General features: G+C 48.0%; 1 long non-coding RNA gene across 1 annotated transcript; it reads right to left on the bottom strand.

Annotated features, from left to right (window-relative positions):
• Window positions 1–24,714: 24,714 nt before the first annotated feature.
• On the bottom strand, window positions 24,715–28,276 carry LOC120973155 (uncharacterized). Its single transcript, XR_005767256.3, has 2 exons — window positions 27,608–28,276; window positions 24,715–26,288 (listed from the first exon to the last, which is right to left on the bottom strand). It is a non-coding gene; the product is annotated as an uncharacterized lncRNA (long non-coding RNA).
• Window positions 28,277–144,179: the final 115,903 nt, after the last annotated feature.

Below are 144,179 nucleotides of genomic sequence, written 5' to 3' on the forward strand. Positions count from 1 at the left end.
ATCTTGCCCATAAGGCACGGTTCGCAAGTACCAAGTGATTCAAAATCAAGTGATTCCAAAATTCCATCAGTATGGAGTTTCTTCATGCGCTTTACACCGATATGACCCAAACGGCAGTGCCACAAATAAGTTGCACTGTCATTATTAACTCTGCATCTTTTGGCTTCAACATTATGAATATGTGTATCACTACTATCGAGATTCATTAAAAATAGACCACTCTTCAAAGGTGCATAACCATAAAAGATATTATTCATATAAATAGAACAACCATTATTCTCTGATTTAAATGAATAACCGTCTCGCATTAAACAAGATCCAGATATAATGTTCATGCTCAACGCTGGCACCAAATAACAATTATTTAGGTCTAAAACTAATCCCGAAGGTAGATGTAGAGGTAGCGTGCCGACGGCGATCACATCGACTTTGGAACCATTTCCCACGCGCATCGTCACCTCGTCCTTAGCCAAACTTCGCTTAATCCGTAGCCCCTGTTTCGAGATGCAAATATTAGCAACAGAACCAGTATCAAATACCCAGGTGCTACTGCGAGTATTAGTAAGGTACACATCAATAACATGTATATCACATATACCTTTGTTAACCTTGCCATCCTTCTTATCCGCCAAATACTTGGGGCAGTTCCGCTTCCAGTGGCCAGTCTGCTTACAGTAGAAGCACTCAGTTTCAGGCTTAGGTCCAGACTTGGATTTCTTCTCTTGAACAACAACTTGCTTGTTGTTCTTCTTGAAGTTCCCTTTCTTCTTCCCTTTGCCCTTTTTCTTGAAACTAGTGGTTTTACTGACCATCAACACTTGATGCTCCTTTTTGATTTCTACCTCCGCTGCCTTTAGCATTGCGAAGAGCTCGGGAATCGTCTTATCCATCCCTTGCATGTTATAGTTCATCACGAAGCTCTTGTAGCTTGGTGGCAGTGATTGAAGAATTCTGTCAATGACGCAATCATCCAGAAGTTGAACTCCCAGTTGAATCAAGTGATTATTATACCCAGACATTCTGAGTATATGCTCACTGACAGAACTATTCTCTTCCATCTTGCAGCTATAGAACTTATTGGAGACTTCATATCTCTCAATCCGGGCATTTGCTTGAAATATTAACTTCAACTCCTGGAACATCTCATATGCTCCATGACGTTCAAAACGTCGTTGAAGTCCCGGTTCTAAGCCGTAAAGCATGGCACACTGAACTATTGAGTAGTCATCAGCTTTGCTTTGCCAGACGTTCATAACTTCTGGCGTAGCTCTTGCAGGAGGCCTGGCACCTAGCGGTGCTTCCAGGACGTAATTCTTCTGTGCAGCAATGAGGATAATCCTCAAGTTACGGACCCAGTCCGTGTAATTGCTACCATCATCTTTCAACTTAGCTTTCTCAAGGAACGCATTAAAATTCAACGGAACAACAGCACGGGCCATATATCTACAATTAACATAGACAAGCAAGATACTATCAGGTACTAAGTTCATGATAAATTTAAGTTCAATTAATCATATTACTTAAGAACTCCCACTTAGATAGACATCTCTCTAATCATCTAAGTGATTACGTGATCCAAAGCAACTAAACCATGTCCGATTAACACGTGAGATGGAGTAGTTTCAATGGTGAACATCACTATGTTGATCATATCTACTATATGATTCACACTTGACCTTTCGGTCTCTGTGTTCCGAGGCCATATCTGTACATATGCTAGGCTCGTCAAGTTTAACCTGAGTATTTCGCGTGTGCAACTGTTTTGCACCCGTTGTATTTGAACGTAGAGCCTATCACACCCGATTAACACGTGGTGTCTCAGCACGAAGAACTTTTGCAACGGTGCATACTCAGGGAGAACACTTTTATCTTGAAATTTTAGTGAGAGATCATCTTATAATGCTACCGTCAATCAAAGCAAGATAAGATGCATAAAGGATTAACATCACATGCAATCAATATAAGTGATATGATATGGCCATCATCATCTTGTGCTTGTGATCTCCATCTCCGAAGCACCGTGCTTGTGATCTCCATCTCCGAAGCACCGTCATGATCACCATCGTCACCGGCGCGACACCTTGATCTCCATCGTAGTATCGTTGTCGTCTCGCCAACTAATTGCTTTTACGACTATCGCTACCGCTTAGTGATAAAGTAAAACTATTACATGGTGATTGCATCTCATACAATAAAGCGACAACCATATGGCTCCTGCCAGCTGCCGATAACTCGGTTACAAAACATGATCATCTCATACAACACATTATATCACATCATGTCTTGACCATATCACATCACAACATGCCCTGCAAAAACAAGTTAGACGTCCTCTACTTTGTTGTTGCATATTTTACGTGGCTGCTACGGGCTTAGCAAGAACCGTTCTTACCTACGCATCAAAACCACAACGATAGTTTGTCAAGTTGGTGCTGTTTTAACCTTCGCAAGGACCGGGCGTAGCCACACTCGGTTCAACTAAAGTGAGAGAGACAGACACCCGCCAGTCACCTTTAAGCAACGAGTGCTCCGAACGGTCAAACCAGTCTCGCGTAAGCGTAAGCGTACGCGTAATGTCGGTCCGGGCCGCTTCATCTCACAATACCGCTGAACCAAAGTATGACATGCTGGTAAGCAGTATGACTTATATCGCCCACAACTCACTTGTGTTCTACTCGTGCATAGCATCAACGCATAAAACCAGGCTCGGATGCCAATTTTGGGGAACGTAGTAATTTCAAAAAAAAAATCCTACGCACACGCAAGATCATGGTGATGCATAGCAAACGAGAGGGGAGAGTGTTGTCCACGTACCCTCGTAGACCGACAGCGGAAGCGTTATCACAACGCGGTTGATGTAGTCGTACGTCTTCACGATCTGACCGATCAAGTACCGAACGTACGGCACCTCCAAGTTCTACACACGTTCAGCTCGATGACGTCCCTCGAACTCCGATCCAGCCGAGTGTTGAGGGAGAGTTTCGTTAGCACGACGGCGTGGTGACGATGATGATGTTCCACCGACGCAGGGCTTCGCCTAAGCTCCGCGACGGTATTATCGAGGTGTAATCTGGTGGAGGGGGGCACCGCACACGGCTAAAATATCGTATATTAAGTGTGTATAGAGGTGCCCCCCTGCCCCCGTATATAAAGGAGCAAGGGAGAGGCCGGCTGCCTATGGGCGCGCCAAGGAGAGGGGGGAGTCATCCTCCTAGTAGGAGTAGGACTCCCCTTTCCTAGTCCTACTAGGAAAAGAAGGGGGGAAGGAAAGAGAGGGAGAGGGAGAGGGAAAGGGGGCTGCGCCCCCCTCTCCTAGTCCAACTAGGACTCCTCCTGGGAGGGGGTGCACCACCTCCTGGCTGCTGCCCTCTCTCTCCCCTCAAGGCCCACTAAGGCCCAATACTTCCCCGGGGGGTTCCGGTAACCCTCCGGCACTCCGGTTTAATCCGAAACTTCTCCCGAACACTTCCGGTGTCCGAATATAGTCGTCCAATATATCAATCTTTATGTCTCGACCATTTCGAGACTCCTCGTCATGTCTGTGATCACATCCGGGACTCCGAACAACCTTCGGTACATCAAAACATATAAACTCATAACAAAACTGTCATCGTAACTTTAAGCGTGCGGACCCTTTGGGTTCGAGAACTATGTAGACATGACCGAGACACCTCTTCGGTCAATAACCAATAGCGGGACCTGGATGCCCATATTGGCTCCCACATATTCTACGAAGATCTTTATCGGTCAGACCGCATAACAACATATGTTGTTCCCTTTGTCATCGATATGTTACTTGCCCGAGATTCGATCGTCGGTATCTCGATACCTAGTTCAATCTCGTTGCCGGCAAGTCTCTTTACTCGTTCTGTAATACATCATCCCGCAACTAACTCATTAGTCACAATGCTTGCAAGGCTTATAGTGATGTGCATTACCGAGTGGGCCCAGAGATACCTCTCCGACAATCGGAGTGACAAATCCTAATCTTGAAATACGCCAACCCAACAAGTACCTTTGGAGACACCTATAGAGCACCTTTATAATCACCCAGTTACGTTGTGACGTTTGGTAGCACACAAAGTGTTCCTCCGGTAAACGGGAGTTGCATAATCTCATAGTCATAGGAACATGTATAAGTCATGAAGAAAGCAATAGCAACATACTAAACGATCGGGTGCTAAGCTAACGTAATGGGTCATGTCAATCACGTCATTCTCCTAATGAGGTGATCCCGTTAATCAAATGACAACTCATGTCTATGGCTAGGAAACATAACCATCTTTGATTAACGAGCTAGTCAAGCAGAGGCATACTAGTGACACTCTGTTTGTCTATGTATTCACACATGTATTATGTTTCCGGTTAATACAATTCTAGCATGAATAATAAACATTTATCATGATATAAGGAAATATATAATACTTTATTATTGCCTCTAGGGCATATTTCCTTCAATACCCTACTTCCTGCTTGATTGATCTTGATGATATGAGTATTACAAGAGTTGATCTACCACGAGATCATAGAGGCTAAACCCTAGAAGCTAGCCTATGATTATGATTGTTCTCGTCCTACGGACTAAATCCTCTGGTTTATATAGACACCGGAGGGGGATAGGGTTACACAGAGTCGGTTACAGAGAAGGAGATCTACATATCCGAATTGCCAAGCTTGCCATCCACGCAAAGGAGAGTCCCACCCGGACACGGGACGAAGTCTTCAATCTTGTATCTTCATAGTCCAATAGTCCGGCCAAAGTATATAGTCCGGCTGTCCGAGGACCCCCTAATCCAGGACTCCATCAGTAGCCCCTGAACCAGGCTTCAATGACGATGAGTCCGGCGCGCAGATTGTCTTCGGCATTGCAAGGCGGGTTCCTTCTCCGAATACTCCATAGAAGATCTTGAATACAAGGATCGTGTCCGGCTCTGCAAAACAAATTCCACATACCACCGTAGAGAGTACAATATCCCACAAATCTTATCTGCTAACAAATTTCATAGCGTGACATCACGCCACGGCCCGGTCATTATTCGAACCGTTTTTCTCAACCAGCTACTGCACATATTGCGAGGCAGTTCTCTTGGCACGTCTTGTCGAAGCAGAGATCGTGTCCCCTTATCACGGGATCCTCATCAATACGGGTGTGGGTAACCCAACCGCGCCATCAATCGCGGTGCTTGGGGAATAAGCGATTTTATGGGGCAAGTAGGGAGGCGCATAGTTTCTACTGCCCTTATAAAGGGACAAGGACTCCTCTTTTTCACCCACGCCTTCTTCTTCCCTGCCCATCCATTCTCGCGCACTCAAGCTCCAGCGCCCAAGTTCTCATTTTCTCCGTAAAACCATTCCAAACATGTCCAGGCCGGGAGGCAAGTGGATGGTCTCCTCCGTTACGGAGGAGAACATTACGAAGCTCCGGGAAGCTGGATACCTGGCCGCAGACATCGCGCACCGGCTCCCAGACGCGGGGCAGATCGTCCCTACTCTAGAACCCCACGAGAGGGTTGTATTCCTTACCCACTTTGTCTGCGGGCTGGGATTTCCCCTCCACCCATTCGTCCGCGGGCTCATGTTCTACTACGGGCTGGACTTCCATGATCTGGCCCCCAATTTCATCCTCAACATCTTGGCGTTTATCGTCGTGTGTGAGGCCTTCCTCCGCATCAAGCCCAACTTCGGCCTGTGGCTGAAGACCTTCAATGTGAAATCGAAGGTGGTGGTCGGCCAGCAAGCGGAGTGCGGAGGCGCCATGGTGGGCAAAATGCCCAACGTCACCTGGCTCGAAGGCTCCTATGTGGACACCGTGAAGGGGTGGCAATAGCGGTGGTTCTACATCACCGAGCCGCGCGACACCAACTGGGTGGCGGCCCCCGAATTTCGATCCGACATCCCCATGTGGCTCACCTCCTGGAAAGAGACGGGCCTATCCTGGGGTTCGTCGGTGGAGCTGACCGGACTCCAGAACTGTGTTAAAAACATGATAAGCAAGAAAATCAAGCTTGTCAACGTGGTCCAGGTCATGCTCTTCCGCCGGATCCTTCCGTGTCAAAGACGGGCATTCAATATGTGGGAGTTCGACCCGGCCAAGCACCAGACGCTGCGAGAGCTTTTCGACACGACGCACCAAGACGTCTAGAAGGTGCTGTTCAAGGCCGCCGAGGTACCTCCTCCCCTTACCGAGGATCGCGGACTCAGCGCAAAGCGCCCTGCCAATCCGGCAAGCTCTTTATATCTCATAAGATGTTCTTTTCCCCAGTATAATCATGTGAGGGATCTGAGCCTCCACGCCATTTTAATAGGACTGGGTAGCAACAGCGGAGCGGATCGATTGTCCGGCCCCACTGCCCGAAGATCCAGCAAGGGCTCTCTTAACGGAGATGCTGGTTCCGCCACCCTATGAGGCGCTGGAGAAGAAGGCCAAGAAGAAGGCCGCGGGGACCAGGAAAGGTCTCCGGCGCAAGGTTGTATCGGACTCATCGTCCGATAACACCGAGGCGCCCTCCTCCCATGAAAACGAGGAGGAGGAAGAGGAAAGTTCTCCCCCCCCCCAGCCGGGGGAGACAAGAAAAGGAAGGCCGCCCCATCTGGGGAGGCCGAAGGGTCCAAGAAGGGAAGGACCCTCCTTCCGGACTACTCCACAACAGCCGCTTACAGCGACAAGGAGTGGTTGCCCAGGGACAAGCCCCTAGCGAAGTCGTAAGTATCCGGATACCATAATAGTTCTGGTATGTTTTGTTTTATTGCTTCTCATCATGCCAAATATGATCACGCAGTCCATCCAAAGCCCATATCGACGTATCCTCTTCGGATGAGTCTTTGGGCCAGTCAATGATGAACAGCGATTCACTCCCGACCGCCACCTCCCCCCGCCCTACGGACGACGTTGAGGTGTTGTCTCAGAGGGCACTGAAACAAGGGGAGATAGTTCTGGAGGCGCCCCAAGGCAATGTCCCAGACGCTGGGCGCATGGGGGGCAAGACTCCCATGGGCTCTAATGACGGGGGCGGCAAGTTTGGCCCCCAGTCGAATACTACGCCGGAACCCGCAGTGGTTCCGGATTCTGTCAGGCGACCCCTCGCTAAGGGGGGCGAGCCGTCTGTGCCGATGGCCTTTGTCCATCCGGAGGCATCGGACAATTTGCTGGAAGCGCTTCGCGGCACTTCCATTGACAAAGAGCACCGCACTATCATGAGTGCTGTGGACGAGAAGGTTCGGTCCGCCAAAAGCGGACTGACTGAAGCCTGTGCCAGCCTCTGCTACCTCTTGAGCACTGCGTTGGTTTTCCCTTGAAGAGGAAAGGGTGATGCAGTAAAGCAGCGTAAGTATTTCCCTCAGTTTTTGAGAACCAAGGCATCAATCCAGTAGGAGGCCACGCACGAGTCCCTCGCACCTACACAAACAAATAAATCCTCGCAACCAACGCGATAAGGGGTTGCCAATCCCTACACGTCACTTACGAGACTGAGATCTGATAGATATGATAAGATAATATTTTTGGTATTTTTATGATAAAGATGCAAAGTAAAATAGAAGGCAATAAAAATAACTTAGTGTTGGAAGATTAATATGATGGAAAATAGACCCGGGGGCCATAGGTTTCACTAGTGGCTTCTCTCAAGAGCATAAGTATTACGGTGGGTGAACAAATTACTGTTGAGCAATTGATAGAATTGAGCATAGTTATGAGAATATCTAGGTATGATCATGTATATAGGCATCACGTCCGAGACAAGTAGACCGACTCCTGCCTGCATCTACTACTATATTCCACACATCGACCGCTATTCAGCATGCATCTAGAGTATTAAGTTCATAAGAACAGAGTAACGCTTTAAGCAAGATGACATGATGTAGAGGGATAAACTCATGCAATATGATATAAACCCCATCTTGTTATCCTCGATGGCAACAATACAATACGTGCCTTGCTGCCCCTACTGTCACTGGCAAAGGACACCGCAAGATTGAAGCCAAAGCTAAGCACTTCTCCCATTGCAACAAAGATCAATCTAGTAGGCCAAACCAAACTGATAATTCGAAGAGACTTGCAAAGATAACCAATCATACATAAAAGAATTCAGAGGAGATTCAAATATTGTTCATAGATAAACTTGATCATAAACCCACAATTCATCGGTCTCAACAAACACACCGCAAAATAAGATTACATCGAATAGATCTCCACGAGAGAGGGGGAGAACATTGTATTGAGATTCAAAAAGAGAGAAGAAGCCATCTAGCTAATAACTATGGACCCGAAGGTCTGAGGTAAACTACTCACACATCATCGGAGAGGCTATGGTGTTGATGTAGAAGCCCTCCGTGATCGATGCCCCCTCCGGCAGAGCTCCGGAAAAGGCCCCAAGATGGGATCTCATGGGTACAGAAGGTTGCGGCGGTGGAATTAGGTTTTTGGCTCCGTATCGGGTAGTTTGGGGGTACGTAGGTATATATAGGAGGAAGAAGTACGTCGGTGGAGCAACATGGGGCCCATGAGGGTGGAGGGCGCGCCTGGGGGGAGGGGGTAGGCACGCCACCTACCTCGTGCCCTCCTGGTTGATGTCTTGACGTAGGGTCCAAGTCCTCTGAATCATGTTCGTTCCGAAAATCACGTTCCCGAAGGTTTCATTCCGTTTGGACTCCGTTTGATATTCTTTTTCCGCGAAACTCTGAAATAGGCAAAAAAATATAAATTCTGGGCTGGGCCTCCGGTTAATAGGTTAGTCCCAAAAATAATATAAAAGTGTATAATAAAGCCCAATAATGTCCAAAACGGAATATAATATAGCATGGAACAATCAAAAATTATAGATACGTTGGAGACGTATCAGCCTCCTAACAGGCTTTGAGGTAAGTGATCAAATTATGAGAAAATGTTATAGCATAGACAGTAGCCCCTGATGCTCTGTTTGGTGTTCGCAAAGAAAGGCCGAACAGAGGATCAAATAATAATCACAGGAGTCTAATCAGAATATGTCTATGTGAATAAGCAGGCTTCGCTGCTGGCCGCTGTCACTCGTACGGCGGAGGTCTCCGCACTGAAGCGGGACCTTGAGCGGTCCGAGGAAGAGCTTGGCCTTACCAAGAGGCAGCTCAAAGAGAATAAAGGTAAGTGATACCCCGTCTGTATATTGATAAAGAAAAAGGAAGGTGGTTGTTAGATCATAGGATCGTCATGAATTTTGCTAGGGGCCACGACCGAAATGGCGGCCCTGAAGAAGGCGCTATCCGAGGCCGAAGACAAAGCGGCCAAGGAGCGCACCAAGCGCGAGAAGCAAGAGGCCCGAGTCGGCGAGGCTCAGCAAGAGCTCCAGGATTTTGTCAAGAAATACGAGTCCTTGGAGCGCGACTCTAAGACGCAAGGGTCCGAGCTTGCGAAGGCCCTCGAGAACGCACAAAATGCCAAGGCCGAAGCCCAAAAGGCCCTCCAGGAGATTCAGGCGGTCAAGAAGATAGCGGCGGGTAAGGCATTCATTATGCAAAGCAAGCATGTGAAGGAAACTTTCCTTTTACTTACACGAATTCGAAGCTCTCCAGGAGCATTCGCAGATCTACCCAGCAGCGTATCGGATGCCGCGGAGTTCTATCGGGCCAAGGAAGGGAGCTTGACGGAGAAGTTGTTCTGGTCTCAGTATACTCGGACCGAACATCCGATGCCCTTGAGCGACCAGTTGAAGCAACTGGTCGAGCTTCACAAGGCGGCCGAACTGGCCATGAAGGGCCTCATAGTCCGGATGTGGCCTGGCGAGCCCCTGCCTGGCAGCTACTTCGGCCTGGTAAAGCGGCTTGTGAATGCCTGCCCACGGTTTGAAGTCATAAAGCGGTCTGTCTGCATTGAAGGTGCACGCAGGGCCTTTGCCCATGCGGAAGTGCACTGGGCGAAGATGGACGCCGAGAAGCTGGTGAAGGAGGGGCCGCCGGAGGGCAAGGAGCATCGCCACCCCGAAAAGTATTATGACAGTGTCCTGAAGGGTGCTCGCCTTGTGGCGGAGGAATGTGCTAAGGATGTAATATTTGAATGAATGTACTCATGTGATCCTGTAATATGAAAACGAGTTCATGTGCGCTATATAACGCTTGTTGATTTAAAATATTACATTCTGTGCGGCCGTTTATAAAATCTGAGAGTTGGCTAGTTGTCGGCTTCTGCCCCCATGTAACTAGTACTAAGGTGTTTGGGATATATCTTAAACACTCTTTATCCAAAAAAATTGGTCCTTTAAGGAGGTGTTTAGCGCAGCGAACAAGGCAATCGAACTATAAAGCTTTATCACCCTCACTTAGCCATAGAAGTCTACAATTTTAAATTTTGGCGAAGCCCCTAGTATTCGGAAGGCCTCTTGGGGCGCTATGTACGCCTAAATCGGACAAGGCCGACTCCTCGCCCGAAGCGGAAAAACCTTTAAGGATTTGAGACCTCTCGAACAGCGACCAGCTCTCGCCGCATCATGACAGTCAGTTTTCGGCTTTCTCTACGAAGGTGCTCGTCCGGAAGAACCGGGACACAATCGCAGTAGTTCTCCCGGTGCTACCTTAGCCGATATAGCGGAATGTAAGGTACCAAAACATGGGAGCCGGGCAAACCCAACTATTGACCCAAGACATGATTCGGAGCTGATGCATATAATGCTATAAGTTCGGGGTGCCGCACTGTCGAAAGTTTTCGGACTTTTCTTGCCGTGTTATGGGGTACACTGAAGCCCCTGGCGCACTGGACGTATCAGAATGTACGGGTGCAATTTGTCGTAAATAAGCAGACAAGGAAAAAAGATGAAGAAATGCAATAATGAGCTAATGCAGTACATTGTTATTTAAATGATACGTCAAAACGTATGTATACAAGTAGTGAAATAAGTAAAAATAGGACTATTTGACATGTCCTATCCAAGAGCAAGCTGCATGTGGGTATGTAAAACAAGTATAGCGATCGTTATCAGAGACCACCTGGGGATCCCTTGTACGTCAAAGCTTCTTGCTTCCTTGGTGTGTCCTTCCCGTGACGGGTCCGATAATCAGGCGATCGGAGAGGGCCTTCAGAGAATAGGGGCCTGAAAGGAAGAAAATGTTAAAGATATACGGGTCCTGAGGCGGTTGAGCCGCATTGTGGGCCGTGCCATAGTCGTGCCTCCACCTATGCCCATGGTATCTTGAGTGCGTAATTATGTATGCGCGGCATAAATTTCGCCGCTTGACTGGGACTAGGACGGAGGCCGAATTGCTAGGCGAGCTCTGAACGTGCCGGGCGATCCTGTTGCAGGGTACTCCGGACTCGCTTGAATGTGTCCATGGGCTTTTTTGCCGAATTGGCAGTTTGTCTCAAAAGGTTGCTTTGCACTTCTGCTGCGAGGGCCGCAGTGTGCTCCTCCATCCGGAGCGAGAGTTCTGTGTTTCCATTAACTGTTATAACCCCGCGAGGTCCTGGCATTTTGAGCTTGAGGTATGCATAATGCGGTACCGCATTGAATCTGGCGAATGCGGTTCGTCCGAGCAGTGCGTGATAGCCACTCCGGAAGGGGACGATATCGAAGATTAACTCCTCGCTTCGGAAGTTGTCCGGAGATCCGAAGACCACTTCCAATGTGATTGAGCCCATGCAACAGGCCTCTACACCTGGTATGACACCTTTAAAGGTGGTTTTTGTGGGTTTGATCCTCGAGGGGTCTATACCCATTTTGCGCACTGTATCCTGATAGAGCAGGTTCAGGCTGCTGCCACCGTCCATAAGGACTCGAGTGAGGTGAAATCCGTCAATGATGGGGTCAAGGACCAATGCAGCAGAACCGCGATGACGGATACTGGTGGGGTGGTCCCTGCGATCGAAAGTGATCAGACAAGAAGACCATGGGTTGAACTTTGGGGCGACTGGCTCCATCGCATAGACGTCCCTTAGTGCACGCTTCCGTTCCAGCTTGGGAATATGGGTTGCGTATACCATGTTCACCGTTTTCACTTGGGGAGGAAATTTCTTCGGTCCTCCTGTGTTCGGCGGCCAGGGCTCCTCCTCCTCCTCGTCGCTATGCAGCCCCTTTTCCTTGTTTTCGGCATTCAACTTGCTAGCCTCTTTGAACACCCAGCATTCTCTGTTGGTATGGTTGGATGGTTTATCGGGGGTGCAGTGAATTTGACACGAGCGATCGAGTATGCGGTCCAAGCTGGACGGGCCCGGATTGCTTCTTTTGAACGGCTTTTTCCGCTGACCGGATTTAGAGCCACTGAATCTAGCATTGACTGTCGTGTCTTCGGCGTTGTCGCCGTTGTTGCGGCGTTTGTGTCTGTTGCGACGTGGCTTGCCGTTGCTATCTCTGGCATCTAAATTGCCAGGATTTCTTGATGTGTTGTTGTTGCGAGCCAGCCAGCTGTCCTCGCCCGCACAAAAGCGGGTCATGAGTGTCGTGAGGGCTGCCATGGACTTTGGCTTCTCTTGGCCGAGGTGTCGGGCAAGCCACTCGTCATGGATGTTATGCTTAAATGCCGCTAAGGCCTCGGCATCCGGACAGTCGACAATTTGGTTCTTTTTAGTTAGGAACCGAGTCCAGAATTTCCTGGCTGACTCCCCGGGCTGTTGGGTTATGTGACTCAAGTCATCAGCATCCAGTGGTCGCACATAAGTGCCCTGAAAGTTGTCAAGGAATGCGTCTTCCAAGTTCTCCCAACTGCCAATGGAGTTTGCCGGCAGGCTATTCAGCCAATGCCGAGCCGGTCCTTTGAGTTTTAGTGGGAGGTACTTGATGGCATGTAGATCGTCACCGTGGGCCATGTGGATGTGGAGGAGGAAATCTTCAATCCATACCGCGGGGTCTGTTGTACCATCATATGATTCAATGTTTACGGGTTTAAACCCTTCTGGGAATTCATGATCCATTACTTCGTCACTAAAGCATCGGGGGTGTGCGGCGCCTCTGTGCCGGGCTATGTCACGACGCAGTTCATACGAGTCTTGTCTGTTGTATTCGGCCCGGCCGGATTTGCTTTTAGTATATCCGGCGTGACGGTCGTCGTCACGCGTTGGGGCGCGCCCCCGTGATCCGTAGATCGATCTTGTACGTCCTGCTTTGTTTTCCAATACGTCTCGCAGGTCCTGCGTGTTGCCCCGGGCCTTGGTGTTGTGGTTTGACTGGCGACGGGGTGCGGGCTAGACTGCGGGCTGATATGCCCCTTTGTCTCGGCCACGAGGTGGCCGGTCAGCCGCATCATACGCTGGTAGTGTAGGCTTTAATGCTTCCTCCTCGAGTTGGGGTAGCAACCTGTGCTTTGGGTAACTTTTGGTTGGGCGCTCGAGTTCGTATTCCTCGGCTGCCAGGACCTCAGTCCATCTATCCGCTAGCAGATCTTGGTCAGCTTGAAGCTGTTGTTGCTTTTTCTTCAGGCTTTTTGTTGTGGCTATAAGCCGGCGCTTGAAGCGCTCCTGCTCGACGGGATCCTCAGGCACGATAAATTCTTCGTCACCGAGGCTCACCTCGTCTTCGGAGAGGGGCATGTAATTGTCATCCTCTGATTCTCCGTCTGCTACCTGTTCCCTGGGGCTAGCTTGCTCCATCCTCCCACTCGAAGCCTGGCTGGAGGGGATTGTCTTCGTCTTCGGCACTATCCGCAGCGTTATTGTCTCTTGTGCTGGTATCGCTGCTTTTGCTATGGCGGGGCTTAGAGCGGCGCCGATGACGCCGGTGCTTAGATTGCTTCTCGAGGGGATTATCCTCTGTTGCCTTATTGCCATCGCTTTCTTTGGGGGTGTCCACCATGTATGTATCATATGATGAGGTGGCAGTCCAGCGCCCTGTCGGCGGTGGTTCCTGTTCTTCTCCTGCATCGTCGTCCATACCGTCGATGTCTTCGGAGTCGAAATCGAGCATGTTAGTCAAGTCGTCGACAGTGGCTATTAAGTGGGTGGTGGGTGGGGAATGAACTTCTTCATCGTCCGCTTCCCACTCAAGCCGGACATAGTTCGGCCAAGGGTCTCCTGACAAGGAGAGAGACCTCAATGAATTTAGCATGTCGCCCAAGGGCAAGTGCTGAAAGATATCCGCGGAGGAAAACTCCATGATCGGTGCCCAATCAGATTCGATAGGCACGAACGCAGGCGGTTTGGAGCCCGTGGCCGGGGCCGAATCCAAGGGTCCGGCAACACGGGTCTCATAGGAGGTGAAGTCAGTATTCGGCTCTATCGCCGCTGAGTGTGCGGCCTCCTTGACGGGGTCTAACCACCCGTCCTCAGACGGCACGATCTGATCCGGATTGAGGGCCGGAGTAGCCACAGGTGTGATCTCCCGAACACCGTCCGACGGCAGAGCTAGGTCATGCTCGCCGTGACTGTGCGGCGCACCTGACATGGGCTCGAATCCGTCGAAGATCAAGTCTCCGCGGATGTCGGCAGTATAGTTCAAGCTTCCAAACCTGACTTGATGGCTAGGGGCGTAGCTCTCGATCTGCTCCAGATGGCCAAGCGAGTTGGCCCGCAGTACGAAGCCGCCGAATACGAAGATCTGTCCGGGGGGAAAAACCTCACCCTGGATCGCATCGTTGCCGATGATCGAAGGAGCCATCAAGCCTTTATCGTGACGGCACAGTGGAACTCTCAATGAAAGCACCAATGTCGGTGTCAAAACCGGCGGATCTCGGGTAGGGGGTCCTGAACTGTGCGTCTAAGGCGGATGGTAACAGGAGGCGGGGGACACAATGTTTACCCAGGTTCGGGCCCTCTCGATGGAGGTAATACCCTACTTCCTGCTTGATTGATCTTGATGATATAAGTATTACAAGAGTTGATCTACCACGAGATCGTAGAGGCTAAACCCTAGAAGCTAGCCTATGATTATGATTGTTCTCGTCCTACGGACTAAATCCTCCGGTTTATATAGACACCGGAGGGGGATAGGGTTACACAGAGTCGGTTACAGAGAAGGAGATCTACATATCCGAATTGCCAAGCTTGCCTTCCACGCAAAGGAGAGTCCCACCCAGACACGGGACGACGTCTTCAATCTTGTATCTTCATAGTCCAATAGTCCAGCCAAAGTATATAGTCCGGCTATCCGAGCACCCCCTAATCCAGGACTCCCTCAACGAGCCCGTTTTTTATTTTTTTATTTTTTAAGGATCAACACGAGCCAAGGTCTGGCTGGTACGCCGTTGGGTCCTACCATTCGATAATATGAAAGGAACCTTTTAAATTGCCGAATGAATCTATGTGTATTACAATTCCCGTATTTTCCTTGCAAATACTAATCTCAACGTGGTAATTGATTTATGACGAGTTGTTGAATTAGAGTGAGTTTGTGATATAGTGATCTCAACGTGGATTTCACATTTCATGGTATCCGTGGTAAGTTTTTCAATGCAAATTCAAATTGAAAAGATGAACAATATGGAGGTGAGAAAACTTTGTATGTATCAAGCATATGACCACACACACACACACACAGAGAGACAGAGAGACACCCACACACGAACACAACAACAATCCAATAAGTATAGTGCATCTATTTTTCCAAACCATGCATGTATGAAACGAATTCAAAAATACTCCTTATGTTCCTAAATATTAGTCTTTTAGAGATTTCAACAAGCGACTACATACGGAGCAAAATGAGTGAATCTACACTCTAAAATATGTCTATATACATCCGTATGTGCCAGTCCACTTGAAATCTCTAAAAAGACTAATATTTAGGAACGAAGGGAGTAAAATGTAAGGCATGCATGGTCCTCAATTCAATATTTAAAACGAACATGAAACTGAAACATGAATATTAAGTCTAGTACTACAGTACATGCAAATGTTGTGTTTAATTAGGCGGAGCTATGATTGTCGGGGGTCACCCCCTCGGCCTTAGATAAAATTGTGAAGCTCTGTTTAGGGTTGTTTAGATTATATTTGTCCCCACCCACCCAACCACCGATTGGTTGTGCACCCCCACCCCTCCTCCCCGGGAGAATATCATGTGGCCCGATACGAGTTGCTTGGAGCTTGTAGATCTGAGATATAGCAGCTCACATGATGTCTTAATATTTTTACAGGAAACCTTGATGAGTTTGAGAATTGCACACAATTTGTACAGAAACTACTCAGATGCCCTTGGATCCCATATCCAACAACCTCGAAGCTCGTTTCACCGTTGCATCTAAGATGAAGGAGGACATCATATTCTCCTGTATGTAAGAATATCATGTGCTACCACACCTTAGATGCTTTGGTGATACAAGCTCTTCGGAGCCGTTGGATTTGTGAGCCAACACCTCCTCGGTGGTTCAAATGGTTTTTTTGCAGAAAAGCCCCCAAAGAGTTCGGCCACTGCTAACAAGCACAAAGACTGGTCAGATGCCATTGGATCTCAGATTAAACGACCTCGAAGCTCATATCACCGTAGCATCCAAGCTGCGAGAGCACCTTATCTTTTCTCGCACGGGAGAATATGAGGTGCTCCCGCATCGTAGATTCTATGGTGATATGAGTTCACGGAGATCTAACGGCCCACAGTAGGAGGTTCGAATGTTTTTGCAATATACGGCTGAGAGAGTTTGGGAATTGCGCAGAAAGTACAAGTACTATGCATGTGCCATCTGATCACTGATCATACGACCTAGATGCTCATATCACCGTAGCGGGTAATTAAGCTACGGGAAGCACCTAATATGAGCAACGAGGAGCCGTTGGATCCAAGATGCAGCGGCACACACGAGGCCTGAATGTTTTATTTGCAAAAAAACCTTTGGAGAGTTTGGAAATTGAGCATAATTACGAAGACTACTCCCAAGCCATTGGATTTCACTTCCAACGGTGTAAAAACTCGTATCACCATAGCATCTAAGCTGCGGGGTGGAGGTGATATTCTATGCCACTGCCATTTTTGTTCGTAAACTTGCAAAATACGTGTAACTTGTGCCGTTACTTGTCTAACCGCGCAAAGTGTTTGTTCAAAACAAAACCATCCTACACTGAAATATCGGAACAACACACAGGGGTCCCACTTGTCATTAATCAAATTTGGACCTAAAACTAACAAATCTGAAAGACGAGATTCGAACTGGCAACCTGGACTACAAAGCGTAAGTCGATAGCCTGAAACAACAACGGTTGTTGGCTTTGCCCCATAACTTGATTTTATACAGTATTACGTTGAGTAGAGTAGAGGGAGTGCCTCGTCAACACGTGCATGACCGTTGACTCACTTACTGGTGGGTCCCAGGTCTGCGATCTCTCTCTTCTCTCCATCGTCTAACCTTTGCACAGGCACACACGAAGAGCGGCGCTAGCTTGCCGTGGTGTTATTACAACTAAAAAAAAGCTTGGAAAATAGAAGAATCGCTTAGAACAAGAGACGTTGTGGCTGGTCGAGACGGAGCTAACCACACCTATCCTCCATGCCATGTTAGCATGATGAAGATGTGTGGCTAGTGGGGTGTTTTCGACCGACTGGCTGGGTCCCGAGGTCGAACCATAGGTACTACGTCTGATACAGTAAATTTTTACACGCACATTTTTCCTCTGTGCCGAGACATGGCACACCCTACCGCGTGGTTTCGGGGTCCTCCCGGGTGGTGCATGCATATATTCTTCCTGACATGGGACGCCCTACCGCGCATTTTCGCCGAAGCAAGTAAATGAGTCGTCAAATCACGAAAGACCACTTTTCCCACCGAGTACATCAGTGAAGCACGGTGGCTAGCTAGTTGGGCTAGTTCGACCGATTAGCTAGGCCGCCGCCACATTTGTTTTTTCACCTTTTTTATCTACTTGCCGGTAGGTAAATTTAAATATCCACCGCGGCATTGCTCTGGTGTTTGAGTGCGGCAGGATTTTTAAATTTTTTTTATTGACGGGAGCAGGCGCGGCAGGATTTTTAATTTTTTGATTGGCGGGAGCAGGCGCGGCAGCAATTAGTCATGATGACTTCGCCTGTAAAACCCACTGCTCCCTGATGTGAGAAGTCATCGACTGGTGTTTTACCATGGTGAAAACCAAAAGATTCCCCGTTCCTCGGCTGGCTCCCTCCGCCTTCCCATAGATTGCATTGCCTTTCAGCTGTTTCGCCCCCTGCATCACCAACGTCGTGCGCCTCGAGAAGCAGAGGGACTTCGGTGGTGTTTAGGCGCCCTCTACATGGGCATGTCCATGTCTCGGCGCAACATGACCGTTGGATCAAACTCAGACGGTGCAGATCAGTAACTGTAGCACAAAGCGTGTGGGTGTGTTTGGTTGCATTCTCATCTCAATATAGTAGTTGTTTCCTCTTCGTGTATTTGTGTTAACCTACTAGTGTGGACTCATGCACCCTTCATGTACTCTGCCAAACACCCAAAAGTGGGTCGAGAAGGGAACTTTTGCTCCCATCCCGTGCACCCTTCATACACCCTGCCTAACACTATTCGTGCTTCATATGGTTCATGTTTTGTGGAGTACTGTAGCACCGTACTCTCGGTGCGCTGTAGACCTAGTTCTGTTAACATTGATCTCACCGTTCATTCTCGACCGGACAGTCGAGAAAGCGGTACTATGTTACTACATTACTGTTCATATAGTTGACATGCGCACAACATCATTTGTTGTCGGCATATCTTACTACACTAGCAACAAGATTATATAGTACTGACGTATGAACCACTGCACATGCCTAGTAGTAGGAGCACTGTGTATGTTCAAGTGGCTGCCGTGTTTCGCACTCCTCCATCGTAAGAGTGGAAACGCTTGCTGCAATCATATTTTTCTTCAGAAAAATAGTGGACACGCTTTACCGTGCAGATCCTCCTCCAGCCATGCACTAAATTACTCACTTTTGCCGACGTGTGGGACAGCCAGCATCGGGGTCCACCAGCCATGCACTAAATTACTCCGTAGTAGAGTGACGGTAGACTACCCCGATCGAAGCGCCGCAGTAATGCCCAATGAGCCGTCAAATCACAAAACCCCCTCCTTTCCAGTAGTAAGTTGGACGGACGAAGCAACCATCATTTCACTCTTCTCTCTCAGCTTCCTCTCTACCCAACTCGCTTCTCCCTCATCTTGTTCCTCATTTCTTCAAGAAAACCCCGACCTGCTTCTGCCATTGTTCTTCTCTCCCAAAGAAGGAAAGGTGAGCGCATCAATGGTGTTGATTCTGGCCAAGGCCCGGTCTTGCAACCCCGAGACTGATCCTATAACTCCCTCTCTTTTCTTCTTTTGGGTTTGTGATTATGGTTTCTTTTCTTTTATTTCTATTTGACAGTTTCTTAATGGACGCTGGAGCACCGGCCAAAGTGATGTCTATGGCTCTGGCCAAAACCGTCGAGGCTCATGGTACGAAGAAGCGCAAGCACCTCGCCGAGACTACCGCAGACAAGCTCAAAGCCATCGCCATGTCCAAGCCCCCTCTCCGGGATCCCTCATTAAGCAAGTCCAGGTAATATCTCTTCTTGACGATCTTTTTCTCGATCTTGATCGTGTTTTTTCATCTAACACGCAGTACTAGTACTAGTAGTACAACTTTCTAGGTGATCTTGCATGTGATTTTTGTGTGCCAAATGACGGTTCTAAATTCCTCTTTTGACCAAAACATGCGAGAGGTTGACACTGATTTCTTATAGATTACTTTCAACTACTCCCTCTATACCAAATTTCCTGTCTTAGATTTGTCTAGATACGGATGTATCTAATACTAAAATGTGACTTGATACATCCGTATCTAGACAAATCTAAGACAAGAATTTTGGGACGGAGGGAGTACTTTATGAACATCAATGCTACCTTTGAAGAGGGTATATTTGCCTCAGTAACTTGTGTTATGGATATTGCAAGTAATCCATCTGCTCTCATGCCTTTGAAGACATGTTCTAGTGTCTTTGTTCACTCATTTATGTGCGTATATGTAGTCATATATGGAGTATAATATCGAAAAATCATCTTATATTTCTGAACGGAGGTAGTAATAAAATATGGTTTCTATTTGAATTAGAACCAGGTCCGCGGTGGAGATGAAGTTCTCAAAGTCATGTCGTGTGAACTGGAAGACCTGAGGATGAGTTCTACTGCTAAACTATCCAGCTGATGTGTCCTTGTCGCCACGTGTCCTGAACTAGTGTTTTCCTGTAGCATTGTTGTCAGGCGTGTTCTCGAGGCTGTACTTGACCACAACAATTTCCTGGCTGTGCCTTCGATTACAAAGGGTGTGGTTCTTGTAAAGCTTCCCAACAAACCTGATGCGGCCTATCTTCATGATCATGTTTATGAGTGGAAAGACCACTCTGTTAGGTTCTCCAAGGTTGACGAGATGGTGATGGTGCATGTAGACATCTCTCACGAAGTCCATGGCCTAGTCAGTTATGCGGGGTTCATCCCGTAGGTCGGTGGCAAGAAATAGTCTACAGAGTTTAATTAGTGCAACTTTGCTTGTCTGTAGTAAGTACTATTGTTCAGTACTTGATTTGTGTTGTGAACCCTATATTGTTTATTAGTACTGCCGCTTTTGGTGTGTGGTCAGTCCTGAGAACGGTCTATGTTAATGTCTGTCCACTCAATTCAGTCTGTATATTTTGAAGTATCCAGATCATCTTTTTTGTGAGGACGGTTTATCAATTATGGTTACACTCCAATATCTGTATACATTGCAGGATTTATTGCACCCACCAGGATTTCCAGTCCCATGGATATTCGCTCCATACAATTTGTCACGGCCTTTGGATTGTCCTGCTTGTGGGAGTAGGCGAGGCCCTTGCATGCCACCCGTAGTTGGACGATCAATCTTGTGTTTAGTACTTCAACATAGTGATTTCCTGGTAAGGATTCACTCGTGTCACATCAAGTAAATCTTATTGATTATGTCATGTTTTCTTTCTTTTCCTGCAATTTTACGATGCAGGTTTTGCCATGTGACATTCATCACAGAATAAACCATTTGGTTTGCTCTACGATGGCTATTTTTGCAGGTTTCACTTCTTATGTCGTGTCAGTAACGAAGGCACTGTCCCTCACTTATATTACTGGAAAAAATTGGATCAGTCTGTTGTCAGAGTACAAGCTGAATCCGTATGATGAACTGTAGTTTGGTTTAACAAAAACGCCACAATTAGTCCTTCTCGCGTTTAAAAGAAATGAAGAAAAAAACTGGATCACGGTCACGAAGCCTAGTCAAGTTAGAAAGCTGATCATAGCAGACCACACACGATCGCCACTGTCTCGCACATCGGTACCAACTTCCGCAACGGATCGAGCACCGGCAGTTGCTCTAGCACTGACAGCGGCAGCAGCTCAGTCTGATCCAGCTGAGGATTGGGCACCGACTGCGTCAGCGGATCAGGCTGATCTACCGGAGGATCGGGCATCGACACCGGCACCTGCTCCGACACTGGCACCAGCTCTACAAGGAGCACCATCTCCGGCAGCAGCGGCGGCTTCGGCACCTGCACCAACACTTGCACTTGCATCTGCTCCGGCCCGTGCAGCGGCAACCGAACGAGTAGTTGCACCGGCAACAGACTGGGCTGCATTGCGCACTTCATATACCAAAGTCCTTACAAAAACCGACATGTCCACCTTGGTAAGCATTGGCCGCCCAAGTGTTTCGTTCTTTTTTCTTTCCATGTTGTTTCGCATGATTCCCTGTGTTGATATAACTGTTTGGGTATGTCTTCTTGTTTGCAAATAGAGAATTCCTAGAGCAACGAGGGAGTCGTTCAACAATCCGGGCGACAGCGGCCAAGTTTCTCTTACCATGCGCAGCCTTGGTGTGAATGAACCGGCTCAATATACCGTAAGTACAAAGGATGGTCGCATGATGATTGATGCTAAAGGATGGTCATGGTTCAAATCTAAATCATATCTTGCGATAGGGGATGATCTCAAAATTGAACTTTCTCGGCAAGGAGAGCTGGTCCAAATCAACTTTGAAATTCTTCAGTAGCAGCACGCAACTGCCGAACTGATCTATCCTACGAGAGATTTTGATGTAATAATCTGGCATGATGAAACAAGTGTCCTGTGTGTATAAGTAATACGACAGTATTATTTATCACATGGTATATCGTTGATAGAATTGCAACTCTCATTGCTGGTTAGGAACTGTCGTTCGATTTCATTCCAACAGCTGCCGTGCTTTATTCAATTTTGTGTATTCGCCTTGCGACAGCATCTAAAACCAGCGCTGTACTGATCGCTTGCAATATGAAAAGCGCTGAGGTAGAACACATGGGGCCCCAAACATGCAGGGTGGGCCTGCGGCCCAAAGTCCAGAACCGTGAGCCTGTCTGAGTATTATATTCTCAGCTGAACCCCCATAATGCCCGTGCGTTGCACGTAACATCAAGGTGCATTTGTATGAGTATTTTATCTTGTGAGAGAAAAGGATGAACGGAGGAAGGCCTTATTTGCAAATGTGGAGAGATGTGTGGGTACCTTTTTGCAAAATTGCCATAGTTTCCTTCCTATCCGTCAGATATAAATCGGACGGCCTATATTGCAGGATGGCAGGCACACCATCATCACCAACTCGTCTATACTGTGTTAAAAACAACTCTATTTTTTATAATTATATATGTTATATATATTCCCCTTGATTTTTCTTATGTATAAAGTTGTGATATAAAAGATTTGTATATTTCTTTACAGAGGGAGTATCTCTCTGTCAAAAATATATTTTTGTGTAACTAGTTACTCCTGTCTTTCTACTTCCTTTCGCTAATATGTGGGGCATCCGGCAATGGGATCCACGTGTCATATGCACAAATTAGAGTGCACAACTGCACAGTAGACACACCCCGGTCGTAGCGCTGCAGTAATGCCCAATGAGCCGTCAAATCACAACCGCCCCTTCCATCTTTAGCAGTAAGCTGGACGGACGAAGTGGCAATATTTCACTAGGCCTGAATCCCCTTCTCCCTCGTCTGCTTGTTCAGTGAAAACCCCCTCTCGACGATTGCATAGGGTTTTCTCATAGAGAACTAGGTACGAATTCTTCATCCATCCCCGATAAATCCAAGTCCCTTGGTCGCGGGTAATCCTAGGATGGCAGCCGCCGCCGTTGATGCATTTTTCTTCCTACTGAATCTAGTGTGTTTCATTTGCAGTGCCCAAAGTGCGAGGACCCTACAGGTTTCTGCACCCTCGGCGAGACGCCACACTTGTTCCTTCTCATCCCGACACAGGATTTTAAAACGCGCACAGTATGTTCCTAGAATTCTCTTTTCTATCCAGGAGGGTGGGGTTTTTTTTGAACATGCTGTCAACTAATTTGGAAATTTGGATTGCTATATTTGGATAAAAGGTACTACCAGTACAATGGTCAACACTGATGTGAAGGAGGAAGTTATTTCTAGATTTGGATAGGGAATACATTGTGTTCTCATATTATTTTTCCTGCAGTGCATTATTTGCTCTGCCAGAACACATGTACTCAAGATGCTCGGCCTTGCCATAACTGAATACACCAGTTTAATGGTCACAGTGAAGACAAGCCATGGATATAAGTTCAGAGTTGGGTTCATGAACCAAGAAGATCGCTGCTTTTTTTATGGCCAAACTTGGATAAACTTTCTCAAGTGTTACGGACTGAAAGTTGGCGCACGAATGTTGATGGAAATAGCAGAACCTGGTCTCATCTTCACTGCGATCTTTCACCCCGACGTCATACCAATTGTTCATCCATGTTAGTTTTGTATCTGGTTCTTGCTTGTTACCTCGGTTACTTCTTAATCCACCTATTCTGTCTAACCAATCACAATTTAACTTTAGAAGTAGCAACGAATCTCTCACGAAGATGCTACTTCTAACTAATATTTTCTTATAATTGGTGGCACGTGCAGGTTTTTTCAGAGTTAAGCAGGCTGCTCGTTTGTCATTCTATAACAACTCGGCTGTTACTGATGGTACTGAAGTTGACTGGGACGACATCCACAAGTTCCTACACTTTATTGATCGTCTTGAGGTCCTTGTGGGGCGTTTCAATGGTGGAAGGCCACGTGGGATATGTGTGCCACTGCTGCACTCGTTGAACAGGTCCAACTGTGTCGAGAAACTTATGGTACGAGCTATTTTCTGTTATATAGGTTGTTCATAAACTATTGCTTATACACAGTTTTACAGCTGTGATCTTCTTGAAACAGAAACTGCCCAGTTCTATTGTTCCTATAAAGCTGCCTGACCATGGTCAGGTCAGACTTGCGCTTGGTCACAACATGATGTTTATGTCGACCTACTCCATTCCCCTTGGAGGTGAAAAGATACTTATTCATGGGTGGTCTCAAATAATGAAGTTGACGGGAGTCAATGGTTGTTGCTTGTAAGACTATACAGATATAGTACCATGCTGAAAGAGTAAACTATTGGCAACAAATGTTCAAGGCTCTCATGCTCGTAGCCTTTCTTACAGTTTTGGTGTAATGGTATTAAGTATCCACACATCACTCTATCAGTTGTTGGGATCGAAAATTACTAAATTAGTAATCATATAACCAAAATTTGATCGATAAAACTATAGCACTGCAGCATGGTACGTGGTATTTATCTGTTCTGCTAGGCCTTCAGAAAACCTGAATCTCTGAACATCGTTTCTATCGATAAATGTAATCTAGAACAAAATACATTCGACAATAAAAAATAAAATTATGTGAGGTGTAAGTGATATTTCACCAGTTGCTCTCAAATTCCTATTGCTTCCATATACCATGACTATACTAAAAGTTGTCAAGGCGTGAAGTTTTAATTATGCATTGATGCAATTGTAACAGCAAGAAGATAGCACAGTATAGAGGAAACATCAAATCCAAGATATAGCGTGATTGGTTCAACAAACATTTGTATGGGAAATACACGTATGATGCTGTGTATGGTAAGAACTATACTTATGTGTATAGATAGAGCGGCCAACTAATATGGTAGTTATTTATTCAAAGGCAAAGAATATATTAACAATTTCTTCTCTATATTCAACTATAATAATGCTACATATTAGAGGCCAAATGTAGTTCTCACGTAGCATAATAAGTTCTCTTATCCATACGGCATCTGTTCAAGAACATTTTACCTTTAGTGTTAGATGGATATTGCCCTCCAAAAATCAAACACCTTCAATCTCAACTTGCAAACCTGAAGGCTTCTACTAAAACTCAGGCACTCATGCCAAGAGAAAGAGAGAGAACATTATGTCATGACCCAAAATAATAGTATTATGTCTGAAAAAAGCATAACTGATCGTATACAATGATTTACTAATACTATGATTAGTTGTTCGCACCCCTGCACCATCTCCTAAAAAAGTGCTATTTTATTAATTCAGTACATATAGAAGGAAAAAGCACTCCAGATAGAACTACCAGTACTAAGAAAATGAGATTGTCCATTGGACTTCCATCATAGTATTTTATAGGATCCACACTAATAAAAATCTAGAGTAAATGTTTTCATTGTCTTTGATTGATCACAAACAGATTTCTGCTAGCTCCACAAAGACAAAGAAGCTCATGCCTGTAATCCAATGGAAACTATTAAAGAAGCATGTGAACAGAGCAGGAAAACATCAAAGCACAACAATATTGATTAGTTGTTCTTTACAGTACACATTTACCAATGACGTGTTGTGAATTAATAGTAACAAATAGTAAATATGATAGTAATAACACTGAAATTTTGAGGCTGAACACATGCATTATGTAGCAGACGGACATTTCTAAACCTGAAGCGAAAAGAAGATGGCATATAAAATTATAAAATTAATCTTAAAGAAAAACATCATGACACACATTCTTTAGTTTCATTCTTGAGACTGCAATTCTGCATTACAGGCATTTTCTCAATTAGAATAGTACAAAATCCACCTCCTATGTTGTTATTAGAACAAAAAAGTCACCAGCAGTTAAAAGGTTAGCTTGCAAACCAAAATAACAAATAGAAAATGGCAAGATTATTTAGACACCAATATTAAGTAGTCAGGCAATAACGAATTCATATAAGACATTCGCTTCAAGGGTTTCACTTACATATTTGATGTATCAGAATAGAAGCGACCAGACCAATACCTCTATGTGTACTGAAACAATGATATAAAATAGGATGAAGATGTGCCCATCCATATTTTGCAGGGAAATGCAAAGCAACAATTTTCGTGTTTGTATAAAACGCTAATCTAGCATCTAGTCTTCTTTCGTCAGGCTTGTTTGCAACTATATGGATACAAAACTAAAAGATTCATTTAGAAACACAGGAGGATATTAATCCACTATTCAATAAGAAATCAGCAAAAAAATACAAAACCGATGAAGGGATCTATCTAGTCGCCCAGGCTAGCAACGTCCTCCCTTGTCAATGACGCCTTCGGATAGATCTGCAATGCAAGATGATGATGCAATTCCTTTGGACAGATGTGAAATGTAAGATCAATATTGTAACAGCATCATCAGTACGTTGTATTGTATGTATGAAGTAGCTTTCGGGGAGTGATGCCGGCTGGGAACAACGACATCACGATAAGAGGGACACTTTTTAGGGGATGGAAATTAAGACTGCAATGGCAGGCAGATGATTATGCTCTGTAGGCTCAGTTCATCGAGGGCTGAAAGTAGCTAATTTATAAGTAGCCCGCACTCAAATTTCCTTTTCCTGTTTTTTGTTGTCGAGACATACACACACACACACACACACACACACACACACACACACACAGAGAGAGAGAGAGAGAGAGAGAGAGATGACGATCCATTTTTTCCCAATAGAGCAAAATAGGAGAAACCAAGGGGACAATGCCTCTAGGAAAACAGGAGAGACCAAGGAGAGGACGACTCGTCACACGTGGCATATGAGCGCATCTCATGCTTCATCCGACTGCTACAGGTAAATTATATATTCACTTCCTAAGTAAAATCGTGTAGGTTGGGTCATTTTTCCACTTCAAGAGTTATCTAATTCGTTTGGTTAACATATTTCAATTACATAGATTAATTTGATAGTTTGAACAACGTTGATAAATGAGGAAGCACTAATTAAAGAAGTCTCTAATTAGAATAGTAAAAATTACAAAGCATTTCGATGGGCAGGATAGAATGTTAAAATATTCAGTAGACGATTAGTGATTTTCAAAAAGTCAACACACTGTCATCTTGAAATTTCCCTCTCTAACGACACCCTTGGAAGAACTATCCTATATAACATTGCATCCTAGCATGCACATTCGTGAATGAAAAAGAAGTTACCCCTGTCGTAACAGCAACTAAGCACTAAAAGGGCACTAAACTTAACATCCTAAGAATGATGAAGGTACTTACACGTAGTTTCTCTCAAGCTGCAAAAATATTATACAAAATAGTATGCATTGACCATACTTGCAAAAATATTACACATAACAGTGACCATGGTTAGCAGCAAAAAATCTTAAGTGGAGTGCAGTACTTGCATAGTTGCATATAGTGTACAGTTAGGGCAATAACAAATGATATAAACCATATGTGTGATATAAAAAGAAATGGAGTTTAACTTTAAGGGATAAAGGTTTGCAAAAAAATATTATGCATGTGCAGCTCGTGCTTGAAGCTAACTGTGTATGGCCAATAGTTTTAAAATCTGACTACCAGCTGATATAACAACAACAAAAGTGCACAATTTAGTAGTTTAACACATGAAAGAATATTTAAACTCCAAGCATCATACCTCTGTGATGAATTGAACGGATGGAGAATAGAGTAGGGATCCTGGCGCTAGCAGTCCGCTGCAGCCCCTTCAGTTGGCAACATCACTGACTATGACGGCCGCCTTATCCGCCGTTGCATCAACCATTATGAGATTGATTCAGTAAATTGGTCTAAAAAGATTTATGTTGGCATGCTGCATAGTCACAACCGAAAATATGTTGTTATTGAAGACCAAAAAAGAAAGGGATTGGGGAGATTCTGGATTGAATCGTGAGTCTGTGACCCTTTTTCAGATCAGTTGATACAAATCTGAACTTCAAGATGACACTGAAGTAAGACGGAGAAGGATTAGCAACAGGCGATTGGATTGTGTGGGCCTTTTTTCAGAGCGACTATAGCATGAGGTACACTTGGGGCCTCACGAACATGGCCTCCAGCGTAAGGCGCTCGTCCAGTGCAGGCACCGCAGCACGACGACGGACGGCAGGGGCGGCGGGAACATGCAACGGATGGCGGCAGCAGCGGATGGCGGCGGCGGCAGCGGCAGATGGCGGCGGCGGCAGCGGCGGATGGCGGCGGCGGCGGCGGATGGCGGCAGTGGCGGCTGCAGCGGCGGATGGCGGCCGCAGCGGCGGATGGCGGCGGCAGCATATAGGTCGAGGAAGCCAAGGAGAACCAGTCTCGGTGCGAGGCTTTTGGTGCAGACGTTCAGGCTGTAATGGGCTGATGGGTCATTGACCGTGCAACATCATCGGGTAATCCGGTGCGGTTGTAAAGTGGTTTCTGAGTCTGTAACAATGAGAAATTATGGACTAAATTATTTTGACAATAGGCCTGTAACGTGGTCTGCATTTATATAGTTTGTTCAAACAATAATTAGATATAGATAGATTTTCTAGTACCCTAAAAAAGATTGATTTTCTATGGGTTGATCTACACCGTAATAACTCGGTCCCACCAGATTAACGGCTCTAATTTTCTAATTAACATGGTAATTTCTCGGGAGTCTGTAATTAGTATAGGTATATATATAGATGTATAGATATAGATAGATAGATCTCCTTTTTGCCTGAAAGTCAAAGAAAATAGGAGTAGGGAGAGTAATATGGACACCGCGACGTCTGTCAAACATTAGTCGGTACTGCAGGGGCTGTTCATTCCTCTCAATAAACTGATGACGAATCATAGCATTAAAATCTAGATAAGCAGGAGGCAACTCCATATCATTTTCATGTATGGGTACCTCAAGAAAATTAGCTAAACGGGTTGCATAAGTTCCACCAAACAAATCTCCGCTAATACTGTTATGATGCAACCTTCGTGCAACAATAGCGCCCAAGTTATATTGTTTATCTCCTAATACAGCACTCCTGAGAACATTAAGATCGGGAACGCACATGTGACATGCCTCGTCCTTATCGTTAATGCATCTACCTATAAAGAGAGCGAAATAATGCATCGCAGGAAAATGATGGCTCCCTAGCTATGGTAGCTTGCGTGATTTCTCTGGATTCCCCCACAGTTATACTAGCAAGAAAGTCTTTAAATTCAGATTTGCGAGGTTCACTTGCATTTCCCCACTGCGGAAGTTCACAAGCAGTGCTAAAATCTTCTAAGTCCATGGTATAGGATTTATTATAAAGATCAAATAGGACAGTGTGAGAATTGCGTGATGATGTAAATTTAAACCTTCTCACAAAGGAATCAGTTAGGTAGTGATATTGAGGGCACTTATCTGACACGAAGCCCTCAAGTTCAGCATTACGCACATACGCGTTAAATTCATCCTTAATTCCTCCTTGGACCATGAAATTTTCTGACGGCCATTCACAAGGCCGCACTTGATCTTCTCTTGGTAGTTCATAGTCCGGCTCACGTATTGCGGGCCTGGGTCCTTGCTTCCTTGAAGAACCACCTTGGTACATTTTCTTAAACATATTTCTTCCTCTGAAAAATTTCTAAAATTTTTAGTAACTCAAAATAAAAGTGAACCAAACTCAACAAAATTGATAGCAACTACTCCCACAAGTGCCTAGAGACTATATTATGCATTAGAACTACTTGGGACCAAATAAATTTGACATGCAAGCTCAAGAACAGGGTCACCTAAGCAGCAAAAATTGCAATGAATAAAGCACTAGAACAAAAACTAATTGGACCATTGGAGGAGTCACATACCGAAGAACAATCCCCCAAAGCAGTTTTGTGAGTGGAGCTTTGAGCAAGGAGATCGCAAATCGCAGCAAAACAAGCTAGAACACGAGTTTGAACTGTGTGGTGATTTTTCTGGAGGAAGACGAAGTGTGTGGGTGCAGGAATAAGTGGAGGGGGCCACGTGGGGCCCACGAGGCAGGGGAGCGCGCCCAGGGGGTGGGCGCGCCCTGGACCCTCGTGGCCAGGCGGTGGCTCCCCCTGATGTGTTCTCAGTGCGAGATATTCTTAAATATTCTACAAAAAATCATATTTCAATTTCAGGGCATTTGGAGAACTTTTATTTTTGGGTTTTTTTTGCATAGATAATTCAGCAAACAGACAGAAAATACTATTTTTGCTTTATTTAATCTAAATAACAGAAAGTAAAAGGAGGGTACAGAGAGTTGTGCTTTCTAAGTTCATCCATCTCATGCTCATCAAAAGGAATCCACTAACAAGGTTGATCAAGTCTTGTTAACAAACTCATTCTGAATCGCATGAAACCGGAGAATTTTTGAATAGCACTAGGTTACCTCAACGGCGATATGCACGTCCCCAACAATAAGAATATCATATTTCTGTTTGACAGTAGGAAGAGGAAATTCAAAACCTCCAATAGTAATCGTTGGAATTTTTCCAATAGAATTGATACTGTGGACTTGAGGTTGTTTCCTTGGAAAGTGTACCGTGTACTCAATACCATTAACATGAAAACTGAAATTGCCTTTGTTGCAATCAATAACAGCTCCTGCAGTGTTCAAAAAGGGTCTACCAAGGATAATCGACATACTATCGTCCTCGGGAATATCAAGAATAACAAAGTCTGTTAAGATAGTAACATTTGCAACCACAACAGGCACATCCTCACAAATACCAACAAGTATAGCGGTTGATTTATCGGCCATTTGCAAAGATATTTCAGTAGGTGCCAACTTATTCAAATCAAGTCTACGATATAAAGAGAGAGGCATAACACTAACACTGGCTCCAAGATCACATAAAGCAGTTTTAACATAGTTTCTTTTAATGGAGCATGGTATAGTTGGTACTCCTGGATCTCCAAGTTTCTTAGGCATTCCACCTTTAAAAGTATAATTCGCAAGCATGGTGGAAATTTCAGCTTCTGGTATCTTTCTTTTATTAGTATCAATATCTTTCATATACTTAGCATAAGGATTCATTTTAAGCATATCAGTCAAACGCATACGCAAAAAGATAGGTCTAATCATTTCAGCAAAGCGCTCAAAATCCTCATCATCCTTTTTCTTGGATGGTTTAGGAGGAAATGGCATGGGTTTCTGAACCCATGGTTCTCTTTCTTTACCGTGCTTCCTAGCAATGAAGTCTCTCTTATCATAGCGTTGATCCTTTGATTGTGGGTTATCAAGATCAACAGCAGGTTCAATTTCTACATCATTGTTATTGCTAGGTTGAGCATCAACATGAACATCATCATTAACATTATCACTAGGTTCATGTTCATTACCAGATTGTGTTTCAGCATCAGAAATAGAAATATCATTGGGATTTTTAGGTGTGTCAACAACAGGTTCACTAGAAGCATGCAAAGTCCTATCATTTTTCTTTTTCTTCCTCTTAGAAGGACTAGGTGCATCAACATTAGTTCTCTGAGAATCTTGCTCAATTCTCCTAGGGTGGCCCTCAAGATACAAAGGTTCTTGAGTCATTTTACCACCTCTGGTCATAACTCTAACAGCATTATCATTTTTCTTGTTATTTAATTCATTGAGCAAATCATTTTGTGCTTTAAGCACTTTCTCTACTTGAGTGGTAACCATAGAAGCATGTTTACTAATAAGTTTAAGTTCACCTTTAAATCTAGACATATAATCACTCAAGTGTTCAATTATATAAGCATTACGTTTCAATTGTCTACCAACATAAGCATTGAAGTTTTCTTGTTTAACAATAAAATTATCAAACTCATCTAAGCATTGGCTAGCAGACTTATAACGAGGAATATCACCTTCATCAAATCTATAGAGAGAATTTACCTTTACTACCTGTGTCGGGTTATCAAGACCATGTATTTCTTCAATAGGTGGTAAATTCTTAACATCTTCAGCTTTAATACCCTTTTCTTCCATAGATTTCCTTGCCTCTTGCATATCTTCGGGACTGAGAAATAGAATACCCCTTTTCTTCGGAGTTGGTTCAGGAAGTGTCCAATTATTTTCATTAGTCAACATATTATTCAATAGCAATTCAGCTTGATCAACTGTTCTTTCCCTGAAAACACAACCAGCACAACTATCCAGGTGGTCTCTGGAAGCATCGGTTAGTCCATTATAAAAGATATCAAGTATTTAATTTTTCTTGAGAGGATGATCAGGCAAAGCATTAAGTAATTGGAGAAGCCTCCCCCAAGCTTGTGGGAGACTCTCTTCTTCAATTTGCACAAAATTATATATTTCCCTTAAAGCAGCTTGTTTCTTATGAGTGAGGAAATATTTAGCAGAGAAGTGATAAATCATATCCTGGGGACTACGCACACAACCAGGATCAAGAGAATTAGACCATGTTTTAGCATCACCCTTTAATGAGAACGAAAATAATTTAAGGATATAGTAATAATGGATTTTTTCCTCATGAGTGAATAGGGTAGCTATATCATTTAATTTAATAAGATGTGCCACAACAGTTTCAGATTCATAACCATGAAAAGGATCAGATTCAACCAAAGTAATTATCTCAGGATCTAAAGAGAAATCATAATCCTTATCGGAAATACAGATAGGTGAAGTAGCAAAAGTAGGGTCATATTTCATTCTAGCATTCAAAGATTTTTCTTTCAGCTTAGCTAATAATTTCTTAAGATCATATCTATCATTGCAAGCAAGAAAATCTCTAGTAGTTTCTTCATCCATAACATAACCCTCAGGCACAACAGGCAATTCATATCTAGGGGGAGAATCTTCATCATCACTTTCATCAATATTAACAGTTTCAATAATTTCATTCTCTCTAGCCCTAGCAAGTTGTTCATGAAGAAATTCACCTAGTGGCATAGTATTATCAAGCATAGAAGTAGTTTCACCATAAGTATCATACATAGCAGAAGTGGAATCATCAATAACATGCGACATATCAGAATTAATAGCAGAAGCAGGTTTAGATGTCGCATGTTTACTCAAAACAGAAGGAGAATCAAGTGCAGAGCTAGATGGCAGTTCCTTACCTCCCCTCGTAGTTGAGGGATAAATTTTGGTTTTCTCGTCTTTCAAGTTCCTCATAGTGATCAGCTGATATAAATCCCAAGTGACTCAAAGAATAGAGCTATGCTCCCCGGCAACGGCGCCAGAAAATAGTCTTGATAACCCACAAGTATAGGGGATCGCAACAGTTTTCGGGGGTAGAGTATTCAACCCAAATTTATTGATTTGACACAAGGGGAGCCAAAGAATATTCTCAAGTATTAGCAGTTGAGTTGTCAATTCAACCACACCTGGATAACTTAATATCTGCAGCAAAGTATTTAGTAGCAAAGTAGTATGGAAGTAACGGTAACGGTGGCAAAAGTAACAGTAGCAGTTTTGTAGTAATTGTAACAGTGGCAACGGAAAAGTAACTAAGCAAAGATAAATATGTGAAAAGCTCGTAGGCATTGGATCAGTGATGGATAATTATGTCGGATGCGACTCCTCATGCAACAGTTATAACATAGGGTGACACAGAACTAGCTCCGGTTCATCAATGTAACGTAGGCATGTATTCCGAATATAGTCATACGTGCTTATGGAAAAGAACTTGCATGACAACTTTTGTCCTACCCTCCCGTGGCAGCGGGGTCCTATTGAAAACTAAGGGATATTAAGGCCTCCTATTAATAGAGTACCGGACCAAAGCATTAACACTTAGTGAATACACGAACTCCTCAAACTACGGTCATCACCGGGAGTGGTCCTGATTATTGTCACTTCGGGGTTACCAGATCATAACACGTAGTAGGTGACTAATGACTTGCAAGATAGGATCAAGAACTCACATATATTCATGAAAACATAATAGGTTCAGATCTGAATTCATGGCACTTGGTCCCTAGTGACAAGCATTAAGCATAGCAAAGTCATAGCAACATCAATCTCAGAACATAGTGGATACCAGGGATCAAACCCTAATAAAACTAACTCGATTACATGATAAATCTCATCCAATCCATCACCGTCCAGCAAGCCTACGATGGAATTACTCACGCACAGCGGTGAGCATCATGAAATTGGTGATGGAGGAAGGTTTATGATGACGACGACGGATTCCCCTCTCTGGAGCCCCGAATGGACTCCAGACCAGACCTCCCGAGAGAGTTTAGGGCTTGGCGGCGGCTCCATATCGTAAAACGCGATGAATCCTTCTCCCTGATTTTTTTCTCCCCGAACGTGAATATATGGAGTTGGAGTTGAGGTCGGTGGAGCACCAGAGCTCCCACGAGACAGGGGGCGCGCCTAGGGGGGTAGGCGCGCCACCACCATCGTGGACAGGGTGTGGGCCCCCTGGTCTTGATTCTTTCGCCAGTATTTTTATATATTCCAAAAATATTCTCCGTGAAGTTTCAGGTCATTTCGAGGACTTCTATTTCTGCACAAAAATAACACCATTGCAATTCTGCTGAAACAGCGTCAGTCCGGGTTAGTTCCATTCAAGTCATGCAGGTTAGAGTCCAAAACAAGGGCAAAAGTGTTTGGAAAAGTAGATACGATGGAGACGTATCACATATCCGAACGCCAAGCTTGCCATCCACGCCAAGGAGAGTCCTATCCGGACACAGGAGAGAGTCTTCTGTCTTGTATCTTCACGGCCCATCAGTCCGGCCCAAGTCACATAGGCCGGATGCCCGAGGACCCCTTAATCCAGGACTCCCTCAGTAGCCCCTGGACCAGGCTTCAATGACGATGTGTCCGGCGCGCAGATTGTCTTCGGCATTGCAAGGCGGGTTCCTCCTCCGAATACTCCAAAGCATCCTTCAAACACAGAAAACGTGTCCAGCTCTGCAAAACAAGTACCACACACAACCGCAGAGAGTATAATATTTCACGAGTCCAATCTGCTGACAACTTTTGTAGCGTGACATCACGTCCCTGCCCGGTCATTATTTCGAACCGTTTTTTAGCCTCCCGCTCCATATTTCGAGATGCGGTTTTATTAGCATGTCTTGTCAAAGCAGAGATCGTGTCCCCTTATTGAGGGATTCTCATCAATACGGGCGTGGGTAATCCAACAGTGTCGTCTACACGGCCCTTGGGGAATAGGCGAGTTTTAAGGCGAGCGGGGAGGCGCTTGATATTCGCTGCCTTTATAAGGAGATAAGGATTCACCCTTTTTCACCCACGCCTTCTCTCTCCCTGCCCACCCATTCTCGAGCTCTAGCGCCCAAGTTCTCATCCTTTCCGCCTCAAGAAAGCACTCCAGTCATGTCCGGATCTGGAGCGCAGGGCAAGTGGATGGTTTCCTCCGTCAAGGAGAAGGACATCACCAAGCTCCAGGAGGCCGGGTACTTAGCCCAAGAAATCGCCCACCCCGGGGCAGATCATCCCCACCCCGGAGCCCCATGAGAGGGTGGTATTCATCCCTCACTTCATCCGCGGATTGGGATTCCCTCTTCACCTATTTGTCCGCGGACTCATGTTCTACTACGGGGTGGATTTCCACGATCTAGCCCCCAACTCCTTCCTCAACATCTCGGCGTTCATTGTCGTGTGCGAGGCCTTCCTCCGCATCCCACCCCACTTCGGATTGTGGCTAAAGATCTTCAACGTGAAGCCGAAGGTGGTGGGTGGCCAACACGCAGAGTGCGGAGGCGCCATGGTGAGCAAGATGCCCAATGTCACATGGCCCAAAGGTACCTTCGTGGAGACCGTCAAAGGGTGGCAACAGCAGTGGTTCGACATCACAGAGCCTCGCCACGCCACCTAGGCCGCGGCTCCCGAATTCCAGCCCGGAGCCCTGATGCGGCTCACCTCCTGGCTAGAGAAGGGCCTGGACTGGTCTTCGTCGGATGAGCTCACAGCGCTTTAGACGCGCATTAGGAGCATGGTCGACAAGAACATCAAGCTCTTCAATGTGATCCAGGTGATGCTAGTTCGCCGGATCCTTCCATGCCAAAGTCGGACTTGCCATTTGTGGGAGTTTGATCCGGCCGAGCACCAGACCTTGCAACAGTTCTTCGGAACTACGCACGGAGACATCTAGAAGGTGCTCTTTAAGGCCAACGAGACGTGGCCAAAGACGACCGAGGACCGTGGGCACGACTTGGCCCATCCCGCCTGTCCGGTAAGACTTTCGTGTTTCAAGGTGTATCCTTTACTTGCTTACTCAAGGAAGATGTCTAAGCTTCCTGATGTCTACTACACAACCTTCTTCTTGTAGACGTTGTTGGGCCTCCAAGTGCAGAGGTTTGTAGGACAGTAGCAAATTTCCCTCAAGTGGATGACCTAAGGTTTATCAATCCGTGGGAGGCGTAGGATGAAGATGGTCTCTCTCAAACAACCCTGCAACCAAATAACAAAGAGTATCTTGTGTCCCCAACACACCCAATACAATGGTAAATTGTATAGGTGCACTAGTTCGGCGAAGAGATGGTGATACAAGTGCAATATGGATAGTAGATAAAGGTTTTTGTAATATGAAAATATAAAAACAGCAAGGAAGCAAGTGATAAAAGTGAGCACAAACAGTATTGCAATGCGTTGAAACAAGGCCTAGGGTTCATACTTTCACTAGTGCAAGTTCTCTCAACAATAATAACATAATTGGATCATATAACTATCCCTCAACATGCAACAAAGAGTCACTCCAAAGTCACTAATAGCGGAGAACAAACGAAGAGATTATGGTAGGGTACGAAACCACCTCAAAGTTATCCTTCCTGATCGATCTATTCAAGAGTCCGTAGTAAAATAACATGAAGCTATTCTTTCCGTTCGATCTATCATAGAGTTCGTACTAGAATAACACCTTAAGACACAAATCAACCAAAACCCTAATGTCACCTAGATACTCCAATGTCACCTCAAGTATCCGCGGGTATGATTATACGATATGCATCACACAATCTCAGATTCATCTATTCAACCAACACAAAGAACTTCAAAGAGTGCCCCAAAGTTTCTACCGGAGAGTCAAGACGAAAACATGTTCCAACCCCTATGCATAAGTTCACGAGGTTACGAAACTCACAAGTTGATGACCGAAACATACATCAAGTAGATCACGTGATATCCCATTGTCACCATAGATAAGCACATGCAAGACATACATCAAGTGTTCTCAAATCCTTAAAGACTCAATCCGATAAGATAACTTCAAAGGGAAAACTCAATCCATTACAAGAGAGTAGAGGGGGAGAAGCATCATAAGATCCAACTATAATAGCAAAGCTCGTGATACATCAAGACCGTGCCACCTCAAGAACACGAGAGAGAGAGAGAGAGATCAAACACATAGCTACTGGTACATACCCTCAGCCCCGAGGGTGAACTATTCCCTCTTCATGATGGAGAGCGCCGGGATGATGAAGATGGCCACCGGTGAGGGATCCCCCCCTCCGGCAGGGTGAAGGAACGGGTCTAGATTGGTTTTCGGTGGCTACAGAGGCTTGCGGCGGCGGAACTCCCGATCTAGGTTATGTTCTGGAAGTTTGGGTATATATAAGAGGTTTTGGCGTCGGGAACAAGTCAGGGGGTCCCCGAGATGTCCACGAGGTAGGGGGGCGCGCCTCCCACCCTCGTGGGCAGCCCGGGACTCTTCTGGCCCAACTCTTTTACTCCACGGCCTTCTTCTGGTCCAAAAATAAGCTCTGTCAAGTTTCAGGTCCATTGGACTCCGTTTGTTTTCCTTTCTGCGATACTCAAAAACAAGGAGAAAACAGAAACTGGCACTGGGCTCTAGGTTAATAGGTTAGTCCAAAAAATCATATAAAATAGCATATAAAAGCATATAAAACATCCTAGAAGGATAATATAATAGCATGAATACTTCATAAATTATAGATATGTTGGAGACGTATCAGCATCCCCAAGCTTAATTCTTGCTCGTCCTCGAGTAGGTAAATGATAAAAGAAATAATTTATGAAGTGTGAATGCTATCAGATGCACCAGTTTGATCAATGATAATTTCAATAACCTTTTCTGGCATCATTATATGTCATAACAGTAGCTCATATCATAATAACAAGCTATTCACATGTTAAAGTATAGATCATAAACTTTCTTGAAAACTAACAAACAGTTCTCAGTCATCAAACAATTGCAATTCATCTTATTTTCAGGAAGGGTCTATGTAAGAGATTTGATTTAGCAAATCCCACATACTCAACTATCATATAGTCTTCCATGATTGCTACCACTCAAAGCATATTTTTAGAACAAATAGCATCCATCAGACACAGAGAAAGATAGGGGCTTAATGTTTCGCCTCCCAACTTATTTATCATATAGATAATTGTCAACAATAATAATTCATGATCAAATATATTTGAATGGCCATATATGCTTAGATCTTTCTCCACCACATGATGCTTGCCGACTAAAAAGTAGGTTGGAATGAGAAGGAATACTACTGACTCTTGCATAAAAGTAAAAGATAGGCCCTTCGTAGAGGGAAGCATGGATTTGCAGAGGTGCCAGAGCTCGAACCTAAAATAGAGATGAAAATTATTTTGAGAGGTATGCTTTCATTGTCAACATAACGACCAAGAGTTCCCAATATCTTCCATACTAGATACATTATAGGCAGTTCCCAAACAAAAAGGTAAAGATTTTACTCCCCCTCCACCAACAATCACACTCCATGGCTTGTCTGAAACAACGGGTGCCGTCCAACTATCAACAATCCTGGGGGAGTTTTGTTTAAATTATTTGCGAATTTGTTTTGATCTTTTGATCATAGGACTGGGCATCCCAGTTACCAGCCATTTTCTCGTGAATGATGAGCGGAGTCCACTCATCGTGATAATAGCCCACCTAGCATGGAAGATACTGACAGCCCCTAGTCACTGCATGAGCGATTCGAGCATACAAAACAGATTATTATTTGAAGGTTTAGAGTTTGGCACATGCAAATTTACTTGGAACGGCAGGTAAATACCGCATATAGGTAGATATGGTGGACACTCATGGAATAAACTTGGTTCAAGGAATTTGGATGCACAAGCAGTATTCCCGCTTAGTACAGATATTTTTGGCTAGCAAAGGATTCTAAATAGCAAGCACCACATGTTAGAAGATCCATAACAATATAACTTCTATACAAATATACCCAAGCATAACTCATTATGTTGTCTTCCTTGTCCAACTTCAACTAATTTGCTCAGGTTTGAAAATAATTAATGGGGCTCACATTCATAGAAGATGTCCAAGATAGTATATTTATATGTGAAATCTCTCTTCCTTCAATATTCTTTCATGAATTGTTCAAGTGACCAATACAATGTTTGCTAACCTTCAAAAAAATTACCACCTCTACTTCTTATATGTGAAAGCATTACTCCCCATGGGAAAGGCATATGAAACATATATAGTTTCAGATTTATGACATTCAAATCATTCAACCATTTACTCATAGGATATAAGTGAAGCACACGAGTAAATGACAAACTACTCCAAAAAGGTATAAGTGAAGATCAATGAGTAGTTAAATAATTATGAAGATATGTGAAGACTCTCTCTCATTTAAGAATTTCAGATCTTGGTATTTTATTCATACAACAAGCAAAACAAAAGAAAATAAAATGACGCTCCAAGCAAAACACATATCATGTGGTGAATAAAAATATAGCTCCAAGTAAAGTTACCGATGGACGAAGACAAAAGAGGAGATGCCTTCCGGGGCATTCCCAAGCTTAGGCTTTTTGGTTGTCCTTGGATTTTACCTTGGGGTGCCTTGGGCATCCCCAATCTTAGGCTATTTCCACTCCTTGTTCCATAATCCATCAAATCTTTACCCAAAACTTGAAAACTTCACAACACAAAACTTAACAGAAAATCTCGTGAGCTCCGTTAGCGAAAGAAAACAAAACACCACTTTAAGGTACTGTAATGAACTCATTATTTATTTATATTGGTGTTAAACATACTGTATTCCAACTTCTCTATGGTTCATAAACTCCATTACTAGCCATAGATTCATCAAAATAAGCAAACAACACACGAAAAAAAGAATCTGTCAAAAACCGAACAGTCTGTAGTAATCTGTATCTAACGCAAACTTCTGGAACTCCAAAACTTCTAACATAAATTTCTGGACGTGAGGAATTTATCTATTAATCATATTCAAAAAGAATCAACTAAATATCACTCTCTGGAAAAAAGTTGTAGCTAATCTCGTGAGCGCTAAAGTTTCTGTTTTTTACAGCAAGATTAAAAAGACTTCACCCAAGTATTCCCAAAGGTTCTACTTGGCACAAACACTAATTAAAACATAAAACCACATCTAAAAAGAGTCTAGATTAATTATTTATTACTAAACAGGAGAAAAAAGCAAGGAACAAAAATAAAATTAGGTTGCCTCCCAACAAGCGCTATCGTTTAACGCCCCTAGCTAGGCATGATGGTTTCAATGATGCTCACATAAAAGATAAGAATTCAAACATAAAGAGAGCATCATGAAGAATATGACTAGCACATTTAAGTCTAACCCACTTCATATGCATAGGGATTTTGTGAGCAAACAACTTATGGAACAATAATCAACTAGCATAGGAAGGCAAAACAAGCATAACTTCAAGATTTTCAACACATAGAGAGGGAACTTGATATTATCGCAATTCCTACAAGCATATGTTCCTCCCTCATAATAATTTTCAGTAGCATCATGAATGAATTCAACAATATAACCATCACATAAAGCATTCTTTTCATGATCTACAAGCATAGAAAATTTAATACTCTCCGCATAAGCAAAATTCTTCTCATTCGGAATAGTGGGAGTATCATGAGAAACTCGAATACTATAAATTGTTTCCATATTAAAAGAGTAATGTTCAGAAAAAATGGTAATCATAATCATGACAAGTTTTATAAATATAATCATCTCTAATTTTTATAGCATAAGTGTCATCACAATAATCATCATAAGTAGCAACCTTGTTCTCATCATAATCAATTGAAACCTCTTCCAAGATAGTGGAATCATTACTAAATAAAGTCATGACCTCTCCAAATCCACTTTCATAATTGTCACAATAAGATTCAACATCCTCAAAAATAGTGGGATCATTACTTCCTAAAGTTGACACTCTTCCAAACCCACTTCCATCAATATAATCATCATAAATAGGAGGCATGCTATCATCATAATAAATTTGCTCATCAAAACTTGGGAGGCTAAAAATATCATCTTCATTAAACATAGCATCCCAATCTTGGGACAAACATTAATTGCAGCAAATATATTCTCAAACATGTCATTCTCATCAAACATAGCATCCCCAAGCTTGGGCCTTTTCATATCATAAGCATAATCACTCTCATCATTAATAGTATGGATAGCACCAATAGTATAGCAATTATCATCATCACAATGAGTAATAGGATCAATATCATTTAGGATGGATACCTTTTTACCTTTGCTTCTCCGTCTTTTCTTTTTCTTCTGCACATCATGTGTGGGTTTAATCCTCTTTTGGAGCTCCTTATTAATGAGATTGGTTGAATAGAAAGCTCCTCCTCGTCACCTGATTCATCATAAGAAAGAATAGGAGGATATTGGGAAATCTCTTCCCTTTCATTAGTATTCTCTTCATCTTCTATTTGTTTTCTTTTCTTTATGTAATTGGCAATATAAGGATTTTCAATGCAATTCACCGCACAATACATAAAAATTTCTTCTAGATCAAAATCAAGAAACTTTATCAAGGACAAATTCTGGCATATCCTTAGTTATACGTTTCATTTCTTCATAACCCAAAAGCAAACTAAGTTCATTATGATGTGCAAGGGAAATCAAGTCATCACAATTTTTGGACACGATACGATCATGAAACAATTTGCATCGGGGATTTAAATGATCATGTTCATTGCAAAGTTCACAAGGACGGCAAAGAAATTTTTAATTTTCAGCACAAGCATCTAGCCTTTCTTGCAACCATTTAGTTTCTAAGTACTTATGCCTCTTGCAAAATCTATCTTCCCTATTTGGTGTGTACTTGCAAACTCTATGCACTCCACAAAAATTGACATGCTTATAAGAGACATTTTCATCATGACTAGTGCAATCATCATTAGTACTATGGATATTCAAAGAGTTCATACTAGTAACATTGCAATCATGCTCATCATTCAAAGATTTAGTGCCAAACATTCTAATGCATTCTTCTTCTAACACTTTGGCACAATTTTCCTTCCCATCATTTTCACGAAAGACATTAAAAAAGATGAAGCATATGAGGTACCCTTAATTCCATTTTTTTGTAGTTTTCTTTTATAGACTAAACTAGTGATAAAACAAGAAACAAAAAGATTCGATTGCAAGATCTAAAGATATACCTTCAAGAACTAACCTCCCCGGCAACGGCGCCAGAAACTGCTTGATGTCTACTACACAACCTTCTTCTTGTAGACGTTGTTGGGCCTCCAAGTGCAGAGGTGTGTAGGACAATAGCAAATTTCCCTCAAGTGGATGACCTAAGGTTTATCAATCCGTGGGAGGCGTAGGATGAAGATGGTCTCTCTCAAACAACCCTACAACCAAATAACAAAGAGTCTCTTGTGTCCCCAACACACCCAATACAATGGTAAATTGTATAGGTGCACTAGTTCGGCGAAGAGATGGTGGTAAAAGTGCAATATGGATAGTAGATAAAGGTTTCTGTAATATGAAAATATAAAAACAGCAAGGTAGCAAGTGATAAAAGTGAGCACAAACGGTATTGCAATGCGTTGAAACAAGGCCTAGGGTTCATACTTTCACTAGTGCAAGTTCTCTCAACAATAATAACATAATTGGATCATATAACTATCCCTCAACATGCAACAAAGAGTCACTCCAAAGTCACTAATAGCGGAGAACAAACTAAGAGATTATGGTAGGGTACGAAACCACCTCAAAGTTATCCTTTCTGATCGATCTATTCAAGAGTCCGTAGTAAAATAACATGAAGCTATTCCCTCCGTGCGATCTATCATAGAGTTCGTACTAGAATAACACCTTAAGACACAAATCAACCAAAACCCTAATGTCACCTAGATAATCCAATGTCACCTCAAGTATCCGCGGGTATGATTATACGATATGCATCACACAATCTCAGATTCATCTATTCAACCAACACAAAGAACTTCAAAGAGTGCCCCAAAGTTTCTACCGGAGAGTTAAGACGAAAACATGTGCCAACCCCTATGCATAAGTTCACGAGGTTACGGAACTCGCAAGTTGATCACCAAAACATACATCAAGTAGATCACGTGATATCCCATTGTCACCACAGATAAGCACATGCAAGACATACATCAAGTGTTCTCAAATCCTTAAAGACTCAATCCGATAAGATAACTTCAAAGGGAAAACTCAATCCATTACAAGAGAGTAGAGGGGGAGAAGCATCATAAGATCCAACTATAATAGCAAAGCTCGCGATACATCAAAATCGTGCCACCTCAAGAACACGAGAGAGAGAGAGATCAAACACATAGCTACTGGTACATACCCTCAGCCCCGAGGGTGAACTAATCCCTCCTCATCATGGAGAGCACCGGGATGATGAAGATGGCCACCGATGAGGGAGCCCCCCCTCCGGCAGGGTGCCGGAACGGGTCTAGATTGGTTTTCAATGGCTACAGAGGCTTGCGGCGGCGGAACACCCGATCTAGGTTATGTTCTAGAAGTTTGGGTATATATAAGAGGTTTTGGCGTCAGGAACAAGTCGGGGGGGGGGTCCCCGAGCTGTCCACGAGGTAGAGGGGCGCGCCCAGGGGGTGGGCGCGCCTCCTACCCTCGTGGCCAGCCCGAGACTCTTCTGGCCCAACTCTTTTACTCCATGGTCTTCTCCTGGTCCAAAAATAAGCTCCGTCAAGTTTTAGGTCAATTGGACTCCGTTTGGTTTTCCTTTTCTGCGATACTCAAAAACAAGGAAAAAACAAAAACTGGCACTGGGCTCTAGGTTAATAGGTGTCCCGAAAATCATATAAAATAGCATATAAATGCATATAAAACATCCTAGAAGGATAATATAATAGCATGAATACTTCATAAATTATAGATACGTTGGAGACGTATCACTTCCCTATTTGTTTTTTGAGGGCTAGACAAAGAAGGCGGAGCGGATTTAGTGTCCGGCTCCGCTGCCTGAGGAACCAGCTATCCCGCTTCTGACGAAGATACTGGTTCCGGCGCCCTACCAGGCGCCGGAGAAAAAGGCCAAGGAGACCAGAAGTGGCCTCCGACGTAAGGGCACTTCGGACATGACGTCCAAAGACGCCGAGACCCACTCCTCCCCCACCGAGGACGACAAGGAGGAGGAAAACAATTCTCCCCCCGAGGGGGGAAGGAAGAAAAGGGCGGCCTCCACGCATCTGGAGGCAGAGGCATCTGATAACCCACAAGTATAGGGGATCAATTGTAGCCTCTTTGATAAGTAAGAGTGTTGAACCCAACGAGGAGCTAAAGGTAGAACAAATATTCCCTCAAGTTCTATCGACCATCGATACAACTATACGCACGCTTAACGTTCGCTTTACCTAGAACAAGTATGAAACTAGAAGTACTGTTGGATAGGTTTGCAAGAATATAAAGAGCACGTAAATAAAAAGTAGGGGCTGTTTAGATAAAGACACAACTAAATTAGTTTTAGTAGAGAGCTTTTTGTCACGGGAAAGTTATTTGTCCCTAGGCAATCGATAACTAGACCGGTAATCATTATTGCAATTTTATTTGAGGGAGAGGCATAAGCTAACATACTTTCCCTTCTTGGATCATATGCACTTATGATTGGAACTCTAGCAAGCATCCGTAACTACTAAAGATCATTAAGGTAAAACCCAACCATAGCATTAAAGCATCAAGTCCTCTTTATCCCATACGCAACAACCCCCTTACTCGGGTTTGTGTTTCAGTCACTCACGCAACCCACTATAAGCGAATAATGAACGTATTGCAACACCCTACAGCGGGAATCCCTCACGCTTGCGCGACACGGAGAGCACCATAGGACAGCACCAATAATAAAACATGCAACTCAAATGAATCACGATCATCAATTAAACCATAGGACAAAACGGATCTACTCAAACATCATAGGATAGCCATACATCATTGGGAAATAATATATAGCATTGAGCACCATGTTTAAGTAGAGATTACAGCGGGTAAAAGAGGGGTTACACTACTGCATAGAGGGGGGTGTGACGCCCCCGATTTGACCGTACACTAATCATGCACGCAAATGTGTACGATCAAGATCAGGGACTCACGGGAAGATATCACAACACAACTCTAAAACATAAATAAGTCATACAAGAATCATAATACAAGCCAGGGGCCTCGAGGGCTCGAATACAAGTGCTCGATCACAGACGAGTCAGCGGAAGCAACAATATCTGAGTACAGACATAAGTTAAACAAGTTTGCCTTAAGAAGGCTAGCACAAACTGGGATACAGATCGAACGAGGCGCAGGCCTCCTGCCTGGGATCCTCCTAACTACTCCTGGTCGTCGTCAGCGGGCTGCACGTAGTAGTAGGCACCTCCAGTGTCGTAGGAGTCGTCGTCGACGGTGGCGTCTGGCTCCTGGACTCCAGCATCTGGTTGCGACAACCAGGTAGAAGAAAAGGGGAAAAAGAGGGAGAGAAGCAACCGTGAGTACTCATCCAAAGTACTCGCAAGCAAGGAGCTACACTACATATGCATGGATATATGTGTAAAGGGCCATATCAGTGGACTAAACTGCAGAACGCCAGAATAAGAGGGGGATAGCTAGTCCTGTCGAAGACTATGCTTCTGGCAGCCTCCATCTTGCAGCAAGTAGAAGAGAGTAGATTGACGTCCTCCAAGTAGCATCGCATAGCATAATCCTACCCGGCGATCCCCTCCTCGTCGCCCTGTTAGAGAGCGATCACCGGGTTGTATCTGGCACTTGGAAGGGTGTATTTTATTCAGTATCCGGTTCTAGTTGTCATAAGGTCAAGGTACAACTCTGGGTCGTCCTTTTACCGAGGGACACGACTATTCGAATAGATAAACTTCCCTGCAGGGGTGCACCACATAACCCAACACGCTCGATCCCATTTGGTCGGACACACTTTTCTGGGTCATGCCCGGCCTCGAAAGATCAACACGTCGCAGCCCCACCTAGACTCAACAGAGAGGTCAACATGCCGGTCTAAATCCTATGCGCGCAGGGGTCTGGGCCCATCGCCCATTGCACACCTGCATGTTGCGAGGGCGGCCGGAAGCAGACCTAGCCTAGTAGGCGTTCCAGTCCAATCCGGCGCGCGCTGCTCCGTCGCTGACGTCAAGAAGAGCTTCGGCTGATACCACGACGTCGGGATGCCCATAACTACTCCCGCGTAGATGGTTAGTGCGTATAGACCAAATGGCCAGACTCAGATCAAATACCCAGAACTCGTTAAGCGTGTTATTTATCCATGAATGCCGACCAGGGCCAGGCCCACCTCTCTCCTAGGTGGTCTCAACCTGCCCTGTCGCTCCGCCATAAAGTAACAGTCGGGGGCCGTCAGGAACCCAGGCCCACCTCTACCGGGATGGAGCCACCTGTCCTTTCAGCCCCCTCATCAGAATCACTTGCGGGTACTCAGCGAGCCGACCCGACTTTAGTCACCGCATGTGTCATGTATAGAGTATATAAGTATATACCCGTGATCACCTCCCGAAGTGATCACGGCCCAGTAGTATAGCATGGTAGACGGACAAGAGTGTAGGGCCTCTGATGGAGCACTAGCATCCTATACTAAGCAGTAGGATAGCAGGTAAGGGTAACAACTGTAGCAACAATGACAGGCTATGCATCAGGATAGGATTAACAGAAAGCAGTAACATGCTACACTACTCTAATGCAAGCAGTATAGAGAAGAATAGGCGATATCTGGTGATCAAGGGGGGGGGCTTGCCTAGTTGCTCTGGCAAGTAGGAGGGTTCGTCAACTCCGTAGTCGAACTGGGCAGCAGCAGTGTCGGTCTCGTAGTCTACCGGAGAGAAGAGGGGGAAGAAACAGTAAATACAATGCAAACATAAGCATGACGATGCATGACATGACAATGAGCAGTGCTAGGTGTGTCCTAACGTGACAGTAGGTGGTACCGGCGAAGGGGGGGAACATCCGGGAAAGTATTCCCGCTGTTTCGCGTTTTCGGACAGACGGACCGGAGGGGGAAAGTTGCGAGTTCGATAGGTTAGGGATGTGTGGTGGACGAACGGGCCGCGTGTCCGGATTCGTCTCGTCGTTCTGAGCAACTTTCATGTACAAAGTATTTTCATCCGAGTTACGGATTAAAAGATATGATTTTCAAAAGAATTTATTAATTTCTGGAATTTAATTAATTATTTAATTTAATTCGAAGTTTGGATTTATGACATCAGCATGATGTCATGCTGACGTCAGCAGTCGACGTTAACCGTTGACCTGGTCAACCTGACAGGTGGGTCCCACCTGTCAGGGGCTGTTAGCTAATTAACTACTGTTTAATTAAATTAACCAAGTAATTAGATTAATTTAAACAGGATTAATTAACTTAATTAATTTAGTTAATTAATTAATTAAATTTATTTTATTATTTGTTTTATTTATATTTTTTTAATTTTTTTCTTTCTTTATTTATTTATATTTTATTATTTATATTTTATTTTTTTAAATCATTTTTTTAACGTTCTCTGGGCGCGGGGGCCCACCTGTCTGTGGCCCAAGGGGGTTCGGGCCCAGGGGCAGTGGCTCAGGGGGGCGAGGCCCCACCTGGCAGTGGCCCAGGGGGCCTTAGCGGAGCGGGCGAAACTGGTGCGGGCGTGGGCGCCCGTGTGCGCCCGAGGCCACCAGGGGGCGGCGACGCCGGCCACGGTAGAGGCCGGCCGCGGTGCGGCCAGTGCGCGGGCCGGGCGGCAGCGACGCGTCGACGTGCGCGGGGGCGAGCGGCGGAGGCGAGGGGAGGCGTGCGCGGCCCAGTGGTGCAGGGCGAGGCCAAGGCAGGGGGGTGAGCACGGGTGGCGGCCGGAGCGCGAGCAGCTGGAGGGCGGAGCGGGCGACGCGACACGCGACGAGCGGCGACGGCGCGCGCGTGGCAGGAGCAGAGGGGCGCGGTCACGCGCGGGTGCGGCCACGGCAGAGAGAGGAGGGGGGGAGCTCACAGAGGAGGAGTAGGGCACGGGCAGCGGGCTCGGGGAAGCTCGGGGTTGTCGACGACGACGGCCGGGCGACGGGGAGGCAGGCCGGCGGGGAGGTCCGGCGAGGAAGAGCTCCGGCGTGGCGACGTCCAACGGTGAGGCAGTGTGGTCGCGGGGCGCGGGGTCGTCGGGGCAGCGTCGGGGGCGAGCGGGGCGACGGGGTCGTCGGGGCGGCGTCGGGGGCGAGCGGGGCGGCGTCGGGGGCGAGCGGGGCGACGTCGGGGGCAAGCGGGGCGGCGTCGGGGGCAAGCCCGATCCGATCTGGATCGGGGGAGGGAGGGGGAGAGTGGGGTGTCGGTGGGGGGTTAGGGTTTGGGGGAGTGGGGATATGGGCGCGGTTGGGGCCGGCCTGGTGGCCTGGTGGGCCGAGGCCGTTCGGCCAAGTTGGGCCACGGCCCAGTGGGGGGGGGGGGTTCTTCCTCCTTTTCCTTTTTTTGTTTTGTTTTCTGTTTTCTTTTCTTTATATATTTTCTTTTCTATTTTATTCTTTTAATTCCTGTTTTATAAAATATACATACAACTCCTAAATTAATGTTATAATTTATACTACTGCCCCAAAAAGTTTGACACTTAATTAAAATAGTTTGCATTATTATAAAAGTGTGGTTTCTCCACAATAATTGCCTATGCATTATTTGGCTCACTCCGAACATTTTAGTTTTAATATTTGAACAACTTTATTGTTTGCCTTTAATTAAAATTTGAATTCGAATCGGTTTCGAACTAATGCGATATTAGCCACGGTAATCGAGGTGACGTGGCACCATTAGCGGAGGGTTACTGTAGACTAATTATCCGGGCGTCACAGGGGGAAGAGTTGGTGATGATGGCGGTGAAGTTGTTGCTGTAGATGGCGGTGATGATGATGGCCCCAGCGGCGTTCCGGCGCCACCGGAAGCGAGGGGGAGAGAGCCCCCCTCCTTCTTCTTCTTCCTTGACCTTCTCCCTAGATGGGAGAAGGTTTTCCCCTCTGGTCCATGGTCTCCATGGCGTGGGAGGGGCGAGAGCCCCTCCGAGATTGGATCTGTCTCTATGTCTCTCTCTGTTTCTGTGCTCCAGATTCTGCCCTTTCACCGTTTCTTAAATTCCCGGAGATCCATAACTCCGATTGGGCTGAATTTTGGACACGATCTCTATCCGGATATTAGCTTTCTTGCGGCGAAAGAAGGGCACCAACCGCCTTACGGGGTGGCCACGAGGGCCCAGGGCGCGCCCCCTGCCTCGTGGCCCCCTCGGGCATCATATCGCGTTGGTTCTTCTTCCCAAAATTCACATATATTCCAAAAACAATCTCCGTCAGTTTTTATCCCGTTTGGACTCCGTTTGATATGGATTTTCTGCGAAACAAAAACATGCAACAAACATGAACTCGCACTGGGCACTGGATTAATATGTTAGTCCCAAAAATAGTATAAAAAGTTTCCAAAAGTATATGAAAGTTGTATAATATTGGCATGGAATAATAAAAAATTGTAGATACGACGGAGACGTATCAGCATCCCCAAGCTTAATTCCTTCTCATCCTCGAGTAGGTAAATGATAAAAAAGATAATTTTTGATGTGGAATGCTACCTAGCACAATCTTGATCACATAATCTAATCATGGCATGAATATTAAGACACGAGTGATTCAAAGCAATAGTCTATCATTTGACATTAAGACAATAATACTTCAAGCATACTAATAAAGCAATCATGTCTTTTCAAAATAACATGGCCAAAGAAAGTTATCCCTACAAAATCATATAGTCTGGCTATGCTCCATCTTCACCACACAAAATATTCACATCATGCACAACCCCAATGACAAGCCAAGCAATTGTTTCGTACTTTTGACGTTCTCAAACCTTTTCAACTTTCACGCAATACATGAGCGTGAGCCATGGACATAGCACTATGGGTGGAATAGAATATGATAATGGGGGTTGTGTGGAGAAGACAAAAAGGAGAAAGTCTCACATTGACATGGCTAATCAACGGGCTATGGAGATGCCCATCAATTGATGTCAATGCAAGGAGTAGGGATTGCCATGCAACAGATGCACTAGAGCTATAACTGTATGAAAGCTCAAACTGAAAACTAAGTGGGGGTGCATCCAACTTGCTAGCTCATGAAGACCTCGGGCATTTGAGGAAGCCCATCATCGGAATATACAAGCCAAGTTCTATAATGAAAATTCCCACTAGTATATGAAAGTGATAACTCAAGAGACTCTCTATATGAAGAACATGGTGCTACTCTGAAGCACAAGTGTGGTAAAAGGATAGTAACATTGCCCCCTTTTCTTCTTCTTCTTTTTTTGGCGGGCTTCTTTGGCCCCCTTTTTACTTAGGCTTCTTTGGCCTCTTTTTTTTCTTTTTTTTCATGGGGCAATTCTCTAATAATGATGATCATCACACTTTTATTTACTTACAACTCAATATTACAACTCGATACTAGAACAAACATATGACTCTATATGAATGCCTCTGGCGGTATACCGGGATGTGCAATGATCTAGCGTAGCAATGACATCAAAAAATGGACAAGCCATGAAAGCATCATTCTAGCTATCTTATGATCATGCAAAGCAATATGACGATAAATGCTCAAGTCATGTATATGATGATGATGGAAGTTGCATGGCAATATATCTCGGAATGGCTATGGAAATGCCATGATAGGTAGGTATGGTGGCTGTTTTGAGGAAGATATAAGGAGGCTTATGTGTGATAGAGCGTATCGTATCATGGGGTTTGGATGCACCGGCGAAGTTTGCACCAACTCTCTAGGTGAGAAAGGGCAATGCACGGTACCGAAAAGGCTAGCAATGATGGAAGGGTGAGAGTGCGTATAATCCATGGACTCAACATTAGTCATAAAGAGCTCACATACTTATTGCAAAAATCTGTTAGTCATCGAAACAAAGTACTACGCGCATGCTCCTAGGGGGATAGATTGGTAGGAAAAGACCATCGCTCGTCCCTGACCGCCACTCATAAGGAAGACAATCAATAAATACCCCATGCTCCAACTTTGTTACATAACGGTTCACCGTACGTGCATGCTACGGGAATCACAAACTTCAACACAAGTATTTCTACAATCCACAACTACCCACTAGCATGACTATAATATCACCATCTTTATATCGCAAAACTATTGCAAGGAATCAAACATATCATATTCAGTGATCTACAAGTTTTATGTAGGATTTTATGACTAACCATGTGAATGACCAATTCCTGTCATCTCTCTAAATAGATATAAGTGAAGCAAGAGAGTTTAATTCTTTCTACAAAAGATATGCCCACGCTCAAACAAATATAAGTGAAGCAAAAGAGCATTCTACAAATGGCGGTTATCTATGTGAAGAGAAACAGGCAATCCAAACTTCAAATGATATAAGCGAAGTACATGAAGCATTCTATAAAGCCTACTCAAAGGATATACGTGAAGTGCAATGAGCATTCCATAAATCAACCAAGGACTATCTCATACCAGCATGGTGCATAAAAGAAAAGTGAAAACTAAATGCAAAAGACGCTCCAAGATTTGCACATATCACATGAACGAAACGAATCCGAAAACATACCGATACTTGTTGAAGAAAGATGGGATGCCTTCAGGGGAATCCCCAAGATTAGACGCTTGAGTCTCCTTGAATATTTACTTGGGGTGCCTTGGGCATCCCCAATACTGAGCTCTTGCCTCTCCTCCTTATCCTCATATCGAGACATCCTCGATCTTCGAACACTTCATCCACACAAAACTCAACAGAAAACTCGGTAAGATCCGTTAGTATAATAAAGCAAATCACTACTCTAAGTACTGTTGCAAACCAATTCATGTTTTGTTTTTGCATTGTAGATACTGTAATATAACTTTTCCATGGCTTAATCCACTAATAGGAATTGATAGTTCCATCAAAACAAGCAAACTATGCATCAAAAACAGAATCTGTCTAAAACAGAACAGTCTGTAGTAATATGAACATTCACTATACTTATGGTACTCAAAAAATTCTGCCAAAATTAGGAAAAATAAAAAATTTGTATATAAAGACATTTCAAAAATTCTCAGAACCATTTGACATTCCAGTAAAAAATGTAAAATTGCGCACTACAGCCAAAGTTTATGTCCTGCACCGCACAAACTAACAAGCATTGTAAACATCCTAAAGGCAAACCTTGGCACATTATTTTTATAATACAATGGAATTGTACAAGGGGATAATTATTTTTGTTGAAAAGTTTCTATAATCAAGATTCCCAAAGTTTCTGTGAGCATGAACAAAGTTCAAGGAGTTCCCCCACTTCAACAATGCTTTTCTTTCTCACTTTCACTTTCCTTTTTGAAAAAGTTTTAGGTTCCCCTCTTTTATTTTTTTGTTTTTAAACTTTATAAAAGCACTCAACAGAAATAAATGACTCTCTAAAACTTCTGGGTTTTCTCCCTGGCAGCGCTTTCTTTAAAGCCATTAAGCTAGGCATATAGTGCTCAAGTAATGGATCCACCCGGATCCCAAGGTATATCAAAGCCAATTTGAATTAGAAATGATTTGGCATTTAATAGTGAGCACAAAGTAACATATATCATGTAATGACGAAGTCTAGCTCTCTTCCTATGCATCGGCATGTCATAAAATAACAATTCGTGCACACATAGTAAAGGTCAATGCATAGTATAAACAGTTTGTTGCAATTTTATCATATTGGAAACATAGAGAGGTGGAGATATAGTTCCTCTCTCATAATAATTGCAAGTAGGAGCAGCAAGCACATGCATATTATATCTATCAAAATCATCATGTGTAGTTGTAAAACGCAACCCATCAAGGGGCAAACTTCTCCGATATGGTGTAGTTTGGAGAATTCAAAAAGATAATAGGACTATCATGCGTGGGTGCAATAGCAACAATTTCATGTTTAACATAAGGAACTATAGCAAGTTCATCTCCATAAGCATAATTCATATTGGCATCTTGGCCACAAGCATAGCAAGCATCATCAAAAAGGGATATTTCAAAAGAATCAATGGGATCATAACAGTCATCATAGCAACCATCCTTCGGTAAGCACGAAGGGAAATTAAACAATGTATGAGTTGAAGAGTTACTCTCATTAGAAGGTGGGCACGGGTAGCTAATCCGCTCTTCCTCCTTTTGTTCTTCGCTCTCCTCATCATCTTTTTCATCCAATGAGCTCACATTGTCATTAATTTCTTCTTCCATAGACTCCTACAAAATATTAGTCTCTTCTTGGACAGCGGAGACTCTCTCAATAAAATCATCAATATCGGAATTGAATTCATAATTCTCATAGCAATATTTAAGGATAGCTAAATTTTCAGGTCTATAAACTGAATCATCAAAATCTTCAAACTCTTTAAACAAAGATTCAATTTCATAAGCACCCATAAAAGCAACGAATTCTTCTATTCGTTCCACATCATAGTAATCATATATGCCATTAGCATAAGAAGCTAAGGTTTCATTATCATTAAATTTGCATGAAAAGGGAAGGTGTGGAGCCTTCATCCTAGAGCAACAAGTATAATCATATCTCAAGCACAGTTCCCGAGCATACCACTTCAATATATGAATTTGATCCCATAATAGTTTCCCTTTTTGATTCAAGCGATAATCCTAAAGTATTCACGTTGATCCAACGTGTCTCCCATTACATAATTGGATGGGGTTTTTGTCACGACCGGTTTTTCAATAAAATATTTATTGAGAGACCAATCCCTTTTACGGACCAGTAAAGAAGAATTCCTTCTCACTGGTAGACAATATCTTGGTCACAGAAGAAAAATACCAGGAGTACTGAATATAATACAAGGTTGAGCGGAGACTGCTCAACAATTTATTACATGAACGCCGATAAAACATAACGGCGGATAGGGTGGCATAACTACTAACTCACGATAACAACGATGGTGGAAATATCACCGCGAAGTGGGTGATATGACTCCTGAAAACTACAGCTCTTCGAGCGTCGGAGTGAGGCTCGAGGAGACTTCTTGCGGGTGGCGGAAGCGTATATAATACAAGTGACCAATATCCAGGATCGCACGGGACTGACTGGGACTCCTCTAGGCGTCGGACGCACTATCAAACTCTTCATCCAAGAGATCGCCTTCGTCAACATCTAGCCAAATCAACAAGCCAGGTGAGTACTATGAAAGTACTCGCAAGACAGTTCGGACATAAGATATAACAAATGTAAACATGAAGCATATGAACAGATTAACAAGTGCATTCAGACATAGAGACAATAATGCATGGGGAATAAAAGAGAAGTCGGGCGGTAGTCCTCCCGAAATCCCAAATTAAATACTGGGTGCCAAGCGAGGGTCTGAATGACTCCTCGAGAGGAAAATGCAAGAATAACAATGCCGCAGTCGGGCGTCAGGGCGACACCACATAAAGGGCTTATAATAGAAAATAGAAGATAGTGCGTGCCACAGTCGGACGTCTGAGCGACATCGTAGAAAGGGCTTATATCAAAAGTAAATAACCAACATGCCACAGTCGGACGTCTGAGCGACATCACATAAAGGGCTTATACGAAAGTAAATAACAAACACGCCACAGTTGGACGTCTGAGCGACATCACATAAAGGGCTTATACGAAAGTAAATAACAAACATGCCACAGTCGGACCTCTGAGCGACATCACATAAAGGGCTTATACGAAAGTAAATAACAAATATGCCACAGTCGGACGTCTGAGCGACATCACATAAAGGGCTTCATAACTTAACATCTTAGTAGCTCAAGAATTTAAATTATATCCAGGGAATAATCAGGCATGAGATAAACAACAGGGTTAGTCCATCCACAGGAGTAACGTTCAGCCCAGTTTACTACTCATGCTCGCTTACCGGAAAGAAGAATAAACCACGAGGGCTTGACGTAGATAAGGATACACTGATCACTATACTTGATCATGGATACGATGACTCGGAAGGATTTGACTCTGCAGAGTTTGTACTTTAACCACAGCCAACGGATTTCTGTAGTCACGGGGACTAGTTCCGTTTACGGTGTTTTGGAAGAAACACATCTAACCAGTACACACCCATTCAACATTCCGAAGCCAGGAATCACCCTCGGCAACGTTCAAGAAAAACCTTGAGACGGGGAGGCTACAACCTCGCGTAGCATGGGATCAAATTTATATACGCGCGCTCTAAGGGGTGCCCCCCTCTCGGTCCCAACCGGAAACACCCATGCCCCCTGACCGCATGACTGGCTTTAATCCAGGGCCATGGAACCCTCATCCCGGCCCCTCTATTTGGTGTGTACACGGAAAGAGGTTAACAACTTACTAAACCGCATTCTGGCAGAAAACATGTGGCGGCACGGAAGGGGGAAGAACGATAACGTGACTCCGTCCACGTTAACGTCGGAATTTATCGGATGACGTAAGGCTGGCATGCTACAACAGTACCACCTTACTGCCCTTCATGTCACCACATGACAAGGCCATCTCTCAACAGAAATCACAGTACTTAGGAACACCCGGGTAGTTGCCTCACATGCAACTAGGTACTCACCGATGCTCATATGTCATGCACAACCTTTCACGAAATCATGCAAAACATCCATCATATCAAAGGTTCAAACATGCTTGCCTGGTTCGGAGAAGTCGGAGTCTAGCTCGGCGAAGTTCGCGGCTCCGTCACCTCTCCCGGAACCTACGGTATAGCGAAAAATGCATACTAACGTGAAAACCAACGCGTGCATAAAAGTTGTCTCAATTTTTTTTCAAATAAATCCCATAAAAAACTAGAAAAAATTATAAGACTGTCAGAAAAAGAATCACTCAAAAATCACTCTTTATTAAAAAGTTTTAAGGGTTTCTGTCCAGGGACTCATCTGTAATGAAACAGAAAAGTCCCAGGGGTTTAACTGAGAAAACAGAAAACGGTTCGAATAGAAATGCGCAAGCCCACAGAGAAAACGTACTCTGCCCAAAGGCGCTAACAGAAAACGCTTCGGGGGTGAAAGAAGAGAGGCTGACGTGGGGGGTCCACATGTCAGGTTTGAAAAACCTCGCCGGCGCCCGAAGGCTGCGGTGGTCGCCGGCGTCGAACCACGGCGAGTCAGGGAGATCGGAGTGTACCAAGAGTATCAGCGTGTCCTTCCGCGTCGGTGGGTGGTGGACTTGGGCGTCGGGGAGCACCACGTCGATGGCGACACTTTCTCCGGCGGACGGCGGCTCGGGCGATGGTGGGGAACTCCGGTGGTTTGCTGCAAACCTCGAATTGAAGCGCGGGTCAGAAGGAGGGATGCACTAGAGAGTTACTGGCAAGAGATGGGAGGCAGAGGTGCACGCACGGGAGCGAATCGAGCTGGATCCCGTGGCGGGTCGCGGCGGCCGGAGTTGAGGAAGAAGACTTCCTCGGGGCTCTCCCAGTGGCTAGGCAGGGTCTTGGTGGAGTGTAGAGGTGGTGTGGGTACTAGCTGGAGCTCGGGGCCTCTATTTATAGGCGGCTCGAGGGGATGGCCGTGAACGGAGAATCTCCGGCGAGCAATTACGGCGAGGCAGTGGATTGGCAGGGGTATTAGGTGACCAGGCAGCATCAGTGGGAGTTACTGGTCCCGTTTTACTGCTAAACTCGGTCGGGCATGGCGTAATGGCGCCGGTCCTCGTCGGGGTCGCCGTACTGGCACGACGGCGGCAGAGAGCACGCTCCGCGCCCAGCAGTTCATGACGAGGGTGGCAGCGCGCACTGGGGAGTGGAAGGCCACGCGGTGACCTCCGGTGGATTGGGCGGCGCCGTCTACGCTGCGCCACTCTTCTGACGGCCGCAAAGCCGCCGCTGGCGTCGGTCACGGGGCGGCGCACCTTCTGCTGCTCGTCGCCGACGTCCGCAAGCTTCCAGGTGCTCGTGCGGTGCAGAGGACAAGGGTGAGGAGACAGGAAACACGGCGACGCCGGGGCACTGGTGTGATCGACAACAGACACTGAAGAAACGACAGTGGTTCAGACACTGTTAACTGAACTTGACTGAACCTGATATTGACAGTGCTCTGAAGGTGTTCGATGAAATGATTAGGTATGAAGAAAAATTTTCCTGGAGCTGGGGCTTGGTGAGGTGACCACTCAATGCACCCAGAGGCTGCCTGATTTTACTCAGAATTTTTGGAGAAGGATTTGAATGAATTTCATCAAATTTGGCAAATCCGGTCCAAACTTGTAGCAAGTATAGTTTGAAAAATTTGAACTGGAGATCAGTGGATCTTCATGGATCTTGGTTGAGGGTTCAAAGGACTAGGAAGGGAAAAAGGTTTGGGAGCAAAAATCAAAGCAGAAGGAGTAGTTCCTTTGTAAATCTCCAAGGACCAAGATATATGGCAGAAATTGTTTTTGATAAGAAGTAAAAGAAAATAAATATATGGAGAGGTTCAACTTGCTGGATTTGAAGTAAAACATGATCCAAAGATGAGGAAAGGTTTATGAGAGTGGATTTGCACTAAGGTCATGGCAAGAGAGATTTGTTGAAAGTGGGAAAAGATCATTCCAAAAGCTATAGGGCATTTTCAAAGAAATTTTCAAAAGACATTTTTCCCAAGTGAAAAGCATTTTGGCTTGAGTCCAAAATAAAAAGCAAGAACCTCCAAGACCAAAAACAAGTCTTGGGTGAATCCAAATAAAACTCTTGCCAAAAAAAATATTTTGAAAGGGAGGGTTCTTTTGAAGAAAAAATTTAAATCACCTCCCTCAAGTCAAGTAAAATTTTTGAGAAGTCCAAATGAAATTTTGGGTGTCACAACACCTACCCCCTTAGGAAAAATCTCGTCCTCGAGATTTCAGCTGATCCTCGAATAGATATGGATACTCTGCCTGGAGAAAATCTTCCCTTTCCCATGTGGCTTCGTCCTCAGTGTGGTTGCTCCACTGAACTCTGAAAATTTTTGTCGTTTTCTGACGGGTCCTCCGTTCAGACTCTTCCAGTATCTTTACTGGCCTCTCTCTGTAGGTGAGGTCTGGTTGTATATCAATGCTTTCATGAGATACATGCTTCTCCGGGTTACTTACACATTTTCTCCATTGTGAGACATGGAACACGTCATGGACGTCTGACAGCTCCTTGGGTAAGTCTAGTTTGTAGGCCACTGTGCCTCTTCGTGCCTCTATATAGAATGGTCCGATAAATCTCGGGGCTAGCTTCCCCTTAATTTTGAATCGTTGCAGGCCCCTCATAGGAGACACTCGTAGGTATACGAAATCACCGGGTTCAAAGCTGACCTCACGATGCTTCTGATCATAGTAGCTCTTTTGTCGGCTCTGTGCTGTCTTGAGTCTGTCCCTGATCTGCTTAACTTTCTCCTCGGCCTCTTTAAGCATGTCTGGGCCGAAGATACGGCTGTCACCTGTTTCTGACCAATTCAGTGGGGTACGACACCTCCATCCGTACAATGCTTCAAAGGGTGCCATTTGCAAGCTGGATTGGTAACTGTTGTTGTATGCAAACTCGGCATACGGCAAACTCTCTTCCCAACTGGATCCATAGGTGAGCACACAGGCTCTTAGCATATCCTCTAGGATTTGGTTCACACGTTCCGTTTGTCCATCAGTCTGAGGATGGTATGCTGTACTGAAAGCTAGTTGCGTGCCCAGAGCTTGTTGCAGGTGATCCCAAAATTTGGAGACAAATTGGGTGCCTCGGTCGGATATTATAGTTTTTGGGACTCCATGCAAACAAACTATATGGGAGAGATAAAGCTTGGCCAGCCTTTGTGTGGAGTAGGTAGTCTTCACGGGAATGAAATGAGCAACCTTGGTTAGTCGGTCTGTGATGACCCATATGGCGTCATTTCCGCGTTGTGATCGTGGTAGTCCGACGATGAAGTCCATTCCTATTTCATCCCATTTCCACTCCGGTATCCTGTTTGGCTGGAGTAGCCCTGCTGGCTTCTGATGCTCGGCCTTGATGCGCTGACATGAATCGCAACAAGCAATAAATGCGGCTATATCCCTTTTCATACCATGCCACCAAAATCTTTCCTGAATGTCTTTGTACATTTTGGTTCCCCCAGGGTGGATCGAGTATGGAGCGGTGTGGCTTTCGGTTAGGATTTGTTGCTTGAGTTCCTCAATGTTAGGTACGCAAAGTCTGTCTCCGTACCATAATATTCCTTCACTGTCTGTGACGAACTCTGAAGTCTTACCCAAGTTCATTTTCTTCTTTATTCCTTCGATGCTGGGATGTCCCTGTTGAGCCTTCTTAATTTGTTCCACTAGGGTGGGTTGTATTTCCAGATTTGATACGGTGCCCTCAGAGACTAACACCATGTTGAGCCTAGCGAACTCTTGCTGAAACTCAGGCCTCAAGTTTTGCGGACCGTCGTTGTCCGGGCTGGGGTTTCGACTAAGGGCATCAGCCACTACATTTGCTTTTCCTGGATGGTAGTGAATGCCGACATCATAGTCCTTGACCAATTCCAACCAGCGTCGTTGGCGTAAATTTAGCTCTGGTTGTGTGAAAATGTATTTAAGGCTCTTATGGTCCGTATATACTTCACAGCGATTTCCCAACAGAAAGTGCCTCCACTCCTTGAGTGCATGTATGACTGCTGCTAGCTCCAAGTCATGTGTTGGGTAATTTTCCTCATGTTTTCGTAGCTGCCTGGAGGCATACGCGACAACTTTGCCATCCTGCATTAGTATACATCCGAGGCCCTTTCGGGACGCGTCACAATATACTTCAAAACTCTTGTGTATGTCTGGCACGGTTAATACCGGTGCGGTTGTTAGCTTCTTCTTAAGCTCTTGGAAGCTTCTCTCGCATGCTTCCGTCCATACAAATTTCTTGTCTTTCTTGAGCAACTGTGTTATAGGTTTTGCCACAGTGGAGAATCCTTCAATAAATCTTCTGTAATATCCGGCCATTCCCAGGAAACTCCGCACATCTGTCACGTTGGCGGGTGGCTTCCAGTCAAGTATGGCTTTGACCTTCTCTGGGTCTACGGCCACGCCTTCTTGGTTTAATATGTGGCCTAGGAAACCAACTTGCCTTAGCCAAAACTCACACTTGCTAAATTTGGCGTACAACCGATGTTTCCTTAATTTTCCCAAAACAATTCTGAGATGCTCAGCATGCTCTTCTGGTGTCCTTGAATATACCAGAATATCATCGATGAACACCACAACAAATTTGTCCATGAATTTCATGAACACTTTGTTCATGAGGTGGACGAAATATGCCGGGGCGTTTGTTAGACCAAAAGGCATCACTGTGAACTCATATAATCCGTATCTGGAGGTGAATGCTGTTTTAGGGATATCTTCTGTCCGTACTTTCAATTGATGATATCCCGATCTCAAATCAATCTTTGAGAACACCTTGGCTTGTGCGAGCTGGTCAAACAAATCATTTATCTGTGGCATCGGATATTTGTTTTTGATGGTGACCATATTGAGAGCTCGATAGTCTATACACAGTCTCAGTGTCCCATCCTTTTTCTTGGCGAATAATACTGGCGAACCCCATGGTGAGGAGCTGGCTCGAATAAATCCTTTGTCCAATAATTCCTTTATTTGCTTCTTCAACTCCACCAATTCTGAGGGTGCCATTCTATAAGGTTTCTTATAGATGGGAGCGGTGCCAGGCACTAGTTCGATGCTGAATTCTATCTCTCGGTCTGGTGGCATGCCTGGTAGTTCTTTAGGAAATACGTCAGGAAACTCGCATATCACTGGAACTTTTCTCAGTTCTGACATGTCCACTTTGTTCAGCTTTGGTTGCCGTGACCGTGGCCTTTCTTGAGCTGTAACCTTTATTGTCTTGCCGCGATGGTGAGTGAGAATCACGGTCCGATTGAAACAGTCAATGAATCCTTTGTTGGTGGTCAACCAGTCCATCCCTAAAATGACATCTAGTCCTTTATTTTCCAACACGATGAGATTAGCTTGAAACTGTAGTCCTTCAAACTCAATGATCACTCCTTGCCAGTAACTTTGAGCGATTTGTTTATTTCCGGGGGACTTGATGATCATAGATTTTTCCAAGGGAAGTATCGGAAAACCATGTTGCAAAACAAAATTCTTCGAAACGAACGAATGGGAAGCTCCAGAATCAAACAAAACCGTGGCAGGTACTGTGTTGACAGGAAACGTACCGAGCATGATGTCTGGGGCATTCTGCGCTTCTTCCCTGGTCACATGGTTTAGGTGACCCTTCCTGTGGTTGTTGTTGGGATTGAAATTGTTGCGCTTGGGGGCTGGATTGTTTCCACCAATGTTCGGCTTGGGGGTCGAGTTCCTCGGCTTTGGGCATTGTTTAGCATAGTGCCCTTCTTCACCACAAGCATAGCATGTGACCCCTGGATGATATGAGAAGTCCTTGTCCCTGGAATGAAATTGTCTGGTTGGTCTTACAGCAGTAGTTGTGGGTTTCCTTGCTTCAGTCCTCTGAACATCTGTCTTGCTTCGGTTGTTGCAAGCGAGGGTCGTCTTATCCCTTTTTCACTTACGGATATCTTCCAGACTACGGCGCTCATTCTCCAAGGTAATGGCCTTGTCAACCAGAGTTTTAAAATCCGGGAAAGTGTGTACAACCAGTTGGCATCTTAGTGCCGGTGCCAGACCGTCCAAGAACTTTTCCATCCTCTTGTTCTCTGTCATGTGCTCGTCGTAGGCATAACGAGATAGCTGGGTAAACTGACCGTTGTATTCGGTCACTGACATGCCTCTTTGCTTGAGGTCATCAAATTCTCTCTTCTTGATTTTTATGATGCTCCTGGGGATGTGTGCCCCACGAAAGCCTTCCTTGAATTCTTCCCAGGTGATGTTGTGTTCACTGGGATGCATGTGTAAGAAGTTCTCCCACCATGCTGCAGCTGCTCCAGTAAGGTAGTGTGGTGCATAAAGCACCTTCTCATTATCTGAGCACTGAGAAATAATCAGCTTCCTCTCGATATCACGAAGCCAGTCATCGGCTTCCAGCGGCCTATCAGTGTGAGCAAAAGTTGAAGGGCGAGTCTTCTGTAACTCAGATAACTTGGAATGTGGTTGATAGGGTTCACGGTGGTTTCCCATATTGATGACGTGATTCATCATTTCTTGGTGCTATTGCTGGCTTTGTTCGAAGAGACAACATACTTGAGACAGGGCTGCTTCGCTGTCCTGTTGACTGGACTGTCCCTGAGTGAAGTTGTTGCTAGTCTATGTCGCATAAACTTCTTCTGGCTGATTGGGCATGGAGCGAGTCCACGGACGAGACATTTTTCCAGTCTGGGGTATTATTTTGTAAAACTCATGAGAAGAACTGTGTGGCACAAGGAAAATCTTGCAAAGGCAACAATTTAAAAGACCTCAAGATTTTTCAAGAAAACATAAACGATTTCGCACGGAGAAGGACCGCTTAGCATATATCTTACACGCGAAAAGCAAACACACGATACAGCACTCAGGATGTGCGTACACATTCCTGACATGTTATTTAGACTAGCATACTCCTCCGGAAAGCAGCGAACACACTAATACAAACTAGCGTACAGATAAAACACACCATACAAGCAGACATAACGCGCGACTACTCGGCGCTCTCAGTCGAAGATGGTGACGATGTCCTTTCCCTTGCCGAGGGCAAGACTCAGCGGTGCAGGAGATTCAACCTCCACCTCCTCTCTAGCTAGCTCCTGGCGCGTAACACTGCGCTGCGGTGATGGCGCGGGGGCGACAGGTGGTAGTGCGGGTGTGGCAGGCGGTGCAGCTCTGACTAGAGTAGGAGCGATGACTCGGTCGAACTCCTCAGTGGTAGGCAGACGGCGAGCAGTGGCCAAAATGGCCGGTGCATAAGAGGCTGAAGATGAGACGAATGTCAGAGGTGGTGCCGTGAGGAGAAGCTCCTTCCTACTGGCAGGACCGCCCCGGACTAAGTCCATGCGGGCAGCCACAAGATCGTCCACGAGGTTGTCGAAGGATTCCTCCAGAGCCTTGAGGTACTCCACGACCATCTCGATGGCTTCATCTCGCTCTCCCCGATGGCAGGCAAATGCATAGTGACAGGTATATGGCACATGGCATGGGAGGTAGCGGTAGCGACGAGTCTTCATCACAGGAAGGATGTCCCGAAGACGAGCTATCGCCTCACGGGCAGCCATCTGCATGGCATGCCTCTCCGTAGGCATGGCCCTTCCCACAAAACGGAAGTGGCGAGATGCAGAACGTCCTCCCTTGAATTGCACCACAGCTTGGTGCATAGACACGTCGTCACTGAGCTTGGCCACAAGCATAGCAAGCATCATCAAAAAGGGATATTTCAAAAGAATCAACGGGATCATAACAGTCATCATAGCAACCATCCTTCGGTAAGCACGAAGGGAAATTAAACAATGTATGAGTTGAAGAGTTACTCTCATTAGAAGGTGGGCACGGGTAGCTAATCCGCTCTTCCTCCTTTTGTTCTTCGCTCTCCTCATCATCTTTTTCATCCAATGAGCTCACATTGTCATTAATTTCTTCTTCCATAGACTCCTGCAAAATATTAGTCTCTTCTTGGACAGCGGAGACTCTCCCAATAAAATCATCAATATCGGAATTGAATTCATAATTCTCATAGCAATATTTAAGGATAGCTAAATTTTTAGGTCTATAAACTGAATCATCAAAATCTTCAAACTCTTTAAACAAAGATTCAATTTCATAAGCACCCATAAAAGCAACGAATTCTTCTATTCGTTTCACATCATAGTAATCATATATGCCATTAGCATAAGAAGCTAAGGTTTCATTATCATTAAATTTGCATGAAAAGGGAAGGTGTGGAGCCTTCATCCTAGAGCAACAAGTATAATCATATCTCAAGCACAGTTCCCGAGCATACCACTTCAATATATGAATTTGATCCCATAATAGTTTCCCTTTTTGAGTCAAGCGATAATCCCTAAAGTATTCACGTTGATCCAACGTGTCTCCCATTACATAATTGGATGGGGTTTTTGTCACGACCGGTTTTTCAATAAAATATTTATTGAGAGACCAATCCCTTTTACGGACCAGTAAAAAGAATTCCTTCTCACTGGTAGACAATATCTTGGTCACCGAAGAAAAATACCAGGAGTACTGAATATAATACAAGGTTGAGCGGAGACTGCTCAACAATTTATTACATGAACGCCGATAAAACATAACGGCGGATAGGGTGGCATAACTACTAACTCACGATAACAACGATGGTGGAAATATCACCGCGAAGTGGGTGATATGACTCCTGAAAACTACAGCTCTTCGAGCGTCGGAGTGAGGCTCGAGGAGACTTCTTGTGGGTGGCGGAAGCGTATATAATACAAGTGACCAATATCCAGGATCGCACGGGACTGACTGGGACTCCTCTAGGCGTCGGACGCACTATCAAACTCTTCATCCAAGAGATCGCCTTTGTCAACATTTGGCCAAATCAACAAGCCAGGTGAGTACTATGAAAGTACTCGCAAGACAGTTCGGACATAAGATATAACAAATGTAAACATGAAGCATATGAACAGATTAACAAGTGCATTCAGACATAGAGACAATAATGCATGTGGAATAAAAGAGAAGTCAGGCGGTAGTCCTCCCGAAATCCCAAATTAAATACTGGGTGCCAAGCGAGGGTCTGAATGACTCCTCGAGAGGAAAATGCAAGAATAACAATGCCGCAGTCGGGCGTCAGGGCGACACCACATAAAGGGCTTATAATAGAAAATAGAAGATAGTGCGTGCCACAGTCGGACGTCTGAGCGACATCGCAGAAAGGGCTTATATCAAAAGTAAATAACCAACATGCCACAGTCGGACGTCTGAGCGACATCACATAAAGGGCTTATACGAAAGTAAATAACAAACATGCCACAGTCGGACGTCTGAGCGACATCACATAAAGGGCTTATACGAAAGTAAATAACAAACATGCCACAGTCGGACGTCTGAGCGACATCACATAAAGGGCTTATACGAAAGTAAATAACAAATATGCCACAGCCGGACGTCTGAGCGACATCACATAAAGGGCTTCATAACTTAACATCTTAGTAGCTCAAGAATTTAAATTATATCCAGGGAATAATCAGGCATGAGATAAACAACATGGTTAGTCCATCCACAGGAGTAACGTTCAGCCCAGTTTACTACTCATGCTCGCTTACCGGAAAGAAGAATAAACCACGAGGGCTTGACGTAGATAAGGATACACTGATAACTATACTTGATCATGGATACGATGACTCAGAAGGATTTGACTCTGCAGAGTTTGTACTTTAACCACAGCCAACGGATTTCTGTAGTCACGGGGACTAGTTCCGTTTATGGTGTTTTGGAAGAAACACATCTAACCAGTACACACCCATTCAACATTCCGAAGCCAGGAATCACCCTCGGCAACGTTCAAGAAAAACCTTGAGACGGGGAGGCTACAACCTCGCGTAGCATGGGATCAAATTTATATACGCGCGCTCTAAGGGGTGCCCCCCTCTCGGTCCCAACCGGAAACACCCATGCCCCCTGACCGCATGACTGGCTTTAATCCAGGGCCATGGAACCCTCATCCCGGCCCCTCTATTTGGTGTGTACACGGAAAGAGGTTACCAACTTACTAAACCGCATTCTGGCAGAAAACATGTGGCGGCACGGAAGGGGGAAGAACGATAACGTGACTCCGTCCACGTTAATGTCGGAATTTATCGGATGACGTAAGGCTGGCATGCTACAACAGTACCACCTTACTGCCCTTCATGTCACCAAATGACAAGGCCATCTCTCAACAGAAATCACAGTACTTAGGAACACCCGGGTAGTTGGCTCACATGCAACTAGGTACTCACCGATGCTCATATGTCATGCACAACCTTTCACGAAATCATGCAAAACATCCATCATATCAAAGGTTCAAACATGCTTGCCTGGTTCGGAGAAGTTGGAGTCTAGCTCAGGAAAGTTCGCGGCTCCGTCACCTCTCCCGGAACCTACGGTATAGCGAAAAATGCATACTAACGTGAAAACCAACGCGTGCATAAAAGTTGTCTCAATTTTTTTTCAAATAAATCCCATAAAAAACGAGACAAAATTATAAGACCGTCAGAAAAAGAATCACTCAAAAATCACTCTTTATTAAAAAGTTATAAGGGTTTCTGTCCAGGGACTCATCTGTAATGAAACAGAAAAGTCCCAGGGGTTTAACTGAGAAAGCAGAAAACGGTTCGAATAGAAACGCGCAAGCCCACAGAGAAAACGTACTCTGCCCGAAGGCGCCAACAGAAAACGCTTCGGGGGTGAAAGAAGAGAGGCTGACGTGGGGGGTCCACATGTCAGGTTTGAAAAACCTCACCGGCGCCCGAAGGCTGCGGTGGTCGCCGGCGTCGAACCACGGCGAGTCAGGGAGATTGGAGTGTACCAAGAGTATCAGCGTGTCCTTCCGCGTCGGTGGGTGGTGGACTTGGGCGTCGGGGAGCACCACGTCGACGGCGACACTTTCTCCGGCGGACGGCGGCTCGGGCGATGGTGGGGAACTCCGGTGGTGTGCTGCAAACCTCGAATTGAAGCGCGGGTCAGAAGGAGGGATGCACTAGAGAGTTACTGGCAAGAGATGGGAGGCAGAGGTGCACGCACGGGAGCGAATCGAGCTGGATCCCGTGGCGGGTCGCGGCGGCCGGAGTTGAGGAAGAAGACTTCCTCGGGGCTCTCCCAGTGGCTAGGAAGGGTCTTGGTGGAGTGTAGAGGTGGTGTGGGTACTAGCTGGAGCTCGGGGCCTCTATTTATAGGCGGCTCAAGGGGATGGCCGTGAACGGAGAATCTCCTGCGAGCAATTACGGCGAGGCAGTGGATTGGCAGGGGTATTAGGTGACCAGGCAGCATCAGTGGGAGTTACTGGTCCCGTTTTACTGCTAAACTCGGTCGGGCATGGCGTAATGGCGCCGGTCCTCGTCGGGGTCGCCGTACTGGCACGACGGCGGCAGAGAGCACGCTCCGCGCCCAGCAGTTCACGACGAGGGTGGCAGCGCGCACTGGGGAGTGGAAGGCCACGCGGTGACCTCCGGTGGATTGGGCGGCGCCGTCTACGCTGCGCCACTCTTCTGACGGCCGCAAAGCCGCCGCTGGCGTCGGTGACGGGGCGGCGCACCTTCTGCTGCTCGTCGCCGACGTCCGCAAGCTTCCAGGTGCTCGTGTGGTGCAGAGGACAAGGGGGAGGAGACAGGAAACACGGCGACGCCGGGGCACTGGTGTGATCGACAACAGACACTGAAGAAACGACAGTGGCTCAGACACTGTTAACTGAACTTGACTGAACCTGATATTGACAGTGCTCTGAAGGTGTTCGATGAAATGATTAGGTATGAAGAAAAAATTTCCTGGAGCTGGGGCTTGGTGAGGTGACCACTCAATGCACCCAGAGGCTGCCTGATTTTACTCAGAATTTTTGGAGAAGGATTTGAATGAATTTCATCAAATTTGGCAAATCTGGTCCAAACTTGTAGCAAGTATAGTTTGAAAAATTTGAACTGGAGATCAGTGGATCTTCATGGATCTTGGTTGAGGGTTCAAAGGACTAGGAAGGGAAAAAGGTTTGGGAGCAAAAATCAAAGCAGAAGGATTAGTTCCTTTGTAAATCTCCAAGGACCAAGATATATGGCAGAAATTGTTTTTGATAAGAAGTAAAAGAAAATAAATATATGGAGAGGTTCAACTTGCTGGATTTGAAGTAAAACATGATCCAAAGATGAGGAAAGGTTTATGAGAGTGGATTTGCACTAAGGTCATGGCAAGAGAGATTTGTTGAAAGTGGGAAAAGATCATTCCAAAAGCTATAGGGCATTTTCAAAGAAATTTTCAAAAGACATTTTTCCCAAGTGAAAAGCATTTTGGCTTGAGTGCAAAATAAAAAGCAAGAACCTCCAAGACCAAAAACAAGTCTTGGGTGAATCCAAATAAAACTCTTGCCAAAAAAAATATTTTGAAAGGGAGGGTTCTTTTGAAGAAATTTTTTAAATCACCTCCCTCAAGTCAAGTAAATTTTTTGAGAAATCCAAATGAAATTTTGGGTGTCACAGTTTTCTCAGGATTATCAAAGTAGTACATAATATCTTTCACATAATGAGCATCGAGGGTTTTAGGAGGTTCCCCATCTCCATGAGAGCAAGTACACCTAATTTTTTTGGTATTTCGTGTTCCATATCCATAACTAAAGATAGAGAACAACTAAGAACAGCAAATAAAAATTACTTAGTGATAAAGCAAACAAGCACACACGAGAATATTCACCCCACGCTATGACTCCCCGGCAACGGCGCCAGAAAAAGGTCTTGATAACCCACAAGTATAGGGGATCAATTGTAGCCTCTTTCGATAAGTAAGGGTGTCGAACCCAACGAGGAGCTAAAGGTATAACAAATATTCCCTCAAGTTCTATCGACCACTGATACAACTCTACGCATGCTTAACGTTCGCTTTACCTAGAACAAGTATGAAACTAGAAGTACTGTTCGATAGGTTTGCAAGAATATAAAGAGCACGTAAATAAAAAGTAGGGGCTGTTTAGATAAAGACAAAACTAAATTAGTTTTAGTAGAGAGCTTTTTGTCACGGGAAATTTATTTGTCCCTAGGCAATTGATAACTAGACCAGTAATCATTATTGCGATTTTATTTGAGGGAGAGGCATAAGCTAACATACTTTCTCTTCTTGGATAATATGCACTTATGATTGGAACTCTAGCAAGCATCCGCAACTACTAAAGATCATTAAAGTAAAACCCAACCATAGCATTAAAGCATCAAGTCTTCTTTATCCCATACGCAACAACCCCCTTACTTAGGTTTGTGTTTCAGTCACTCACGCAACCCACTATAAGCGAATCATGAACGTATTGCAACACCCTACAGCGGGAATCCCTCACGCTTGCGCGACACGGAGAGCACCATAGGACAGCACCAATAATAAAACATGCAACTCAAACGAATCACGATCATCAATTAACCCATAGGACAAAACGGATCTACTCAAACATCATAGGATAGCCATACATCATTGGGAAATAATATATAGCGTTGCGCACCATGTTTAAGTGGAGATTACAGCGGGTAAAAGAGGGGTTACACCGCTGCATAGAGGGGGGAAGAGTTGGTGATGATGGCGGTGAAGTTGTTGCTGTAGATGGCGGTGATGATGATGGCCCCGGCGGCGTTCCGGCGCCACCGGAAGCGAGGGGGAGAGAGCCCCCTCCTTCTTCTTCTTCCTTGACCTGCTCCCTAGATGGGATAAGGGTTTCCCCTCTGGTCCATGGTCTCCATGGCGTGGGAGGGGCGAGAGCCCCTCCGAGATTGGATATGTCTCTCTGTCTCTCTCTGTTTCTGCGCTCCAGATTCTGCCCTTTCACCGTTTCTTAAATTCCCGGAGATCCGTAACTTCGATTGGGCTGAATTTTGGACACGATCTCTATCCGGATATTAGTTTTATTGCGGCAAAAGAAGGGCACCAACCGCCTTACGCGGTGGCCACGAGGGCCCAGGGCGTGCCCCCTGCCTCGTGGCCACCTCGGGCATCGTATCGCGTTGATTCTTCTTCCCAAACATCACATATATTCCAAAAAATCTCGATCAGTTTTTATCCTGTTTGGACTCTGTTTGATATGGATTTTCTGCGAAACAAAAACATGCAACAAGCAGGAACTGGCACTGGGCACCTGATTAATATGTTAGTCCCAAAAATAGTATAAAAAGTTGCCAAAAGTATATGAAAGTTTTATAATATTGGCATGGAACAATCAAAAATTATAGATATGATGGAGACGTATCAGCTTCCAAGAAGGGGAAGGTTTCCCTCGCGGACAACTCCGCGTGGGACATCGACAGCAGCTCCGAGTGGCACCCCAGGGATAAGCCCCTGGCCGAATCGTAACTACTCAAAGACGCGCATACATATCCTGCTCCTTTACTTCATGGTTTTAACATGTTGAATCATGCGCTGCAGTCCGGCTCATTCTGACCTCCAGCGATCCTCCTCCTCGGGGAATTCGCTGGACCCGAAGGTGATGGACAGCGGGTCCCTTCCGGTGGCCTCTTCTCCCAAGGCCATGGATGACACCGAGGTGTTGTCTCGAAGGACCCCAGGCCAGGGAGAGACGCAGGAGGTCGTCAGGGTGGCGCCAGAGGGTGAAACCTCAGCCCCGGACACATGGGGGAGCAAATCCTAATGGAGACTGGCGATGGGGGCCATATCCAATTCGGCCCCCAGCCGAATACCATTTCGGAGACCCACACGGCTCCGGAATCAGGCAAGCAGCCTCCTTCTAAAGGAGGAGGTGCGCCTATTCCGCCGGTGACCTCTGTCCATCTAGAGGCACCGGATAATCTGCTGGAAGCACTGCAAGGCGCTTCCATTGTTGAGGAACACCGTATCCTTATGGGTACGGTGGTTGAGAGGGTTCAGTCCGTTAAGAGCGGACTGACGGAAGCCTACACCAGCCTTTGTTGGAAATATGCCCTAGAGGCAATAATAAAATGGTTATTATTGTATTTCCTTGTTCATGATAATTGTCTGTTGTTCATGCTATAATTGTATTAACTGGAAACCGTAATACATGTGTGAATACATAGACCACAACATGTCCCTAGTAAGCCTCTAGTTGACTAGCTCGTTGATCAATAGATGGTTATGGTTTCCTGACCATGGACATTGGATGTCATTGATAACGGGATCACATCATTAGGAGAATGATGTGATGGACAAGACCCAATCCTAAGCATAGCACAAGATCGCGTAGTTCGTTTGCTAGAGCTTTTCTAATGTCAAGTATCATTTCCTTAGACCATGAGATTGTGCAACTCCCGGATACCGTGGGAATGCTTTGGGTGTACCAAACGTCACAACGTAGTTGGGTGGCTATAAAGGTGCACTACAGGTATCTCTCAAAGTGTCTGTTGGGTTGGCACGAATCGAGACTGGGATTTGTCACTCCGTATGACGGAGAGGTATCTCTGGGCCCACTCGGTAAAGCATCATCATAATGAGCTCAATGTGACTAAGGATTTAGCCACGGGATCATGCGTTACGGTACGAGTAAAGTGACTTGCCGGTAACGAGATTGAACAAGGTATTGGGATACCGACGATCGAATCTCGGGCAAGTAACATACCAATTGACAAAGGGAATTGTATACGGGATTGATTGAATCCTCGACATCGTGGTTCATCCGATGAGATCATCGTGGAACATGTGGGAGCCAACATGGGTATCCAGATCCCGCTGTTGGTTATTGACCGGAGAGTCGTCTCGGTCATGTCTGCATGTCTCCCGAACCCGTAGGGTCTACATACTTAAGGTTCGTTGACGCTAGAGTTGTAGAGATATTAGTATGCGGTTAACCAAAAGTTGTTCGGAGTCCCGGATGAGATCCCGGACGTCACGAGGAGTTCTGGAATGGTCCGGAGGTAAAGATTTATATATGGGAAGTCCTATTTTGGCCACCGGAAAATGTTCGGGATTTTTCGGTATTGTACCGGGAAGGTTCTAGAAGGTTCCGAAGTGGGGCCCACCTGCATGGGGGGACCCACATGAACGTGGGTAGTGGGGCAAGGCCCCACACCCCTGGTCAAGGCGCACCAAGATCCCTCCTTAGAAGGAATAAGATCATATCCCGAAGGGATAAGATCAAGATCCCTAAAAAAGGGGGATAACAATCGGTGGGGAAGGGAAATGATGGGATTTCTTTCCCCCACCTTTGCCAACGCCCCAATGGACTTGGAGGGCAAGAAACCAGCCCCCTCCACCCCTATATATAGTGGGGAGGCGCATGGGAGCAGCACCCCAAGCCCTGGCGCCTCCCTCCCTCCCATGACACCTCTTCCTCCCCGCTTGCGCTTGGAGAAGCCCTGCCGGGATCCCGCTACTTCCACCACCACGCCGTCGTGCTGCTGGATCTCCATCAACTTATCCTCCCCCCTTGCTGGATCAAGAAGGAGGAGACATCCCCGCTCCGTACGTGTGTTGAACGCGGAGGTGCCGTCCGTTCGGCGCTAGGATCATCGGTGATTTGGATCACGATGAGTACGACTCCATCAACCCCGTTCTCTTGAACGCTTCCGCTCGCGATCTACAAGGGTATGTAGATGCACTCCTCCCCTCTCGTTGCTAGCATCTCCTAGATTGATCTTGGTGACACGTAGGAAAATTTTGAATTTCTGCTACGTTCCCCAACAGCCTTCTAACAGACTTTGAGGTAAGCGAAACAATTGTATAAAAAGAATGTCATAGTATAGACAGTAGCCCCTGAGACTCTGTCGGTGTTCGGAAAGAAAAGCCGGACTAAGGATCAAATGATTTTCGCAGGAGACTAACCATACATGTCTATGTGAAATAAGCAGGCGTCGTTGCTGGCTGCGACCTCTCATGCTGCCGAAGTCTCCGGACTGAAGCAGAGGCTGGAGCGGGCCGAGGAGGAGCTCGGCCAAGCAAGAAAGCAGCTGGAGGATAAGCAAGGTATGTAATGACCTACTCAGATATAGGGAGATATGAATTGTTTGTGTTGATCAGAGTGCCAAGATATTTGTAGGAGCAGCGACCGAGGTGGAGACCCTCAAGAAGGCGCTGGCCGAGGCCCAAAAGAAAGCAGCAAAGGAGCAAGCCGCCCGTGAAAAACACGAGGCCAGAGTTGATGTGGTCCAGCAGGAGCTCCAGGACACCGTGAAGAAATGCGAGTCCTTGGAGCGCAATATTGCGGATCAAGAGACCAAACTCACCAAGGCTCGCCAAAGCGCACAAGATGCCCGGGTTGAAGCCCAGGGTGCCCTCAAGGAAATCCAAGAGGCCAGAAAATCGCGGTGGGTAAGGCCTTCATTATGCAGAGCAAATATGTGAAGAAGAGGTATCTCTTACTAACCCAGATTTGGAGTTCTCCAGGAGCGTTTGCGGATCTGCTGTGCAATGTTGCTGACGCTGCCGAGTTCTTTCGAGCCAAAGAAGGGAGCTCAACGGAGAAGCTGTTCTGGTCGCAATATCTTGCGCCAGAGCGTCCAGTGCCCTTTAGCGATCAGCTAAAACAGCTGACCGAACTGCATAGGGTGGCCGAACTGGCCATGAAGGATTTCATAATCTGTCCATGGCCTGCCGAAGCCATACCCAACAGCTACTTCGGACTCGTGAAGCGGCTGGTCAATGCCTGCCCTCGGCTTGACGCCATCAAGCAGTCGATCTACATCGAAGGTGCGCGGATGGCCTTCGCCTGTGTCAAGATGCAGTGGACGAAGATGGACGCCGTCAAGCTCGCGACCGAGGGACCACCCACGGGGAAGGAGCACCGCACGCCCGAGCGGTATTTTGATGATGTATAGAAGGGATCCCGCATTGTAGAGGGCCAGTGTTCAAAAGACATTATCTTTGAATGAAGATATTTATGTTATCCCTCCTATATTATGAAACAATGCCATTATGTAATATAATGCTTGTTATTTTACCTCCTGTGCGGCCGTTTTGTTAAATCTGAGAGTTGGTCAGTCGTCGGCTTCAGCCCCCACGTTGGTAGTACGGGGGTGTTCGGGATGGAATCTAAATACTCTTGATCCAAAAGTTCGGTCCTTGAAGGAGGTGTTTAGCGCAACGAACCAGGCAATCGGTGTCGGTGTACAAAAGTAGGGGCACTCCTTTGTACCCCTTTACTTGTGCACGGACAGTCAGAGCCGCGCCCTCGGCCACGCTAAGAAGGGCAGAGGTGGGAAACCGGAAAGAAGCCGAAGGCACAAGGCGACCAGAGGCAACGCCAAGACCAGAAATGCGGGAGAGCGAGGGGGGCAAGGTGGACTCCCCCAGCAAGACCCTTGTCGGGGCGGCTTCCTCGGCCCCGGCAAGAGCCTTGCCGGGGCAACTTGCCCAACACCAGCAGAGCGAGCCACCCTCGAGCCCAAAGTTTCGGAACGCTGTCAAGAACTACGTTGGAACCAGGGCTCAGGAGGCACCTCCATGATGGCATGCAGATCTTCGTCAAGATCATAAACATGTGAGATCAGATGAGGACCAGAAGACAGCGACCCTCGGCGGGATCCTAGCCGAGGGAATCCACAAGACCCCGGGCAAGCGCCTTGCCGGGGAGGACTGCAACACCATGGCAAGACCCTCGCCGGGCCCCCGGCAAGAGCCTTGCTGAAGGCGTCAGCGGGGCCACTGCCAGGCCCGCGCCAGCCAAGACTCCGCCGCCGTTCGCATACAGCTGCCAGCCGAACCAGCTGGGCAGGCACCTGCGTGGCAACATGCAGCTTCCAGGCCAACTCAGCAAGCACCTGCGTGGTGACATGCAGATCTTCGTGAAGACCCTGCCACCGCGCCACCTCAGCAGCCTGCCTGCCTACATGGCACCGCACGCATCGCTGGCCTGGGCGTGCGTTGAAGCGAGATGGAGCAGCGACGGACGGGACGGGCCTCGTTCCCGTCCCCGATAAAGCTAATGGACACCTAAGTAGCGCATTTAATGCACTTTGTCCCGTAATGCCGGGCGATAAGCTCGCGCACTGTACACCTTTCCACCTCCTGTGTGCCACTGTGGCGACCCCTTTTCGACTATAAAAGGAGGCCCGAGGCATACTGGAGGGGGATTCAGCTCTTTGGAACTAGGCAGCCATCATAGCTAGTTCGAAAGCTCAAGAACACTCAATACATCCACCAAAGCAGGACTAGGGTATTACGCATCCTCGCGGCCCGAACCTGGGTAAACGATCTTTGTGCTAGCTTCTGGACCTGCTCTCCTCACGACCCCGCGCCCGCCGACCGTAGAAGGGATTCCAGTGATCCCATAGGTGTCGTTCCCACCGACATCTTTGGCGTGCCAGGTAGGGGGCGCAGTTGTGAGAATCTGGTCTAGCAGTTAGCCTAGCAGTTCTTCATCGCCATGGCTCCCAAGAGGAAGACGATCACGGCGATCGGCTCATCCGGAGCCGAGCGGCCTGCGCCGCGACCCGCGAGCACCAGCATCGCCCTGGCAGTCAGAGCCTGGCGAGCGGCGTCGTTCGGGCGCCAGACGATGAGCCCAATGCCGCCAAATCGAAAGACGGGGCTGGGCCCCCCGCAGGCGGCGCGGGGCCCTCCAGGGGTGTCGCTGTGCCCCCTACGGGCGGCACGACGACCTCCAAGACGCCCACCCCGGCGCCCACAGCGCGCTCTTCCCATGGTGTGCGCGACGAGCAGCATCACCATGCCGATGACCCTGGACACCGCCGTGGGAAGAGCCCTGTGCATCGTCCGCGGGACGAAGGAGCCCAGCATGCCCGCCGAAGTGCCGGCGGAAATGGCACACAGTCGCTGGGCCGTGATAGAGCTCCTTCTAACGTGGTTAGAAGTCGAAGCGCACCACGGTCCACGCAGCTGTCGCCACCACCTACGCCAGCGGAAGCTTTGGCACGCGCGCAGCTGCTCCTCGACTTCCCTCCTGATGCGGAAAAGCTCGACGAGTGGAGAGCCACCATCCGAAGCTTTGTCGCCGTCGCCAATAAAGATGATCCGCGACTGGCGGGGACCTCGGGCCGGCGCTCCGTCGAGCCACCACATGCCAGCGGTGGGAGGACCGGGGGAGCTGCAGCCACAGTACACTCTCCTCCCCCCGCCAGTTGCCGCCGGTGCCGGTAGGCCGTGACGACGCATGTGATAACATTTCCATAGCATCGTCCGACCCACGGACCCACCGTGACCAGCGCCAAGTTCTTCGAGAACGAGCCCATGAAGACGCTCGAACCACTATCGAGCGCCGGCGCGATACACGCCACCAGTTGGATAAGCGGGCGGGAGCCGCTATGGACCACCTAGCACAGGGGGGCTCCGGCGGCCTACCTTACGAGGTGGGTTGCCCAGCCTTTACCCGTGAGCTGCGACAGTTCCAGTGGCCGTCCCACCACACGTTCAAGCCCGACGTCGGCGAGAAGTACAATGGCAAGACCCATCCGTCAGAGTTCCTCAGCATCTACACCATCGCGATGCAAGCTGCCGGAGCTCGCGACGACAAGGTGCTTGCCAATTACTTCCCGTTGGCACTGAAGCCCAACGTCATGTCTTGGTTGATGCACTTACCGGCGGATTCCATTTCTTCTTGGTCGGATCTGTGCCATGAGTTTGTTGGTGCCTTCACCGGAGGCCACCAAGCTCATGGCCAGGCCAGTGATTTGCACATCATTCCCCAGAAGGAAGGGGAAACCCTGTGCAAGTACATCCAGAGGTTCAGCCAGGTGCAGTACAACATCCCCAATGTTCATCCTGCCGCCGTGATTAGCGCGTTCCATCAGAACGTGCGCAACCGCAAGATGCGCGAAGAGCTGGCGATGAACAAGGTTAAGGACGTAGCCGAACTTTATGTTCTGTCCGATAGGTGCGCCCGGGCTGAAGAGGGAAGGAAGTACCCCGACGAGGACGCCGGCGTGGAAACCGACTCTACTGATGAAGACACCGCCGCCCCGATGAAGAAGGGCCAGCGTCGCAACAGGAAACGCAAGGGCAAGACCGTGCTTGCCGTCGAGGGATCCACGACACCGGCGCCGCCATGAAGGCCAAGGTAGACGACCCCGGCAAGGAAATTGCCGGGTGTGCCACTTGCCGGGCCTTGGCGGCTGCCGACAAGCCAGGGGGCTTCGACAAGCAGTATTGCAAGATCCACCGCACCAAGGGCCACGACCTCCAGAACTGCCGATAGGTCCAGCTGCTTGCCGAAAAGCAAAAGGCCGAGTATGAGTGGCGGGACAAGGAGAAGGGTCAAGACGGTGCCGAAGGATCCGGCAAGAAGCGTGGCGGCCAAGGAGGCCGCCGCAGCAAGGATAACCAGCAAGAGAGGCCCGCCCGGGGCCGTGACAAGAAGCAAGAAGACGATGATCATGACGAGGACAACGAGTCCGGCGAGCAAGGGTTTCAAAAGGCTACGGAGGCCATGTGCGTCGATGGTGGCGCCTCGCTGCACACTTCTCACCGCCAGCTCAAGCAGTGGGCGCGTGAGATCACAGCAGCGGAGCCATGGTTCGACGCTCAGAAGCCGCTGAAGTGGTCCGGCACGCCCATCATCTTTGACGCCGAGGACCACCCTGATCGCACCACTGCGGTCGGGTGTTTGTCATTGTTGGTCTCACCAACGATATGAAACCTCAAGGTGAATAAGATGCTGGTTGACAGTGGGGCCGGTCTGAACTTAATCTCGCCCGTTGTGATCAAGAGACTGCAAATTCCCGATGGAGACCTCGAGGAGACGGGCACGTTTCAAGGGGTCAACCCGGGAAGAAGCCAGCCGAAGGGGAAGGTCACATTGCCTGTGACGTTTTGAGGCGAGTTGAACTACAGGACGGAGAGGATTGTCTTTATCGTGGATTTGTCACGGCAGATGTCCTTAGTGTGAGGACTTAGTCGCGAGGCCAACGCATCTATGTGGTAGCTTGAGAGGGGTTGGGCGGAATCGAGAGACGCAACATAAGACAAGGATTTAGACAGCTTCGGGCCCCGGGAAACATCATCCGGTAATAACCCTACATGCTGTTTGTGGCTAGGTCTCATTATGATCATGAGGGAGTCGCCGGTAAGCCGGCTCTTTGTGTCTAGCCCTAGAGATTGTTTCTTCTTGCTTGTCCCTCTTTGGGGTGCCCTGCCCCTCCTTATATAAGTTAGAGGGGCGGGTTACATGCGGAGTCCTAGTAGGATTAGGACTAGTCTATCTTTCTTTACAAGTTGAATACAAGTCCGGGTCTTGCTTCCTTGTAAAGGAAATAATCCTCACGCCTTTCATCTTAAGCCAGCCCACCAGAGTATAAGCCAGCCTGCTGGGCCTTGGGCCTTGTCGTCCGCCTGATCCGCCTGCCGGGTCTCCAGTGAGTCACAATGTCCAGGCGGGTTACTATGTGAACCGCTATGTTTGGGCGGATCGCCATTGAGTCGCCAAGCTCCAGCCAGGTCTCTAGTGAGTCGCCAAGTAATGTCGGGTCATACCGCAGGGTATATCCCCGACATTAGCCCCCAGTTTAATTTTGGATTTATCCATGTTAAACTGATCCTGTAAAACAAACACAAGAACAAATTTGACAGGTTGTGCTCCGGGTTAAATATTCTTGTAAGCCGGCACCTGATCATTCTTAAGTCCTTGACATTTTCTCTTGGAATATCCGGGTCAATAGTCCAGCTTCATAATCCATTTTCTATCATTGGTTCTTGTAAAGAAATATTATAAGAAATAGTCCATTTGAGTCGGCCTTCAATGCTCTAATTTGACAAAAATATTGGTCTTGAAATATTCAACTGATATTCAGCCGGCTTAAAGATGTAGATCTTGCCGATTTATGATTGCAAAAATTGTCGGGTTATAAAAAATGATGCCGGGTCATGTAATTGTTGCTGATGCCGGGTTAATCTTATGATGACGCCGGGTCATAAACTTTGCAGATTTCTCCAATAATAATATAATACCCGATTTGCTCAAAACTGAGAATTTGAAGTTATTCCTCCCTTATATGCATATCACATGTAGCCCCCAAGTACCGGGTTGTCATGCTTGCAGCAACCTGAGACTTGTAATTGCCTTATGCTCATAAAAATTTCAACTAGTGTAGCCCCCAAGGGCCGGGTCATTATGCAATAATGAGCAGGGACTTTGTAAATATGATCATGTAAACTTGACCAGCAACATGTAGCCCCCAAGGGCCGGCTTAGTAAGATAATACTGAGCTGGGACTTTGATAATAACATCATATAATATAATCTCCACCATGGGGCTTGAACCCACGTCCACAAGGTTAAGAGCTTTGTACTCTACCAACTGAATAGTGGATCGTTCAACATAATGGATTAATGCTTGTGTACCTTGAATTGTTGACAGGAGCAATTGGTAGCCCCCAAGGGCCGGCTCATTATAATGTGATGAGTTGGGTCTTCAATAAGATGAGCAAAAAATGACTTTGCATTAGCCCCCAAGTGTCATGGTGCATGCTGGCAGTGACATGGGACTTGCATATTTGATGTGATCTCAATTTAAATAATGTAGCCCCCAAGTGCCGGGTCGTAAGCATGCAGCGACTCGGGACTATTCTTTCCATTGTAGAATAAATCATATCCATTGATAAAATAATAGCCATTGCGCCAAAGCGACTTTGAATACCTCATCTGTTGATAAGTCAATCCGGAGTTTAAATACCCGGCGGCTCTTGGCCGATGGCGATTTAATACGCCTCCATTCTAAGCCGGAATTTGTACAACCCGGCGGCTTATAGCCTTTGAGAAAATCAAGAATTGATAACCCTTTTGAGACACCAATTTCAATCTTTGATGATGGGCTTGAATTTAATCATTTATGTAAGTCATAGCTCTGTAAATCCTGCAGAGTTTAAACAACATATGCCCTGGCGACTTAACGTCCAAACCCAGGGCGGGTAACCACCCAAATGTAGTCTTATCCTGCACATAATTAGATCACAAGATCCCTTGGTGGTTTACCGCAGGGCGGGTCATAATATCTCACATATAACCATTGATGTGTAACAAGGAGTCACAGATAAGCTTGTTATGAATCATAACTTTGAAACATAACTATAATAATAATATTATACCTGTGATATTGAATTTTCACTGCCGGTTTATGTGACTTGTGCAGTAAGGGTGATAACCCAATCTTTAGAAGCCAATGCTTCCACATAGATGATGATTGTCATAAGCTGGCGATTTATCATCGAAAATCAAGCCGGGTTAAATAGCAACCACTCATATACACTTTAGATATGAAAAAGAGCTTCAAATAAAATCCAAAAATTGTTTGCAAAAAGAAACTTCAAAACTTTTGAGGCTTCTGATTTGAATACGATCAGAAAACCGTCCCAAAGGGGTTAAGCTAAGATTCGAATACGATCATATAGCCCCCAGTGGCTTTGGCGTTGCCGATCAAGAGGGTACCGACAGCTATGTTCTCTTTGGTTCGAATACGACCTATGTTTGAACAGGAAGCCCCCAAATGACCTTGAGAATTGTTTAACGACATTGATTCGAATACGATCCACGTCGGTTCCCAAAAGGGGTTGATCTATGATTCTAATACGATCAAGAAGCCCCCCAGTGAGCTCGGCGGTGTGCCAATCAAAAGGATACCGACAGCTATGTTCTCTTTGGTTCGAATACGACCTATGTTTGAACAGGAAGCCCCCTAGTGATCATGAGAATATTTAACGACTCTGATTCGAATACGATCAGGGTCACACCAAAAGGGTTAAGCTAAATTCGAATACGATCAGCTCCCAATGGTCATTAAAGCAGGGTACCTATATTTGAGTTATGCTTTGTAACAGACTCTCTTTGGTCCCTTTAATTTTTCCTGAGAACTCGAACTTTGCGAGAGATAAATTCTTGTGGAACCGGAAAAACCGGATATTGAGAGTTTCAAAGCTTTGTGATAAACAAATTTACCTTGAACCGGATTTTGAACCGGATTTGAGGGCTTCAAAACTTTGTGGTAGATAAATTTCCCTTGAACCGGATTTTAAACTGGATATTTAAGAGCTTCAGTGCTTTGTGGGAGATGTCAAGTCTCTTGAGCCGGATCTAAACCGAAATCCTTCTTTTTAAGCCGGAAATTTTCTGACGGCTTTTAAACTTTTCACCAATATGGCGGTAGCCTCCGGGACCGGATTATTTTTCCCTCCAATGACCCGGAGTTCTTGAATGCATTGAAACCGACCAATGCTGCCGAGTCATATCATTGTAGCCCCCGAGTCTCAAGACGACTCGAGGAGTTGGCTTGAGATTCTCCATATTGACCATAGCATAAGGTGTACATCATTGATGTTGGTAGCGCGATGTGAATCCACAGAAGGTTGAGGTGACTGTGGCGAGTTATAAATGATCCCGTATGAGCCGTGTCAGCAACTCGGCCAATGGTTCCTTCCAACTGGATGTTTTGAAGTTAACCAATCTATAGTGGCGGCGACTTGTGCGCATGCCCATTGAGTCGTCCAGTGCCGACGGCGGCTGATAACACATGACAATTTTCCTCCAAGCTGTTGGAAGAAAACCGGGCTTCCCAAGCAGTGACTTGCTCATATTCAATAATCCGCTCATGCAGACAGATGCAGTCCTGGTGTGTCGATGTAAACCAGGCCGCAATAGACGGATGGAAAAGACGACCGCCGCATCAGAGGCAGCTCAAACAGATGAACCGGCTGCGGCGCTGATTCGCCCGGGCAACAGATGAGCCGGCCACGGCACTGTAATCCGGTGTGGACGGGCGAGTCGGCCGCGGGGGGTGAATCGGCCGCAGGAGCAGACAGATGAATCGGCCGCGGCATTGTAAACCGGTGCGGACGAGCAAATTGTCCTCCTCGTGGTAAGCCGATGCGGACTCGTGAACCAGTCGCGAGGGCGGGCGGGCGAGTCGTTTGTGGTGCTGCAATGCAGCGCGGACGGGCGAGTCGGCCGGCGCGTTGACGTAATCCGGATTATGACACGCCAGTCCGTGAAGCCGCGCGGTACCGCCGAACGTGCCTCCGTGGCATAACACCACTTTGTAATGAATAATTCTCTTGCATATGAAAATACCGTAGAGCAGAGTAGTTGTGCTCATAGTAATTAAAGTATACTAAGAAAATGCATAGGAGAAATAACACCTGATGTGTCTGGGCCAGAAGTAATCCGCCATAAAGTTAATCACAGGTGAGTCAACCGTAGCACTGTAAACCGGTGCGGTCGAGAGAGCCGACCACGGCGTTGTAAACCGGCGCAGACAGGTGAGTCGGCCGTATGTTGATGTAGTGAACAATTGTCCTCGGGTGAGCCGGCCGCGGCATTGCAAGCCAGCGCAGACGGGCAAGCCAATCGCGGGTGCGGTAAGCCGCGTGAATAGGAGAGTCGGCCGCGGGGGTGGACGGGTAAGTTGTCCGTCCCATCGTAAGTCGGCGCAGACGTGTGAGCCGGCCGCGAGGGCGGACGGGCAAATCGTCCATGGCGTTGTAAGGCGGCGCGGACGGACGAGTCAGCTGCGGGCACGGTAAACCGTGCGAACAGCGAGTCAACCGCGGGCGTGGTCCAAGTGAGTTGATGTAGATCGGACCACAGGTTGTGCACGATCGTTCGGCATCAGCGTCCGAGCGGACACAGCCGTGGTGTATCGTCGTAAACCGGCACGTGCGTCCACCGGGTACACCGGCGAAGTGCGGACGGTGAAGCGGCCTCACGCTTATAGATTAAACTGCGCATAAACATGTACAAATTAAAAGTACAAAAATTCTTGATAGAATTAATCCGCATGAACAATTTTTATCAGGAAAAATATCACCTGAGGATAAATTCCATTCAACAGCCAATGCGGCTGACGGTGGGCGGATCAGCAAGGTCCGATTTGGGCGGCTCAGTAGAAGAAAACACTGCAGGCACGGCGGCGTGTCAACAAGGTCCGCAGCAGAGCCGGAAAGCAGCCCGGGCGGGTTGCGGTGTATAAGACGGTGACGACTCAGAAGCCGCGGAAGCGCACGCGAGGCGGCGGGGACAGGCACTTCGAAACGAGGCCGCTGGGGTCAAAAGAATCCGGGTCGTGACCGGCTCTGTTTCCTGATCATATCTGCTTTGACCGAGTTTTCTTTTAACCTGATTTTGTTTTCGATGTAGATTGGATCTTTGCCTGACGCCGACGCACATAACCATTGACAGTAATCTTCTTGCCGCGGTTGTAGGCGGCGGCTCAACAGCAAACCCTACTTTCTTCAATCATACTTTTTCCAATGCTGGTTCTTCTTTTCCTGATCAATCGCGAGCTTCTAGATCCCTGAAAGAAATCCCTCCAAGAACTCAACACCACCGTGCGCAGCCCCACGGTGGGCGCCAACTGTCGTGGATTTGTCACGGCAGATGTCCATAGTGTGAGGACTTAGTCGCGAGGCCAACGCATCTATGTGGTAGCTTGAGAGGGGTTGGGCGGAATCGAGAGACGCAACATAAGACAAGGATTTAGACAGCTTTGGGCCCCGGGAAACATCATCCGGTAATAACCCTACATGCTGTTTGTGGCTAGGTCTCATTATGATCATGAGGGAGTCGCCGGTAAGCCGTCTCTTTGTGTCTAGCCCTAGAGATTGTTTCTTCTTGCTTGTCCCTCTTTGGGGTGCCCTGCCCCTCCTTATATAAGTTAGAGGGGTGGGTTACATGCGGAGTCCTAGTAGGATTAGGACTAGTCTATCTTTCTTTACAAGTTGAATACAAGTCCGGGTCTTGCTTCCTTGTAAAGGAAATAATCCTCACGCCTTTCATCTTAAGCCAGCCCACCAGAGTATAAGCCAGCCTGCTGGGCCTTGGGCCTTGTTGTCCGTCTGATCTGCCCGCCGGGTCTCCAGTGAGTCATAATGTCCAGGCGGGTTACTATGTGAACCACTATGTTTGGGCGGATCGCCAGTGAGTCGCCAAGCTCCAGCCAGGTCTCTGGTGAGTCGCCAAGTAATGCCGGGTCATACCGCGGGGTATATCCCCGACAGTCTTTGATGTAGCCGAGGTCCCCTTGCCCTACAACGGGATCCTCGGCCGCCCGGCACTAGCCAAGTTCATGGCGGCGTCGCATTACGCCTACAACACGTGAAGATGCCTGGGCCGATGACCATCATCATCGTCCCTTGCGATAAGAAGGATGCGCTGATCTGCGCCGACCTACTCTACCGGGAAGTAGTTGCAGCAGCTGCCGCCAAGGCACTTGCTCCTGCCGCTGAAGCCCCGGGAGGGAAGAAGAAGCCCGGCAAGACCTCTCGCACCCACTCCGGCAAGCGCACCTCTTCGGAGTGTTGTGCTACCGTCGAGGACGTGCAAGAGAGCTCTACCGGCAAGAGCAATAAATTCAGAGCTACGCCACCACAGACCAAGAAGGTGTCCGTTAGGGAGGATGGCACAGGAGGGGCTTTCACCATAAGCTCCACCCTCGATAGCAAATAGGAAGGCACGCTCGTCACCTTCCTGCGGGCGAATGTCGATGTGTTTGCATGGCAAGCATCCGACATCCCCGGTGTTCCCAGGGAGGTGATTGAGCACCACCTAGCTGTCTGTCCTCATGCGTGGCCCGTCAAGCAGAAGGTCAGGAAGCAGGCTCTGGAAAGGCAAGAGTTTATCACAGAGGAGATTAGGAAGTTGGAAGCAGCAGGCTTGGTGAGGGGAGTGCTCCATCCGACGTGGTTGGCCAATCCGGTGGTAGTGCGCAAGGCAAATGGGAAGTGGAGCCTGTGTATTGACTACATAGATATCAATAAGGCTTGTCCTAAGGACCCCTTCCCGTTGCCGCGCATCGACCAGATTGTGGACTCCACGGTCGGGTGTGATTTGTTATCATTTCTCGACGCCTACTCGGGCTACCACCAGATCTTCATGACCAGAGAAGACGAAGAGAAGACAGCATTCACCACCCCATGTGGTACGTATTGCTTTTTACGGATGCCTTTCGGGTTGAAGAGTGCTGGCTCAACGTTTGCAAGAGCGGTCCAAGTTGGTTTTGAACCCCAGCTACATAGAAATATGGAAGCATACATGGATGACATAGTGGTCAAAACCAAGGACAAGGCAACTCTTGTACAAGACTTAGAAGAGACGTTTGCCAACCTGCGCAAGATCAACCTCAAGCTGAACCCTGAGAAGTGTGTCTTCGGCGTTCCGTCCGGCAAACTTCTTGGGTTCTTTGTGTCGCAGCGCGGGATCGAGGCAAACCCAGACAAGATCAAGGCTATCGAGCAGATTGAGGCGCCCAAGCAGATCAAGGATGTGCGTCGGCTCACTGCCTGTGTTGCCGCTATGAGCCGATTCATCTCCAAGTCTGCCGAGCGCGCCCTTCCCTTTTTCAAGATTTTGAAAAAGGCGGGCCCCATGGAGTGGACCCCGGAGGCCGAAGTAGCACTGCAGGATCTGAAGAAATACCTCTCCTCTACACCAGTCCTGGTGGCGCCTAGACCGCAAGAGCCGTTGCTGCTGTATCTGGCAGGGACGAATCAAGTGGTCAGCGCCGCGCTGGTGGCACAAAGGGAGGTCGACGAAGAGGCAGTGGCAACGGCAGGACCGGCGGATGGCACGTCAGAAATTCCCCCAACAGGGCCTGGTGCCGGCGAGGCAAGGCCCCCGGCAGAGTATGACGCCACCGGGGCAGGGCCCGCGCAGCCAAATGAAGTGGTGCAGAAGAAGAAGATGATGCAGCACCCAGTTTACTTTGTCAGCTCCCTCTTGCAGGGGGCTAGGTCAAGGTACTCCGGTGTGCAGAAATTGCTCTTCGGCCTCCTTATGGCCTCGAGGAAGCTTCGTCATTACTTCCAATCCCATGAGATCACTGTCGTCACCCGCCTCCCATTGCAACGGATACTGCACAACCCAGACACAACTGGAAGGATTGTGGAGTGGGCCCTGGAGTTGTCAAGCTTTGGGTTGAAGTTTGAAAGTACTTCGACAATCCAGAGCAGAGACTTGGCGGAGTTCATTGCTGAGTGGACCTCAATGCCCGACGAAGAAATCCAGGAGACCGCTCTCCCCGGTAAGGAAGCAAGTCGCGACTGGATCATGTACTTTGATGGGGCTTTCTCACTACAAGGCGCCGGTGCTGGTGTGCTGCTTGTCGCACCCACCGGAGAGCACCTCAAGTATGTGATCCAGATGCACTTTCCCAGGGAGATGTCCACAAACAACACTGCTGAGTATGAGGGGCTGCTTGCCGGTCTCAGGATCGCGGCGGACCTCGGGGTTAAGAAGCTCATCGTCAGGGGTGATTCACAGCTTGTTGTCAGACAAGTCAACAAAGACTATCAGAGCCCGTTAATGGACGCCTACGTAGATGAGGTGAGGAAGCTGGAGGAGCGCTTCGACGGTATGCAATCGGAGCACGTTCCCCGAGCTGAGAACGACATCGCTAATTACCTGTCAAAGCATGCTGCGTTCAAGCTACCTGTGGAACCAGGTACCTTTCTGCTTTGGTTAACTCAGCCATCTGTCGAACCATCAACCGAGCAGAACAAGCGGAGGAAATCAAGCCCCAGCAAGTACTTTCCCACTGATCCCCCGGGGGCCCGCCGACAAGGGTGTTGCCGTGGATTCTGAGCCTGCCGAGGGACAACTGGCTCCAGCAGGCTGTCAAGCCCTGACCATGGAGACGGCCGCCCCCATGGAAGAAGAGATGCCTTTGGTCCTTGCCGTCGAGCCCCAGGCTCCGGCATGGGCACAGCATACTATCCGATTCCTCCAAACAGGGAACCTTCCTGAGGAGCAAGAAGAAGCGGAAAAAGTAGCCTGTCGGTCTGCTCTGTACCAGTTCGTCGATGACGTCCGGTATAGAAAAAGACCGAATGGTGTGAAATTGAAGTCCATCCCCCGGGAGGAAGGACCGGGGCTGTTGGCAGAGATACATGGAGGCATATGTGGCTCCCACATAGGGTCGAGGGCCCTTGCCGGCAAGGCATTCCAGCAAGGTTTCTTCTGGCCCACCGCCCTCCAGGATGCGACGGCGCTAGTAACCAGGTGTGAAGCGTGCCAGTTCCATTTGAAGAAGCTTCATCAACCATCTCAAGCCCTTCAAACAATTCCTCTCTCCTGGCCATTCTCGGTCTGGGGGCTCGACATCCTGGGCCCTTTCCCCCGTGCTGTCGGGGGCTTTGAGTACTTGTACGTTGCAATCGACAAGTTCACAAAGTGGCCAAAGGTGGAGGCAGTGAGGAAGGTGACTGCACAGTCAGCCGTCAAGTTCTTCAAGGGACTAGTGTGCCGTTTTGGTGTGCCAAACAGAGTCATCACCGACAACGACACACAGTTCACAAGCCGCACCTTCATGCAATACATCCAAGACCTCGGCAGCAAGGTCTGTTTCGCGTCCGTGGCACATCCACGGAGCAACGGCCAGGCGGAGAGGGCAATTGCTGAAGTGTTACGAGGCCTGAGGATGAAGACTTTTGACAGGCTGCGCAAGAGTGGAAGGCACTGGATTGATGAGTTATCGGTGGTTCTTTGGTTGATCAGAACGACACCAAATCGAGCTACCGACCAGACGCTCTTTGCCCTGGTTTACGGGGCAGAAGCAGTTCTCCCCACGGAACTCACATACGGGTCACCTCGAGTGCTCGCTTATGACGAGCTTGGGCAAGAGAAATTGCGGCAAGATGACGCAACGCTCCTTGAGGAAGATCGTCTTCGGGCAGCTATGAGAGTAGCACGCTACCAGCAAGCCTTGCGCCGCTACCATAGCCGCAAGGTTCATGCTCGAAGCTTTGAGGAAGGCGACCTTGTTCTTCGGCGCGTTCAGTCGGCCAAGAATTCCAACAAGTTGACGCCGAAGTGGGAAGGCCCTTATCGGGTAATACGAGTCACCAGACTTGGCGCAGTCTGCCTGGAGACCGAAGATGCTGTCCCAGTGAGCAACTCCTGGAACATCGAACATCTTCGCAAATTTTACCCATGAGGCATGGTTTGCCGGGCCGCCCGGCAAGCCACCTTATGTACAAGCTTTGCCCACAAGGCATGTAACCCTCTGTACAAAGCCAGGCGTAGACCCTGAGCATAAATAAACGAAGCGCTGGCGCCCTAAGTTATAGCATGCATGCCAGGTTTAAGTCTCTCCCTCGGTTAGGGTTGGTAGTGCTTGGCGGTGACTAACCCCTAGCCTAGAGGTCGAGTTCGCGTCTTTCTGTCTTCTTTGGTTCGCAGGGCACACGGACGCTTCTGCTGAGCCGCTTGGGTGAAAGAGGACGTACCGGTGCCTCGGCCCTGGCAAACCAAGACTACCGGGGGCTGAAGATACAAGGATCCAACCCCGGCAAGCCAAGGTTGCCAGGAGCAGCGGATTCAGATAAGTCTTTCATCCCCTGTTATGCATTTCCGTATAGAACTAGGACATGTGAAGCCGCGTTTATATTCTTAGACCACCGTGCTCCCCTTTTCCTGTACCCGGGAGCTATCCCCCTGGGTCGGAACTTGGTCGTAGTCGCGGTGGCAAGAAAATAAACGAGGGGCCTAACTCTACTTCACCCCTGCCTCCGCCAAAAGCGTGAGAATGGTCGACTGAAGTGGGGGGACGGCAAGGCCTGTTGCCGGGCGACAATGTTTATCTTGAAAGTAACAAGGATTCATTCCTTGGCATGGGCCTCGCCCACGCACAAAGAAACCCGGCAAACACCCTTTTTCATTAAAAACATCCCATACAGGTACAGTTCATATGGAATTAAAAATGAGCAACGGGATTACAAATCTTAAAATTAATAAGTGCCCACAGGCTTACATACTAAAAAGAGATAAGGTGCCCGTAATCCTTTTCTTGTCCCTCTCCTCAGAAGGTAGAACAAGGCAATAGGAGGGCAGAAAGAGCGCCTAGGCAAGGTACGAGGAGCAGAAGGCACTAAGAGAACATCATGGTGCCGGGAAAGGAGCTGGAAGACGAGGCAGTGGGCCGGCAATACGCGACGAAGGCGTCGGTGCCCGCGTACTCCAACTTGATGGCCGCCACCCGCCTTCTTTGCCTTCTCCGGCCCTCCTACGCCAGCCGCCCAAGGAGACGACAGGGAGCGTCCTGATGGAGAGCTTGGCGAGGATGGCCCTCGGCAGGGCGCGAGGCTGAGGGAGGGGCGGCACGGTCAGTCGGAGTCGGAGTCGGCATCCTGCTGCTCGACTCCCTCGTCATCACTGTCACTGTCCTCCTCGTCACTCCCGCTCGAGGAGGAATCTTCATCGTCCGAGGAGCTCTCCACGCAGCACTTTAGACGAGTTCCAAGATCTCCAAAGACCTTGACGGAGAGCAGGCCGCCCTCCATTAACTTGAAATAGAGGACGAGCCCCGCCGTCAGGCTGTGGATGTGGGCAAACGTCTTCCATCCACGACAGAGGTACATGACGTGAGGGGCGGGGAAGTCAACATCGACCCGTACCGCCGTTCCCGCAGCCCCTCATGTGCAGCCTGAGGGTCTGGGGCGGATCGAGCTCCATCTCCCGAGCAAATGGGGAGGGGAGGCGGAGGCGACGATGCGGTGGCCGACGCAGCCTGATGAAGAACTCGCGAGGCTGGTCCCCGACGTGGCCCTCCATCGCGGGGGGCACCGCTGGTGGCGGCACGGCCATCGCACCGCCTCGTCCCCCACTCCCCCGACCGCCGCAGCGACCTCGGCCTCGCCCCTCCCCCTTCCTCTCGTGGCCGTCCCCGCTGCCATGGGCTCGTAGGAAGGAGGAACACGCTGTCGAGCGGCGACCCTCGCCGCCACCGTCGAAGGCCCAGCACCACCTCTCGCCATGGCAGGTGGAAGAAAGGAGCGAAGGTAGAAGAGGATGGATACTGAAGGAATATGGAGTGATGTCCCCCTCCCCCTCCTTATAAAGGGGCGGGGTCGAGGCTCGGCCGCCCCAGTCGGCCAATCCAACCATCGGAGGCGCGGGGAATCAGGACCGACCCGCTGCCCCAATCAGCGACGGCCCGGTTTCCTGCCCCCACCGCCTGCCACCTGCATGGAGGACGCGTGGCGAGTGGGCAGGATCGAAAGGACGGGTGAGGCGACCGTTCCCCGCCCCGTGATCGTGGGGCATGGGCGCCTTGAAGACCGCGACCCGAGTCCGCTTAGTAAATGAGCCGTGCCTCCCTCTTTTTATGGGGAAGGCGCGAGCCGCCTCTTTACCACGATGTGACGCATGCATGCGGGAATCGCCCCATGCATGACCCCCACGTCACGCTCAACCCTCCACATCGCGCATTCAACACGGGTCGTGGGGAAGTGCAGCGGGCGAAAATATACTGTGGTAAAATCCCGCCCTGACTGCCCGTGCACCGTTTTGGGCCTGGCCCAACAACGTGTCGTGCTTATGTGTGGCCCAGGCCCGGGGGCTCCTGTCGGTGTACAAAAGTAGGGGCACTCCTTTGTACCCCTTTACTTGTGCACTGACAGTCAGAGCCGCGCCCACGGCCACGCTAAGCAGGGCAGAGGTGGGAAACCGGAAAGAAGCCGTAGGCACAAGGCGACCAGAGGCAACGCCAAGACCAGAAACGCGGGAGAGCAAGGGGGCAAGGTGGACTCCCCCGGCAAGACCCTTGCCGGGGCGGCTTCCAGGGCCCTGACAAGAGCCTTGCCGGGGCAACTTGCCCAACACCAGCAGAGCAAGCCACCCTCGAGCCCAAAGGTTCCGAACGCTGTCAACAACTACGTTGGAACCAGGGCTCGGGAGGCACCTCCGTGGTGGCATGCAGATCTTCATCAAGATCATAAACATGTGAGATCAGATGAGGACCAGAAGACGGCGACCCTCGGCAGGATCCCAGCCGAGGGAATCCACAAGACCCCCGGCAAGCGCCTTGCCGGGGACGACTGCAACGCCATAGCAAGACCTTGCCGGGCCCCCGGCAAGACCCTTGCCGAAGGTGTCAGCGGGGCCACTGCCAGGCCCGCGCCAGCCAAGACTCCGCCGCCGTTCGCATTCAGCTGCCAGCCCAACCAGCTGGGCAGGCACCTGCGTGGCAACATGCAGCTTCCAGGCCAACTCAGCAAGCACCTGCGTGGTGACATGCAGATCTTCATGAAGACCACCGCGCCACCTCAGCAGCCTGCCTGCCTACATGGCACCGCACGCATCGCTGGCCTGGGCACGTGTCGAAGCGAGACGGAGTGGCGACGGACGGGACGGGCCTCGTTCCCGTCCCCGATAAAGCTAATGGACACCTAAGTAGCGCATTTAATGCACTTTGTCCCGTAATGCCGGGCGATAAGCTCGCGCACTGTACACCTTTCCACCTCCTGTGTGCCACTGTGGCGACCCCTTTTCGACTATAAAAGGAGGCTCGAGGCATACTGGAGGGGGATTCGGCTCTTTGGAACTAGGCAGCCATCGTAGCTAGTTCGAAAGCTCAAGAACACTCAATACATCCACCAAAGCAGTACTAGGGTATTACGCATCCTCGCGGCCCGAACCAGGGTAAACGATCTTTGTGCTAGCTTCTGGACCTGCTCTCCTCACGACCCCGCGCCCGCCGACCGTAGAAGGGAGTCTAGTGATCGCATAGGTGTCGCTCCCACCGACAATCGGAGTATGTGGCTTTATCACCCTCACTTAGCCATAGGAGTTTGACAATAGAAATGTAGGCGTAGCCCCTAGCTAGTATTTAATCTGGACTAGGGTGCTGTAGACACCTGATCGGGTGAAGGCCGGTCCGTCGCATGAGGCGGAAAAATCGCAAAAGATTTTTAACCTCCGAAGAGCTGACCAGCTCTCGCCGCATCATGACAGTCAGTTTTCGGCTTTCTCTACTGAGTTGTTTGCTCGGATAAACCTGAAACACAATCGCAGTAGTTCTCCCTTTACTACCCTAGCCGATAGAACGGAACGTAAGGTAGCAAGCACAGGAGCCGGGCAACCCAACTATTGACCAAAGACATGATTCGGAGCCGATGCATATAATGCTAAAATTCGGGGTGCCGAACTGTACTATAAAAGTGTTCAGACTTTGCTGCCATAGTATGGGGCGCAATGAAGCCCCTGGCCAATTTAAAGCGTACCAAAGTGTACGGGTGCGATCGATAAGAATAGCGAAATAAAATGAAGTAGTAAGCTAGTGCCACATAAGTTGGGCCGCAAACTGATTCCATTATAGTTTGATTAGTATGTCAAAGCGTATTTGTATAAATAGTGCGATAAGCAACATGGCTATTTAACATGCCAAGATCAAGGGGAAGCTGCGTGCGGGTCCTGAAAACAGGTAGAATGATCGTTAAGGGGAACATCTAGAGATTCCTCCGCACATATATGCTGCTTGCTGCCTTGGTATATCCATCCTTCAAAAGGACTGATGATCAGGCTGTCGGAAAGCGCCTGTAGAGAGGAAACCTGAAAAAAGAAAAAGGAAGGTACGTGTGCCCAGGGAAGGTCGAGCCATATTATGGACCACAATCTAGTTATGCTTCTATCTCTGTCCATGGTATTTTGAGTGCGTAGTGATGTACGCGCGGTACGTATGCCGCCATTTGGTCGGGACTGGGAACGGAGGCCGAATTGCTAGTCTGACTCATGACGAGTTGGACTGTCCCACTGCAGAGTAGTCCGGACTCGTTTGACAGTGTCCGCCGAATTAGAGTTCGGCTTGATAAGGCCGCTCTATACTTCTGCTGCTAGGGCTGCAGTGTGCTCCTCACTACGGAGGGAGCGCTCCGTGTTTCCATTGACTGTTATGACACCGCGTGGTCCGGGCATCTTGAGCTTGAGATAAGCATAGTGTGGCACCACATTAAATCGAGCGAATGTGGTTCGTCCGAGCAGTGCGTGATAGCCACTTCGGAAGGGGACGATGTCGAAGGTTAACTCTTCGCTTCGGAAGTTGTCCGGGGATCCGAAGACGACCTCCAATGTGATTGAGCCCGTGCAACGGGCTGCTACACCTGGTATAACTCCTTTAAAGGTGGTTTTGGTGGGCTTGATCCTTGATGGATCGCTGCCCATTTTGCGCACTGTATCCTGATAGAGCGGGTTGAGGCTGCTGCCGCTGTCCATGAGGACTCGCGTGAGGTGGAATCCATCAATTATTGGGTCGAGGACCAGTGCGGTTGAACCGCCATGATGTGTACTGGTCGGATGGTCCCTGCGATCGAAGGTGATCGGGCATGACGACCATGGATTGAATTTTGGGGCGATTGGCTCTATCGTGTAGACGTCCCTAAGCGCGTGTTTGCGCTCCCTCTTGGGGATATGGGTAGCGTATATCATGTTCACCATTTTAACCTGAGGGGGAAACTTCTTATGTCCCCCTGTGTTCGGTGGACGGGGCTCCTCGTCATCGTCCTCACTTTGCGACCCCTTCTCCTTGTTCTCGGCATTTAACTTCCTGGCCTATTTAAAGACCCAACAACTTCTGTTGGTATGATTGGCTGGCTTATCGGGGGTGCCGTGTATCTGACACGGACGATCGAGTATGCGGTCCAAGTTGGATGAGCCCGGATTGTTCCTTTTAAATGGCTTCTTCCGCTGGCCGGACTTGGAGCCACTGAATCCGGCGTTGATCGTCGTGTCATCGGTATTGTTATCGTTACTTCGACGCTTGTGTCTGTTGCGTCGGGGCTTGCCGTTGCTCTTTCTGGCTTTGGAGGTGCCAGGTTCGCTTGCATTGTTATTGCTATGGGCTAGCCAGCTATCTTCGCCCGCGCAAAAGCGGGTCATGAGTGCCGTGAGGGCTGCCATGGACTTCGGCTTTTCCTGGCCGAGGTGCGGGCGAGCCATTCATCGCGGATGCTGTGTTTAAAGGCCGCTAGGGCTTCGGCATCCGGACAGTCGACGATCTGGTTCTTTTTACTTAAGAACCTAGTCCAGAATTTCCTGGCTGACTCTCCGGGCTATTGGACTGTGTGACTTAGGTCATCGGCATCCGGGGGTCGGACGTATGTACCTTGGAAGTTATCGCGAAAGGCGTCTTCGAGGTCCTCCCAGCTGCCAATGGAGTTTTCGGGCAGGCTGTTCAACCAGTGCCGAGCTGGTCCCTTGAGTTTTTGTGGGAGGTATTTGATGGCGTGAAGATCATCACCGCGGGCCATATGAATATGGAGAAGAAAATCTTTGATCCATACCGCGGGGTCTGTTGCCCCATCATATGATTCGATATTCACGGGTTTAAACCCTTCTGGGAATTCGTGCTCCATTACTTCATCAGTGAAGCAAAGGGGGTGTGCGGCGCCTCTATATCGGGCCACGTCGCGACGTAGCTCGGATGGAGTTCATCTGCAGTTTTTGGCCCGGGTGTGATTATGCTTGTCACGTCCGGCTAGATAGCCGTCGTCGCATGTCGGGGCACACCCCCGCGATCCGTAGATCGATCTGGTCTGTCCTGCTCTACTGTCCAGGTCCTGCCGCAGGTCGTATGTATATCCCCGAGTTGTTTTATCTCTGCCTCTACGGCGAGGTAGTACGGGCTGGTGTTCGGCTTGAGTTGCCGCTTTGTCCCGGCCACGTGGTGGTCGATCAGCCGCATTACGCGTTGATGGCACGGGTTCAAGTGCCTTGTCATCAAATTGAGGTAGCAATTTGCGCTTCGGGTAACTTTTGGTTGGGCGCTCGAGGCCGTATTCCTCTGCTGCCAGGATATTAGTCCATCTACCGTTGAGTAGATCTTGATCGGCTTGAAGCTGCTGCTGCTTCTTTTTCAGACTCCTTGCAGTGGCTATTAGCTGGCGCTTAAAGCGCTCCTGCTCGAGAGGTTCCTCAGGCACGATAAAATCCTCGTTTCCGAGGCTCACCTCATCCTCGGAGAGCGGAAGGTAATTACTGTCCTCCGGGTCATCGTTTACGGCCTATTCATCAGGGCTGACTCGCCCATCTTCCCGTTCGTCCTGTTCAGATGTTGGCTCTGTGGGGTCTTCATTGTCTTCGGCATCATCTAGAGTATTTTTTTCTCCTATGCCGGTATTGCTGTCTTTTCCACGGCGTGAGTTAGAGCGGCGCCGCTGTCGTTGGCGCTTTGGTTGTATCTCAGGAGGTTTATCCTCGACTGGGTCTTCTTTGTCATCGCCGTTAGCTTCTTTGGGTGTATCCACCATGTACACGTCATACGAAGAGGTGGCCATCCAGCGTCTGGTAAACGGCGGGTTTTGGGCCTCCTCTTCTCCGGCATCGTCGTCCATACCGTCGATGTTTTCGGAGTCGTAATCGAGCATGTCTGTTAAGTCCTCGACAGTGGCTATAAAGTGGGTGGTGGGTGGGACGTAAAATTCCCTGCTCTCAGCCCCTAGTCCGGGCTGGGCATAGTTCGGACGTTGCTCCTCTGTGATGACAAGGGATCGCATTAAGTCCAGAGCCTCGCTTAAAGGCGAGGTTTGGCCCAAGAGAAGAGAGCCCGTGGAGTGCGGCGAGAGGGAGACTCCTTGGCCGAACTCACACGATGCTAACTCCGAGGATTCGGAGCCAGTGTCCGGAGAAAGGTCCGGCTTCATGATGGTTGCCAGCGACACTACTTCCCTCGGCTCTCCCACAATGGGCCTAGTGGCCGCCGATAGTCCGGCGGATTCAGGAAGCCCGTCTTCGGACCCGGCGATGCGCTCTATTTCTAAGGCCAGAGCGGAGGTTCGGGGCATGAATCCTTGGAGGATCAAGTCTCCTCAGATATCAGCGACATAGTCCAGATTTCCAAAACTAATCTGGTGGCCTGGGGCGTAGCTGTCGATCTGCTCTAGATGGCCAAGCGAGTTGGCCCGCAGTGCGAAGCTGCCGAACACGAAGATCTGGCCGGGAAGGAGAACTTCCCCCAGGACAGCATTGTTGTAGATGATTGATGGAGCCATCGAACCTCTTGATGATGATGCAGCGGAACTCTCAATGGAAGCACCAATGTCGGTGTCAAAACCGGCGGATCTCGGGTAGGGGGTCCCGAACTGTGCGTCTAAGGTCGATGGTAACAGGAGACAGGGGACACGATGTTTACCCAGGTACGGGCCCTCTCTATGGAGGTAATACCCTACTTCCTGCTTGATTGATCTTGATGAATATGAGTATCAGAAGAGTTGATCTACCATGAGATCGTAATGGCTAAAACCCTAGAAGTCTAGCCTGTATGATTATGATTGCCCCTACAGACTAAACCCTCCAGTTTATATAGGCACCTTAGGGGACTAGGGTTGTACAAAGTCGGTTACAGAGAAAGGAATCTTCATATCCGAATGCCAAGCTTGCCATCCACGCCAAGGAGAGTCCTATCCGGACATGGGAGAGAGTCTTTTGTCTTGTATCTTCACGGCCCATCAGTTCGGCCCAAGTCACATAGGCCGGATGCCCGATGACCCCTTAATCCAGGACTCCCTCAGTGAAGGAGGAATCACCCTCATTGACCACGACCGAATAGCTACACTACAGAGTTGTCATCAGGAGTGCGTATGAGGTTCCACCCTCGGCACTCAATGGTAACTCTGCAGAGTCGAGCAACAAAAAGGGGCGTGATGTGATGTGAGGTGTCGGGCTCTGGCCGTCGATCACGTTGATCGAGTCGTTGATGATGAAGTAGGGGCAACAAGGACAAGGTGGGGGTCACTGATGGATCACTAACCAACTTATACTAAGCAGTTTAGGATAAGTAGGTAAGGTAACAATAAGCAAGTTACAAAAACAGGCTATGCATCAGAATAGGAGCAAACAATAACAGTAGCAAAATCTAATGCAAGCATGAGACAATGGAATGGGCGATATCGGGATGATTAAAGGGGGGGCTTGCCTGGAAGCTCCCCTGAAAGGGAAGAAGGGGTCGTCGTCGACGTAGTCGATCACAGCGGCATCGGCAGCGGTCTCGGGGTCTACCAGAGAGAAGAGGGGGAAGAAACAGTAAATACAGAGCAAACAAATGCATGACATGCAATAATCAGTGCTAGGGGGTGCTCTAACGCAATGCTACACGATGCCGGCGAAGGGGGATAACATCCGGGAATGTTTCCCCGAAGTTTGGCATTTTCGCACAAATGAACCGGAGGGGAAAGGTTCGATGTTCGCTATGCAAGGGACGTGTGGCAGACGAACGGACTGCATATTCGGATTAGTCTCGTCGTTTTGAGCAACTTACATGTATAAAACTTTTTCATCCGAGCTATAGATTATTTTATATGATTTAACAAAGTTATAAACATTTTTTGAATTTATTTTAATTCGAAAATAAACAACAAATTGCTACGGGTACCCAGCTCTATATACACAAAAGTGCACACAGAGGATGACAAGTGGGCCAGGGATCCTGATACGTCTCCGTCGTATCTATAATTTTTGATTATTCCATGCCAATATTATACAACTTCCATATACTTTTGGCAACTTTTTATACTATTTTCGCGACTAACATATTGATCCAGTGCCTAGTGCCAGTTCCTGTTTGTTGCATGTTTTATGTTTCGCAGAAACCCCATATCAAACGGAATCCAAACGGGATAAAAACGGACGGAGAATATTTTTGGAATATTTGGAGAATTCCGAAAGAAGAATCAATGCGAGACGGTGCCTGAGGGGGCACGAGGCAGGGGGCGCGCCCCACCCCCTGGGCGCGCCCCTGACCCTCGTGGGGCCCCCGTAAGGCGGTTGCTGCTCTACTTTGGACGCAAGAAAACTAATTTTCGGAGAAAAATCTAGGCGAAGGTTTCAATCCAATCGGAGTTACGGATCTCCATATATATATATGAAACGGTGAAAGGGCAGAAAAACAGAACGCAGAAACAGAGAGAGACAGAGAGACAGATCCGATCTCGGAGGGGCTCTCGCCCCTCCCATGCCATGGAGGCCAAGGACCAGAGGGGAAACCCTTCTCCCATCTAGGGAGGAGGTCAAGGAAGAAGAAGAAGAAGAAGGGGGCCCCTCTCCCCCTCTCTTCCGGTGGCGCCGGAACACTGCCGTGGCCACCATCATCATCACCGCGATCTTCACCAACACCTCTGCCATCTTCACCAACATCTCCATCACCTCCCCCCCTCTATCTACAGCGGTCCACTCTCCCGCAACCCGCTGTACCCTCTACTTGAACATGGTGCTTTATGCTTCATATTATTATCCAATGATGTGTTGCCATCCTATGATGTCTGAGTAGATTTTCGTTGTCCTATCGGTGGTTGATGAATTGCTATGATTGATTTAATTTTCTTGTGGTTATGTTGTTGTCCTTTGGTGCCCATCATATGATCGCGCGCGTGGATCACATCATAGGGTTAGTTGTATGTTGATAGGACTATGTATTGAAGGGCAAGAGTGAGAGAAGCTTCAACCTAGCATAGAAATTGATGCATACGGGATTGAAGGGGGACCAATATATCTTAATGCTATGGTTGGGTTTTACCTTAATGAACGTTAGTAGTTGCGGATGCTTGCTAATAATTCCAATCATAAGTGCATAGAATTCCAAGTCAGGGATGACATGCTAGCAGTGGCCTCTCCCACATAAAACTTGCTATCGGTCTAGTAAAGTAGTCAATTGCTTAGGGACAATTTCGCAACTCCTGCCACCCCTTTTCCACACTCGCTATATTTACTTTATTGTGTCTTTATCTAAACAGCCCCTAGTTGGGAAAATTTTGTTTTTGCCACTCTAGATTTTGCCAATTTTTGTTATGCCATTCTAGATTTTGACATTTCACTTTTGCCACTCCTAGCTTTTGCCAATTATCACAATTGCCATTCCGTGGCAAAAGCAAAATAATTTTATTTCATTTTTGCCACTCTTAGCTTTTGATATGTATCACAATTGCCACTCTAAAAATTTTGTTTTTGCCATGGGAATGGCAATTGTGATAATTGTCAAAAACTAAGAGTGGCAAAAGTGAAATGTCAAAATCTAGAGTGGCATAAGGAAAATTGGCAAAATCTAGAGTGGCAAAAACAAAATTTTCCCTTCTTATTTACGTGCTCTTTATTATCTTGCAGACCTATCCAACAACACCTACAAAGTACTTCTAGTTTCATACTTGTTCTAGGTAAAGCGAACGTTAAGCGTGCGTAGAGTTGTATCGGTGGTCGACAGAACTTGAGGGAATATTTGTTCTACCTTTAGCTCCTCGTTGGGTTCGACACTCTTTACTTATCGAAAGAGGCTACAATTGATTCCCTATACTTGTGGGTTATCAGGTCCCAGTTGACCCAGTCAACAACCCAGTCAGAGTTGACCGGTCAAAGTGAATAGTGTCAGTGGGACCCAGCTGACATAGACAGTAGCTAACTTTATTTTGGTTATTTATTTTAATCTCCAGGGGACCCACATGTCATCTACACATAGGCTAAACTAGCCACTAATTAACCCCAAACCTAAGCTAACCAGGACCGACCACACTAGTAGCAGCAAAAAGCAATCGGTAGCAGGCAATGTAGCCGGACCAAACAAGCAGCAGCGGCGTTGCAAAAAGAAGCAGAAGAAACAAGCAATAGCCACGACAGTCTAGCAACAGAAGGAAGCAACGGAGCAGCGCTAGTAGCAAGGAGCAGTACCAGCGGCAAGAGCAGCAGTAGAGAGCAGCGGCAATAGGTGTGGGCGCGCGGCCGGGAGCAGCAGCCAAAGCAGCACAGCAGCCGGAACAGCGAGCAGAGTAGCGAAGCAGCGAGCAGCCGCAGCGGTTGGCGAGCAGCAGCAAGCCACGGCGAGGCTACGCGCGGGCGCGCGCGCATAACAGTGGCAGCAGGCGCAGCGGCGCGCCAAGGGCGGCTGGACGCGGGCACGGCCACAAACACGGGTGGACGCGCGCAAGCATGTACAGAAGTGTGGGGGCACGTGCAGGTGCAACCTCGTTCCGACGAGCTCACGGATGAGGCGGATAGGTCCTGACCAAGCTCAACTCGAGCTCGCGGCCATGGTGGCCGTCGGCGGCAACGGGATCTGGGCTACGGCTCAAATGAACAGGGAGGAAGAGGTGGGATGGGGCTGCTCACCGGGCCCTGCACACGTGCTAAAGCGGGCTTGGGCAGGGCTTGCCAGAGTCGGAATCGTCGGCAAGGAATTGCCAGTGTGGGATGTACAACTTTGATAATCCTGAGAAAACCTCATTCAATTATGTAATGGGAGACACATTGGACCAACGTGAATACTTTAGGGATTATCGCTTGACTCAAAAAGGGAAACTATTATGGGATCAAATTTATATGTTGAAGTGGTATGCTCGGCAAGTATGCTTGAGATATGATTATACTTGTTGCTCTAGGATGAAGGCTCCACACCTTCCCTTTTCATGCAAATTTAATGATAATGAAACCTTGGCTTCTTATGCTAGAGGTATATATGATTACTATGATGTGGAACAAATAGAAGAATTTGTTGCTTTTATGGGTGCTTATGAAATTGAATCTATGTTCAAAGAGTTTGAAAATCTTTATGATGCTGTTTATAGACCTAAAAATTTAGCTATCCTTAAATATTGCTATGCCAATTATGAATTCAATTCCGATATTGATGCATTTATTGAGAAAGTCTCCGCTGTCCAAGAAGAGACTAATATTTTGCAGGAATCTATGGAAGAAGAAATTGATGAAATTGAGACCTCATTGGATGAAAAAGATGAGGAGGAGAGCGAAGAACAAAAGGAGGAAGAGCGGATTAGCTACCCATGCCCACCTTCTAATGAGAGTAACTCTTCAAGTCATACATTGTTTAATTTCCCTTCGTGCTTACCAAAGGATGATTGCAATGATGATTATTATGATCCCATTGATTCTTTTGAAATATCCCTTTTTGATGATGCTTGCTATGCTTGTGGCCAAGATGCCAATATGAATTATGCTTATGGAGATGAACTTGCTATAGTTCCTTATGTTAAACATGAAATTGTTGCTATTTCACCCACGCATGATAGTCCTATTATGTTTTTGAATTCTCCAAACTACACTATATCGGAGAAGTTTGCACTTATTAAGGATTATATTGATGGGTTGCCTTTTACCGTTGCACATGATGATTTTGATGAATATAATATGCATGTGCTTGCTGCTCCTACTTGCAATTATTATGAGAGAGGAACTATATCTCCACCTCTCTATGCTTCCAACATGATAAAATTGCAAGAAACTGTTTATACTATGCATTGGCCTTTAATATGTGTGCATGAATTGTTCTTTTATGACATGCCAATGCATAGGAAGAGAGTTAGGCTTCGTCTTTGCTTGATATATGTTACTTTGTGCTCACTAATAAATGCCAAATCATTGTTAATTGAAATTGGCTTTGATATACCTTGGGATCCGGGTGGATCCATTACTTGAGCACTATATGCCTAGCTTAATGTCTTTAAAGAAAGCGCTGCCAGGGAGTCAACCCGGAAGTTTTAGAGAGTCATTTATTTTTGTTGAGTGCTTTCATATAGTTTAAAAACAAAAAAAATAAAGAGGGGAACCCAAAACTTTTCAAAAAGAAAAGTGAAAGTGAGATAGACAAGCATTGTGAAAGTGGGGGACGTCCTTGAACTTTGTTCATGCCCATGGAAACTTTGTGAATCTTGACTACAAAATCTTTTCAACAAAAATAATTATCCCCTTGGACAATTCCATTGTATTATAAAAATAATATGCCAAGGTTTGCCTTTAGGATGTTTACAATGCTTGTTGATTTGTACGGTGCAGGACAAAAACTTTGGCTGTAGTGTGCGCTTTTTAATATTTTACTGGAACGTCAAATGGTTCTGATTCTTTCTGAAATGTCTTTATATACAAATTGTTTATTTTTCCTAATTTTGGTAGAATTTTTGGAGTATCAGAAGTATGGTGAATGTTCAGATTATTACAGACTGTTCTGTTTTAGACAGATTCTGTTTTTGATGCATAGTTTGCTTGTTTTGATGAAACTATTGATTTATATCAGTGGATTAAGCCATGAAAAGGTTATATTACAGTAGCTAAAATGCAAAAAAAATATGAATTGGTTTGCAACAGTACTTAGAGTAGTGATTTGCTTTATTATACTAACGGATCTTACCGAGTTTTCTGTTGAAGTTTTGTTTGGATGAAGTGTTCGATGATCGAGAAGGCTCGATGTGAGAAGAAGGAAGAGAGGCAAGAGCTCAAGCTTGGGGATGCCCAAGGCACCCCAAGTAAATATTCAAGGAGACTCGAGCGTCTAAGCTTGGGGATGCCCCGGAAGGCATCCCCTCTTTCTTCAACAAGTACCGGTATGTTTTCGGATTCGTTTCGTTCATGCGATATGTGCAATATTGGAGCGTCTTTTGCATTTAGTTTTCACTTTTATTTTATGCACCATGCTGGTATGAGATAGTCCTTGGTTGATTTATAAAATGCCATTGCACTTCACTTATATATTTTGAGTATGGCTTTATAGAATGCTTCATGTGCTTCACTTATATCATTTGAAGTTTGGATTGCATGTTTCTCTTCACGTAGAAAACCGCCATTTGTAGAATGCTCTTTTGCTTCACTTATATTTGTTAGAGCGTGGGCATATCTTTTGTAGAAAGAATTAAACTCTCTTGCTTCACTTATATCTATTTAGAGAGATGACAGGAATTGGTCATTCACATGGTTAGTCATAAAATCCTACATAAAACAAGTAGATCACTGAATATGATATGTTTGATTCCTTGCAATAGTTTTGCAATATAAAGATGGCGATATTAGAGTCATGCTAGTGGGTAGTTGTGGATGGTAGAAATACTTGTGTTGAGGTTTGTGATTCCCGTAGCATGCACGTATGGTGAACCGTTATGTAACGAAGTCGGAGCATGAGGTATTTATTGATCGTCTTCCTTATGAGTGGCGGTCGGGGACGAGCGATGGTCTTTTCCTACCAATCTATCCCCCTAGGGGCATGCGTAGTAGTACTTTGCTTCGAGGGCTAATAAACTTTTGCAATAAGTATATGAGTTCTTTATGACTAATGTGAGTCCATGGATTATACGCACTCTCACCCTTCCATCATTGCTAGCCTCTTCGGTACCGTGAATTGCCCTTTCTCACCTGAGAGTTGGTGCAAACTTCGCCGGTGCATCCAAACCCCGTGATATGATACGCTCTATCACACATAAGCCTCATTATATCTTCCTCAAAACAGCCACCATACCTACCTATCATGGCATTTCCATAGCCATTCCGAGATATATTGCCATGCAACTTCCATCATCATCATATACATGACTTGAGCATTTATTGTCATATTGCTTTGCATGATCGTAAGATAGCTAGCATGATGTTTTCATGGCTTGTTCGTTTTTTGATGTCATTGCTACGCTAGATCATTGCACATCCCGGTACACCGCCGGAGGCATTCATATAGAGTCATATCTTTGTTCTAGTATCGAGTTGTAATGTTGAGTTGTAAGTAATAAAAGTGTGATGATCATCATTATTAGAGCATTGCCCCCCCCCAAAAGAGAGAGGCCAAAGAAGCCTAAATAAAAAAAAGGGCCAAAAAAGCCCGCAAAAAAGAGAAGAAAAAAAAGAGAAAAAGGGGCGATGTTACTATCCTTTTACCACACTTGTGCTTCAAAGTAGCACCATGTTCTTCATGATAGAGAGTCTCTTGAGTTATCACTTTCATATACTAGTGGGAATTTTCATTATAGAACTTGGCTTATATATTCCGATGATGGGCTTCCTCAAATGCCCGAGGTCTTCATGAGCAAGCAAGTTGGATGCACAACACTTAGTTTCCAGTTTGAGCTTTCATACACTTATAGCTCTTAGTGCATCCGTTGCATGGCAATCCCTACTCCTCACATTGACATCAATTGATGGGCATCTTCATAGCCCGTTGATTAGCCATGTCGATGTGAGACTTTCTCTTTTTTTTGTCCTCTCCATAAAACCCCCATCATATTATTCTATTCCACCTATAGTGCTATATCCATGGCTTGCGCTCATGTATTGCGTGAGGGTTGAAAAGGCTGAAGCGCATTAAAAAGTATGAACCAATTGCTCGGCTTGTCATTGGGGTTGGGCATGATGTGAATATTTTGTGTGGTGAAGATGGAGCATAGCCAGACTATATGATTTTGTAGGGATAACTTTCTTTGGCCTTGTTATTTTGAAAAGACATGATTGCTTTATTAGTAGGCTTGAAGTATTATTGTTTTTATGTCAAATGAGAGACTATTGCTTTGAATCACTCGTGTCTTAATATTCACGCCATGATTAGATATATGATCAAGATTATGCTAGGTAGCATTCCACATCAAAAATTATCTTTTTTTCATTTACCTACTCGAGGACGAGCAGGAATTAAGCTTGGGGATGCTGATATGTCTCCGTCGTATCTATAACTTTTGATTGTTCCATGCCAATATTATACAACTTCCATATACTTTTGGCAACTTTTTATACTATTTTTGGGACTAACATATTGATCCAGTGCCCAGTGCCAGTTCCTGTTTGTTGCATGATTTATGTTTCGCAGAAACCCCATATCAAACGGAATCCAAACGGGATAAAAACAGACGGAGAATATTTTTGGAATATTTGGAGAATTCCGGAAGAAGAATCAACGCGAGACGGTGCCCGAGGGGGGTACGAGGCAGGGGGGCGCCCCTGACCTCATGGGCTCCCCGTAAGGCGGTTGCTGCTCTACTTTGGACGCAAGAAAACTAACTTTAGGAGAAAAATCTAGGCGAACGTTTCAATCCAATCGGAGTTACGGATCTCCATATATATACGAAACGGTGAAAGGGCAAAAAAACAGAACGTAGAAACAGAGAGAGACAGAGAGATAGATCCAATCTCGGAGGGGCTCTCTCCCCTCCCATGCCATGGAGGCCAAGGACCAGAGGGGAAACCCTTCTCCCATCTAGGGAGGAGGTCAAGGAAGAAGAAGAAGAAGGGGGCCCCTCTCCCCCTCTCTTCCGGTGGCGCCGGAACGCTGCCGTGGCCACCATCATCATCACCGCGATCTTCACCAACACCTCCGCCATCTTCACCAACATCTCCATCACCTCCCCCCCTCTATCTACAGCGGTCCACTCTCCCGCAACCCGCTGTACTCTCTACTTGAACATGGTGCTTTATGCTTCATATTATTATCCAATGATGTGTTGCCATCCTATGATGTCTAAGTAGATTTTCTTTGTCCTATCGGTGGTTGATGAATTGCTATGATTGATTTAATTTGCTTGTGGTTATGTTGCTGTCCTTTGGTGCCCATCATATGAGCGCGCGTGTGGATCACACCATAGGGTTAGTTGTATGTTGATAGGACTATGTATTGGAGGGCAAGAGTGACAGAAGCTTCAACCTAGCATAGAAATTGATGCATACGGGATTGAAGGGGGACCAATATATCTTAATTCTATGGTTGGGTTTTACCTTAATGAACGTTAGTAGTTGTGGATGCTTGCTAATAGTTCCAATCATAAGTGCATAGAATTCCAAGTCAGGGATGACATGCTAGCAGTGGCCTCTCCCACATAAAACTTGCTATCGGTCTAGTAAAGTAGTCAATTGCTTAGGGACAATTTCGCAACTCCTTCCACCACTTTTCCACACTCGCTATATTTACTTTATTGTGTCTTTATCTAAACAGCCCCTAGTTCTTATTTACGTGCTCTTTATTATCTTGCAGACCTATCCAACAACACCTACAAAGTACTTCTAGTTTCATACTTGTTCTAGGTAAAGCGAACGTTAAGCGTGCGTAGAGTTGTATCGGTGGTCGATAGAACTTGAGTGAATATTTGTTCTACCTTTAGCTCCTCGTTGGGTTCGACACTCTTACTTATCGAAAGAGGCTACAATTGATCCCCTATACTTGTGGGTTATCAGGTCCTAGTTGACCGGTCAAAGTGAATAGTGTCAGTGGGACCCAGCTGACATAGACAGTAGCTAACTTTATTTTGGTTATTTATTTTAATCTCCAGGAGACCCACATTTCATCTACACATAGGCTAAAGTAGCCACTAATTAACCCCTAACCTAAGCTAACCAGGACCGGCCACACTAGTAGCAGCGAAAAGCAATCGGTAGCAGGCAATGTAGCCGGACCAAACAAGCAGCAGTGGCGTTGCAAAAAGAAGCAGAAGCAACAAGCAATAGCTGCGGCAGTCTAGCAACAGAAGGAAGCAGCGGAGCAACGCTAGTAGCAAGGAGCAGTACCAGCGGCAAGAGCAGCAGTAGAGAGCAGCGGCAATAGGTGTGGGCGCGCGGCCGGGAGCAGCAGCCAAAGCAACACAGCAGCAGGAACAGCGAGCAGAGCAGCGAAGCAGCGAGCAGCCGCACCGGTTGGCGAGCAGCAGCAAGCCGTGGCGAGGCTACACGCGGGCACGGGCGCATAGCAGCAGCAGCAGGCGCAGCGGCGCGCCAAGGGCGGCTGGACGCGGGCACGGCCACAAACACGGGTGGACGCGCGCGAGCATGTACGGGAGTGTGGGGGCACGCGCAGGTGCAACCTCATTCCGACGAGCTCACAGACGAGGCAGACAGGTCCTGACCAAGCTCAACTCGAGCTCGCGGCCATGGTGGCCGTCGGTGGCGACGGGATCTGGGCTATGGCTCGAATGAACAGGGATGAAGAGGTGGGATGGGGCTGCTCACCGGGCCCTGCACACGTGCTAGAGCGGGCTTGGGGAGGGCTTGCCAGAGTCGGAATCGTCGGCGAGGTCGACGACGTCCGAGGAGGAAGCAGACGGCGTGGTGGTGATGTAGTGGCTCCGGCTTGGTCTCGTTGGCGAGGGAGACGTAGTGGTCGACGACGGAGCTCCAGGACACGTCAGACGGGCGCGGGGATGATGTTGGCCATGGCTATTGCGCGGCCATGGCGTCGATGACGCTCGGGTGAGGTGGGCGAGCAGGACAGAGAGGGGGGAAGAGCTAGGTGGATCTGGGTGGCGAGGTGGGGGTGAGTGGGTGGAGGTAGGTGGGGGGTGGAGGCCCGAGGCGTCGGCCTCGCCCTTATCCTACCCGGGTGTCGCCGGCGAGGAGGTGCAGTGGCGCCTGGACGCCCCTGCCCCGCGGTCGGAGGAACAGGAAGGGGAGCGACCGGGAGGCTAGGTGGGCTGCGGGGTTGGGCCGCCCAGACGGCGAAGGTCTAGGGGCAGTGGGCCTCTCTCACACTTTTGTTTTCTTTGTTTTAGTTTTTATAACTTGCCTTTAACTTTTCTGTTTATTAATTTTAGCCTCAGCTTTGCATTTTCTTTTAGTAACAAATGAGTTTTGTTTTGAACAAAACTTGGCACATAATTCTAACACAATATAATGAGATGGAACAAAAAGTATGGAGTCAAAAGGAGATGTCTAACCATTTATAGAAATTGAAAAGGCCAATTCTAAATTCTGCTGGACCACTAAATAATTTCCAGGGGCACTTTGGGAATCCAAAAGAGGTTGTTTCCAACATGACAAATATCCAGGGATTATTTGCCACATTTAGTTTTCATGTTTGGCAAATTTGAATTTTTTTTACTTTAAATTTGAGTTTGAATATGAACAGTGATTTGGTTCAAGTGAGGATTAGCAACAGTAATGTGATGGTGTGGCACCATTAGCAGGGGTTTACTATAGCTTAATTATCCGGGCGTCACAATTCTCCTCCACTACAAGAAATCTCGCCCCGAGATTTAAGGGGTGAAGTAAGGGGGGAAAACTCGAGAAGGACGGAGCTCAACACAAGATAGGTACCAGGGGGCTATCTCAGTGAACATGGCACAGAGGCATCTCTCGAGTTGAAATTTAAGAAAGTCATCGAGAGCAAGGTAAGAAGGTGCAATAAGAAGCTTCAACCGGGTAGGCAATCGTTCATTGCGTGAAACAGAGGGTGAAAGGGGTTCAGAGCAATGGGAATAAGTATTGCGTCTGATACCAGAACAGATCACAAGGAAGGTGGCTCGTGAATTGCATACGAAGCCAAGCATGAGGAACAATTTTGGAAGACATGGATGTACAGGAGAGTCAGGTTTCGATCCAGTGGAACTGTGGGTTATGGGCCCACCATGTGGGTTAACAGCAGGAAGGCGCTAATAACTTTGCACGGTCATGATAGCAAGGCAGGTCAGAGGATATATAGCATGTCAATTATGTTGGCAACAACGTTGGTACCAAGGGTGAGGGACGAAGAGAACCATTTTCCTGCTCGTTAAGACGAGGCGGACCAATAGGCAAAGTTCTCGTCCATCGGTGGCTACCGGAATGTCATCAACAACAGTAACAAGGTCATACTGACAGAGTTTGTACACTGAGGTGTTTACATAAGCAGAGAATTATCACTGCTCAGTTATGTTAGGTTACAGGAAAGGTTAAACAAAGCAAAGGAAAGTAAAGTGTAGACTCGAATCAGTTATCGGTGTTCTCGAGTGTCCAACAACTCAGAACCCGTGGAAACTTGGAACGGCGAGAAATAACAGTTGAGGAAGAACTCATAAGAAGTTATGTAGTTCCGTGATATTTTCGAAATACCAGAGGGTAATACTCGAAGGTAGAACAGGATAGAGGTTGGACAGGTGAAAAGATCTCTAGAAGACAGGTACTTCAGCTTGTCCAAGGAATGGGATCAAAGAAGAACAATATGGTCGGAACCACAGTTGCAAAGGACTAAATATAGATACAAAATGAACTTATCACAAGGGGATTTTTATTATAGCAAGAAGCTTCCATGATAAGTTCCACATAGGGGCCATGGGCATGAACACAAAGGTTCAAGGTCGACTCCCACTTCATCAATGCATAACTTCCCATTACTTCTCGTCTTCAACGAAGTTGTGGAGTCAAACTTCACGAGTAAATAACTCAAGTTCGGAGTAGAGCATGATTGAGGAAGTAGAAGATACAATTTACCAAAGGCATTATGTATCTAAGGAAAGGCTCACAAGGTTACTGAATATGAAGGACGCGGTTGGATAAAACCCAACAAAGGATCTAGTGGTTGGCAAGGGATCTAATGTGAGCATCGGTACTCAGCCAGAAGAAGAATGCAAGGATATCATATTATAGAAACAACTAACTAATTCAAAGCTCGAATGCAAAGGGAATTATGATTTCCAAAACAGGGGATCAGAAGAAAAGGCTCTGATCAAAGACAATTAAGTAGAATAGACATAGATCGACAATCAATTAAGGTTTGATTTGTCGAACACCGGCTCATGTCCGGGGTGACGTCTGAGCCAATGGGAAGAATTCTAATTGCGATTGATGATTGCGAGCATTCACAAACATATCGAATCAAATGCTCGAAATTACGATGACAAAGGATGCTAATGAGTATTGCTAGACATATGGAAGTAATCATAATGCAAGTAGATAAGTATTTGCAGAGCAATAGTTGGAGAGGATCATCGGAAGACCGGATAATACTTCAAAGTATCTTGTGAATCACTTGATCAACTAGGAATGAACAAATCCTCGGAATGTCTGAGGAATTATTCATAGGGGTATCATGCGGCAACGAACTACAGGGAAGTAAGCATAAAGGATTCTCGGAACATCAGAGAGAATTTCAGGACATCTTGCAATAACAAGAGCAACTGGGGATGAAGGTATGAACGACAAGGTAGGTAGTTACCCATAAGGATTTATCGGTGGTAGGGATCGCAACGGCGAAGGGCACAAGGGTCTCGGGAAAACATCGAAGAGTTTCTTCAGAATCTTCTGGTGCACCAAGCAATCATCTAGAGTGAGGGGCTCTCCGGGAGAAATTATTTATGAGAACCTAGAGTTAGTGTTAACAAAATCATTTAACCCGAATAGAAGAGAGATCAGAGTCCCAGAGTATAGACAAGGAGTAAAAGATCCTAATACCACCCAATGGCGACGTGGGCTCGTAAGCCACACAGCCATGTCAGAAAATCAGTTTTTCAAAAGCTAGACTCAACTTCGGCCAAGAAGTTGGAAATGGGGTTCCGATAGGCAGTCGGCTCTGATACCAACTTGTGACGCCCCTGATTCGACCCTACACTAATCATACGCACAAATGTGTACGATCAAGATCAGGGACTCATGGGAAGATATCACAACACAACTCTAGACACAAATCAAAATAATTCAAGCTTCATATTACAAGCCAGGGTCCTCGAGGGCCCGAATACAAGCTCGAATACACATGAGTCAACGGAAGCAACAATATCTGAGTACAGACATAAGTTAAACAAGGATGCCTTAAGAAGGCTAGCACAAACATCAACGATCGAAGAGGCAAGGCCTCCTGCCTGGGACCTCCTAACTACTCCTGGTCTTCGGTGGCCTCCATGTAGTAGAATCCGTCGACGGGGGCATCTGGCTCCAGGGATCCATGTCGGCGTTCTGGGAACGGGGGTCCCCAGACTTGCCTGCCTGCGGCCCACAGCGTGGCTCTGTGAGCGGGCCCGTACGGCCCATCTTCACCAACAAGCATTCAAGACCCTCGCTAGGGGTCAAGCCTCGCGAGGCAGACGACACAAGACCTCCTCGGGAGCGGCTTCACCAGGTTGGCTCGCGAGGGGCGGAGAGATCAAGGCAAGGCAAACCTCATGAGGTTCCAATGACGTGAGCCATGATGACAGAGACCAGGCGGGCGCCAGGCGGGCGCTAGCGCGCATAGTGTCCTTGTTCCCTCTTTGGTGCTAAGGACGCAAGCGCAGACGAGGAGTACCGAGGCGTCAAGCAAAGGTTTCCATATCGGTGCAACGAGACCAAGACCAGCAGGACGGCAAGACAGAGGTCACCATGGAGCCCAAGGCGGCGTCACCACTAGAGCTTTTGGCAGGCGAAGACTGCTTTTGTCAGGATAACTTGTACTAGTTGTCCCCTTTCAAATTGGCCGTTGTTGGCTCCCTTCCCGCTCAATATTTGGGGAGAGGACCAGGGCCTCTATAAATAGGATTAGCCACCACAGTAGAAGGCAACTCGGCCTGAGCTGATTCAGATCATCCACACACCCACCAAGCACAAGAACACCTCACCTCAGGAGGCTGTTCTTCCCCTTGTACTATTCATCCTCAGCCCGAGAGGCAATCCACCACACCACACTGGAGTAGGGTATTACACCACAACGGTGGCCCGAACCAGTATAAATCTTGTGTCTCTTGCGTTGCGAGTTCGTCGAGCTAGGCTTAGAGATTCCGACGAGGTTGAGAGCGTGATTCGGTAGGGGGACATCTTCATGCACACCCCAGTGTTCGAACCTTGAGGGTTTTTCCGGAACCCGGGATCCGACATTTGGCAGGCAGGTAGGGGTGCGCCGAAGCTTTCCTTTCGTCGCTCCGTGTCCCGTCGCTTCATCGTCTCCATGGCGGACGCTCGCCGAGCTCGCGCTAAGCGCCGGGCCGCCCTCCCCGCCCGCGTTACTCAGACGGCTCCCGTCGGCGGGCAACCCGCCGTTCTCCGGCGCCTGCCGCCAACGGCGCCACTGGCCCGACGGGGAACGAGCAGCAAGCCACCTCGCTGCATCCCTCGGTGCGGCGGGACGGCCGCACCGCCACCCCATCGCTGACCCCGGCCGGTTCGTCGTCCCACGTATGTCGCACTCCTACGGACGTGCAGGCCGCGCTGTGCATGGCGCGTGAACTCCTGCGCTACCGCCCCATCGACGACCTCTACAAGGACTGGCTCGACCGCATCGCTGAGTTTGTCAGCGCCGCAGGGGGCTCCCCTGTGCCATCCCTCTCGCTGCCTCGCCTTCCGTCAGCTGCAGGCGACATGGCTCATGGAGTGCCTCCACCACCTCTGCCACAAGACGGCGCCCTGGCGCTAAGGCGTGCGGCCTCCCGACGTGATCCACCGCGTCGGGCGCCCGTGCGCGAAGAAGGAAGCTGCCAAGAAGTCCCTCATCCGCAAGAAAATGCTCCAGCGCTCCCGGCGCCGCTGCGACAAGATCGTGCGCCGCCTGCGGTGGCGGTGCGCGGGCGTCAAGGCCGGGCTCCACCTCAGCAAAGAATCCCGGTGGCTACCGCGCCTTCACCCCCGAGTTGCGTAGCGTCGCCTGGCTAGGCAAGTTCAAGCCAGACCTACCTCCGCGCTACGACGGCACCCCCGACCCCGCGGAGTTCCTGCAGCTCTACGAGCTGAGCATCGAGGCGGCCAACGGCGACGAGAAAGTCATGACGAACTGGTTTCCCATGGCTCTCAAGGATGGCGCACGCTCGTGGCTCCTGAACCTGCCTCCAGGCTCCATCTCCTCCTGGAACGAGATGCGCGACCACTTCGTCGCCAACTTCCAGGGCACTCGCGACCGCCCCCGGCCGCGGGTGTCCTGCGCCGCATCAAGCAACAACCAGGGGAGACTCTCCAGAAGTACATCCAGCGCATCAACAACGTTCGTCTCAAGATCCCCAAGGTGACGGACGAGGCCATCATCTCCGCGTTCTCCGATGGCGTCGGCGACGTGAAGATGAAGGAGGAGCTCGCCATCCACGAGGAGCTGTGCACATCCCTGGAGCTGTTCAACGTGGCGACAAAGTGCGCAAGGGCTGAGGAAGGGCGCCTTTCCCTTCTCGAGCTCCCAGCTGCCGACCTGGAGGAGAAGAAAGCCAAGGCCAAGGACGTGAAATGCAAGGGAGCGGCCGTACTCGTGGCGGAGCCAGACACGAAGCGCGGCAAGGACCAGCCTGAGTCATCCAAGAGCAGCCGACCGTTCTGCGCCTTCCACAACATGTACAGCCACAACACCAACGACTGTCAAGAGCTCAGGGCCATTTGCAACGGACGCTTTGTTCGACGCCCCGAGCGCAACGACCGAGGCAACGGCCGAGGAGGAGGACGTGGCGGAGGACGCTGGGACGATCGGGGCCACGCCAGGAGTGGCGCGACAGGCCTCGTGAGGACCGCTGGCAGGATTAGCCTCGCGAGGGTGCCTGGAGGGATCAGCCTCGCGAGGATCGCCCTCAGGGCAATGCTGGGCTTCCTGCACTACCGCCACCACCAAGAAGGAACGACGACCACCATCAAGTCGAGGGGGCTGGGGGCTTCCAGGAACCGCGTGCTATCGCCTGCATCTTGGGCGGAGCTCCAGCCCCAGCCTCACAGCGTATCTTCAAGCAGTTTGCCCGCGAGGTGAACGCAGTCCTCCCCAAGCTCGAGGCCACACGTCCGCTCAGGTGGTCCAAGTGTGCTATTACCTTCAGCTCCGCAGACCAGCTCAATTGTGCGGCCACCGCTGGCGCCCTCCCAATGCTCTGTTCACCCGTCATCAGCAACGTGCAAGTCACCAAGACTCTCATCGACGGCGGCGCATGGCTTAATGTCCTGTCCGTCGAGATGTTCGACAACCTTCAAGTACCCTACGAGCAGCTTCAGCCTACCAAGCCTTTCTCAGGAGTGACCGACGGCTCCACCACGCCGATAGGGCAGGTCCGCCTCCCTGTCACCTTCGGACAGCACGACAACTACCGCACCGAGCTCATCGACTTTGATGTCGCCCACATCCGTCTGCCATACAACGCTATCCTCGGGTATCCAGCCCTGGTCAAGTTCATGGCAGTAACGCACCATGGCTCCAATGTCCTCAAGATGCCAGGAAGCGGCGGGATCATCACGGTCCCCTGCGAAGAAAGAGATGCGGTGTGCTCCCTCGAGCGCGCCTTCCAAGCAGCATCAATCGAAGACCCCGACAGCAACGCAACGCAGTACCCTCCTGAGGTCGTCCCCAAGAAGAAGAAGCAGCTGCTATGCTCATGGCCTCAGGAGAGCGGCACAGCAAGCGGAGCCTCGTCAGGATCAGTGCCCGCGCTTGGGGCGCCTCCCTCTGTCGCAGAGGAAGGCACGCCCGGCGCCCTCCTCGGGCAGGGCTCGGGGGCTCTCTTCTAGAAGGCCTCAGACCTTGCCAATATTACGAGGGAGGCGCTCGGGCACCATTTGGAGGCGTGCTTCGCGGCATGTTTCCCTCAGGAGGACACAGGGTGAGGAGCGCCCGGCGCTCAAGAGTTCATTGCCAAGACCACTCAGGAACTGCAGGACGCAAGAGCCATGCGCGGCGATCGCCGCTCACCTGGCGCTGCTCTCCATCCAGGATGGCGGGTTGCGCGTCTGCGTCGATATCCCAGGGCTCAACAGGGCCGCGTCTCAGGAGCTCTTCTGGCCTTCGCGTGTGGGACGCTGCGAGGGCCCACCGCACAGCTACGTTCGCATGCCATTCGGCCTGCTGAGCATGGCGTCCGCCTACCAACGCAACTTGCGGCGCGTCTTGGTGGCTCAGGAGGCCAAGCACCATGCAGTCCTGGCGGAGATGGAGACGGTCCTCAAGGAACCGCCTGGACCCCCAGAGCCTCCCGAGGCTCAGGGCCCCAGTGGCTCGTGAGGAGCAACCCCTTCGCCGCGCACCTTCAGCTGTCTCAACATTCCTTCGTCAACAGAACCAGGTGATATTTTCCAAGTTTATTTAGCTGGGAGCGCCCTCGGGGCTGCATCATTCCCAGGCCACGTGGGTCCGTCCTGCGGCAGTATCCTTTTTTATGCCTTTAGCTTACCTTGCTGGGGGCGCCCCTCGGGCTGCATCATCCCCAAGCTGCTCGGGCCTGACCCAGTGGCATGTATCTCCCCTGCGTTTACTTGAGCCAGTTTGCTTTCCATGCTTAATCTATATATGGCTATCACCTGCTTGATTGTCACCTACCACGGGAGCTGCTCACGCTGGCATGACGCTTGTGCTCGGGTCCGTCCCTGCAACGTTGACAAATCTGAGTGGCCGAGCTCTGGCCGCGCGCACCACCTCACCAGGCCCTCAGTGCCTCCACTCTCTGGCGAAGCAATCAGTGGCCGCTCGGCTATCATAACGGCAATCTGCGCCCTACCTCGTGCTGACTTGTAGGAACCTCCTGAGGACTACCGCAGGCGGCACCGCGGGCTCCCTCTTCTCCCATGTAATCCGCTTGCGCATTAAAAGGGGGGCTCCTGAGCATCGCGACTCAGGAGCTATTACTGGCTCTCCAGCCCTCACCCCTGGCCTTGATCACGGCATCGCGACCTGGCATACCAGCGGCGGCTAAGCTCGCTCGAGGGCCGGGGCCTGAGGACGTAGAGCACGAAGGAGAGCGTGGGAGAGGAGAGGAGACTCGTACGGGCCCGACCTGGCTAAGCTACGACCGCCTACGTACGAGCCTGGCGTCTCGCGAAGGACCAACCCAGGACTGCCCAGATAAGTTTCACGCCCGGGTCACCCAATCGCTATAGCATAGAGTTCTCATTTGTGCTGCCCCGCTGCGGCAACGTAGTCTCCCTTTCCTACCGCTCGTCGGTCGCTTGGGCGCTAAAGATGACCTCCTGAGCATCGCGTCTCAGGAGCTCTTACTAGACCTCGAGCCGCTCACCTCCTGGCCTTGACCACGGCATCGCGACCTGGCATACCAGCGACGGCTGAAGCCTGCCTGGGGACCGGGACCTGTCAGCGTAGAGCACCAAACCATCGCGAGGTTGGAAAGGGGAAACCGAGCTGAAACGGGACACGCACACGCACAACTTCATAATAAGGATAATATCAACAAAGGACATTGCGGACCCTTTACACGCCCCCACGGGGTACTTCTCGATTCCTCGCAGGGAACAAAAGGAAAGAACCTCTAGGGGCCCTATCTACACGTGCCCCAGTGGCTGACGCCATCATCAACAGTGGGCCACGGGAGCCTGGCGCCAACCTCATCCAGATCAGCGGCGGCGGCGGCCGGACGTTACAGCTCTACTTCGGGCTGGGCGAGAGCTTGGGGCATGTAGCTGTCGTCGCTCGTCTCCGGAGTCTCGTAAAGCTCGGGAGAATCGCTGGACCCCCAGGCATCGCTGCTACTTCCAAAGGAACCGCTGGCGACACGGACAGCATGCCCTGCCCCTGCTGCGCCACCGTCCTGACGACCCCTTCCGGAGCAGCACTCCAGGCGGTGGCCTTCTCCGTCGAAGACCTTGAAGGACAGCGTGGAGGCGCCGTCATACTCAAAGTGGATCGTGAGGGCGCCCTCCGCACGGCACACTCGGGCGACCTCACCCCAACCTCGGGTCATGAAGATCTTGCCCGGGGAGACGGCCTCAACTTCCGCTCCAGTCGCCGGCGCGTCGCAGTCGGCGTGCTGCAGCCAAAGCGCGAGGGGCCCTCTCGGCGGCATCTCGGCAGAGAAGAAGGAAGGGAAGCGGATCCAGGTGCTCGGAGGCATCGCCACCCACAGCACAAGTTCGCGCGAGGAGTCCGTGGTGTGGACTCCAGGGGCAGCAACGCGCGCCACCGCGGAACGGCGACCATGGCCGCGGCGCGCGCGCGCTGCTCATCGCCTCTTCCTCCTGAGCTCTCGGCTTGCGCGTACAGGGGTAACGGATTGTTGGGAAACGTAGTAATTTCAAAAATTTCCTACGCACACGCAAGATCATGGTGATGCATAGCAACGAGAGGGGAGAGTGTTGTCCACGTACCCTCGTAGACCGACAGCGGAAACGTTATCACAACGCGGTTGATGTAGTCGTACGTCTTCACGATCCGACCGATCAAGTACCGAACGCACGGCACCTCCGAGTTCAGCACACGTTCAGCTCGATGACGTCCCTCGAACTCCGATCCAGCCGAGTGTTGAGGGAGAGTTTCGTCAGCACGACGGCGTGGTGACGATGATGATGTTCTACCGACGCAGGGCTTCGCCTAAGCTCCGCAACGATATTATCGAGGTGTAATATGGTGGAGGGGGCACCGCACAAGGCTAAAATATCGTATATCAATTGTGTGTCCAGAAGTGCCCCCTGCCCCCGTATATAAAGGAGCAAGGAGGAGAGGGCCGGCCAAGGGGAGGTGGCGCGCCCAAGGGGGGAGTCCTACTCCCACCGGCCATACCAGGAGTAGGACTCCTCCTTTCCTTGTGGGAGTAGGAGAAGGGAACGGGGAATGAGAAAGAAGGAAGGGGGCGCCCCCCTCCCTAGTCCAATTCGGACTAGCCCATAGGGAGGGGTGCGGCCACCCTTTGGGGCCTTTCTCTCCTTTCCCGTATGGCCCATTAAGGCCCAATACGAATTCCCGTAACTCTCCGGTACTCCGAAAAATACCCGAATCACTCGGAACCTTTCCGAAGTCCGAATATAGTCGTCCAATATATCGATCTTTACGTCTCGGCCATTTCGAGACTCCTCGTCATGTCCCCGATCTCATCCGGGACTCCGAACTCCTTCGGTACATCAACATACATAAACTCATAATAAAACTGTCATCGTAACGTTAAGCGTGCGGACCCTACGGGTTCGAGAACTATGTAGACATGACCGAGACACCTCTCCGGTCAATAACCAATAGCGGAACCTGGATTCTCATATTGGTTCCCACATATTCTACGAAGATCTTTATCGGTCAGACCGCATAACAACAGACGTTGTTCCCTTTGTCATCGGTATGTTACTTGCCCGAGATTCGATCGTCGGTATCTCGATACCTAGTTCAATCTCGTTACCGGCAAGTCTCTTTACTCGTTCCATAATACATCATCCCGCAACTAACTCATTAGTCACAATGCTTGCAAGGCTTATAGTGATGTGCATTACCGAGTGGGCCCAGAGATACCTCTCCGACAATCAGAGTGACAAATCCTAATCTCGAAATACGCCAACCCAACAAGTACCTTTGGAGACACCCATAGAGCACCTTTTTAATCACCCATTTACATTGTGACGTTTGGTAGCACACAAAGTGTTCCTCCGGTAAACGGGAGTTGCATAATCTCATAGTCATAGGAACATGTATAAGTCATGAAGAAAGCAATAGCAACATACTAAACGGTCGAGTGCTAAGCTAACGGAATGGGTCAAGTCAATCACATCATTCTCCTAATGAGGTGATCCCGTTAATCAAATGACAACTCATGTCTATGGCTAGGAAACATAACCATCTTTGATTAACGAGCTAGTCAAGTAGAGGCATACTAGTGACACTCTGTTTGTCTATGTATTCACACATGTATTATGTTTCCGGTTAATACAATTCTAGCATGAATAATAAACATTTATCATGATATAAGGAAATATATAATACTTTATTATTGCCTCTAGGGCATATTTCCTTCAGTCTCCCAATTGCACTAGAGTCAATAATCTAGTTCACATCGCCATGTGATTTAACATCAATAATTCACATCACCATGTGATTAACACCCATAGTTCACATCTCTATGTGACCAACACTCAAAGGGTTTACTAGAGTCAATAATCTAGTTCACATCGCTATGTGATTAACACCCAAAGAGTACTAAGGTGTGATCACGTTTTGATTGTGAGATAATTTTAGTCAACGGGTCTGTCACATTCAGATCCGGAAGTATTTTGCAAATTTCTATGTCTACAATGCTCTGCACGGAGCTACTCTAGATAATTGCTCCCACTTTCAATATGTATCTAGACCGAGACTTAGAGTCATCTAGATTTAGTGTCAAAACTTGCATCGACGTAACCCTTTACGACGAACCTTTTGTCACTTCCATAATCGAGAAACATATCCTTATTCCACTAAGGATAATTTTGACCGATGTCCAGTGATCTACTCCTAGATCACTATTGTACTACCTTGCCAAAATCAGTGTAGGGTATACAATAGATCTGGTACACAGCATGGCATACTTTATAGAACCTATGGCCGAGGCATAGGGAATGACGTTCATTCTCTTTCTATCTTCTGTCGTGGTCGGGCTTTGAGTCTTACTCAATTTCATACCTTGTAACACAGGCAAGAACTCTTTCTTTGACTGTTCCATTTTGAACTACTTCAAAATCTTGTTAAGGTACGTACTCATTGAAAAACTTATCAAGCGTCTTGATCTATCTCTATAGATCTTGATGCTCAATATGTAAGCAGCTTCACCGAGGTCTTTCTTTGAAAAACTCCTTTCAAACACTCCTTTATGCTTTGCAGAATAATTCTACATTATTTCCGATCAACAATATGTCATTCACATATACTTATCAGAAATGTTGTAGTGCTCCCACTCACTTTCTTGTAAATACAGGCTTCACCGCAAGTCTGTATAAAACTATATTCTTTGATCAACTTATCAAAGCGTATATTCCAACTCCGAGATACTTGCACCAGTCCATAGATGGATCGCTGGAGCTTGCATATTTTGTTAGCACCTTTAGGATTGACAAAACCTTCTGGTTGCATCATATACAACTCCTCTTTAATAAATCCATTAAGGAATGGAGTTTTGTTTATCCATTTGCCATATTTCATAAAATGCAGCAATTGCTAACATGATTCAGACAGACTTAAGCGTAGATACGAGTGAGAAACTCTCATCGTAGTCAACACCTTGAACTTGTCGAAAAACCTTTTTGCGACAATTCTAGCTTTGTAGATAGTAACACTACTATCAGCGTCCGTCTTCCTCTTGACGATCCATTTATTCTCAATTGCTTGCCGATCATCGGGCAAGTCAACCAAAGTCCATACTTTGTTCTCATACATGGATCCCATCTCGGATTTCATGGCCTCAAGCCATTTTGCGGAATCTGGGCTCACCATCGCTTCTTCATAGTTCGTAGGCTCCTCATGGTCTAGTAACATAACCTCCAGAACAGGATTACCGTACCACTCTGGTGCGGATCTTACTCTGGTTTACCTACGAGGTTTGGTAGTAACTTGATCTGAAGTTACATGATCATCATCATTAACTTCCTCACTAATTGGTGTAGAAGTCATGGGAACATATTTCTGTGATGAACTACTTTCCAATAAGGGAGCAGGTACAGTTACCTCATCAAGTTCTACTTTCCTCCCACTCACTTCTTTCGAGAGAAACTCCTTCTCTAGAAAGGATCCATTCTTAGCAACGAATGTCTTTCCTTCGGATCTGTGATAGAAGGTGTACCCAACTGTCTCCTTTGGGTATCCTATGAAGACACATTTCTCCGATTTGGGTTTGAGCTTATCAGGATGAAACTTTTTCACATAAGCATCGCAACCCCAAACTTTAAGAAACGACAACTTTGGTTTCTTGCCAAACCACAGTTCATAAGATGTCGTCTCAACGGATTTAGATGGTACCCTATTTAACGTGAATGCAACTGTCTCTAATGCATAACCCCAAAACGATAGTGGTAGATTGGTAAGAGACATCATATATCGCACCATATCTAATAAAGTACGGTTACGATGTTCGGACACACCATTACACTGTGGTGTTCCAGGTGGCGTGAGTAGTGAAACTATTTCACATTGTTTTAACTGAAGGCCAAACTCGTAACTCAAATACTCTTCTCCACGATCAGATCGTAGAAACTTTATTTTCTTGTTACGATGATTTTCCGCTTCACTCTGAATGAACTTTTCAAATGTTTCAGACTTCTGTTTCCTTAAGTAGATATACCCATATCTGCTCAAATCATCTGTGAAGGTCAGAAAATAATGATACCTGCTACGAGCCTCAATTTTCATCGGACCACATACATTTGTATGTATGATTTCCAAAAAATCTGTTGCTCTCTCCATAGTTCCGGAGAACGGCGTTTTAGTCATCTTGCCCATGAGGCACGGTTCGCAAGCATCAAGTGATTCCAAAATCCCATCAGTATGGAGTTTCTTCATGCACTTTACACCAATATGACCTAAACGGCAGTGCCACAAATAAGTTGCACTATCATTATTAACTTTGCATCTTTTGGCTTCAATATTATGAATATGTGTATCACTACGATCGAGATCCAACAAACCATTTTCGTTGGTGTGTATGACCATAGAAGGTTTTTATTCATGTAAACAGAACAACAATTGTTCTCTGACTTAAATGAATAACCGTATTGCAATAAACATGAGCAAATCATATTCATGCTCAACGCAAACACCAAATAACACTTATTTAGTTTCAACACTAATCCCGAAAGTACAGGGAGTGTGCGATGATGATCATATGAATCTTGGAACTACTTCCAACACACATCGTCACCTCGCCTTTTTACTAGTCTCTGTTTATTCTGCAACTCCCGTTTCGAGTTACTACTCTTAGCAACTGAACCAGTATCAAATACCGAGGGGTTGCTATAAACACTAGTAAGTACACATCAATAACATGTATATCCAATATGCCTTTGTCCACTTTGCCATCCTTCTTATCCACCAAATACTTGGGGCAGTTCCGCTTCCAGTGACCAGTCCCTTTGCAGTAGAAGCACTTAGTCTCAGGCTTAGGTACAGACTTGGGCTTTTTCACTTGAGTAGCAACTTGCTTGCCGTTCTTTTGAAGTTACCCTTCTATCCCTTTGCCCTTTTCTTAAAACTAGTGGTCTTGTTAACCATCAACACTTGATGCTCTTTCTTGATTTCTACCTTCGTCGATTTCAGCATCGCGAAGAGCTCGGGAATTACTTTCGTCATCCCTTACATACTATAGTTCATCACGAAGTTCTACTAACTTGGTGATGGTGACTAGAGAATTCTGTCAATCACTATTTTATCTGGAAGATTAACTCCCACTTGATTCAAGCGATTGTAGTACCCAGACAATCTGAGCACATGCTCACTAGTTGAGCGATTCTCCTCCATCTTTTAGCTATAGAACTTGTTGGAGACTTCATATCTCTCAACTCGGGTATTTGCTTGAAATATTAACTTCAACTCCTGGAACATCTCATATGGTCCATGACGTTCAAAACGTCTTTGAAGTCCCGATTCTAAGCCGTTAAGCATGGTGCACTAAACTATCAAGTAGTCATCATATTGAGCTAGCCAAACGTTCATAACGTCTGTATCTGCTCCTGCAATAGGTCTGTCACTTAGCGGTGCATCAAGGACATAATTTTTTTGTGCAGCAATGAGGATAATCCTCAGATCACGGATCCAATCCGCATCTTTGCTACTAACATCTTTCAACATAATTTTTCTCTCTAGGAACATATCAAAAATAAACACAGGGAAGCAACAACTCGAGCTATTGATCTATAACATAATTTGCAAAATACTATTAGGACTAAGTTCATGATAAATTTAAGTTCAATTAATCATATTACTTAAGAACTCCCACTTAGATAGACATCCCTCTAATCCTCTAAGTGATCACGTGATCCATATCAACTAAACCATGTCCGATCATCACGTGAGATGGAGTAGTTTCAATGGTGAACATCACCATGTTGATCATATCTACTAGATAATTCACGCTCGACCTTTCGGTCTCCGTGTTCCGAGGCCATATCTGCATATGCTAGGCTCGTCAAGTTTAACCTGAGTATTCCGCGTGTGCAACTGTTTTGCACCCGTTGTATTTGAACGTAGAGCCTATCACACCCGATCATCACGTGGTGTCTCAGCACGAAGAACTTTCGCAACGGTGCATACTCAGGGAGAACACTTTTATCCTCGAAATTTTAGTGAGAGATCATCTTATAATGCTACCGTCAATCAAAGCAAGATAAGATGCATAAAGGATTAACATCACATGCAATCAATATAAGTGATATGATATGGCCATCATCATCTTGTGCTTGTGATCTCCATCTCCAAAGCACCGTGCTTGTGATCTCCATCTCCGAAGCACCGTCATGATCACCATCGTCACCGGCGCGACACCTTGATCTCCATCGTAGTATCGTTGTCGTCTCGCCAACTAATTGCTTTTACGACTATCGCTACCGCTTAGTGATAAAGTAAAACTATTACATGGTGATTGCATCTCATACAATAAAGCGACAACCATATGGCTCCTGCCAGCTGCCGATAACTCGGTTACAAAACATGATCATCTCATACAACAAATTATATCACATCATGTCTTGACCATATCACATCACAATATGCCCTGCAAAAACAAGTTAGACGTCCTCTACTTTGTTATTGCAAGTTTTACGTGGCTGCTACGGGCTTAGCAAGAACCGTTCTTACCTACGCATCAAAACCACAACGATAGTTTGTCAAGTTGGTGTTGTTTTAACCTTCGCAAGGACCGGGCGTAGCCACACTCGGTTCAACTAAAGTGAGAGAGACAGACACCCGCCAGTCACCTTTAAGCAACGAGTGCTCCGAACGGTGAAACCAGTCTCGCGTAAGCGTACGCGTAATGTCGGTCCGGGCCGCTTCATCTCACAATACCGCTGAACCAAAGAATGACATGCTGGTAAGCAGTATGACTTATATCGCCCACAGCTCACTTGTGTTCTACTCGTGCATAGCATCAACGCATAAAACCAGGCTCTGATACCACTGTTGGGGAACGTAGTAATTTCAAAAATTTCTTACGCACACGCAAGATCATGGTGATGCATAGCAACGAGAGGGGAGAGTGTTGTCCACGTACCCTCATAGACCGACAGCGGAAGCGTTATCACAACGCGGTTGATGTAGTCGTACGTCTTCACGATCCGACCGATCAAGTACCGAACGCACGGCACCTCCGAGTTCAGCACACGTTCAGCTCGATGACGTCCCTCGAACTCCGATCCAGCCGAGTGTTGAGAGAGAGTTTCGTCAGCACGACGGCATGGTGACGACGATGATGTTCTACCGACGCAGGGCTTCGCCTAAGCTCCGCAACGATATTATCGAGGTGTAATATGGTGGAGGGGCACCGCACACGGCTAAAATATCGTATATCAATTGTGTGTCCAGAAGTGCCCCCCTGCCCCCGTATATAAAGGCGCAAGGAGGAGAGGGCCGGCCAAGGGGAGGTGGCGCGCCCAAGGGGGGAGTCCTACTCCCACCGGGAGTAGGACTCCTCCTTTCCTTGTGGGAGTAGGAGAAGGGAACGGGGAAGGAGAAAGAAGGAAGGGGGCGCCCCCCCTCCCTAGTCCAATTCGGACTAGCCCATGGGGAGGGGTGCGGCCACCCTTTGGGGCCTTTCTCTCCTTTCCCGTATGGCCCATTAAGGCCCAATACGAATTCCCGTAACTCTCCGGTACTCCGAAAAATACCCGAATCACTCGGAACCTTTCCGAAGTCCGAATATAGTCGTCCAATATATCGATCTTTACGTCTCGGCCATTTCGAGACTCCTCGTCATGTCCCCGATCTCATCCGGGACTCCGAACTCCTTCGGTACATCAACATACATAAACTCATAATAAAACTGTCATCGTACCGTTAAGCGTGCGGACCCTACGGGTTCGAGAACTATGTAGACATGACCGAGACACCTCTCCGGTCAATAACCAATAGCGGAACCTGGATTCTCATATTGGTTCTCACATATTCTACGAAGATCTTTATCGGTGAGACCGCATAACAACATACGTTGTTCCCTTTGTCATCGGTATGTTACTTGCCCGAGATTCGATCGTCGGTATCTCGATACCTAGTTCAATCTCGTTACCGGAAAGTCTCTTTACTCGTTCCGTAATACATCATCCCGCAACTAACTCATTAGTCACAATGCTTGCAAGGCTTATAGTGATGTGCATTACCGAGTGGGCCCAGAGATACCTCTCCGACAATCGGAGTGACAAATCCTAATCTCGAAATACGCCAACCCAACAAGTACCTTTGGAGACACCTGTAGAGCACCTTTATAATCACCCATTTACGTTGTGATGTTTGGTAGCACACAAAGTGTTTCTCCGGTAAACGGGAATTGCATAATCTCATAGTCGTAGGAACATGTATAAGTCATGAAGAAAGCAATAGCAACATACTAAACGATCGAATGCTAAGCTAACGGAATGGGTCAAGTCAATCACGTCATTCTCCTAATGAGGTGATCCCGTTAATCAAATGACAACTCATCTCTATGGCTAGGAAACATAACCATCTTTGATTAACAAGCTAGTCAAGTAGAGGCATACTAGTGACACTCTGTTTGTCTATGTATTCACACATGTATTATGTTTGCGGTTAATACAATTCTAGCATGAATAATAAACATTTATCATGATATAAGGAAATATATAATACTTTATTATTGCCTCTAGGGCATATTTCCTTCACGGATACCCTGGAGGAGGCCGCTCGCACCAAGGCCTTGTCACCACCTGCATCGCCACCACGTCGCGGCGGTGGACCGGCTCTTCTTCGGCGGGAGCGGCCCTGGCTCGTCGCGGGGAGTATTGCCTTTCTCCGCAGCAGAAAACCTTCGAATGGGCGCCATTGGTGACACTGCTGGCAATGGAGCAAAGGGGGAGAAGCGAGCGGAATGGGAAGAGATGGGCGACGGGGGCTCTACCCCCTCCCCATTTATAGCAGGAGAAGGCCAACCAGCGCCCCCCACGATCACAGGTAATGATGGTTTTTCCTTGCATGCAGCAGTGACTCGTCAAGTCGGGCAGTTGCCGAGGCAGCATGGGGAAGCGGAGACGCCCACGTCCAATCAACCGCCACGCGTCAACCAAGGCCGCAGGCTATTGGGCCCCGCGGTGCTCCGCACTTGCCCTTTGGCTTCGCCTCGAAGCCAAGCCCGAACACGCCTTGGGCCCCGGGGCTATTGTCGGCGTTCTGGGAACGGGGGTCCCCAGACTTGCCTGCCTACGGCCCACGGAGTGGCTCTGCGAGCGGGCCCGTACGGCCCATCTTCACCAACAAGCATTCAAAACCCTCGCGAGGGGCTAAGCCTCGCGAGGCGGACGACACAAGACCTCCTCGGGAGCGGCTTCACCAGGTTGGCTCGCGAGGGGCGGAGAGATCAAGGCAAGGCAAACCTCGTGAGGTTCCAATGACGTGAGCCATGACGATCGACACCAGGCGGGCGCCAGCACGCACAGTGTCCTTGTTCCCTCTTTGGTGCTAAGGAGGCAAGCGCAGACGAGGAGTATCGAGGCGTCAAGCAAAGGTTTCCATATCGGTGCAACGAGACCAAGACCAGCAGGACGACAAGATGGAGGTCACCATGGAGCCAAGGCGGCGTCGCCACCAGAGCTTTTGGCAGGCGAAGACTGCTTTTGTCAGGATAACTTGTACTAGTTGTCCCCTTTCAAATTGGCCATTGTTGGCTCCCTTCCCGCTCAATATTCGGGGAGAGGATCAGGGCCTCTATAAATAGGATTAGCCACCACAGTAGAAGGCAACTCGGCCTGAGCTGATTCAGATCATCCACACACCCACCAAGCACAAGAACACCTCACCTCAGGAGGCTGTTCTTCCCCTTGTACTGTTCATCCCCAGCCCGAGAGGCAATCCACCACACCACACTGGAGTAGGGTATTACACCAGAACGGTGGCCCGAACCAGTATAAATCTTGTGTCTCTTGCGTTGCGAGTTCGTCGAGCTAGGCTTAGAGATTCCGACGAGGTTGAGGGCGTGATTCGGTAGGGGGAGATCTTTGTGCGCACCCCAGTGTTCGAACCTTGAGGGTTTTGCCAGAACCCGAGATCCGACAATCCACCATCTGGTTGCATCAACCGGAAAGAAGAAGGAAGGGGGGAGGGGTAGCAAAGCAACCATGAGTATCCATCCAAAGTGCTCGCAAGCATCAGATCTATACTAAGTATGCATTGGTATCAAATGGAAGGGTTGTATCTGTGGACTGAACTGCAGAATGCCAGAATAGAGGGGAAAAGCCTAGCCTATCAAAGACTAGCATCTTCAAGCAGCTCCAAGAATCTTGCAGCATGTAGAAGAGTAAAGAATAGCAGTTTATATTTAACAAACATGTTGTAATATTAACTCCTAGAGATCCTTCCTCGACTCCCTACGATAAAGCAATCCCGGAGCCACATATCCATCACATATCTCAAGTATCCATTTCTAGTTATATAAGATCCGGACACAAGTCTGAACGTCCATTACGGTGGACACGGTATTCAAATATATATCTTCCCTGTAGGGGTGCACCACGTTACCCAACACGCTCGATCACTCAGGCCGAACACACCTTTCTGGGGTCAATGCCCGGCCTCAGAAGATCAACACGTCGCAGCCCTACCTAGGCTCAGCAGAGAGGTCCCCGCCGGTCTATATCCTAAGTGCCCCGGGATCTTGGGCCCGTCGCCCGTTGCACTCCGGGTCGTTGTGTGTAGGGTGAATACCAGCGCCGCCTTGGATGGCCAGCATGATCCGACCGTGCCACAATGCTGAACTGGACGTCTGACAAAGCTTCGGCTGATACTGCGACGTCGAGGCCCATAAATATTCTCGCGTGGTGGTTAGTGCGTAAAGGCCAGAGGCCAACTCAGAACAAATACCCAAACCTGTTAGTGCATTGGGGGCTCACGGAGACGTGCAGAGACTCACAATAATGTGACCCTGTCGCCCCGTCTCATGGACTTACGGCAAGGGCCCAGACCGCCTGGCCGTGCCACGTAGAAAACTCGTGGGTGCTCCACGGGCCCGCCCAACTTTCACATCAACTCGCGGGTACCCCTCAGGGGTGACCCGACTTCAACAATGGTCTCAAGTAAAGTCCGGGTAACCGTGTGTCCAAACATCAAGGGGAAAACCCGAGGAATCACCCCCGGTGGATTCCACTCGATGTAATCATCAAGGTGAACGTAAGAGGAACCACCCTCGAGGTTCACACTTGAGGGGTTGCATGACAGAGTCGTATCGGAACTGGTGAAGAGGAACCACCCTCGTTGACCACGACCGAATAGCTACACTACAGAGTTGTCATCAGGAGTGCGTATGAGGTTCCACCCTCGGCACTCGATGGTAACTCTGCAGAGTCGAGCAACAAAAAGGGGCATGATGTGATGTGATGTGATGTGTTAGGCTCTGGTCGTCGATCACGTTGATCGAGTCGTTGATGATGAAGCAGGGGCAACAAGGACAAGGTGGGGGTCACTGATGGATCACTAACCAACCTATACTAAGCAGTTTAGGATAAGTAGGTAAGGTAACAATAAGCAGGTTACAAAAGCAGGCTATGCATCAGAATAGGAGCAAACAATAACAGTAGCAAAATCTAATGCAAGCATGAGAGAATGGAATGGGCGATATTAGGATGATCAAAGGGGGGCTTGCCTGGAAGCTCCGCTGAAAGGGAAGAAGGGGTGGTCGTCGACGTAGTCGATCACAGCGGCATCGGCAGCGGTTCGGGGTCTACCGGAGAGAAGAGGGGGAAGAAACAGTAAATACAGAGCAAATAGATGCATAACAGGCAATAAGCAGCGCTAGGCGATGCTCTAACGCAATGCTACACTATACCGGCGAATGGGGATAACATCAGGGAATGTTTCCCCAAGTTTGGCATTTTCACACAAACGAACAGGAGGGGAAAGGTTCGATATTCGCTATGCTAGGAATGTGTGGTAGACGAACAGACTGCTTATTCGGATTTGGCTCGTCGTTCTGAGCAACTTACATGTATAAAACTTTTTCATCCGAGCTACAGATTATTTTATATGATTTTCCAAAGTTTTAAACATTTTTTGAATTTATTTTAATTCGAAAATAAACAACAAATTGCTACGGGTACCCAACTCTATATACACAAAAGTGCACACAGAGGATGACAAGTGGGCCAGGGGTCCAAGTTGACCCAGTCAACAACCCAGTCAGAGTTGACCGATCAAAGTGAACAGTGTCAGTGGGACCCAGGTGACATAGACAGTAGCTAACTTTATTTTGGTTATTTATTTTAATCTCCAGGGGACCCACATGTCATCTACACATAGGCTAAACTAGCCACTAATTAACCCCTAACCTAAGCCAACCAGGACCGGCCACACTAGTAGCAGCAAAAAGCAATCGGTAGCAGGCAATGTAGCCGGACCAAACAAGCCGCAGTGGCGTTGCAAAAAGAGGGGGAGACTAGTATAGGATCAGCCCTTTAGGTGAGATCGTAGTATCAACCCAAACATTTCATATTTAGACAATCCAAAAAGATTAGAAAAAAATGTACAACATACCTGGGGGGTATGTGTACAACTCCAAAAAAATCAGCTCAAAATTCGATCTACAATTAAAGATTCGAAAAAGACAAATTCGACTATGAATAGTGTCAGGTTTGGGATGAATAGTATTTGCCACTATTCACATCTGATTTTGTCTTTTTTGTCCACTAAATGTAGTTCGAATTAGGAGCTGAAACTTTTTGTGGTTGTACATCACTCATGAATGTGTGTCTCCAATTTTTTTCAGAATTTTTGAACATGTTTTGTATCTTTAAAAAAATTAATCACATTGATCTCACCTAAGGATAGATCCTATACAAGTCTTCCCCTGCAGAAAGAAGCAGAAGCAACAAGCAATAGCCACGGCAGTCTAGCAACAGAAGGAAGCAGCGGAGCAGCGCTAGTAGCAAGCAGCAGTACCAGTGGCAAGAGCAGCAGTAGAGAGCAGCGGCAACAGGTGTGGGCGCGCGGCCGGCAGCAGCAGCAGGAACAGCGAGCAGAGTAGCGAAGCAACGAGCAGCCGCAGCGGTTGGCGAGCAGCAGCAAGCCGCGGCGAGGCTACGCGCGGGCGTGCGCGCACAGCAGCGGCCGCAGGCGCAGCGGCGCGACCAAGGGCGGCTGGACGCGGGCACGGCCACAAACACGGGTGGACGCGCGCGAGCATGTACGAGAGTGTGGGGGCACGCGCAGGTGCAACCTCGTTCCGACGAGCCCACGGACGAGGCGGACAGGTCCTGACCAAGCTCAACTCGAGCTCGCGGCCATGGTGGCCGTCGGCGGCGACGGGATCTGGGCTACGACTCGAATGAACAGGGAGGAAGAGGTGGGATGGGGCTACTCACCGGGCCCTGCAGACGTGCTAAAGCGGGCTCGGGGAGGGCTTGCCGGAGTCGGAATTGTCGGCGAGGTCGACAACGTCCGAGGAGGAAGAAGACGGCGTGGTGGTGATGTAGTGGCTCCGGCTTGGTCTCGTTGGCGAGGGAGATGTAGTGGTCGACGACGGAGCTCTAGGACACGTCAGAGGGGCACGGGGACGACGGTGGCCACGGCTATTGCGCGGCCATGGCTTCGACGACGCTCGGGTGAGGTGGGCGAGCAGGACAGAGAGGGGGGAAGAGCTAGGTGGTCTGGGTGGCGAGGTGGGGGTGAGTGGGTGGAGGTAGGTGGGGGGTGGAGGCCCGAGGCGTCGGCCTCGCCCTTATCCTACCCGGGTGTCGCCGGCGAGGAGGTGCGGTGGCGCCTGGACGCCCCTGCCCCGCGGTCGGAGGAACAGGAAGGGGAGCGACCGGGAGGCTAGGTGGGCTGCTGGGTTGGGCCGCCCAGATGGCTAAGGTCTAGGGGCAGTGGGCCTCTCTCACACTTTTGTTTTCTTTGTTTTAGTTTTTATAACTTGCCTTTAACTTTTTTGTTTATTAATTTTAGCCTCAGCTTTGCATTTTCTTTTAGTAACAAATGAGTTTTGTTTTGGAAAAAACTTGGCACATAATTCTAACACAATATAATGAGATGGAACAAAAAGTATGGAGTCAAAAGGAGATGTCTAACCATTTATAGAAATTGAAAAGGCCAATTTAAAATTCTGCTGGACCACTAAATAATTTCCAGGGGCACTTTGGGAATCCAAAAGAGGTTGTTTCCAACATGAAAAATATCCAGGAATTATTTGCCACACTTAGAACATTTTAGTTTTCATGTTTGGCAAATTTGAAATTTTTTTACTTTAAATTTGAGTTTGAATATGAACAGTGATTTGGATCAAGTGAGGATTAGCAACAGTAATGTGATGGTGTGGCACCATTAGCAGGGGTTTACTGTAGCTTAATTATCCGGGCGTCACAACTGTCCACAAAATGGGCATTGGCCCTTCAAGGATCAAGCCCACCGCAACTACCTTCAAGGGAGTAATACCCGGCGAAGAAGCTCACGGCACAGGCTCAATCTCACTGGAGGTCGTCTTCGGTTCATCGGAAACTTCCGACGCGGGGACTTGATCTTCGATATTGTCCCATTCCGCATTGGCTACCACACACTGCTCGGGCGGACCGCTTTTGCTCGTTTCAAAGTAGTCCCAAACTACGCCTATCTAAAGCTTAAGATGCCCGGTCCACGAGGCACCATAACGATCAACGGAAACACGGAATGCTCCCTCCACAATGAGGGGCACACTGCGGCAATCACAGCCGAAGTACAAAGCGGCCTCCTCAAGCCGCGTATCTCATTGGTCATTAAACCGCCGGCCTCTACTACACAGGACCGATCAATTTTAGAGCTGGATTAGCAGCTCTGCCTCCGTCGTTCGCTTCTTATACCCGCGGAGTTTGCACCGTGCATACATAGTTATGCACTCAAAATACCTTGGTCATCGACGGAGGCACAATACGGACAGGCCTACAAAGCGTCTAGCCTTTTCTCTTTTCTAACTTTTTTTCTCTTTTTCTTTTTGCCACAGGTGAATCAATACATGTCCGTCCAATGGACCTGAAAGGACTCTTTATGAGCCCGGCTTTCCTACAAATAACCGGGATTGCTCCATTTAAGGAAGCCTTTTCGCGGAAGAACAGGCAGCGCAGACGTGCGACAGGAGGTCCAAAAGATTTTTTGTAGACCAAAAACTCTATTTGAAACCTGTACAAAGCCTTTTTTCCTCAGCCCTCGACCCCTGGCACGTAAAATGGCCTGGGTGGTGGTGTCACAATCTGTAAGATTACGTTCGACGTATCAATCAGATTTTAGTGAACATAATATGTCTTCAGTATTTGCTTTTCCGCATACAAACGTGTAACGCCCATGATGCGGCTATATCTCCCACGTGTCGAGGCACGACTTAGAGGCATAACCGCATTGTGGTTTTGTCGCAAGAAGGGTCATCTTTACACAATCCCATGTAATGAACAAGAATGGGATAACGAGAGTTGGCTTACAATCGCCACTTCACACAATACATAATATAATTCATACATCATCCAAAATCCACACATAGACCGACTACGGTCAAATCCAAATGAAAATAAGATAACCCCAAATGCTAGATCCCCGATCGTCCCAACTAGGCTCCACTACTGATCATCAGGAAAAGAAACACAGTAACGACCACGTTCCTCGTCGAACTCCCACTTGAGCTCGGTTGCGTCATCTGCACTGGCATCGTCGGCACGTGCAATTGTTTTGGTAGAATCTATGAGTCACGAGGACTCAGCAATCTCACACCCGTGAGATCAAGACTATTTAAGCTTATAGGACAGGATGGTGTAATGAGGTGGAGCTGCAGCAGGCACTAAGCATATATGGTGGCTAACATACGCAAATGAGAGCGAGAAGAGAGGCAACACAACGGTCGCGAAACTAGAAATGATCAAGAAGTTATCCTGAAACTACTTACGTTCATGAATAACTCAAACCGTGTTCACTTCCCGGATCCCGCCGAGAAGAGACCATCACGGCCACACACACGGTTGATGTATTTTAATTAAGTCAAATGACAAGTTCTCTACAACCGGACATTAACAAATTCTCATCTGCCTCATAACCGCGGGCACGGCTTTCGAAAGATAATACCCTGCAGGGGTGTCCCAACTTAGCCCATTATAAGCTCTCACGGTCAACGAAGGATAAACCTTCTCCCGAAAAGACCCGATCAGTCTCGGAATCCCGGTTTACAAGACATTTCGACAATGGTAAAACAAGTCCAGCAAAGCCGCCCAAATGTGCCGACAAATCCCGATAAGAGCTGCACATATCTCATTCTCAGGGCACACCGGATGAACACTACGTACAACTAAAACCAGCCCTCGAGTTTCCCCAAGGTGGCGCTGCAAGTGGCTCTAGTTTGGACCAGCACTCAGAGGAACACTGGCCCGGGGGTTTAAATAAAGATGACCCTCGGGCTCGCGAAAACCCAAGGGAAAAAAGGCTTAGGTGGCAAATGGTAAAACCAAGGTTGGGCCTTGCTGGAGGAGTTTTATTCAAGGCGAACTGTCAAGGGGGTCCCATAAATCACCCAACCGCGTAAGGAACGCAAACTCAAGGAACATAATCCCGGTATGACGGAAACTAGGGCGGCAAGAGTGGAACAAAACACCAGGCATAAGGCTGAGCCTTCCACCCTTTACCAAATATATAGATGCATTAATTAAATAATAGATATTGTGATATTCCAAAATATCCATGTTCCAACATGAATCCAACTTCAACTTCACCTGCAACTAACAACACTATAAGAAGGGCTGAGCAAAAGCGGTAACTCCAAACAACAGTTTGCTAGGAAAGGATGGTTAGAGGCTTGACATGGCAAAACATGGGAGGCATGATATAGCAAGTGGTAGGTAGCGCAGCATGGCAATAGAGCGAACAACTAGCAAGCAAAGATAGAAGTGATTTCAAGGGTATGGTCATCTTGCCTGCAAGGTTCTCAGAGTTGTCGAAAGCTTGATCCTCGTAAGCTTACTCAACAGGTTCCTCGTTCACGAACTCATCTCCCGGCTCTACGCAAAACAAGAACACAAGCAACGGAACCACAATCAATCACGGGAAATGCACAAGCAACATGATGCCAAACATGTATGATATGCGAGATGTGGTATGCGATGCATATGCGTGCTCCGGAAGAAAAATGATGAACAAGGCAGTAACTTGGAAAACCAAGCATGCCACTGGAAAGATGAGATGATTTCTGTCGAAATCAATATAAAGATCACCGGAAACGGATGCACGGTTTGCAAATGGCAAGCAAAACAAGAATGACACGAATCTGCGATTAACAGCAAGATAGCACTTAAAATGCATCAAGTAACTATGTTACAGCACTCCAACATAGCAACAAAGCATATGGCAGTAATCTACAGGAGATGCTTGACAAAAGATGAACACTGAGCTACGGCTATATCACAACATAACAGGTTCAAACAAGCATGACAAAAGTGCAAAAGATATCAGGTTCACAGACTTGGTGAAATTACTGGACATGGCTGAAACAGCATCGGGTAGCAATGTTCAGTGCAAGGAAAACACATGCTACAGTAACCTAACATAGCAAAACAAGGCATGGAAGGAATCTACTAAATTCATAGAACAAAAGTCTCTTACTTACCATGAGCCAAAAAGGACCAGAAGATATGATGGCAACCATGTAAAATAGCAAGTTTCGTTAACAGGTTTCAGACTTGGCAGAAAACAGAGCATGGCAGAAACAGTATCATGAAGGCATCTTCGTGAGCTTGATTCACTCACCACAAAGAAATTCATGACAAAACAAGCATACATACAGCAAGATGACATGTTTATGAAGCTATCCATAGCAAGATAAAATACATAGCATGTATGAAACGACTACAACAACCTTGGCAAAATTGAATAACACGTAAACAATCTGCCAGAAATATTTTATAGCAAAAGTAGAGCAAGATTAAGACATGCTATGTCACTCCATAATTGCAAAAAATGGCATGGATGGATAGGGCACAACTATATCTACAAAATATCCTTACTGAACATCACCAAAAAGAGCATGGATCTCTCTGTAGCCACAAGGATACATAGCAACAAAATAACAGCAGTCACAGACTTGGTGAAATTACTCTCTGAAAACAGAAACATCACGAAGCCTAGTTTGCATGCTTGTGCTAGTCACCACATAGATCACAAAACTACATGGCACACACCTCTATAAAGATGGCATGGCATACATCAAAACACATGTAGAGCTCATGCCTATAAGATGCACACATCAAATGCAACAAAAATAACAAATCCTCACGTTCTGATAAGTAACAGCAGTTAACAGCATATAGCACTCTTGCACCATAGATTTGGGCATCAGGATGGACTCAAATGAACATGGCACAATGGAACCAAATGAAGAGCAACTCGAGGCGAACATTTCGATATATTACACGCGCGAAACGGAACAGCATGCACAGAGTTCTGATGCGATGAACAGAGCAATAATATGCAAAAATATCGGGACTTGGCAGAAATCGGGGGAGGAGGAAAATCAACCTTGCGGGCAGATCTGGATCGGCCAGCTCGGTTGCTCGCCGGAGAAGAGCTGGCCGGAGCTCGAGAAGGAGAGGACGGCCGGAGGGAGTGGAGGAGCTCGGGAGGGGGTGGAGGAGCTCGGAGGAGAGGGGCGCGGCGGAGACGGGCAGCGGCGCGGGGCCCGGCGCCGGCGGGCGCGGGCGGCCGCGGGGAACGGCGGCGGGGAACGGCGATGGCGGCGGGGACGGGCAGCGTCCACGGCGGGAGGAGGCGGCGATCCCGCGCGGGCGACGGGCGGAGGGAGACCGGGCCGCGGGGGCCTGCGGTGGGCCTCGCGGGCTCGGCGGCGGCGCGGCGTATGGGCGCCACGTGGTGCGCCATGAGTGGGCGGCGGCGGCGCAGTTGCGTCCGGCCCTGGGCGGACACGTCCGGCGGTGCGGAGGAGCAGGGCTAGGGTTTCGTGACCCGAATTTTGGAGGGGGGACACATATTTATAGCTAGAGGGAGCTAGGAGAGTCCAAATGGAGCACGGTTTTCGCCCACACGATCGTGATCGAATGACCGAGAGCATGAAGGTGACTTAGGTGGGTTTTTGGCTGTTTGAAGGGGGGTTTTGCTGCAACACACAAAAGGACTTTGCGGTTACCCAGTTAACCGTTGGAGTACCAAACGACCTCCAAATGGAACGAAACTTGACAGGTGGTCTACCGGTGGTATACCAAGGCCACTTGGCAAGACTCGGTCCATTCCGAGAACGTTCAACACCCGCTCACAAAAAGAAACAAGAGGGGTGCGCCGGTGCATGTGGGAGTGTCGGATTGCAAAACGGACAACGTGGAAAATGCTCGGATGCATGAGACGGACACGTATGCAAATGAGATGCACATGATGACATGATATGAGATGCATGACATGAACAAAATGCAAAAACGAAAAACAAAACCCGGCCATGAAGGGAATATCATAGCACATAGCCGAAAAAGGCAAGAGTTGGAGTTACAAATATGGAAAGTTACATCTGGGGTGTTACAACACTCCACCACTACGAGAGGATCTCGTCCCGAGATCTAGGATGGCACCGGAGAGAAACGGAAGAGGAAAAGGTAAAAAAAGGTGCTTCTTTGACAAACGAGTGAAACCAAAGAACCTTGAGAGGTTAAACAATTTTTAGAAAAGAATACAACGGAGATGAACGAGATTACAAACACTCTGTTGAGGATATAGACCTTAGAGTCACCCGCCAGGAGGGGCCGGGTTACTCATATGGTCATTGCCAGAAGCCCGGCGCTAAGCTTGAAGACGGTGGGCCAAAGATGGGCTTAAGACCCGGATATGGCTTAAGGCCCGTAGTTACAATCATTATTATGGTAGAACTTGTAGTGTAAGGCAAGAATGGTTGAGAGTCCGAGCCGGACACTCTTATGAGCCGGCCAGGACTCTGAGAGCTGCTGGGCGTCAGGCTCCCTATATAAAGGGACGACCCGGCAGTGGTTTAGGGACAAGAAAGATCTCATCGAGAACCAGGCATAGCAGTTAAGCTCCCTGGTCATCGAAACCCTAATCAATACCACCTCAAACTGGACGTAGGCTTTTACCTTCACCATAAGGGGCCGAACCAGTATAAACCCTCGTGTTCCTTGTCCCACTTAACCCCTTCAAGCTTCCTAGCTGCGATGGCTCCACGACTAAGTCCTAGCTCGAGGACATCTGCCGTGGCAATTCCGCGACAGTTGGCACCCACCGTGGGGCCAGCGCACGGTGGATTTGAGTTCTTGAAGGGCAGCTTCGAAGGGCTCAAGGGATACGCTGTGGGCCGGATGACCAAGAGTCGTCGCGGCAAGCTCTACATCGACGATGCAAACTGGGGCCCCGACGCCGGCTCAATTGAGTACGGGTACCAGGTCCCCTTCGGCGGAATTCATGTTTTCATTGGCAAGATTGGTGAGCCGGGCCCTGAGCCGGATCTCTGCGCCGATCTCATCGAGACGGCTCAGCGTGCACGACCCGCCCGGGCCTGGCCTGCCGTAAAGCATGCTTTTGTGGGATGTATCCATGGAGGGCTCTCTGATCGATCTGGATCTGATGATGAGACGGCCGCCGACTCTGACGGCGAGTCGTCCACCGATGAATCAAACTCGTTGTATCAACTTCAAGATGGCAGGCTCATGGGTTGTTCCGATGGTGACAGTATTCCGGACCTGTTTGAGCCGCCAAGCCGGGTTGGAATCTTCATGGCCGGTGCGCAGCCTGTTCAGAACCCTGCTGCTGGAGCGGGAAACCCGGTGCCTTCACCGGCTCAGGTGCTAATGGATCTCACGGACAAGATGACGGCCCTGTTAACCGCCACGGTTGACCCGGCGGATCAAGCTCAGCATGATGCGGAGGTGGCACAGTTAAAGTTGGATCTAGTGAAAGCTAAGGAGGATCTGGCAGCAGAAGGGATCAGGATGGCTGCGGAGAGGGCGGCTCTCGATGCCCAAACCCAGTTGATTCAAGCGCAGTCCTTCCGGCTCACGATGGATCAAAACGCGTCCAATGAGGTCCTGAGAAGGAGGCATCAAAAGGCCCAATCTCGACTCCCTCCGGTTTACGATCCACGAAACCTCTTCAACACGCCAGGTGCAGGGTCTAGTAACCCGCCAGGGGTCATAGTGCCCGGGTCTGGGACCCCTATTCAGCCGCAAGTAATGGGGCCTCTCCAGGTGCACCTTGCCCCGCCTCAGTACGTGCCAATACCACCGGTCATTATAATAACCCGCTGGAGAACATGGTCGCCGCGGCAGCACGGCTGGCGGCTCTCCCAGTCGACGGCGACTCTCCGACGGCTATTGAAACCCGCCGGGTCAGGGAACTCCTTCAGACAGCTCTGGCGCAGCAAGAGGCGTACTCCTACAGCCAGGACAAGATCCACTCGACCCCTCGTCCAGGCCGGAGCCCGAGTTACAGCAGACACATGGTCTCAGCGACAGGATCAAGTAACGTCCGACGCCATGACCCGCCCCCTGGCCATGGCCCGGCTCATAACGGAGCCTTTCACGCAGCAGACCAAGACAGAGCGCGGCAAGAGGCGGAGCAGGTACCTCAGTTGACGGCGTACCAGACTCCCCCGGCTTATCCGACGACTTCCGTCGACGTGGGTATCCCTACCAGGACTGGGGGTGTCCCTTGCTTAGTGCCAGCTATCCGCAATGAACGTCTACCCAAGGACTTCAAAGGCCCTAGGAAGGTGCCTAATTACACGGCAGACTTACAACCCGCAGCCTGGATCGAGAGTTATGAGATGGCCATGGAACTGCTGGAGGTCAGTGAAGCGGCCATGGCTAAGTACTTCACCATGATGTTAGATGGGACTGCCCGCACTTGGTTGAAAGGGCTACCACCGAATTCCATTGGGTCTTGGGCTGAGCTGAAGGCCCGGTTCATCCAAAACTTCAAGGATACCTGTAGGCAGTCTATGTCAATTGTGGATTTGACTAACTGCAAGCAGCAGGAGGGTGAGTCTACGACACATTGGGTTCGCCGGGTTAAGGAGATAATACATTCCTCTGATAAGATGGATGCCGGCTCTGCAGTCTTAATGTTGGAACAGAATTGTCGTTTTGTGCCCCTGAAGATGAAGCTCGGGCGGCTTAAGCGCGACTGCAACGATATGGGTACACTAATGGCGGCTCTTGTCAAGTACGCCGATTCTGATGGTACCAAGGACCCCCCTTCAGATGATGAAAGGACAGGGAAGGGAAAGAAGAACGGCAATGGCAAGGGTCCTCAGCATAACCCGGGGAACCAAGGAGGTGGCAAGCGCAAGGCCGATGGCAGCCTAGAGTTCGTAGCCAACGCCAGCTCACAAGGTAATAACCAGCGACGCAAGGGGAGGCCCCCTCCCCGAGCCAGCGGGTCAGGCCCGACGCTGGAGCAGCTGTTGAATGAGCCTTGTCCAAGGCATGGCTCTAGAGAGAAGCCAGCTACCCATCTATGGAAGGATTGTGCAATCATGAAGGCCTTTAAGAATTACAATGGCCCGGGCGGCAGCTCAGGCGCCGGCGGTTTTCATGGCCCGGGCGGCGGCTCAAATTCTAATCCTCAGAATGGTCAAGGGGGCTTTAATCAACAGTCTGGCCAGGGTCATCAACAGCAGCAGGGGGTTATCAGACCAATCCAAAGCAGCTTAGCGGTGGATAGTATCATGTGTTTACCACCAGTCTGTGTAAGAGAGATCAGAAGCTTCATAAGAGGGCTGTGAATGCTGTTGAGCCGGCGGTTCCACGCTACTTGCGGTGGTCTGAGCAGCCTATAGTGTGGAGTAGGGAGGATCACCCTCCCCGGGTGGATAACCCGGGCCACTTGGCCTTAGTGGTGGCTCCTCAGGTGGGAGGATATAAGTTCACTAAGGTGCTCATGGATGGAGGCAGCAGCATCAACATCCTCTATTATGAGACGTTCCGTCGTATGGGGTTGATTGATAAGAACCTCAGCCAGTCCAACACTATTTTCCACGGTGTGGTACCTGGTAAGTCGGCTTATCCAGTCGGCAAGATCGAGTTGGAAGTGGCCTTTGGAGATGAGAACAACTACAGGGTGGAGAAATTGACCTTTGAGGTGGTTAAGATAAGAAGTCCGTACCATGCTATATTTGGGCGGCCGGCTTACGCCAAGTTCATGGCACGGCCGTGTTATGTGTACTTACAGCTCAAGATGCCGGGTCACAATGGGACCATTACGGTTCACGGCATCCGGAAGGTGGCTCTGGAGTGTGAGGAAGGCAATGTAGCTTATGCAGAATCTGTTTGTGCAACAGAGGAGTTGAAGTTTTACAAAGACAATGTTGACCCAACAGATATGACCTCTCTGAAAAAGCCGACTACAGAAAATGAGCCGGCGATGAAATTTAAGTCGGCTGATGAAACTAAGCTTGTTGATTTTGTTCCAGGAGATTCATCTCAGCAGTTTAGCATCAGTGCCAATCTGGATCCAAAATAGGAAAGCGCGCTCATCGAGTTCATCCGTGAGAATAGGGACATTTTTGCATGGAAGCCGTCTGACATGCCAGGTGTACCTAGAGAACTTGCTGAGCACACTCTCAATGTTGATCCGAAATTTAAGCCGGTCAGGCAGTTCCTTCGGCGGTTTAATGAAGAGAGGCGGAAAGCTATTGGCGAAGAGGTGGCCCGGCTCTTGGCGGCCGGGTTTATTGTTGAAGTCTTTCACCCAGAGTGGTTAGCTAACCCGGTGCTCGTACTCAAGAAGAACGGCACTTGGCGGATGTGTGTGGACTACACGGACTTAAACAAGGCGTGTCCGGCTGATCCTTTTGCCCTTCCCCGTATTGATCAAATTATTGATGCTACGGCAGGTTGTGCGCGTTTAAGTTTCTTGGATGCCTATTCCGGGTATCATCAGATTAAAATGGCAATTAAGGACCAGGAGAAGACGGCGTTCATCACTCCCTTTGGAGCCTTCTGCTATGTGTCTATGCCCTTTGGACTCAAGTGTGCACAGGCGACTTATCAGCGTTGTGTACAGAACTGTCTTCATAACCAGATTGGGCGCAATGTTCATGCTTATGTGGACGATATTGTGGTTAAGTCCATAAAGGAGGAAACCCTGATAGATGATTTAAGGGAAACCTTTGATAATCTCCGGGTTTATAAGATGATGCTTAACCCGGCCAAGTGTGTTTTTGGTGTTCCTGCAGGCAAACTCTTGGGTTTCTTGGTTTCTGACAGAGGCATTGAAGCTAACCCGGAGAAGATCAAGGCCATCACCTCCCTGGCTAAGCCGGCATGTATAAATGACGTTCAGCGCTTGGCGGGTCGCATCGCTGCTTTAAGCCGGTTTATAAGCCGTTTGGGTGAGAAGGCCATGCCATTATATCAGTTGATGAAGAAAACTGATAACTTTTGTCTGGAATGATGCAGCTAATACCGCTTTTGAGGACTTGAAGAAGCAGCTGGCAGAGCCCCCAGTCCTTCCTGCTCCAGTTGACAAGGAGCCTTTATTGCTGTATGTGGCTGCTAATACACGAGCTGTCAGTGTGGCCGTGGTGGTGGAGCGCAAGGAAGAGGGTAAGGAGCATCCGGTTCAGCGGCCGGTTTATTATGTCAGCGAAGTGCTCATCGAGTCCAAACAGCGGTATCCACATTGGCAGAAGCTTGTTTATGGTGTGTTCATGGCGAGCCGGAAGCTTAAGCATTATTTCCAGGGTCATCCCATCACTGTGGTCAGTTCTGCCCCTCTTGGTGATATCATTCAAAACAGAGAGGCCACAGGGAGGGTGGCTAAGTGGGCTATAGATCTCGGACCCCATGGTCTGAAATACGTGCCGCACACGGCTGTTAAATCTCAGGCCTTGGTGGATTTCATCAATGATTGGACAGAGTCACAGGTGCCCGAGCAAAAGCCGGATAACACATATTGGACTATTCACTTCGATGGGTCCAGGCAATTGGAGGGCTCGGGGGCTGGAGTCGTGTTGGCTTCCCCTAAAGGTGACAAGTTCCATTATGTGCTACAGTTGATGTTTCCTTGTACTAACAATGCGGCTGAGTATGAGGCCTTGCTCCACGGTCTTCAGATGGCTAAGGAGATGAGCTTGAGCCGGGTAAGGTGCTTCGGCGACTCAGACTTGGTGGCTCAACAAGTATCAGGAAAGTGGGACTCCAAGGACCCTCTCATGGCGGCTTATCGCCGAGAAGTTGATGCTATTGCTGGGCATTTTAAGGGTTACCAAGTAGATCACATCGATCGCAGGAAGAATGAGGCGGCTGATGCTTTAAGCCGGCTGGGCTCTCAGCGAAAGCCGGTTCCGCCTAATACTTTCCTGGACGTCCTGTATAACCCTTCTGTTAAGTTGCCTACAAAGGAAGACTTGGCTGTCCCTGACCCGGAGGCACGACTGGTGGCGGCTCTCCACATCATACCGGACTGGACAGTACCTTATTTGGCTTACATGACCCGGGGAGAGTTGCCTGAGGATGAAACTTTGGCCAGACAAGTAACCCGGCGGGCTAAGTCAATGATTGTTATCAATGGCGAGTTGCATCACCGCAGTGTTACAGGAGCGTTTCAGCGTTGTGTCTCCCCCGAGGAAGGTCAAGAGATCTTGCGTGAGATTCATGAAGGGGATTGTGGCCATCAAGCCGGCTCAAAGTCTCTTGTCGCCAAGGCTTTTCGCCATGGTTTTTATTGGCTGACGGCTCATGCTGATGCGGAGGACTTGGTCAGTAAATGTGATGGTTGCCAAAGGTTCTCGCGACGGGCTCATGTGCCGGCTCAGGAGCTGAGGATGATCCCAATTACTTGGCCGTTTGCGGTCTGGGGGCTTGATATGGTTGGGCCTTTTAAAAGGTCCAAGGATAAGAAGACCCACCTCTTGGTGGCAGTTGACAAATTCACAAAGTGGGTGGAAGCTGAGCCAGTTAGCAAGTGCGATGCAGCCACGGCGGTTCAATTTATGAAAAAGGTGATTTTTCGCTTTGGCTTTCCGCACAGCATTATAACTGACAATGGCACCAATCTATCCAAGGGCGCCATGGAAGAGTTTTGTCAACGAGAGCATATCCGACTTGATGTTTCCTCAGTTGCTCATCCTCAATCCAATGGTCAAGCTGAGAGTGCTAATCAGGAGATTCTGAAGGGCATCAAGCCCCGGCTTTTGGTCCCTTTGCAACGGACGCCGGGTTGTTGGGTGGAGGAGTGGCCCTCCGTGTTATGGAGCATCAACACTACTCCTAAAAGATCTACAGGTTTCACACCTTTCTTCATGGTGTATGGAGCAGAAGCAGTCCTCCCCAGTGACATCCGTCATGACTCACCTCGAGTGGCGGCTTATGTTGAGGCGGACAATGAACAGGCGCGCCAAGATGCTCTTGACTTGTTGGACGAACAACGTGATGTGGCCGCAGCTCGCTCAGCGATTTACCAACAAGACCTGCGCCGTTATCATAGTCGCCGGGTTAAATCCCGGGTCTTCCAGGAAGGCGATCTGGTGCTCCGGCTTATCCAAGATCAAACAGATGCGCACAAGCTATCCCCGCCTTGGGAAGGGCCCTTTGTGGTCAGCAAAAATTTGCACAACGGGTCATATTACCTCATTGACATTCGGGAGCACAAAGATTCATGTAAGTCGGAGGAAGAGACCCGTCGGCCGTGGAACATAGCTCAGCTTCGGCCTTACTACACTTGAGCCACCGGCTCTCATAATGTACATATTTCTCTTAGCCATGTATATATTATGATAAGCAATAAAGCAGGACCTCTGTCCTTTTTTCTCCTCCAAATGTGCATGTGTTGTTTTCATTGCAAGATTAACATGATAACTTGAAGGAGGATCCGGCTTATGATCATATTCGAATCTAGCCATAGGTAATAAGGTCACTTGGGGGCTTCCTGTTCAAACATGGGTCGTATTCGAACCAAAGAGAACATAGCTGTCGATACCCATTTGATTGGCAAAGTGCCGAGCTCATTGGGAAGTTTTCTTTGATCATATTTGAATCATAGTTTAACCCCTTTGGGAACCGACGTGGATCGTATTCGAATCAGCGTCGTTAAACAATTTTAAGTCATTTGGGGGCTTCCTGTTCAAACATGGGTCGTATTCGAACCAAAGAGAACATAGCTGTCGGTACCCTCTTGATTGGCATCGCCACACCCACTGGGGGCTATATGATCGTATTCGAATCCTAGCATAACCCCTTTGGGCCGGGTCTCTGGTCGTATTCGAACCGGAAGCCCCTAAGTTCTTCTGCTTTATCGCAAGTTTCTTCTGATTATTTCAAAGTGTGTACAGCCGGGTCTCACTTTGCCGGTTTAACATTGATTCGCAGTGTTAGTTATTAAGACAGGTAAACCGGAATTGAGGTGCCAACCTTATTACCCGGGTTATCTAAACCGGAAGTATGCTTGCAGGCCGCTAAGTATGTTATACGGCTGTATTACGGATATAATTGAGGACCAGTCTTTTTTGATTCATATTCTGGGTTATATATCTAAAACATATGATTCTCAGTGTGGTAAGCCGCCTAGAGACTTGTGATTTGTCCTTTTATGCAGGATAGTTAAAGGCAACTATTTTGAGCTTAAGGAATATGAATGATCAATCATGACCCGGAGAAATATAAAGGAGACAACTTCAATAGACTTCAGCATTCAAGGCGTGCACGATGGCACGGCAGAGATAAAGTGTTGGTCCTACTCTATTACAAGACTCATCGAGTCCAAAAGGGTGGAGCATTGTTTTATAAGCCGCCTGCAGAAGTTAAGACGCTTGCTGGGTTGAAGTCTCCGGCTCGTCCCTCTCTTCTCCTCCGGCTGTTCCCAAGGCCTGGAAAGTTGATGAATTCCAGTCGATGCCGCTTAGAGCTTCGAATTGAGCCTCCTCGTCAATTAACCCCGCCGGGTCAATCTCCGGGGCGAAGGTGTGCTGACGAGCCGGCGGGATTAAGCTGAGGGCTTCATAGAGCGGGGTCGGGATCCTCTGATTTTCCGCATTGTAACCCGGCTGGTACTTGGTCAGATCTGTGTCGTTTCCAATGAGGGTGGCCACCGGGCGCACGATCTTCACGCAGGCGGCAAATTCCCTTTGATCGAAGGCTGAGCCATCTTCCTTCAAACTTGGATAGCCGAGGGCGATGTCCGCCGGGTCTAACTCTGGAAGGAACGCCTTGGCCTGGCTCAGCGCGGCGATCGCTCCGGCTCTTGCAGAGGCCCGACGCAGCTCTTGGATACGTTGAGGCAGAACGGCGAGCCGGCGAAGAACTTCCGCCAGGTGAGTCGGCACCTCGTTGGATAGGGCCACCACAGCCAAGGCACGCTGTGACCCGGTATAGAGTTGCTCCACCAGGGTGTACACGGCCTTCAGCTTGGTTACCACACTCTGGTTGAGGTTGGCACTTCTGGGACCTGTTTAACAGAATCAGATAAGCCGCCGACAAGGATGAGTTATGAGATATAAAGATTCTAAACTTGTTGAAAGCCGGTGAGATGAGTTACCGAAGATTGCGGCAACCATCTGGGACACTCGGCGCTTTAAGCCGGAGAGTTCGGCGGTCTTCTCGGAGAGAGCCTTCTCCGCCTGTTCAGCCCGGTTCACCAGCGCGGCCTTTTCTTCGGCCCAAGCCTTCCGTTCAGCGTCAAACTCCGTCTTCAGCTTTTCTTG

This window comes from Aegilops tauschii, chromosome 2 (genome assembly GCF_002575655.3).
Source record: "Aegilops tauschii subsp. strangulata cultivar AL8/78 chromosome 2, Aet v6.0, whole genome shotgun sequence".
In the NCBI taxonomy this organism is placed as follows: domain Eukaryota; kingdom Viridiplantae; phylum Streptophyta; class Magnoliopsida; order Poales; family Poaceae; genus Aegilops; species Aegilops tauschii.